The sequence below is a fragment of the Caretta caretta genome, chromosome 1 (genome assembly GCF_965140235.1).
Source record: "Caretta caretta isolate rCarCar2 chromosome 1, rCarCar1.hap1, whole genome shotgun sequence".
In the NCBI taxonomy this organism is placed as follows: domain Eukaryota; kingdom Metazoa; phylum Chordata; order Testudines; family Cheloniidae; genus Caretta; species Caretta caretta.
In genome coordinates, this window is record NC_134206.1 from 308,261,405 (window position 1) to 308,387,781 (window position 126,377).

General features: G+C 43.6%; 2 protein-coding genes across 9 annotated transcripts; one reads left to right on the forward strand and one right to left on the reverse strand.

Moving 5' to 3' along the window:
- Window positions 1-36,185: 36,185 nt before the first annotated feature.
- Window positions 36,186-111,650, reverse strand: LOC125630359 (uncharacterized). Of its 8 annotated transcripts, XR_012666526.1 has the most exons (4): window positions 111,511-111,650; window positions 55,796-55,921; window positions 49,560-49,630; window positions 36,186-39,397 (listed from the first exon to the last, which is right to left on the reverse strand). XR_012666526.1 is itself a non-coding variant. In XM_075124442.1 (2 exons), the coding sequence occupies exon 2, from the start codon at window positions 104,825-104,827 to the stop codon at window positions 103,925-103,927; it is 903 nt and encodes a 300-aa protein (XP_074980543.1). In that variant the 5' UTR covers window positions 104,828-105,830; window positions 111,511-111,650; the 3' UTR covers window positions 99,855-103,924. The 8 variants fall into 8 exon arrangements, 1 of the variants encoding a protein (XP_074980543.1); XR_012666530.1 differs by lacking the exon at window positions 55,796-55,921; XR_012666524.1 differs by lacking the exon at window positions 36,186-39,397 and having other exon boundaries at window positions 49,401-49,630.
- Window positions 111,651-111,693: 43 nt separating this feature from the next.
- LSM8 (LSM8 homolog, U6 small nuclear RNA associated) lies at window positions 111,694-117,490 on the forward strand. The gene is made up of 4 exons (XM_048836173.2): window positions 111,694-111,824; window positions 113,099-113,139; window positions 114,565-114,692; window positions 117,233-117,490. The coding sequence occupies exons 1-4, from the start codon at window positions 111,794-111,796 to the stop codon at window positions 117,321-117,323; spliced, it is 291 nt and encodes a 96-aa protein (XP_048692130.1). The 5' UTR covers window positions 111,694-111,793; the 3' UTR covers window positions 117,324-117,490.
- The last annotated feature ends 8,887 nt before the right edge of the window (window positions 117,491-126,377 follow it).

Sequence of the window (126,377 nt, forward strand, 5' to 3'; positions counted from 1 at the left end):
ATATCACAGGTTCCTTGATTGAAAATCTGAATGGGGTATTAAATGCAAAGGAAAGGGGTAGAGATAGAAAGGAAAAAGTATATTTATGAATGTCAAATGCAATTTATTCAATCTTTATAAGAAAAACAATAAAAAAATCTCAACTAGTACAGCATGGGAAGCTGCAATATACTCAGTCCCTTGGCACTGTGTATCAGAAAAATATATGCATCTCAAGTTGATCCCTCCATCTACAGCATATCATTTATTCTAAGAGACTATGAAGAGAATTTATGAAGTGCAATATGTTTCCCAAGATCTCCATCTAGGAGAGTTACTGGTATGGACCTAGAGCAGTATATGAATTTAATTCAGGACAGCGAGTAGATTTTCCTGGGTTTTTTTTAAGTTAACCCTTGACCCTGGCATTTTTCAAATTGCTGGCAAATTAATGCTTAGAAGAACACACACTGTGTATATCTGGGTTATTCTCCTAGGGGTTATGTTTTAATCTACATATATTTACTATCTCAGATCTTCATAGCTTTCGAATACAATTAAAAGTTTGTAGTTATTTATTGTTGTAGAGCCTAGAACCCCAGTCATGGATCAGAACCCCATTGTACTAGGATTGTGTCGTATCCCGCCACTATTAACATTTGGGATCTACATCTATCTGTTCCCCATGAAATTGCACAACTGGCCATAATGCTTATAGCACACCTCTTAATTTCTAGCCTCTAGATAAAAATCTACAAGACCACCTCAGCAAAGATTCCATCCTTCTTAGCAAGTTATTACTATAAATCTGCTCTACTAACTTCACACTCACCAAGTTCATTTTATATGTCAGAAATTTCAAGCTGCTAGGCCTAGAGATTCCTATTAGGTTACAACCCACAACTATATATCAGCCATATTTTCATGCTTCTAGAATTCTTCTCAACCTGGTGAGAATCTTTGGCTGATTGCCACTTATCTACTGGGTTTTTTTAACCTAGTTTTTCCTTTGATATTTTTAAAGGATCTCCAACTGTTGTGCTGGAACAGCTTATTCCAGTCCTCCCAAGTGAAATAAGCTATATCGGCAAAACAGTTTATGACTGTATCTATGCTAGAGGCTTTTGACAGCACAGCAAGGTCAGTCACAAATCATACCTCATCACAACCCTGACCCAGATATGCCAGCAAAAGTTTGTAGCATAGACCTGACCTCACACCAGGAAGGCAGGTGGGTTAAAAGAACTGCAGGGAATGTTATCAACTGTGTTCACGGTGGATCTTTGCTTCTAGGAGGATGTGTAAGATTAGATGAGCATTCATATGCAGGAAGGCTGTTCGTTGTTTTAAAATGTTCTCTAAAAATTCTCTAAAGCTTTGTTCCAGGAGCTAAGTAAAAATATTTGCTTTTAAGGTTGGTCAATTTCACTGGTTCTCAAAGGAAGGCTCATGCAGGTAGAATGGCTGAGACAGGTCTGTGCAGTAATAAGCGATTGTTATCCACCCGGTCATGCATCCAGGTCCTGGTCAAAGATTCTAAGAACTGTGAGATTCCACAGACAGGTAATGGCAAGAAGCCAAAACCTTAGGCTTGCTCTTAGAGACACTAGACAGTGGGCAGAAGTGCAGCGACACCTGTAAGGTCACAGTTTGATTTAAAGATGGACCCAAACACCTCTGGTGTTCTGGGAGCATTTGGATCTATAATGCTGGATCCAGATCCACCCCCTACTCTTTGGCTTCGATTTGCTCAAAAACACAGGAAAGACCAAATTTCATTACTGGAATTAAGAACTGGGAATTAGAAATCATCTCAATCCTTAACTCCTTCAAGGTCCCACCCATGATTGCTGGTTTTGAAAAGGCAGCCCCAGAAGTATTGCTAACTTCAAGTGACCAATAATCAAAGTGGGACACCCTCAAGAGAGATCAAAAATATGAATCAGACCCCCCAAAATCATAAGATTGACCTAAAAATCATGAGATTTGAAAAACCTTCTAAGTATGTTTTTTTTAAGTCTTTGACTTTTTAACTCCTCTCTATTCTTTTGCCAATGTGTGTATGTGATAATTGCAGGTTGACAAGTCAATCTGGAATGCACAAGAAAATGCACAGCTCTCCCTAGCTGATCAGATGCCGACTCCACTTATTCTTTCCTCAGCTGTGAGGCAGATGAACTGCCATCCATTTCCTATTACTGTCTTGACTCCCTTCCCTCCTAATTTATTTCTTTTGATAAAAGAAGGGCTGGATGGTAAATAGTTTGAGAACCGCTCTTCTAATTAATGCATCACGATTGACACGCACACATAGAACTTACATTACTTTTTTAGGGTTGATGAGTTACAGATATGCATATTAAAGAACTTTACATTAACTCCTTTCTGAATTTAGCTGAACAGGGTGCAGAGGAATATGTCAGGAGAGGAGGTCTTAGACAAAAATGAGTCTTGTACATTGCGTACAACAGCAAAAGAGAAATAGCTCTGTCATTACATTTGAGTAAATTCAAAGGTTGTGTGCCGGTGGGGGAGAGAGATAAACTGTCTTCTGTTCCTGATTTTCCAATACACCACCTCAACAGCCTATACATAACATGTTTTGGGGTCCAGATCAATATTCACCACAAAGCACCCCCACATCTATCATATACCTCCCCTTTCATATCAAACAGGATGGCAAACATGGTTAAGTTCCTACACACCCTCACCCCATTCTCCCAGAACTTCTGGGTCATGAAGTTGGGGCCTGATCATGCCACTTCTCCCTCTCATTCAACACCATGGGATCATGGTGGGTGGTGAACCCTTCTTCCTTAAGGTGCCAGACACCAGGTTCAACATACAAAAATGTGCCTGGCACAAGGAAAACACAAGGTTTCCACCATTTTGCTTCAGATGTTGTTCTGGAATTCATACCTGAAATGCTGTCAGCTGAGCAGTCAGATAAAAATCTGCATCTTAAATTCTAATTTTAGAAATATCTATGTCTGGACATAGCTGGGTAAGAAATTTCTCACGTAAACAGACAGGGTTTGGTTTTCCTCTCAATTGCACCAATTTTGCATAGAGGTAAATGCACTGAGTACAGGGGAGACAGCCAGATCTAGACTGAAATGTTCAGTTGACCCAGCTACATTGTTACCAGATGTGCCCATTACTTTGGGGTATGCTTATTTATTAGGATTACTCTTCTGGGGCGGGTGGGGTTCTGTAATTCTATTAATGTACTGCTTATGTCACTTGTGCGTTCATATGGAGCTCTACTCCTTCCTTCTGCAAGTCCCCTCCCAGTGAAGCTATCCTGCAGGACCTAGGTTCCCCAGGACTGGGCTCCTCCAGCCCTAGAACCAGATGAATACACACACACCCCCCAAGTCTGAGCGGACCGGGTCAATCAGCACTCGCAAGCTGACCCCCTTATATATCCCTATACTCAATGGGCTGGGTCAAGCAGCACTTTCAGCTGCCCCCCCCCCTTATATGCCACAGGTTTAACACGTCCCTATCCCCACTTTCATGTCAATTGTACTGGTAGTAACCCACCTGATGAGCAAACACCACAGTATTTTGGGTGCTGCTGGGATCTTTAGCTTAGGTAAAAGAAGCGTTGCTGCAGAGTAAATGGGGGAAGCTAAAAACACAAAAGAGTAAAGTTCAGAGAGAGAGGCAACCAGCTTAACCATAAGTTATTTATTAAATAATAGTGATAACTACACAAGGAGTGCTAAATATACATAAGTTACATTATTAAAGGTTAACACCTGTGGTAGAAAAGAAAACACACGGGGGGCTGGAGGGGAGATCTCAGCCACTCCATGGAGCTTGAACTGGTCAGGATCCCCAGGTGATGGAGCTAGTTCAGGGTCCTGAGTACTGGAGACAGGCAGAGCCCCCAGCATGATCAGTCAGGAGCGGAGTCCCAGTAGAACTGATACGGAGTTTGGGTCCATGCATCAGAACACTGACTGGAGGGTAAGTAAGGATTTTTGTAGAGAAAATACAATGGTTCAAGGGAGAACACTAGATTTGTGTATAGGTAAGCTGATGCCTCAAGGGTTTTCTTCAGCTCCTATTGTCTAGCCTAATCCCTCTTGGCTATGAGTGGTGTTTTCTTCCAGGGAGCTCACAATGCAACTAGGCTGCTTCAGTATTTTGGCTATAAATCAAGGATTTATACTAGAATTGGTCTTATAATTGCTGAGCTGGGTGTGTGCAGGCATAGGTTCATTAATAGCTGGAGCAGAGATCCCATGATGCCGTGCTTCCCTGCTTTTCTGGTCCCACAGTTCAGTGCAGTTCTCTGTTCTCCATTCTGTATGCAAATTGAGATGTGTCCTGTCCCATTTTTCATGCAGTTGAGGCTAGGGGAGTTGTCTGTTTTCCATTCTGTATGCTAATGGAAATGTCTTAATCTTGTCACCCTTATCAGGAGGGGTCTAGGTGTGTCTCCCATTCACCCTTCATTGCTCTCTGCAAGTTTTTTCTCTAATGGGTTTTGGTTTAAGCAGAGGCTGGGGGGGGGGGGGGTGTCTTTCATGAGTCAGACAGGCTTGATACTGCGCCCTGGTTCCCCAAGAACACAGAGCTGACTGGTATCAACATTGTTCAGGGGTGTGAAAAATCTACACCCCTGAGAGATGCAGTTAAGCAGACCTAACCCCTGGTGTTGACAGCGTTAGGTTGATGGAAGAATTCTTCTGTCAACCATGTTACCACCTCTTGGAGAGATGGATTAACTGCAGAGATGGGAGAACCCCTCCCATCACTGTAATGAATGTCTATACTGAAGCACTACAGAGGCATGGCTGAAGTGTCGCAGTTGTGCTGCTGCAGCATTTCTAGTGAAGACAGGCTTAATCCTCACTTATATTGGTGTAAGTGAAATGAGAATCAGGCCCTTATTTGTTTAGTGAAACAGAAGCTTATAACGTTTTATTCTTTGGAACAAACTTTGCAGGCAAATTATACACGCACTTTGAATATATAGTGTCCTCAGATACAAAGTTACAGACTCAAGATGAGAGCAAAACAAATTTTAACATTATATAGGTTGCTCATCTTCAAGAAATGACAATGGAGCACATTCTTTCAGAGAGTTACAAAAGCTTTTGACACGCTCTCCCACAGTATTCTTGCCAGCAAGTTAAAGTAGTATGAGCTCGCTGAAGAGACTATAAGGTGGATAGAAAGTTGGCTAGATTGTCAGGCTCAGCAGGTAGTGATCAATGGCTCCATGTCTAGTTGGCAGCCAGTATCAAGTGGAATGCCCCAGGGGTCGGTCCTGGGGCCGGTTTTGTTCAATATCTTTATTAATGATCTGGAGGATGGTGTGGATTGCACCCTCAGCAAGTTTGCAGATGACACTAAACTGGGAGGAGTGGTAGATACGCTGGAAGGTAGGGATACAGAGGGACCTAGACAAATTAGAGGATTAAGCCAAAAGAAATCTGATGAGGTTCAACAAGAACAAGTGCAGAGTCCTGCACTTAGGACAGAAGAATCCCATGCACCGCTACAGACTAGGGACCAAATGGCTAGGCAGCAGTTCTGCAGAAAAGGACCTAGGGGTTACAGTGGACAAGAAGCTGGATGAGAGTCAGTGTGCCCTTGTTGCCAAGAAGGCTAATGGCATTTTGGGCTGTATAAGTAGGGGCATTGCCAGCAGATCGAGGGATGTGATCATTGCCCTCTATTTGACATTGGTGAGGCCTCATCTGGAGTACTGTGTCCAGTTTTGGGCCCCACACTGGAAGTTCAGTGAGTGGAGCACAGGGACTGCCTGACGTTCACAGGGACACCACTGTGGATATCAGTTGTCAGGGTAAAACTATTTTGGTGATGGGTGTTTGTTTTACTTCATTTTATTTAAATTGCTGAAACTCAGGTATCTCCCCCGGTGGGTTTTTTTTATTCCAGCTTTGAAGAAAATTAGCTCTGCACTTACATCACAGCTGTGAAATTTAGCTAGTGGAGAGTGAGTTTCTATATTTCAGAGATGTAGAGTGGTATAAAAAATCCTGTTTAAAGACACACACATGGGAGTTTTGACATTGACTTCAGTGGGGGCAGAATTTGATTTTGGGGGATGGTATTGCTATTCCTGCGGCCATGACTTTAGTATGTACTTCATTTGTTATTGTTTAGAAACAGCTTCTGATTCTCAGTCAAGATCAGACCAACTCTTGCCCTATTTCAGAACAATAGAAAAACTGGGGAGAAGTTAAACATGACAATTGGCATTCATCATATTATTTTTCTAAGCTCGGATAGTCTGTATCACTTATTCTGAAGTGCGCAGGAAAATCTGACAATGAAGTATTGCATACTATCAGCATTATCTTTTGTCTTCTAATTAAGAACTGACTAATTGCCATAAATTAGTAGATACTTCAGGCTTTTACAAAGTGTGTAGAAGTCTATAGAGACTGATGCAATGCATATTGGCAATATATAGCAAGCAGAGAAGGTCAATTAAACCCTCTACCAGATGCTCTGTAGATGGAGAGGAAAGCACATGTCCTTTGCTTATACTAAGCTTATTTACATAGTCATTAATTGCAGTCTGCTGTTCAAACAGTCTCCTGAACATGAAATAAGTGGAATTTAAATAAATGGATTGCTCTTAGTTCAGCATGCCCATTTGAAAAAAATTATATAAAGTTTTAGTTCAGCGATGTAGATGGTATCCCTTGTTTTATAGCTTTTAGATATAAGCATGCAAAATCAGGGATGTTTCCCTATTCTTATTTTAAAAGAAAGTGAATCCATTCACTTAGAGCAGTTTTGCAAATTGTGCCATGAGTGGAAAACTTACTGGTGACAAACAGCCTCAGCAGAATTACACTTAAAGTCTTTAAAGTAACAGGTCACAAACAATTACATTTCCCCCTTGTTTAATAGGTGTGTTTGTGGTGAAAAAATACTGGACCAGATTTTATGGTCTGGCTGTGATGTGCTACAAGATCAGGAAAGAGGAGAAAGGTGATTTCATACCACTGTTTTTGTGTCTGGATCCTGGGGCCATCTGAGGACAATTCTTCTCTGCAGCCTGAGATACAACACAGCACCTCTCAGGCTATGTGACTTATGCCTGACTAGTCAGAGCCCCAAAGGGCCAGTACAACAGGTAGGGATAGCCACAGCACCAAGATGCTCCAGCCATATCCCCTTTTCCCCAGAAATACCTGTGTACCACGAACCAGAATGAGGGTGAATAAGAGCTACTTTGCCAGTTGTGACCCAGCTGGCTATTCCTCTTATAGAAGGGGCTTACAGGTGGCTGGATAAGCAGAATCTAGCCCACTATATGTCTTTCATTCATAAGGTCAGGCCACTACATGTGACACTGAGACTGATGATCTTGCAGATGATATTCCATTCTAGACCAAGCACATTCTTATGCTGGACATTGCTTTCCTAAGCGTTTTGTTACCTCAGGCATATGTGTATAGTTATAGGAGAGATTTTACCACTATAATGGAGCCCAGAGGAAAAAAAATGCAAAAGTGGCCTTAGACTAAATGCTATTGAAAGTCTAAAGAAGGGTTTTTTGTTAGAAGAGACACCTAACCCTAGGCTAACTATATCTCTAACCCCCTTTGGTTTCTTCAAGCGCATGCCCTCTCAGGTGTCAGGACACTAGCTGGCATCAGTCTTAAGGGTGCAGTCACATGATTCTTCCACTCTCAGACTGGGTTTGGTCTGCAGGCTCCTCATACTAAACATGATTACCTCAACCAGTCTGACTTAGGCTTAGACACTGCAGTTCTGTTTCAGGAGCAATGACAGTGATATCTAGTAACCCAACAGCTTGTTTAAAGCAAAGTATTATTTCTTTAGAATCAAAGCATTTAAGAGAAAATAAACCATCTACACTCTTGCTTGTCTTTCCCTCAGGCCTCAGTTGCTTTCAGACACTCCCATGGAGCCTCTTTCTGCGTCAGCCTGCTTGTTGACAGCTCTTGACCATTGACACCTGCTCCCTGTCTTCTCCTGAGAAAGGCTTTTTCATTGTTTAATGTTCTTTTGATCTCTTAATTCTTAACATTGGCAGTTGTGTCACTTTGGCCTGGAGCCTGGAAGAATGCTACTGTCTTGTAATTGCCTCCCCTGTGTTTGCAGGGAGGTTGCTTTTTTATAGTTATTGTGTTGCCTGTTTTCCCACTGCCCCTTATTCAGCTAGAACACTACATTCATACAAGAAAGAATTATAACTAGAGTTGGCAGAATTTGGTTATTTTTTGTTTGACAGATATTGATCTGTATGCTTTTTTAAGCTTTTCATCTATTTAAATTTTCACAGTTGTATGGAATTATGGGGCAGGGATGTGATAGGGTGCTCGGAGGGCCAGGCAGTCTAGCAATTAGTATATTGGGCCTCTGGCCCCTTGCCTCTCTGTTGGGGTGGTACAGGTGCCTGGTTCCTTACCCTAAGCCAGGAATCTTCTGACCTCCACCCACATCTGGGCCTCAGCACTTAAGGGGACCTGGTAGCCAATGTTGGGGCAGCGCTCTGTACTTACAGAAAAACATCATGGAGGAAAGTGTTCTGAATGCTGAGAAGGTATCATCATTCACAGAATGCTGATGAATCTGTGTTTGGAGAAATGATATCCACTCACCCATTAGCTCAGAGCACCAGGGAGACAGCACACAAGGGTTACAAAAAGATGAAGAATAGATCAACTGTAGTTTTGTGCCCCTACAATTGATTGCCATGAGCTTTTCTGCACTGGCTGTTATGTAACTCCTTGATATGCTGGACACATTAACATACAAGCACTCCTATAACACAGTACCATTACCAACAGCTAGAAGACCTACTGAAGATTTAAAAAAAAACTGGGTGCCTTCTGTTAATTTTCTCTGCTGCAACAAAATGTCTGCCAAAGCCATTCTGCTTAGAGACAAGTGTCCTGACCACTCAGTAGTCCTGCCTATGAAAACACTGACAGGAGAGAAAGTATGGTTTTCTACCCCCAAACATCACATTCTATATTCAGTCTCTGGATCAATGTATGGCTTCTGTCTTGTGAGGCTTTATCCTTGAACATGTGATAAAGCCTGACTTTGTGAATGGCTTCACCTGTGCAGTGGAGTGAATTGAATTGTTACCATGTTGCAAACTATTGGGTGCACTATTTGCTGGGTATGTATTCTGGAAAAAAAAAAGGAGGAAAGAATGTCATTTAGAATTTCAGATGCAATATTGTCCCAGTAACTATTGAATCACATTAGCCTATGTAATGCATGTGCAAATGGGTAGTGAGACACATTATTGGTCATTTGAGTGTCTAAAGACCACAATTGTGCATGCAGTCATGGTACACAAGCAGAAGTCATGCTCACATTTGCCTGTACAGTATTTAAAATATTGGCCAGAAACAGAAGCACTGGGTAGGAGAAGGAAATTGGGAGGATGATGGAAAGACTTGAATTGACAGAAAATGTTTGCAAGGCAGCTGAAAAGTGGCTCCATGCTCATGACCAATGACTCAGACTATGACTGACAATTAAATTGTTCAAGGAGTCACGAAACCTACTGAACCTTAGAATGAGCACACTGATGAAATGAGCAGAGTAAAGGGGCTAACACAACCAAAATTTGTGATTTCTTTCCATAGTCTGAATATAGAACTTCACTGACTAGAAAGAAGAAATGGACTCTATGGAGATACTGAACACAAAGGCAAGACTGTGCTTTTCCTGTTCTCAGACATGTCAACAATGGGGTATCAGGTTAGGATTAAGACAATTCTCAGACCAGTTCAGTGACACCTTTGCAGCTCTCAGGCCTGCTGGGATCAGGGATGACTCAGAAAACTGAGGTTCTACTCCATCCGGGAGGGATAGCTCAGTGGTTTGAGCTATTGGTCTGCTAAACCCAGGGTTATAAGTTCAATCCTGGAGGGGGCCATTTAGGGATCTGGGGCAAAAATTGCAGCTTGGTCCTGCTTTGAGCAGCGGGTTGGACTAGATCTCCTGAGGTCCCTTCCAAGCCTGATATTCTATGATAAATGTTCTTTCACTGGCCTGCTGAGTGACAGTAGACTAGACAATGTGCCTCTCTGTGCCTCAGTTCTCCATCTGTAAAAGCGGGATGATTTTTTGCAAAGTGCTTTGAGATCTAATGATGAAAAATAAGAGTTAAGTATTATTTAGTGTGCTGAATACTGATTAACGACATGTCACTAGCCCCAAAATACAGAATTAAACTATTACTAATATGCTGTTTTTAATCTTATTTGTTAATTCTCTTCCAGGGATTTTTTTTATGTTTTCCTTTTTCTGTTGTAATTTGTGGTATTTTATGTGGGGGAATAATAAAAATTCATCACAGGGTTTGTCTATCCAAACATAGTTCACGACAAGCTGGGGTGTGAATCTGCTGCCCTAAGCTTTCATGTGAACCCTGCTGATCTTTCCTGCACTTTAATCTTCTCCCATTTCAAAGCAGGGTAGATCAAAGTGCCCCAAGGAACTGTTATTGTGTGTCAGCAGGGTCCACAAGCAGCAAGTTAGTGCAGGTTAGATTCACACCCCAGGTTGCCATAAAATAAATGTACATATAGACACACTCATAAGAAAATAGCTAATGCCAAAAATGCTCAGGAAAATCAAATACTTTCACAAGCTTTGCACACATCCTTTTTTTAAGCAGTAGGAAAATGAGCGGGATGATCTGGCTAAGATTAATTTTGTGATCTTCTCAAAAAGGCTTAAGAAGATGCACAGCAGAAGTCTTTGAAGTAGCACACCCCACTGGAAACTGCAGTTAAGAGACTGTCTCAGAGTTTCACAGGAATTGTGGGTCCGATTTATATTTTAATTTAATGAATTGCTTTTGGACTGAGGGCCCTATCCTGCAAGCTTTTGGCATGCAGAACTCTCAAACTGAATAGGAAGTCCACATGCTAATGGCATGCAGGATCGAACCTTTTGTGTGCCATTAAATAATTGTGAAGAGCCATGAAATACATTTAACTGAATCTACTCCTTGCAAAGGGTCTCAAGCCAGCCCACATACTGTTTGTCAGGGTGCTGATTAAGTAGGTAGGAGACATCCTATAGAGAGTTCATGTCCATGTGAGTTCAGTAAATAGATAGCAAATTTAGGATCATATTATGCAACATGCATTCCACACATTGGTACCCTCTTCTAAACCTCCTTCACTACCTCTACAGCCAGCTATTGCATCTTGTATTAATCTAGACCAGAAATTATTTCAGGGCAAGGACAAATTATTTCAGTCCAGTGCCCAGCACTCAGATTCTGATTGTGGCCCCTGGGCACTATCATAGTACAAATAAATAATAATGAGGTTTTGCTACTTCATACACCACCTTTTTTAGGTGTGGATTTTAGTGGGGAATGTGCCATTTCATGGGTTTTACCAGTGTAACTTTAGTGCCCTTGTGGCCAAGATGGAGTCTGCTCTGCAGGCAGCTCTGGCTAAGAACAGGTGCCCTCAGGACACAGCAGGGATAATCTCTTCCACTGCAGGGGCACCTGTTCCAAACCCCCCAGAGTGAACGCACGCTCACTGGAAGAGAACAATAAGAAATAAGAACATAAGAATGGCCATAGTGGGTCAGATCAAAGGTCCATCCAGCCCAGTATCCTGTCTACCAACAGTGGCCAATGCCAGGTGCCCCAGAAGGAGTGAACCTAATAGGTAATGATCAAGTGATCTCTCCCCTGCCATCCATCTCCACCCTCTGACAAACAGAGGCGAAGGAGACTATTCCTTACCCATCCTGGCTAATAACTATTAATGGACTTAACCTCCATGAATGTATCCACTTCTCTTTTAAACCCCGTTATAATCCTAGCCTCCTCAGGCAAGGAGTTCCACAGGTTGACTGTGCGCTGTGTGAAGAACTTCCTTTTATTTGTTTTAAGCCTGCTGCCCATTAATTTCATTTGGTGGCCCCTAGTTCTTATATTATGGGAATATGGGTTGGAGTCCTGCTTTGAGCAGGGGGTTGGACTAGATGACCTTCTGGGGTCCCTTCCAACCCTTATATTCTATGATTCTATGAATAAGTAAATAACTGTTCCTTATTCACTTTCTCCACACCACTCATGATTTTATATACCACTATCGTATCCCCCCTTAGTCTCCTGTTTTCCAAGTCGAAAAGTCCTAGCTTCTTTAATCTCTCCTCATATGGGACCCGTTAGAAACCCCCAATCATTTTAGTTGCCCTTTTCTGAACCTTTTCTAATGCCAGTATATCTTTTTTGAGGTGAGAGGATGTGGCGGGCCTGGTACTACACACCCCTTTGTGGTAGGGGTGGGGTGTCAGGACCTCACCACTCACAAGTTCACATCCCCACCTCTCTGTGGGTGGCTGGTTGCAGCCTAATGGCCTCCCTCCACACAATCACCCCTTGGTCAGGGTAGTGCAGCCTAGCAGCTAGAGTCCATGAAACTCACACCAAGTGTCAGGGCAGTGTGGCCCAATGGCCAGGGTCCATATAACTCACTCCCCACATGGGAGCAAAGCAGCCTAATGGCCAGAGTCCATACAATCCCCCTCATAAGCAGGGTAGTGTGGCCTAGCAGCCAGAGTCCATAGGATTCCCACAGTGCAGGGGGAGGGTGGTAGGGGGACCTCAGGCCCACCCTCTCCACCAGGTCCCAATCCAGGGCCCCGGTAGTGGCAAGTTCCCCTTGCCACCAGCTCAGCAGGGATCCACCCACAATACACCAAGCATCTGTGTGGTTCTAATGCTGTTTGCCTCTAAAGTTCCCCTGGGTCACTTCCTACCATTAACACCAGGTTCTCCACTTTGGGCAGTCCTCAGTCTGTTCCCCTCCTGTGACATACTCCATCTGGGTATCCGGCTGTATCCTGGCTTGGCTGGCCTCCATATCCTGGTGCACTGGCTGTCCCTCCTCAGGAACTGACAGCATGCCTCCTTCCCCTCCAGCAGTCAGCCCAGACTGAGCAGCTCTGCAGGCTTTTATACCTGTTCTCCAGTTGGAGCATGCCCAGCAGAGCTTCCGGGGCATGGCTTCCTCTGCTAGGAAGGAAGGGTTAACCCCTGCGGTATCAGTGTGGGGCCACTCTGCCCCATCACAGGGGACCATATCTGTATGCAGTATTCAAGATGTGGGCATACCATGGATTTATATAAGGGCAATAAGATATTCTCCGTCTTATTCTCTATCACTTTTTTAATGATTCCTAACATCCCATTTGCTTTTTTGACGGCCGCTACACACTGCATGGACGTCTTCAGAGAACTATCCACGATGACTCCAAGATCTTTCTCCTGATTAGTTGTAGCTAAATTAGCTCCCTCATACACTATGTATAATTGGGGTTATTTTTTCCAATGTGCATTACTTTACATTTATCTACATTAAATTTCATTTGCCATTTTGTTGCCCAGTCACTTAGGTTTGAGAGATCTTTTTGAAGTTCTTCACAGTCTGCTTTGGTCTTAACTATCTTGAGCAGTTTAGTGTCGGCTGAAAACTTTGTCACCTCACTGTTTACCCCTTTCTCCAGATCATTTATGAATAAGTTGAATAGGATTGGTCCTAGGACTGACCCTTGGGGAACACCACTAGTTACCCCTCTCCATTCTGAAAATTTACCATTTACTCCTACTCTTTGTTCCCTGTCTTTTAACCAGTTCTCAATCCATGAAAGGATCTTCCTTCTTATCCCATGACAACTTAATTTACGTAAGAGCCTTTGGTGAAGGACCTTTTCAAAGGCTTTCTGGAAATCTAAGTACACTATGTCCACTGGATCCCCCTTGTCCACATGTTTGTTGCCCCTTTAAAGAACTCTAATAGATTAGTAAGACATGATCTCCCTTTACAGAAACCATGTTGACTTTTGTGCAACAGGTTATGTTCTTCTATGTGTCTGACAATTTTATTCTTTACTATTGTTCCAACTAATTTGCCCAATACTGACATTAGACTTACTGGTCTGTAATTGCCAGGATCATCTCTAGAACCCTTCTTAAATATTGGTGTTACATTAGCTATCTTCCAGTCACTGGGTACAGTAGCTGATTAAAGGACAGGTTACAAACCATAGTTAATAGTTCCGGAATTTTACATTTGAGTTTTTTCAGAACTCTTGGGTAAATGCCATCTAGTCCTGGTGACTTCTTACTGTTAAGTGTCTCAATTCATTCCAAAACCTCCTCTGGTGACACTTCAATCTGTGACAATTCCTCAGATTTGTCACCTACAAAAGACGGCTCAGGTTTGGGAATCTCCCTAACATCCTCAGCTGTGAAGACTGAAGCAAAGAATTCATTTAGTTTCTCTGTGATGACTTTATTGTCTTTAAGTGCTCCTTTTGTATCTCGATTGTCCAAGGGGCCCACTGGTTGTTTAGCAGGCTTCCTGCTTCTGATGTACTTAAAAAACATTTTGTTATTACCTTTTGAGTTTTTGGCGGGCGGCCCTATATTATGGTCACTATTTCCAAGCGGTCTTGTTACAGTTACCTCTTGGACCAGATCCTGCGCTCCACTCAGGACTATATCAAGAGTTGCCTCTCCCCTGTACCAGCTGCTCCAAGAAGCAGTCATTTAAAGTATCGAGAAATTTTGTCTCTGCATTTCGTCCTGAGGTGACGTGTACCCAGTTAATATGGGGATAATTGAAATCCCCAGTATTATTGAGTTCTTTATTTTGATAGCCTCTCTGATCTCCCTTAGCATTTCATCGTCACTATCACTGTCCTGGTCAGGTGGTTGATAATAGATCCCTACTGTTATGTTCTTCTTACAGCATGGAATTACTATCCATAGAGATTCTATGGAACATGTGGATTCATTTAAGATTTTTATTTCATTCGATTCTACATTTTCTTTCACATATAGTGCCACTCTCCACCCCACATGACCTGTTCTGTCCTTCCGATATATTTTGTACCCCGGAATGATTGTGTCCCATTGATTGTCCTCACTCCACCAGGTTTCTGTGATGCCTATTATATCAATATCCTCCTTTAACATGAGGCACTCTAGTTCATCCATTTTATTATTTAGACTTCTAGCATTTGTGTACAAGCACTTTAAAAACTTGTCACTACCCTTTTCTGATGTGTCAGATTCTTTATGTGAATGTTTCTCGTCTGATCTGGCCCATACTTTATCCTCTTCCATCCTTTCCTCCTGACTAAAACCTAGAGAATCTCTATCACTAGACCCTCCTCTAAGAGAAGTCTCCGTCCGATCCATGTGAGCCTCTGCAGCAATTGGCTTTCCCCCATCTCTTAGTTTAAAAACTGCTCTGCAACCTTTTTAATGTTAAGTGCCAGCCGTCTGGATCCACCTTTGGTTACAATGAATAGAGGAAAGATAAATATTTATTCACAGAGAGATGAACGGAGAAAAACCACAGGGGGAAGTATAAGGGGAGTGCTAAAACTGGGCTGCATTCAACACAAGGCCCCACAGGCCTTGAAAGGTCAGACACTAAGCAATGTGTCTGCACCTAGAGTTCAGGAGTCCTGGACAAAGTTCCAGTCCAATGGCGAGTCTTGCGTGCTCCTGGTCATCTTTGGCACCTGTCATAAATATAAAGGGGAGGGTAAACACCTTTAAAATCCCTCCAGGCCAGAGGAAAATTCCTCTCACCTGTAAAGGGTTAAGAAGCTAAAGGTAACCTTGCTGGCACCTGACCAAAATGACCAATGAGGAGACAAGATACTTTCAAAAGCTGGGAGGAGGGAGAGAAACAAAGGGTCTGTGTGTCTGTCAGTAGGCTGCTTTTGCCAGGGATAGACCAGGAATGGAGTCTTAGAACTTTTAGTAAGTAATCTAGCTAGGTATGCGTTAGATTATGATCTCTTTAAATGGCTGAGAAAAGAATTGTGCTGACTAGAATGACTATTTCTGTCTGTGTGTCTTTTTTGTAACTTAAGGTTTTGCCTAGAGGGATTCTCTATGTTTTGAATCTAATTACCCTGTAAGGCACCTACCATCCTGATTTTACAGGGGTGATTCCTTTACTCCTATTTACTTCTATTTCTACTAAGTCTTCTTGTAAGAAAACTGAATGCTTTTTCATTGTTCTCAGATCCAAGGGTTTGGGTCTGTGGTCACCTATGCAAATTGGTGAGGATTTTTACCAAACCTTTCCCAGGAAGTGGGGTGTAAGGGTTGGGAGGATTTTGGGGGGAAAGATGTGTCCAAACTACGTTTCCCAGTAAATCTAGTTAGAGTTTGGTGGTGGCAGTGGTTATTCCAAGGACAAAGGATAAAATTAATTTGTACCTTAGGGAAGTTTTAACCTAAGCTGGTAAAAGTAAGCTTAGGAGGTTTTCATGCAGGTCCCCACATCTGTACCCTAGAGTTCAGAGTGCGGGAGGAACCTTGACCGCACCAGTGAACTTTCTCCAACAAACCCCTCTGGTGCCCTGTTCTGCCGCTCTCTGCAAAGCCACACAGAGTGACCACCTCCCCTCTTAACTAGCTAACAGCCTCTCTCCTTATTCTCAATGTAGTCACAAGCTCCAGTACTCACAGCCCCATATAGCTCCGGGCAGCAGTGACATTGGATCCAGCTTTGGTTTGTCCTTCTCAGGAGATTCCTCTCTGGCGCAGTGCTCCTCATGGCTCCTGTCCTGGAGTGTCCCCGGTTGGCCGCCCTGTCCCTCCCAGATTTCGGGCACTTTCTTGGCTGCTTCACTCTGTGAGGGCCTGCTTGCTGCAGCCCTTCCATCTGGAGTTCCAGGCACACACCCTGTTGCTCTCCCTCTCTCCATGCTCTCTCCACCCAAAACACTTTCTTTTCCTGGAACAATCAGCACTTCCCCCCCTCAGAACAAAGATTTAAAGGGGCTACACCAGTGTCTGATGCTTTATGTAAATCAAGCTCATTTCCTTGATTTGTCAGGTTTTGGGTGAGTTAGTCCCAAACATTCTTGTGTCTCAAATCATTTCACTGATATCAGTAAAGGCACAGTCTTTAAATGGCAACTTTTACTCTGTCGCAAGCTGCTCTGTGGGTTCACTTGCCTCTTGTACTCTCAATGCTTTTGGGATGACATTCATCAAAACCATTTTAATATGACCTTGGCTCTTTTTTTCCTCTCTTCAGCTAACATATCTAAGTGTAAGTATCACAACCCTTCTTCCCAGCGCAAATTAGCAGATAACAGTATTTTTCTTTCTCAATTTTGGGTTATCTGGGATGTTTGAAAATGAGCTCTAAATGTTGCTTGTGCTTCAACTTTGTACACGTTTTCCTAATTCATTTGGGGCAGATGCATTATCCTGGCCAGTTCCTCTCTTGGGCTTGTTTCTGCACTTACAGGGCTTCTGACACCTAGTAATGTTTTGTTCACTTACAGTGGAGTAACCTGTTGGCAGTACTTACTCCTTGGAAGGATTCTCAGAGAGATTCAGCCAGAAAAAATTAGGAAGGAAGCCAATTTTATTACTGATATCTTCAGCTTCTAAGAAGAACTGTATCACAGCTATCAATAAGCATTTTCTGAAGATCTAACTCCTGTACACATTACATAAGCAGAATGAGCAATTAAATATAATGATGCAATCTGATAGCTACCAATGATGTTACTTTGAAAGAGAACAAATCTGTAATGGAGGAAGTCTCCAGGGTCATGGGATTTTCTCCAGAGGCAGTCTGCAGCCTAGGAGCAGGAATGGAAAAAGCACATGTTGAGCATGAGCCAGGGTTGGGGTTAGAGTAACAGATGGCAAAGTGGGAGTCAAAGTGGAAGAGAGGGTGGAGTGAATGGACAACAGCTGACTCAGTGGATGTGAGAATAACAGGTGGGAGACTTTGAGCAGCTGACAAGTCAGGAGACTAAATGATTTGGAGGCAATAGAAAAGCTGCATGGAGAGGTGGGGAATGGGAGGGGGGAAGGAGAATGTTAAAGGAGATGAGGTAGTCATTGGCAGGAAGGATCTTAGTGATAGAAAGATCTGAGAGAGAGCAATTCTTAGTGAATGCAAAGTCAAGTGGGTGGCCATTTTGGAAGTAGGAGAGTTGAAAGACAAAAGAGTAGGCAAGAGGGAGGAGGCAGGGGACTAAAGGTGCTGGATATATCATCAACACAAAAATTGAAGCCACCAAAAAATGGGGTGGATTCATGCTCCAGAAACGCTGAGAAAGCAGACAGTATTGCCATTGTACCCTGTTCGCCTTTGTACCCTGTTCAAGTAGCCATTTGGGATAAAGAAATACAGACTAATGTCTGAACCCAGCTGTCTGTGTAGCTAGTCTGAATCTACCTTACCTTATCGAAAAGCTCAGCAGTACAACACACCATGCAACAAGGCAGAGAAAAGCAGAGGACAACACATCGGTGGGGAAGGTCTGAGTATTCCTGATGTGTTTTGGTTAAATCCCCTTCTCCCTGAGCATTCATCCTTCAACCACGCCACACTACATGATCAGCAGGTCTTCACATTCATTGCACCAGGCCCTCCAAATGGGTTGTAAGGGCTGCCATTTGTAATGGTCAGCCTTTTTTGTATATCCTCATGTTTGGTCAATCATTTGGCACCTGGTCACTCAGTGATAGGTGAATTAGAAAAGCAGATGGATTGAGTTAGGTAAAATAATGTGTTATAAATTCATGTTGGGCCCAACACTTGGAATACAAACAAATCCTACATCCATTGTGGATAGTGTCCAATGCATTAGTTCTCTTGTCAGACATAAGTCCAGGAGAGGCAGAGAGAAAGTGAAGGGGTGTGTGTGTGTGTGTGTGTCAAAGACACTCAGGTTGTAATGCAGCTTCTCCTACACTTATTACAATCTGGGACTTGTCTGAACTATACAGGGCAGAATGTCACTTTCCAGTGTGCACTGTTTGGTGGATGAGAAATCTGGATAACGTTTGCCAATAAGTCACTCCATGGATTTTCTGCCTGTCCCTTAACTATTTTCATTCTCTTTTCCTTTGGGGTTGTCCAGCACTGCACCAGCAGTAGTCTTCTTAGCAGATGCTTTTCTTAACTTATTGAACAGGAATTTTTCAAACACCTTCCTAAAACAGCAATTCCTTCTGTGTATCATCATTCCATCTACTAACAATGTTCCTATAATAGATTGCTTTGCTGGAAGCCTTCAGATTCAGTGCAAAACCCATGTTTTTCTGATGTACAGTGTGTTTTCAGGTTGCTTGGCAATGGTGAATGTGGGCGTGTGACTCCCTCCTCCATCTCCCCAGCACTACTTGCATTTGTCTTGGCCTTTCTTCTTTTGTTCCCACATCTCAGTGGGATGCTGGTTACAGAGAGGTTTTCAACTTTGCTTTCCTATAGTTTCTGCCTTCAATGGTTTTATTTTAAATCAACGCCATTGCAATCATTGTAAGAAGCACTGATTTCACCTAAAAGTTCCGATGTGTGTAATGGTGTTACTGATAGGTAGACATTAAGAATATCTCTTCACTGCAGAATTAACTTAGGTAATCAGCACTAAGGTCTGAGCATCCAGGCTAGCCTAGCCTGGTTCTGAGTAGCCACATAGCACAGGTCTACCTGTTACTGTGTCCTCACTGGTGCTGTACTCACACATGTATGTCGTTATGACTTCTGGGGGAATAACTGTGGGTTCTTTGCACTGCACTAAATTGAGACACTTTATGATTCTTTCCTAGTGAATTGTGGTTAAACTTGTCTGTCCTTCTAGGCACACAGGGGTGTCAAGCTGCTTGGAGTGGCACACCAACGAGAGTACCAACCTCAGGGCAGCCTGTCACAGACCAGGGCACAAACCCCACACTGGTTGTTAGTTCTATACTTAGATTTCACCAACCAGCTATCAAGTGTTAACTCCTCAAGTGCTAGAATAGCCTTAACATGGAGCCACACACAGTCCCCTTGCATGCTGTGGTCTATGTTGCCACACAGGCAAGCCTGCCTTTGTGATAGATGGTTCCTTACACCAAAAATCACAACAATCAACAACACGGCTGCTACTCTGAAACAATATTCAGGTTATTCGCAGTCCCAAAGGAGGGTCACTCACCCCAGGTCAATTGCACCTCAGATCTCAAAACAATGGTGACACTTTTAGCCAATCCTATTACAAACTAACTGAACATTTATTAACTAAGAAGAAGAAATAAAAGTTATTTCCAAGTGTGATGCGTGGCCAGAAAGGGTTAAGCATACTGCAGGATAGATGACCCAAATTTAACCCTTAGAGACATTTTGGTAGATAACATTTGTGTTTTTGGGTGTTTATATATATTGTTAGAGGCTAACAATGTAATCAAACAGTCCCTGTTTATGCTGTATTCTGTTAATTCAGAGATCAAAAGGACATCTTAACATTTAAATGAACTGTAAACATAGGATATTGCTGTATTTATCTCTCTTTGAAAAGTATAGCAAATCACCTGCGAATTGTGGAAAACAGGCAATTGCCTTATGTTAATCCGTGTAGCTAATTACCAGTGATACTTAGGAAATAGATCTACTTCAAAGTCTCCATGATTGCCTATTGTTCGCCTAAGGACTCTGACCTGTCAAGAGAAGGCCTGGAACTGTATAAAAACCCCTTGGGTCCTGATCCTTTTTATCTCAGATCTGCTTGATGATTCATGGAGGGATGCTTGAATCAAAAGGCTGAGATCTCCAGTCCTAATCTGGATCACCCTGAATATGAATGTTGGTCTATAACCTATGGACTAATTCTGAAAGAACTCTTTGCAACTACAAAGCTCACCATCTCTACTATGAATCTGATCTCAGAGCTGTACTCATGTCTGTATGTATACTGATCTTTTAACCAATACTCTCTTTTCTTTTTTAATAAATTTTAGTTTAGTTACTAAGAATTGGCTGTAAGTGAGTATTTGGGTAAGATGTGGAATATTCTTTAACCTGGGAGGTAATGTGTCTGATCCTTTGGGATTGGTAGAACTTTCTTATATAATGAATAAGATTTTCAGTAATCCTAACCATATTTGACTTGGGTGTCTGGGTGGAGGCCTGAGGCTGCTTTAAGGGAACTGTGTTGTTGGCTTCTGGTTAACCAGTGAGGTATTATAGAAGCTGTTTTGTGCTGGCTTGGTAAATCTCAGTATTGGAATATCCACCAGCTTTGGGGATTGCAGTTCACCCGAATTGAGTGACCTCAGCGTGGCCCCCTAGGACCTCCCTCACAACAAGATTAAATCAGGTAAACATACACACACAAATTAGTTACAATCTTAGGTTCTAAAAGTAATAGAAGCTGCTGTAATGTGCAAGCTCTATATGTTCATCAGGGCTAATCCAAGCTAAACAGTCGGGATCCCTTGCTTATACTTAGAAGTCTTACCCTCACTTTGAAATCCAAGCAGTATAGGGATAACAATTTCTTATTAACAGCTATTTTTATTCCCTTTCCCCAGAGCTCATGCTGATGGAATGAATGTTTATGCACATCTCCTCTTCCTGGGTGTGGGAGGAAGCAATCAACAAAATCTTTTATGCACTGATGTTCCACAATGGCTTGTCTGGTAGCTATGGGGCTTCTTTTGTTTAGCAGGAGATGATACCTCTTGTGGTAAACTAGTATTTCACACTTGGTAATGCTTCTCTCCTGACTGTGGGGGTTTCCAGTTTCATAGAAAACTCTTTTATAGTTATAGAGCAAAACACCTAAATTTTACTTATAGCATGGGGTACAGATATTATAAATGAGATTAATGCATGCAGCAACTCACAAGCATTTCATTAAGTCTAACACTAAACACATTTCTATAAATCGAATGCCTATTTTAACAGTGCTTACACAGGATGAGCCAGACTGGTTTCCAGCTATGCATTCGTTAGTGTTCAGTGAGGCCTGGGGACTTTGGCATGAACTGGCACCTGGTCTGCCAGCATCATGGGGGAATTGTGGGAAGGCTTTGGAGGACTATCAGCACTTGAGTGATTTATCCTGCATCCTCACTGCAAAGTGGGCAGGTTACCAACCCGGGTAAAAGCAGCACCTGGGCTCTAGTCTATAACCCCAGCTGTGCCAGCTAGCTAGGTTGAAAGCACCAGAAAACTTGGGTGAGAATATTTCGTATTTAGACAGGAAGGGGGTTAGCCCAGGCTAACTCTGTAGTAACATCATAACCTAAGAGTTTGCAAAAATACAAATTGCCATATGTGAGAAAGATAAGTGATGTAATGTCTAGTAATAGAGCTCAGTGTATAATTCATAATAAATGGTTGCATTTCACCCACTTTTCTGTTTGTGAAATGTTTGCAAGCAGATTGCAAAATTCTCAGCTGCTGTATTCATTATTCAAAACTATTTTCAAATTCCTTCACAAAAAATATTTCCTGCTTGCATAGCTGCAAATAATTTGTAACAAATATTAAATATTTGAGCTTTGAAATTCCTGCTTTGTTTAGTTAGATAAGTAAATCACATTAACATTTCTTTTGTTCCTTGAGTGGATGGCATATGTAACCAACCAACCAAGTGCAAATTGCAAGCTTTGATTATTATCAAAAAACATGCAATTTGAAATTCATTTCCAGCCAATATTTGAGCATGCAAGCTTAATATTCTTTTATCATGAGTGCACTGGCTATGCATTTTCTTAATCTGGTTCTCTAGGAATATTTAAACATCCAGATATCTTTACCTAAAATAAGGGGAAATGCAGTGAGTAGATCAGAGCGGTGCTCTCCATGCACAAAGCCTTTGAATTATACTTTGCAGAAGGCTTCTCATTTACAGTATTTCTGGAAAACTGTGCAGGGCAGGAACAACATAAATTTGAATATCAGGACCCTGGACCCCCAATTGAAGGGCAAGCGGCAGAACACTTTATAAGGTGCTGAATGCCCTGAACTCTGACAGAAGTCAGGATTGGGCCAGCCCTAATTAATCTCTGTGATTGCTATGATTCACCTTAATCTACGTGTGTGTGTGTGTGCGCTTGCAATTCTAGTTGTGATAAATGCCTCTAACTGTGTTACAAGGTTACTGACAGCTGACCCCATGGCAGTTTAGCAGATTCTTTTAAGAGCTGTCTTGTGTACAAACTTGAAAGCATTCTGGGCCTGATCCAAATCCCATTGACTTCAGGCCCTATATATTTTCATTTATTTTGCACCTTGCATTGTGCATTCAAAGCATGGATTTGTGGAAGTGGATTCTAAATAATTAACAACTAAAACTAGGTACTGTATGTTGTTTAGAACTGTAATTTCCAAGAAAAATACATAAAATAGTGTAATGTTAGAAAAACAAATATATGCTGGTGAAATACTGAAGTAGATGAAAATGATTTAAGGAAAATATGACAGTCCAAATATTGAACTAACATCTTAAAGAAGCAACAAAAGGAATTTCCTCTCCAAGTGTTGTAAGAGCCATTTTGCTCTCATGCATTTTAATTTCAACAGTTATAGTAAGAGACATAAAAAACTTCTTGGAAAGTTCTTCCAGCCCTACAATCGACATGCTTTGAATATCATTAAACAAGAGAGGGGAGAGCATCCCTCCTTTGCCAAAATCTAATAGAAAAAATATTATTGAATACTGGGAAATGAAGGTAACATTATTGGCAATGTGAAGATACCACTTAATTATTATTAGCTTAGTTGGATATTTTTCCATAAACCAAAGTCTTCCATTAGAACTGTGTGAGAACACAGAAAATAATCCAAATTAAAATAATATATTAAAATATATAGTGCCTTCTATCTCAAAGGATTCCAAAGCACTTTTTTTTAAATGGGCTTGATTCATCACTCCCCCATTAGTCTATTGGTTGTAAATTTGTGCCTCAATACGGCCATGGGGACAGAGGCCTATACCATTATGCATCCGATGAAGTGAGCTGTAGCTCACAAAAGCTTATGCTCAAATAAATGTGTAAGTCTTTAAGGTGCCACAAGTCCTCCTTTTCTTTTTGTCCTCCTTTAGACAGCTTTCATTTACAGCAGGAGTTCCTCAGGAGGAGGCTGCCTGGCTTTGTCCAGTCTACTTCCTGCACTGTGCCAGCTGCCTTGAATCCCCCAGCAGAGCAGATGTTTTGGATAGCTTATACTGCTGTCCACTTACCCAGGTGCAAGCCCATATAGCCTGCTTCTGGGGTTCCAAAATTATTAAGGTCAGAGTTCACCGATCACTTACATGCAGCCACCTCCGGCATAAGAACCCAGCAGTTGTTTAACGAAAAGCTCCACCACAATTTAGGATATGATGATGAATAATTTATGCACTGAAACTGCAGAAGGAACTCTGGTTGGCAGAATGTGATTGCCTAAATTAGAATATGGCCAGGGTATCTTCTGTTCTAAAATATGTCAGGGACCCTAAAGGACTACAATTGGGTAGAATGTCATTTTTGCCCAAAGCTGCAAGATCCAAAATACCCCCAGCAGTGCAGTGCTATTTAGCACCATATTTGGGCATTATTTCAATACCAATTCAAGAGGAAGGCTGACACCTACTGATTCTCCTGCACCATCATAGGATTTCCTTTGAGGCCTCCCATCCAATTACAGATCAGATACAATCCTGATTGACCTGTAAGATCTGATAAGGTCACAGCAGAAGGTGGTATGACAACAAATATTGCTGATCCAGCCACTTCAAATATCAGTAGACTTGTTGAGTAACCTTTGCGTATAGGGGGAAGGAGAAATATGTACTTATCTGATGTTCCTGAGAAGTAAATGTAGACAAGAACTGACTACACATGAAAGCAAATGCAAGCCTTTTCTTTGTGTTCACACAGACATTGTCTCGGGTTAGTATTGGTGGTATGTCATACTATCACTCAGCACACAGTCAACCTGTGGAACTCCTTGCCTGAGGAGGTTGTGAAGGCTAGGACTATAACAGGGTTTAAAAGAGAACTGGATAAATGCATGGAGATTAAGTCCATTAATAGCTATTAGCCAGGATGGGTAAGGAATGGTGTCCCTCACCTCTGTTTGTCAGAGGGTGGAGATGGATGGCCGGAGAGAGATCACTTGATCATTACCTGTTAGGTTCACTCCCTCTGGGGCACCTGGCATTGGCCACTGTCAGTAGACAGGATACTGGGCTGGATGGACCTTTGATCTGACCCAGGATGGCCATTCTTATGTTCTTATATCAATTTTCTGCTGGCCCTATTGATTTCTACAGAATGTGAGGTTTTATTAAAGTTTCAAATGCTCCTGCGTGCAAAGAAAACCATCTGAATTTGCACCAATGCAGAGCTGGTTTCCTGAGTGTGCAGATAGACAGACAGCACAAAAACTCTAAGAAACATCTATACAAACATTTCTAAGGCAGCCATCACCACAGTGTTTAGGAACCAGACGCATAATAATGAAAAATATTATTATTGTCCGAGTGGACCACAGTTTTCACATTCTTCCCTGTTTACACTAATCTAGTGTTATTCTTGTTTGTCTTCAGGAGACTGATGGATGGGCTATTTTGCAGCCACTTTTACTGTGGGCTTGCATAAAGACATGGATTTTATGTGGAAACCTAACCATAGAAAGACTTGGACTGGGGCATGTGACCTGCCCCCATTTATATTAATGGAATCTTATCTCTTGAGTAAAGTTCTACTGCTTCTCATATTTTACCCACATTTGGCCTATGCTGTGCATTGATTTCTTTCCCCCATTGTGCTTTTCAAGTGTGGAGGATGATTGATTGATTTAATTTTTATCCTTCCTGAAAGTTTCTGTATCCATAAATGCCACATGTGGTAAATACATTGTATCAGTTTTCTTCAAAGAGATGGCTAGGAAGACGTCTCCCTGAAATATTGTACTGTCGTTAATAGTGGAAGCTATACAAGACTGAACACTAAACTGAAAACAGAAGACTGGGGATTGCAAATGCTGTTGGATTTTCCCTAGAAACAGGCTAGAATCTTTCTGGTCTCCCTGATAGCCCCACCAGCCACTAGGTTTTGCAATCATGCCTGTGGCTCTTTAATAACACACAACATAACTGAGGAAAATTGCATTTTATCCAGAAAATACATTTAATCTGGAATCCAGTCTTAAAGATTATTATCCATCAGCTCTCTGTGAACATGGTTGCAAAAGCATGAATAACTTTTCCTAGTGTTCATTTCACACATATGAAAATACACAGATGGCCAATTATGCCAGTGACTGCCCTCAATTATTATATATAATTAGAAAGGGGACCACACTTCAAAGTTAAGATAAATTTAGATCTGAATCTCTTAAGTCTAGGATTTGGTGGGGGGGTTTGGGCCCTATCTCTAAATATGTCTTGGTATTCTGTATTTTATATCAGGCAATCACGCAAATACTTGGGAAACCATTCAGACTTATTAGACTGAAAGCATTAAACCATGCTGCACTTTCTTTACCTCATTATTTTTTCTCAGTGGATAGAGCACTGGACCTGGACTTAGTAGGCCTAGGTTCTACTGACAGCCTGCCACTGGCCTCTTGGGTTACCTTGGGCAAGTTATATCTCTCTGTGCCTCGGTTTTCTATCTGTAAAATAGGGATAAATGATACTGACCTCCTTTGTAAAGCACTTTGATATCTAGGGATGAAAAGTGTTAGATAAGGGCTAGTTATTGTTATTATTATTTATTTATGTAGATAAATGAGCTGAAGAGGAGTAAATCCTCATCCTCTCCTATTCAGTCCTGCAGTGCATTGGTGGCATTCATTTCCACTCTGACACATTCTGCCATAAACAGGAGATTATAACCTTACTTTGGAGTCAAGCAGAAAGAGACTAGAAAAAAATAAAAGCTTTCATCCAAATTAAAAAGTCTGAATTAGTAGCAAAGGAAACATATGTATGTTGGTATTTGGTTGGATGGTCTCATCTGTCAATTTATGCCTGTATGAAATTATTTAAGTAGAGTTGGACCTTGTCTATTCACATGAATGACTGAATGATTCATTGGGACTTGCAAAATTTTTCAAATGTGTAAGCAAGCAAACCAACATGACGGAAAAAATGAGAGACTGCATGTACTCAGAATGTACTTTGATTTATCTGATAAGCATTGTTTAATATTTCATAGCATGCTACTACTACTAAGTGTTCAAAGTTGTAGTTTGAAACAAAAGGACAACATAATATGAGCTCTCTACTGTAATCTGCTATTAAATATTTGAGGAGTGGGGAGAGATTGCTGGTATTATGAGCCAGTTATGGAACATATGTACTGGTAAGATTCTACTGTGATTATTTTTAAAGTATGTTGGGTTATCTTTTAAGTGCTTATGTTAATATAAACTTATAGTAACAATGACTGGTAGTGACCACTATAGGTAACGTTGCAAAACTGTCTCTGTAATAAACATTTGTTAGGGCTGCTTGGAAATTATTAATTGAACACATTTATCAAATATCGATATTATTATTTAACTTATTTTATGCATCATTTTTTACCAATATGGTATTCCTCAAATATTGTATTCAACAAAGGACTTGCCCCGCATTGACTCCAAAGTCCTAGATGCACTGTCAACTTCAAAGCCTTATTGGGATCATTTAAATGCTATTATTAAGAAATAGGATGTTTTAAAATCAAATTATAAGCATAAAACTGCATTAGCAATATTGAGACTGCAAAGTTAAAAATCATAAAGTAAGGAAATGCAAAACTCAAGTCTCAGTTAAACAGGCCATGTTGCACATAATATTTCCTAAAACAATGAGGAGTCCGTGTGGCACCTTAGAGACTAACAAATATTTTGGGGCATAAGCTTTCATGGGCTAAAACCCACTTCATCAGATGCCTAGAATGGAAAATAGTAATAGTGGAAAAAAGTATTTTCCACTCCATGCATCTGATGAAGTGGGTTTTAGCCCAGAAAAGCTTATGCCCAAATAAATGTGTTCGTCTCTAAGGTGCCTCAAGGACTCCTCATTGTTTTTGCTGATAAAGACTAAGATGGCTACCACTCTGAAACCTGTCATGATATTTCCAAGTTTGTCTTGCAGCCAAAATATATCTCATTATGTAATGACATATGTAGAAAACCAGTTCTCAAATATTTTACACCTAGTTACCCCTTTCAGATTTATCTGAAGGGATGGACCCCCTGACTGATACGTTTTTCTTTTTTAAATTGTAACCAATATTATAACAGTTGCATTTATTTTATGCAAGTTTGAGGCATCTTTGGTCTGGCCTGGTCTACAGGAAGTTCCTTGTATATTATCAGTGAGCTCTATTTGCATTGTTCTCTCATGCATATTAACAATTCTAATCAATTACAGCTTCACTCTTTTAATTACTCCCTGTATTCTGATTCTCACTTTCCCTTCCCCCAGGTTATGTGGATGGATTTCAGTTACTACAGATTACACTCAACCAGTGACAACAATCAAAGTAACTATATATTCCAGCCAACCATTAGATGAACTAAGGAATAGCATAACTAAAACAGCTCAATATCATCTCCCAAATACTGCCAGGCTGAAGTTTCTCCTTTCAAGTGCTGATGTGGAGCTGCTAGTTCAGACTTTCATTACGATCCAGGTAGGTTATTATAATTCCTCCTGAATTGGATTCCTACAGAGAGCTGTATCATGAGGCTAGGATTTTCAAAGGAGCCTAAAGCTTCTGGCTTGCATTGGGTGCCTAAGGTTATGTCTACACTTAAAACACCACAACAGTGCAGCTGTCCTGCTGTAGCACTTCAGTGTAGACACTATCTATGCCGACAGGAGGGGTTCTCCTGTCCAAGTAGGTAATCCACCTCCCCGAGACGCAACAGCTAGGTCAATGGAAGAATTCATCCATCAACCTAGCTCTGTCTACACTGGGGGTTAGGTCGGTATAGCTAGGTCTCTCAGGGGTGTGGATTTTTCACACCCCTGAGAGACATAGCTATGCCGATGTAAAATCTGAGTGTAGACCAGGTCTAACTTCCCTAAGTCTGACACAGTCCCAACCTGGTGCAGTAACACACAGTTTATTCAGCATGTTTCTGCTGGTGTTAGGCTACTAATTTTTATTGCAATAGTAAGCATTCCTGAATGCTTTCATTGGCTGCCAATATAGTTTACAATGACTTTAAGACTCAGTGTAAATTGAAGGTGCCTGGAAGGAACCAGCCTAATGGCTGAATCTCTGTGTACATCCTGGAAAGTGATACATTAGTGTACAAGAGGTGCTGCCTTAAAGAAGTGGGGGATTAAATCAAGGTGAGCTGTGCATTGAAATGACAGCAGAATCCCAATTTTACCAAGGACTTCAGGACACCAGATATCGGCATCAAAACTAGCTGAGCACCATTAGAAGCAGAATTCTTGCAGGGCTCCATTCATATGCTGCTTATCAGCTGCATTAGACCTTAGCTTCAACTCTGAGAAGCTTAGCAGCTCCACAGGATGAAAGCTAGGGGCTCCACTCTTGGGTAGCTCCTAGTTAGGAACAGCACTTGAGCCAGTGCAACTGGGGGATACAGTTAACCTTTGGTTAATCTTGACTTCTGTTTAATCTGTTTAAGCATATCTATCTGTCACCATAGTATCTAGGAATTATATTGGTGTGAGATAAAGGGTAAGGAAACTTCATTGTCTCCATTGAACAAGGGGTTAAGCTTCTTTTTGTACAGATGTTCAGCTAATAGGCTATGTTTGGAAAACAGAGGTGGGGAGAATAAATCTATCTACCTTAGATACTTATATATCCCTCCCCACCCAATACCATAATATTTGAGCATGTCACAATTTTTAATTGTAGTTATCCTCACAACATCCCTGAGAGGTAAGGAAGTGCTATTATCCCCATTTTACAGGTAGCAAACTGAGGCTCAGAGAGAGTAAGTGACTTGGCCAAGGTCATATAGGTCGTCTATAGCAGAGCCTGGAATTGAATCCAGATCTCTTGCTTTCCATCACACCATTTTTCCTCTCCGAAAACCCTTGTGGGAGGGAGAGCTCCACAGCCAGACTCATAGGACTTGGTTGAGCCCCACACTGGGGAGCTTTTCTGTTTATTTAATTCAGTTTTGTTTTGTTCCCTTTTAGGAAATATGCCCCAGTCCTAAATTGTGGGCCCATTAAACCATATTAGAAGAATTAAAAATTACTTGTAAAAAGAGCTGTAATAACTCTACAATCTGCATCCCATCATCCACAAGTTATCAGCAATTTATGACTCCCTCCCAGGAAGCCTGAGAACAAATCAGCCATGCAATATTGTCCCAAAGGTCAACAGATCTGGGGTATGAAGTGGCTTTCCTCTCAGGTTCCCTGGTTGTTGCTACTATCCCCCAGTGGAGGATCCGCTCCTTGAGAGAGCCTCCATCCTGCTCTTGTTTAAACCAGGGAGGACTTTCGATTGATTGGTCTGAGAGGTTTCAACTGTTGCAGTGTCACGTGGGGACAGAGGCAGTTTTCCAAGATCACAGTGGTAGTCAGTGAAAATACTAGAGTAATATGCTCCCTGCAGGAAAATTGCCTCATCCCCCATTTAGTGGAGCCTAATAATATGTATGTATGTACATATGTAGCTCTGTCCAGTTAAGCACAAGGGGCAATAGGTTAGTTGACAGTGTCAGAGTGTTTGCTAGTACCAATACATTACACCATGAATTCATTCCTTCTGATTTCATATTTGTATTACATTAATACCTACAGACCCGTACCAGGTCAGGGCTCCATGTTGGTAGGCAATGATAGTTTCAGTTTAAGTCATGACTCAACAGGTGGGTGTAACAAACAATGCTGGCCAGAAAAAAGTCTTTCTCTCCCACAAAAAAGTTCAATTTTTTTGAAAAAACTTTTATTCTGAATCAGGATGAAAAGTCAAAATTTTATATTTTTTTTCATGCGAGGAAAAGACAGAAAAAAATCCATTTGGAAAGAACCAAAATAGATGTTTTTGACTTATTCCCTGGGCTGCCTGACTCCCTCATAGGCTGTGTGATTAGCAAGGTGCTAATACACTTGCATGGTGCTAGGAGCATTTGTGCTGCAGGAGGTCACCTCTGGATGAGATGCAGAACTTGGGCTCTGACCATTTTTGTTTGTTAGGAACCTGATACATGCTTGTAGTGTTATCCTCCAATCGCTGGCATGTTTTGAGAGTGTTCAGACAAGCTTTGGGGGGGCGGGGGTGAATGAAATGGGTAACCTACAGATAACTAGCTCCTGTTTGTTAGATGGGTTATTATTCAATGTTTTAAGACTTCTAAAGGGTACATTGCTTGGATTATCAGTCTACCACCAAGAAAAATTATTTTCTTGAGACAAAGGCAAGACTGAAAGCCCAGGAATACGCTGCATCATTAAGAGATGCTGCTTCATATGAAATGGTCATTTATAAATTGTCTAATAATAAAGATGTGTATAGGGACATCTGGGGTCCTTATCTTTTATACTGTATAATGGCAATCAGGAACTTTAATCTCCCTTAATCCTTCCCTCCCCTCTCTGACATCTTTCTTTCTTTCTTCTTAAGAAGGCTGAAGAAAATGTTTACTCTATGAATATATATTCATCCGTCTCAGCTCCGTCAGCTGATCAAATTCCTGCAGGACACTGAAGTTGCAGATCTGTTTGCAAGTGTAGCACTGCATGAATTTATTTCTCTTGGTTGTCCTTCTGTGATTGTGGATTATGCTTTCAGTAGTTACCTCTCCTACAGAGAACTCACGCAGAGCTATAAAAATCCATCACTGCAGGAACTGGCATTACACTAAAAATGGATATGCCCTCTCTTGATACAGCTGGTGGTGCCCTTTATCAGGCAGTATCAAAACTGTTAAAAATTAATGTTCATGCTGCATAATAGCTTACAAGAAGAGGAATATTTCCACAAGACAACAATGCCATGTGAAATGAGAGAAGGAGAAAAAGTGCAACACGCAGAGCACTCAAATGTTCCAGTTCATAAAGAAGGAAGAGAACTCTTGGTAAAGGATCTTTATATGTGTGTGAGATACTCACTTAATTGAGAAAATAAGTTAATCAGCTGAAGTGTGAAGTTATAATTAGCAATACAAATGCTAGTAGGGAACGTTGCATGGTTATCGTGCTCTGCACCTGAAGATTCCAAAGCACTTTATAAACCCTGGGAGGTAGATGTCTTAGGGCCAGTGCAGAGATAGAAGGGATGTGGCTTGCACTTCCCCTATTCAAGGGTTGCCATGAACCAGTGTACCACCTGACACAGGCTTGAGCAGCCCTGAGGAGGGCCCCAGCCATAACCTTCATCTACTCCCTCCCTCCTCTGAGCTGCCCCAGAAGATACTCTCTGCACTGAAGCTTTCAGGGGTTGTGGTGGGGGCAGGGATCACAAAGTGTCTTTGAACCAAAATAATTAATTGAGGGTTGTGAGCGGCCACAAGACAACTTTGAACCAGGCCCTGGGCCACTGCCTTGCACCTAGTGTCATCAGTGCAAAGTGTAAAATGTCACCGTTCAGATTTGCACAGGTACCAATGGTGACACAGTGCAAGCCTAAGAAGAATCAGGCACATTTCATGCTTTCTGATAACTCCCTTGTCAGGTAGGTAAATGTTACGGACAGGTTGTGAAAGTTGGCTTCTTGTTTCGGATCTGCAGTCTGTACACAGAAAGATTGTTAGATTGCTTGGACCTGATTTGTAGGTTCAGTCTGGTATCTAAATATCATGATGATCCTAATTATAAGTGCATGACTAAGCCTAATCAATTGCAGGAGCAAAATCAGAGGCTGGGTTAAGGCCAGGCTGAAAGTCTGGTTCTATTTTTGTTTTACAGTTTGGGTACCTAAGTACAGTTAGGTCAAGTGCTTGGCACCCATATGGTCACACTGTGACAGAGCTAGAAAGAGATCCAATGTCACTGACTCCTAGGGGCTTGATTCTGGTGTAGGTCAGAGGTGCACAATTGGTGTGAGATCAGGAGTCGGGAGTCTGCTTGATGCCATTTACCTGCTAGACCACACTCGCTTCTCAGCCAACCATAACCAAAACAATAGGTCTATTTCCCTCCCAAGACCCCCCGCAAATTAGTGATGGTCTATTCCAGAAGGACAATTAGTTGCAAGTCATGACTGTCCAACATCACTTAATGCTAGATTGTGGAACCCTTACATCACCCTATATCAGTGAGCAGTGGCAGAACTGGGAATAAAACCCACGTTTCTTTACTCCCACTTGCCTGTCCTAACCACCAGGTCACATGCAGCCTTATGCTTTGTGGATCATTCTGTTATAATATATAACATAATCCCAAATGCTGTGTATGTACATTTTCTTCATTCTGTCAACTGTTAATTCCCTGGATCTATGCCTAAATATTGCTACTGTGTATGTTCATAATGTTCATAGTACCACCGACAGAAATTGGTCACTCCTTTAGAGATCTTATTCTTATCAGCAATAATAATCCTTAGCCCTGGTCTACACTAGGTCTAATTTAGGTCGAATTTAGCAGTGTTAAATCGATGTAAACCTGCACCCATCCACACGATGAAGCCCTTTCTTTCGACTTAAAGGGCTCTTAAAATCGATTTCCTTACTCCACCCCTGACAAGTGGATTAGCACTTAAATCGGCCTTGCCGGGTCGAATTTGGGGTACTGTGGACACAATTCGATGGTATTGGCCTCCGGGAGCTATCCCAGAGTGCTCCATTGTGACCGCTCTGGACAGCACTCTTAACTCAGATGCACTGGCCAGGTAGACAGGAAAAGAACCGCGAACTTTTGAATCTCATTTCCTGTTTGGCCAGCGTGGCAAGCTGCAGGTGACCATGCAGAGCTCATCAGCAGAGGTGACCAGGATGGAGTCCCAGAATCGCAAAAGAGCTTCAGCATGGACTGAACGGGAGGTACGGGATCTGATCGCTGTATGGGGAGAGGAATCCGTGCTATCAGAACTACGTTCCAGTTTTCGAAATGCCAAAACCTTTGTCAAAATCTCCAAGGGCATGAAGGACAGAGGCCATAACAGGGACACAAAGCAGTGTCGTGTGAAACTTAAGGAGCTGAGGCAAGCCTACCAGAAAACCAGAGAGGCGAACAGCCACTCCGGGTCAGAGCCCCAAACATGCCACTTCTATGATGAGCTGCATGCCATTTTAGGGGGTTCAGCCACCTGTACCCCAGCCGTGTTGTTTGACTCCCTCAATGGAGATGGAGGCAACACAGAAGCAGGTTTTGGGGACGAGGAAGATAGCTCACAGCAAGCAAGTGGAGAAACCGGTTTTTCCGACAGCCAGAAACTGTTTCTCACCCTGGACCTGGAGCCAGTACCCCCCGAACCCACCCAAGGCTGCCTCCTGGACCTGGCAGGCAGAGAAGGGACCTCCGGTGAGTGTACCTTTTAAAATACTATACATGGTTTAAAAGCAAGCATGTGAAAGGATTAATTTGCCCTGGCATTCGCGACTCTCCTGGATGTACTCCCAAAGCCTTTGCAAAAGGTTTCTGGGGAGGGCAGCCTTATTGCATCCTCGATGGTAGGACACTTTACCACTCCAGGCCAGTAACGTACTTGGGAATCATTGTACAACAAAGCATTGCAGTGTATGTTTGCTGGCGTTCAAACATCTGTTCTTTATCTCTCTGTGTTATCCTCAGGAGAGTGAGATATCATTCATGGTCACCTGGCTGAAATAGGGTGCTTTTCTTCAGGGGACACTCAGAGGTGCCCGTTCCTGCTGGGCTGTTTGCCTGTGGCTGAATAGAAATGTTCCCCGCTGTTAGCAACGGGGAGGGGGGAGGGTTGAGGGGGTAGCCACATGGTGGGGGGAGGCAAAATGCAACTTTGTAACGAAAGCACATGTACTATGTATGTAATGTTAACAGCAAGGTTTACCCTGAAAGAGTGCAGCCACTGTTTTATAAAATGTGTCTTTTTAAATACCGCTGTCCCTTTTTTTTTCTCCACCAGCTGCATGTGTTTCAATGATCACAGGATCTTCTCCTTCCCAGAGGCTAGTGAAGATTAGAAAGAAAAAAACACACACTCGTGATTAAATGTTCTCTGAGCTCATTCTGTCCTCCCACACTGACAGAGCACAGACGAATGCGTGGAGGCAAATAATGTCAGAGTGCAGGAAAGCACAAAATGACCAGGAGGAGTAAGTGGCGGGCTGAAGCTCAAATGTGGCGGCAGCGTGATGAGAGGAGGCAGGATTCAATGCTGAGGCTGCTGGAGAATCAAACCAGTATGCTCCAGTGTATGGTTGCGCTGCAGCAAAGGCAGCTGGAGCACAGACTGCCACTACAGCCCCTGTGTAACCAGCCGCCCTCCTCCCCAAGTTCCATAGCCTCCACACCCAGATGCCCAAGAACGCGGTGGGGGGGCCTCCGGCCAACCAGCCACTCCACCACAGAGGATTGCCCAAAAACCAGAAGGCTGGCATTCAATAAATTTTAAAGTTGTAAACTTTTAAAGTGCTGTGTGGCATTTTCCTTCCCTCCTCCACCACCCCTCCTGGGCTACCTTGGTAGTCATCCCCCTATTTGTCTGATGAATGAATAAAGAATGCATGAATTTGAAGCAACAGTGACTTTATTGCCTCTGCAAGATCAAAGGGAGGAGGGGAGAGTGGTTAGCTTACAGGGAAGTAGAGTGAATCAAGGGTCGGAGGGGGTTTCATCAAGGAGAAACAAACAGGACTTTCACACCATAGCCTGGCCAGTCATGAAACTGGTTTTCAAAGCTTCTCTGATGCGCACCGCGCCCTCCTGTGATCTTCTAACCGCCCTGGTGTCTGGCTGCGCGTAACCAGCAGCCAGGCGATTTGCCTCAACCTCCCACCCTGCCATAAATGTCTCCCCCTTACTCTCACAGATATTGTGGAGCACACAGCAAGCAGTAATAACAGTGGGAATATTGGTTTCGCTGAGGTCTAAGCGAGTCAGTAAACTGCGCCAGCGTGCCTTTAAACGTCCAAATGCACATTCTACCACCATTCTGCACTTGCTCAGCCTGTAGTTGAACAGCTCCTGACTACTGTCCAGGCTGCCTGTGTACGGCTTCATGAGCCATGGCATTAAGGGGTAGGCTGGGTCCCCAAGGATACATATAGGCATTTCAACATCCCCAACGGTTATTTTCTGGTCTGGGAATAAAGTCCCTTCCTGCAGCTTTTGAAACAGACCAGAGTTCCTGAAGATGCGAGCGTCATGTACCTTTCCTGGCCATCCCACGTTGATGTTGGTGAAACATCCCTTGTGATCCACCAGAGCTTGCAGCACTATTGAAAAGTACCCCTTGCGGTTTATGTACTCACCGGCTTGGTGCTCCGGTGCCAAGATGGGGAAAAGGGGTCCGTCTATGGCCCCACCACAGTTAGGGAATCCCATTGCAGCAAAGCCATCCACTATGACCTGCACATTTCCCAGACTCACTACCCTTGATATCAGCAGATCTTTGATTGCGTTGGCTACTTGCATCACAGCAGCCCCCACAGTAGATTTGCCCACTCCAAATTGATTCCCAACTGACTGGTAGCTGTCTGGCATTGCAAGCTTCCACAGGGCTATCGCCAGTCGCTTCTCAACTGTGAGGGCTGCTCTCATCTTGGTATTCATGCGCTTCAGGGCAGGGGAAAGCAAGTCACAAAGTTTCATGAAAGTGCCCTTACGCATGCGAAAGTTTCACAGCCACTGGGAATCATCCCAGACCCGCAACACTATGCAGTCCCACCAGTCTGTGCTTGTTTCCTGAGCCCAGAATTGGCAGAAGATGGTGCAGTAGGACTGCTAGCCATCCTCATCTCTTGCCTGCCTGGCAGAAGATGGTACAGTAGGACTGCTAGCAATCCGAATCGCCTGCCTGCTCACCATGAGATGGTTCAATAGGACTGACTGCAGGACTAAAGAGAATGACCTGGTCAAGTCACTCCAAATTTAGTCCCTGCACCCATGTCTGTCCAGGCGCTCCTGATCGACCTCACAGAGGCGACCAGGAGCACCTCGGACATGATGATGACAGCTACCAGTCCTACTGTACCGTCTGCTGCCACAAGGCAATGGGTTGCTGCTGCTGTGTAGCAATGCAGTACCATGTCTGCCAGCACCTAGGAGACATACGGTGACAGTTACCTGAGCGGGCTCCATGCTTGCTGTGGTATGGCATCTGCACAGGTAACTCAAGAAAAAAGGCGTGAAACGATTGTCTGTTGCTGCTTTCACGGAGGGAGGGAGGGAACGGGGGCCTGACGATATGTACCCAGAACCACCCGCGACAATGTTTTAGCCCCATCAGGCATTGGGATCTCAACCCAGAATTCCAATGGGCAGCGGAGACTGCGGGAACTGTGGGATAGCTACCCACAGTGCAACACTCCGGAAGTCGAATCTAGCCTCGGTACTGTGGAAGCACTCCACCGAGTTAATGCACTTAATGCACTTAGAGCATTTTCTGTGGGGACACAAACACTCGAATATATAAAAACGATTTCTAAAAAAAAGATTTCTATAAATTTGACCTAATTTCATAGTGTAGACATACCCTTAGTCTGCTCAAGTGAGGACTATGACATGTCAGTATCATAATTCTCCTTTACTAGTGAGATGAGATTCAAGAATATTCTAACTAAAACCCCCCAAAAGATTGGTGTTTGTTTTGTCATAGAAATTGAAAAGTAGTTTCACTTTTACCAATCTATACTTTAATCCTGTCAGTGATTTGTACTGAGTTCTGAAAATGCAGTTGAGAAATATACCAGGTCCCTGCTATGTATGGTTTTATGTGTCTATTGTGATAATCCATGGATATAAAACACAGGACAGGTTTGTCATCTGTCTTGCATTTTGTGGAGTTATTTACAACTGTGTCAAGTGGGTACAAAATGTTACCCCACCAGTGTGAGTGGGGAATGCTGATTTGGTAACATTTTACATCCACCTACATGGGGTGCTGTAGACTCTCATTGTAAAATTTAACTTCTGGCAAAAGACAACTATCCTATTCACTTCCCTATCGACAGTGTAATATACCCAGCCTTCAGGGGCAACACAAGGTGCTGGTCATTGTTATCACACAATTGCAGAGCCTGCAAATAAATGTGAAGAAAAGCAAATAAGATGGTATGATACATTGCATATGAAAATATATGCACAAAGACTTGACTTTAATCGTATTAAATCAATAAGGATTCTGGCTCTCTGGCACCCCCTCCTGCAGAGCTAGCACTGCAGTCAGGTCTAGAGCTGCATGAATGCTGTGATGATTTGGGAAATCTGTCTGTACAATTTATGAATTCTGTGTCAGATTATGAATGCTCTGTATGTATGTTTATCCAACTGAAAACTCCATTTTCAATGTAGGGACTAGTTGTCTTCTCTGCTGTCTGCTTGTCTCTATGTCAGACTAAAACTCCAAGTCTTAGTGATACAGGGTTGACTATAGATAGAGGGTCATTGACTTAAGTGCTCTCCCATTGAAATGGGATCGATCTACATAATAGGCTGACTCCTAGGTAGGAGAATTGATTTGTCAGGGAAGGGATCACGTGGCAACAAAGTCACATGCCAGAGTTCTGTGATCCTCTGTTGAGGCTTATCTGGAGGTCACGTGGCTGAGGGACTGGAAGGTTAATAAAGGGCAGGAGCTGATTAATTCAGGATCTTTAGCCATTTTCATGAACTCAAGATGAGGGAGGCTGCTGTAGGAGCCTGATGAGGCATGGGGGAACCCTGCCTATCTGAACAAAAATGGTCCCCCAAGGACTGACAAAGGAAGATCGAGCTAGAGTAAGGGGCATTGCATTCATGTTGTTTGTTGTTTTCTATATTATCTATACTTTCTGTGTATTTCCCATGCTTAAGTAAATGCTGTGTTTGAGTCCTGTGCAAAGCCTATATGTGTTATGTGCTACACCTTATCAAGTGCCTCCCGAGAGAGTTAAATGATAATCCAGACAGCTCACACCTTGGGTGAGATTGTGGGAGAGGGTGTTTTTAAGATACAGGCAATCTTGAGGGGCCAGTACTAGTTCCAGGGATTGGGCAGCAGGCTGCTCTCAAGAGGGGATGCTAGATAGAAGATCTGCACTGTGAGGGTGTGCCTAGGGACTCCAAGATAGGGACGGTGTCTGGGCTCTGTTCAGACTCTGAAGGCTTAAAACACATGGGGTCCAGCAGCTGGGTCCTCTTGAAGCAGTCTGGTGAGTGTCCAAGAAGGGTTGCTCAACTAGAGCTGTGGCACACACTGTTAATCCTTAGCATGGCCCTCTGATTAGTGCAATCCCACTTGCAGAAGGGGCTGGGTCTATAAATGGCAGGTCTTCTTCCATTTTGGATTCATTCTCTTGCACAGCAAACCAGCCAAAGAAGATAGCTTTTAAACAGGAGAAAGGGAATAGGAAAGAAAGGAGCACACAGAAGGAGAGAGGTGGAAATTTCTGGGAGCGTACACCCTCTGGCTGACTTGAAACTGTAAAGGAAAGTTGGGAGTCAAAGGTGTTACATCTTGGATTTCTCTGGAGCTAAGGGACATCTCACTATCACATCCTCCACATGCTGCTTTTACTTAGTCCCAAAAGACCTGAAAAGGAAAGATAAATCCTGGTTGGACTACTACATAAGTTACAGTTAGAAAGCATCACTGTGAATATGGAAAACAAGCCAACCAGAAGCAGCGCTGGGAAAAGCAGTCTGGGAAACTCACTTTTCTTTAAAGAAAAGGAGTACTTGTGGCACCTTAGAGACTAACCAATTTATTTGAGCATGAGCTTTCGTGAGTCTCTAAGGTGCCACAAGTACTCCTTTTCTTTTTGCGAATACAGACTAACACGGCTGTTCCTCTGAAACCTGTCACTTTTCTTTGCTTATGTTGGAGTCTGGCAGCTACCCCCTGGGCCATTCATGGATCTTGTGCTCTGTTACACCCCTGAATTAATCCTAGGGGAGTCCAGCAGTGATGTGCTGGAGAGGAGTTCTTGGGCACTCCCAACAGCCCATTGTTAAAAATCTACCACCAACAGAGGGGAGGGTTGGAGTGAGTGCCCTTCTACTGATAGACTTCACCCCCACCCCCAGCCCCGGATATATCACAAGGTGAATTGTTCCTGGGATATATAAAAAATACTCTGACAAGCATTTTTTTAGTGGGCCAATTTGCAGCGGACGGCAGCTAATTAAAAAATCATATGGAAGAAGATGCCTCAATTCTCTGTAAGGTCTTTGCCCCCACATCAAACTATACAAGCTGAACGTGGTGGTATACTAACAATACACTCAGTATACTTTTCTGGAACAAAGTATTAATGTGTCCAGCAAGTTCACTTAATATTTGTTTGCCAAGTGGTGCCTCCCTTGTTGGTTGTGTTTGAGAAAGCATTTTTATTTTAATGGAAAGACAAATTATAGACCCGCTTCATCCCTCCATTCTCCGCTCTGTCTGCACATACACCCTTCCTATGCAGGGTTCCTTAAAAGAAAAGAGGGTAATGTTATGGGAGCCATTTGTTTAAAACATTGTCAGTACACAGTTGGAGTTGAGTCTGGAAGACCAGAGTGAATCTCTCAGTCATATCAGCAGACACACTGTGTTCATGTGTGAGGCAGGTGTCAGACTATAATGCTGGAAAAGACATGTTGGAATAAACTGCTTGAGGTCTCTTGAAGAATGTGTTCTAGGTGATTAAGCAGTAATTCTTCTCAGCAGAGAAAAGGCTAAGTTTCTTGCCGATGAACTGTCTTACATCCAATAAGGCACTTTGACTCAATTTTTTTTTTCCCTCATAGGCTAGTAGCAGAAAAAGAAGCCAAAAACTGAATGGTTTTTGGTCTCTTTCTTAAGAGGTGCAGTTTCCATCTAGTGAAATGGGACTTTATAGTTATTTGACTCTATATTTCAGAATCACCCTGATGGAGTAAAGATATAAAGATTCTGATATTACACTATCATAGAGCTACTAATAGGAGTTCTTTTGGATTTACTTGGTGGAATTGAGCTCAGAATATGGCTCACAAATAACTTATTACTTGGTGCTGCTTATCAATATTATTGTAGTAATGGAATTAATCCTGATTTACAATGGTGAAGAGACCCAGTCTATCCACATATACTATTCTTAAATGAGCTTGTTTTTGTCATATCTTGCCTATGTGATGTCTTAAGATGTATGCCTCATATGATGGCAGCTCCAGGTCATGATCTCACATGTGAGCGGGGATTTCCCTAAACCCCCACATTGGGGTGTTTACTCTTCCCCCCCCCCCGAATTTCCCCAACACCCCCCCCAACACACAGTTTTGTGAACTAGTTACATGCAATGTCACCAATTTAGTGATTGTTTGGAAATTTGAATTGAAATTGAAACATTAATACACACTTTAAAGGCATATAACGTGTATCATAAAATACGTGTATTTGAAAAAGTAGAATGGATTTGAAAAGTATGAACATAGACTAGCTTCCTTATACAGCTGTTGTTTTTTATGGCAATGTCAGAGCATTCATTTCAATGATGTTGGCCAGCCTAATAGTGACAGCTAGTGATGAGCTGGGGGTTGGGGGGAAAGGCTTCAGGACCAGATTATATTTACACTCACACCTAATCTATTTAGGTATCCAGCAAACAGAGCTGTGTTGCCCAAGTGATAGATTTTGGCTGGGGTTGGGTTATAAATCACTTGAATGCGGGGGGGGGCATGCCCCTCTCCACTGTTTAAAGACAGAGTGGTTAGGCTCCATAGAAGTCTTTGTTTTGTTAAGTGATCACTACAGCTGAAATCACTGATAATCAGGTCTAAGTGCTTAGACCTGCTGTGGGACAGTGTTTCTGTGGAAGAGATGGCCCAGCCTGCACAAGCAGCGAGGTTCCCCCACTGAGAGCTCAGCTGAAATCACTGAGAGCGGGTGGAACCTCAAGAGACCAACTTGCAGAGGTCACAGTGGCAGGTGGCAGCAGAAGGTGATGGCGCAGGGCCATTGGCAACAGAGCGATGGAGTGAACCGTGGCACAACGAAAAACAGTGGCCAGAGCAAACAGTGAGCAGCTGGAGGAATGAGCAAGATGCCTTCTTGCCCCCCACCTGGGAGGTAAACTCATTTGAAAGCAGCTCTGAACTCTGAGTCTCCACTAACCAATGACAGCACTGGTGAGTGTTAATGAGGCTGTTAAGAATGCTGGAGACACAACACAGTTCATGCGAACAAACATGGCCGTGGCATCATACTTTCTATTTAGGCAAGAGATACCACACACTACAAACTGGAGGCCAATGTTAAGTGCATTGTCACTTGTTCATCCTGAGGTTGAACACTGATTCCGAACAAGACCAGCAAATGCTCACTATCTTTCCGCAAGAAACTCAGCTGACTGGCTAGACACATGTGGTGCAACAGTGAAAGACTCAACAGTTGAAAAAGAGAAGAACTCTCTCACCACATTCCAAAAATTTGCATACATGGCTGATGAATGCACCAATGCAAATGGTCATCAAGTATTGATGCAATTATTTTGTGTCAGAATTCAGGGCATTTGCAGTACTTGGCGATTTAAAAAAAACCACCCAATATTTAGGAGGCACTATCATATTAAAAATTCCAAATATTTGGGGCCAAGTCATATTCCCATATAAAGTCAGTGGGAGATTTGCATTGACTTTGAAAGGAAAAAGATTGGACTCTAAACAGCTAATTTATGACAGACAAGTGTTATTTTGGTAGACTAGGGTTTTTTTTCCCCAAAGTATTTCAGGAAATTTATTAATAGCAACTGAAGAAATCTAAAAAAATACTTGAAAAAATGCAAAATTGCCATAGCAACCTCTGCATCACATACTGTAAGATCTCATGCCTCCAGAGAAGCACAGAGCTAACATGACCAGATGATTTCTTTTAAAATTCAGACTTTACAATATAAGCCCATTTAAAGACAATCACGAAGATAGTTCCTTTTTGATGATTTTTCTAGAGCAGCTCCACTGACATTTTCACAAACAAATTCATGATACAGTCTTTATACATTTTTAAATGATGTTGTTGTTGAAGTAAGGATGGCACTGAGATGAAGAGATTTCTAAAGGATGTGTGATATTCTTGTGATGAACTGGGGGGCTCTGTCTGTACATCTTATGAATTCTTGATGATAAAACAGGATCCTGAAATTACTGTGTCATTTAAAGCCTATATGTATATGGATCCCCCACTGCTGACAGGATATGCAGCAGGTACAGTCCAAGCTGAGGACAATGGGAAGGTACTTAATGAGGGTGCTTTGAACAGACAATGGAGATGCTCAACAGGGAGCAAACACTTCTTCCTCTGTCTGAAAGGAGAGGAAAGTCGGAGCAATGGAAAGTTACCAGACACAGAACAAAGGAAATCAGGTAACCAGGAGGGGCTTAGATAAGGAAACATGTTGGAAGCTGGGGGAAAGAGAGTGGAAGGTGACAGACACTGGGGAAGAAGTCTCCACGAAGGAGCAGCAGCCCGGCATGTGGCAGTCTCACAAGGCAGCGGGCCCGGCCTGTTTCCTGAGTCCAGATGGTCCCCAAGGACTCCCAAGAGAAGGGTGAGCTAGTGAGGGGCATTGCAATTAGAATGTTTGTTGTGTTCTAAATGATCTGGACTCTCTTGTCCTTTATAAGCTACAAGCTTCCAAAGAGAGTTATACAGTAAACCAGAACGCTCATACCTTTCAGTGGAATTCTGGGAGAGTGTGTGATTAAGTACAGGGGAGTCTGAAGGGCCAGCCCTGCACCCAGAAGGGCTAGGTAGCTGGATAGCAGGTTCCTAGGGATGCTAGGTGTCCAGTTTTTGACCGGAAAGTTCAGTTGAAAGGGGACCTGTACAGTGTCCGGTCAGAAGTACTGACCGGACACCAAAAGTCTGGTTACTGCCCCCAGGGGTGCTGGAACGGGGTGCCAAGTCAGTCTAGTGCTGACTTCCCCACATTGCAGTGTTCATGTGCCATTATGGTGGCAAAGAAAAATCAAGTTAATTTAAGCTGCCGCCTTCATAGGGGCACAAAATCTCGAGTAAGAAATGCACACTATAGCATATTTTTAAAGCCTCGGTAAATATATCTGTTCAATTACTTCTGCTGTAGCATAGCTCAGTTTCACAACTCTTATACACTCCAGATAGCTTAACTTAAAAGGTGTTTGATATTATGTGTCATTACTAAATGAGCACTCTTACCTTTTTATATACAAGACATCTTTACATCATTTGCATTTGAAAGTACTGTGTAATTTTCAGCTTTGAGAGAGTTGAGCCCACGTTTCTGCACATAATTTTGTATTCCACTTAAAAATTCTCTCTCTCAGGGTGAAGCGTTCATATTCCTTTTGTGCTTGTGCTACCCAACATCTCTTGCCCTGCCAAGTTTGACCAGTATCTCTCATGAGTACTGCTCAGGAACACCCACACAGGGAGATGAAAGCTCAGTTCTGCTTTGCATTTCTTCAAACCACTTCACTAGTGTCTACTGGGGATTATTCATGGAAAATAATATAAGAAAAGAAGAATAAATTTGCTATATAAATCTTATTTTGGATTTGCATAGTATCTTAATCCAATTAATATATGCACTACTCAATACTAGCCACCTTTTTTTAAATAAAAAAAACTTGTTTCTTCCCTCACTGCATTCAGTAGGGCTCTGTGAAGGTGCAGATATCTACATGGATGGAACTACTAGAAGGGCCTAAATCTTCCCCATAACTGACTGCCTGTTCAGCCTATCTTCTGCATCTTCATGTCCATAAAATCCTACAGTTGTGTCTTGTTCAGCACTGTGATCATAACAGCCCTTCAATGCCAAAGACAGGTGCAGATATCTACATGGATGGACACACTCACTTCACCTAATGCACTGTCATCATAGTATTAATCTGTAAAGCAGGGGTCGGCAACCTTTGGCACGCGGACCATTAGAGTAGCCAGCTGGCGGGCTGTGAAACATTTTGTTTACGTTGATCATCCACAGGCACAGCCCCCTCGCAGTTCCCATTGGCCGAGAACAGCGAACCGAGGCCACTGGGAGCTGCAGGGGGCTGTGCCTGCAGACGGTCAACATAAACAAAATGTCTCACGGCCTGTCAGCGGATTACCCTGATGGGCTGTGTGCCGAAGGTTGCTGACTCCTGCTGTAAAGAGTGTCGTGTGTAGCAAATGAAAGCTGGTGACACACCAGTTGTTCATACCATTGTGTGATGTATGTACGAATGGTGTGTAAAATGTATGTATGTATGCTGGAAATATATTCCCAAAATATGTTTGCAGGAGGAGGACTTGATAAACAAGTTTGTCCTAGACAAAGGACTGTTGCTTTGCCTATTTGCCTGTGTCTATCATGTAAATTGAGCAGGATGATGCCAGAGACAATGGGCAGTTCTCTTGCATCTGAAGTGAACACCAGTTATCAGGAGGATGAGGAAACAGCATGGCGTCAGCTCACTGGAACACGAGCAGTAGGGGAGAAAAACTTTATCTGGGGATACACTTCCAAAGAGCACATCTCAGAGGGTTACTGGACTACCTGAGAAAGGGGAGAGAATCCCTTTGTTAGCCCCCACTAAAGGTACAATGAGGTTAGCGCTCTTTGCGTCTATGACAGTTTTCAGAGTAGCAGCTGTGTTAGTCTGTATCCGCAAAAAGAAAAGGAGGACTTGTGGCACCTTAGAGACTAATAAATTTGTTAGTCTCTAAGGTGCCACAAGTCCTCCTTTTCTTTTTGCATCTATGAACAGTGGAGCTCCAACTATATGGGTTGCTGATGCTGAGAAGTAATTGTAAGTGAGAAGGCTGCTTTATAAAGCTTGAAGCCTGCTAAGAAGAGTCTTGGGGTAAGACAACACAAGGATTGTAATCCATTAAGCTTTAGTCACTAGCAAGCATTATTATATTTTTGTTTTATTTGTAACTATTTTCTGTTTCTATTAATCTCTGCTTAGTATCATTTAAATCTCTCTTCTTTATTAATAAATTTATTCTTATTTAATTATAAATCCATCTCAGTGCTGTTATGTTAAAGTGAGGGGTGCATCCCCAGCTGAGCCAGCAAGCTGGTGTGTACTCTGTATCTTTGGAGACAGCAGATTTGGTATTTCTGTGGGCATCCAGTGACAGGGGCTGGTTGCTGCAGAGGAATGCTGTTCCTGGGGATTTGGACTGGGGTCACCAAGAGTTCCCTGAAAGGCAAGGTAAGGACTGGCAGGGGCCTGAGAAGTTTGTTGGGCTGTCTAACAGACTGGAGTGTCAGGAAGTTGGCACACAGTTTTGTAGCAGCAAATATCTTTCTTGCTGAGGCAGAAGGGTAACAAAGTGAATTACAGTTCTGGACACCCCAAGAAAGCGTCACAAGCTCTACAAGTTACTCAGGAAAAAAAGTCATCAGGGCTGCCTAGAAACAAAACTAGAGTAGGAAGAGGGCTCTTGGGTCTTCTTACCAATCCTCTGCCAGTCAGGTTTCAGATTAACTTTTTGTGGGCCCAGCACCAAACATATTTCTGGGCCCCCATTGGAGAAATAGGGCACGTGATGGGGGCGGTGGTCCGCAGACCGAGGGGTCGGTTGGGAGCAATGATGCACAGTGCAAAGGGAGTGGCCCCACTCAGCCCAGCAAAAGGGCACTGTTTACAAACCCACAACTGCTAGACGCACACTGACCTGCCCAGCCCTGCGCTGCCAGCATACCCCTTCCACACTGCCCCCCTGCCCAGAGCCCTGCCCTTATGCCCAGCACCCCCCCACCCAGAGCCTTCCCCCACAGATCCCTATGCCCAAAGCCCCCGGACCCACTATGCCCAGCACCCCTCTCACTGACCTCCCACCACAACTGCACAGCACCCTGCACACCATACCCCCGCCCAGCTCCTCCACCCACAGATCCTCTACTGTCCAGCACCCCCTTCACAGTCCCACCATCACAGCTGTACAGTGCCCCATAGTCCTGAGGGAATTCTGCATCAAATTCTGTGCATAATATTTTAAAATTCTGCAATTTTTTTTTACAATAAATAATGCGGAAGCTCCACCATGGCAGTGGGGAGCACAGGTCACTGGCTGCATGGAGGTGGGAGAATACCCTGCAGCCTCCCCCACACCCCTGGGACAGGAACTTGGCAGTGAGGCTGAACCTGACCGTAATACAGCACAAGGGCCATGCCTGCCACAGAAACACCCTGGGGCCCTGCTCCTTTTGTGCCAGGCACACCAGATGTGGGCAGGGAGGTTCAGCCTGGCAGCAGGATCCACGTGCAGAGGGACTTCGTGTGGGGGGATCCAGATGGGGGTAAGAGGGTTCTGTGTGGGGCAACCTGGGTGCAGGCAGCTCAGTGGGGGATCTGGATGCTCAGGGAGGTTCCAGGTGCAGGGGCAATGGGAGTCTCAGGGGGGACCAAGTGAAAGTGGTTGGAGCGCAGCAGGGGGAGGTCTGGGTGAAGGGGAGGTGGGGTTCATTTGGGTGGGGGTCCAGGTGTAGGTGGTTGGGGCTCAGTGGGGAGGGTGCCTGGGGGGCTCATTGGGGTAGTAAAGATGCAGGGGAAGTGGGGCTTGTCAGGCTGAGGGTTTCATGGGCCTGCTTAACAAGGGAGCCCCAGCTGCTGCCAAGGGGATCCTCATGCTGGCCCCCCGCTTCCCCTATCCCCTTCTCTGCCCCATCCCATGCCCCTTCCCCACCATGTCATCTCCTCCCCATCCCACCCCTTTCCTTCCTGACTGCCTCTTTCCCCCAGTGCTCGCTTCCCCCCATCCCCTTCTCTTCCCCATCGCATGCCCCTTCCCCACTGCTCCATCTCCTCCCCATTCCATCCCCTTCCTTCTCCCCACTCACTTCCCCCATCCCCTTTTCTTCCCCATCCCATGCCCCTTCCCCACTGCCCCATCTCCTCCCCACCCCACTCCCTTTGTCCCCACTGCCTCTTTCTCCCAGCCCTCGCTTCCCACCCTGCCCCCACTTCCCCATCCCCTTCTCCTCCCCATCCCATGCCCCTTCCTTCTCCACTGCCTATTTCCCCCAGCGCCCACTTCCCCCACCCCTTCTCTTCCCCATCGCATGCCCCTTCCCCACTGCTCCATCTCCTCCCCATCCCATCCCCTTCCTTCCCCCTGCCCTCACTTCCCCATACCCTTTTCTTCCCCATCCCATGCCCCTTCCCCACTGCCCCATCTCCTCCCCACCTCACCCCCTTTTTCCCCACTGCCTTTCTCCTAGCCCCTGCTCCCCCGCTTCTCTTCCCCATCGCATACCCCTTCCCCACTGCTCCATCTCCTCCCAAGGCTTCGGGGGCAGGAGGGAACCACCCCTAGCACAAGCCAGCAGAGCAGGCTGGGGCCGGGTTGCTCCACTTCCTGCCGCCCGGTGAGTGCAGGGTGGGCCCGACCCCGCACTCATGGACCCCCAGCTCTGCTCCCCTGGCTCCACTTCCTGCCACCCGGTGAGGGTAGGGTGCGCCCGACCCCTGCTGCAGTCCCCCAGGACCTTGCTCAGGGGAAAGGGTAGAGTGGGGGTGGAGCAGGGGTGGGAAGAGGCGGGGTGGTGGCAGAGAAGGGGCGGGGCTTTGGGGAAGAAGTGGGGCATGGGCAGCTTTCCCGGCCAATTCAGCCGGCCTGGGGATCAGGCTGGCCGGGGCCCCTTCTGACTCTGGGCCCAACACCATGGTAAATCCAGTACTGCTGCCAGTGCTGGGCTGTTCTGAATGGTACACACAAGTTGGGAAATATATATTATAGCTCTGAAGCCTCTGCCTCTTTTCCTCAAATGCTGCAGTTTCTTATGTTAAGTCTGGGGACATAATTGAAAGGTGAGTGCCGAGCTTTTTGAGTGTATTAAGTTTTATCACTGGAGACACTTGTCCCAATTACTTTTTAAAGTAAATCTGCCTTCAAAATAATATTTTTTCCAGGTCTCTGAACTGTATTCCGACTGCACCCGCTTCTTAGACAGAGTCATTATTGGTGCTAATGATTAGTGCAGGAGTTGGAAATCTCATGTAGCATGCTCTGCACGTCAGCCAATCTGTAATAATGTTAAGTGTTCCATGTCTAATTTGTTATTTTAACTGCCCATAGAGAGTTTCCTTTATTTCTTGTTTTTTATCTGGAATGGGCTAGTTCAGTCAGGAATGGAGACCAGATAAAAGCAACCCAATGTTACCGATGAACAGCTGACTTACACAGGGTTTCTTATTCTGACGTGCCTTCTCTAACCAGGGATTTGCTGGGGATAGCTATATTAGTACCTACATTATTACAACAGAACTAAGTTTACCCCTTATTTTTTAATGTTACCGTAGTTCTTATGAAACGTGTTTGCTTGCTAGTCCAGATTGAAGGCCTTTATCCACATACCAAGTTCAGTACATACAACAGTATAGGCTCCCTATCTACAGCAGATTACTCTGAAGGATCTTCATGTGAAACAATGCAATAATTCAGTGTATACACTCATTAGACATGGAGCTCAGTTATGCCCCCTGGACGCTGAAAGCTTATATGAGTTCATCAATTTAACAAAGAAATGTATATGTACCAGGCTTGTTCTCCCAAGGGGAGTCTCTGACATGCTTCAAACCAAATGCACTGCTTCAGGTAGAATAAACAAACAGATTTATTAACTATAAAGATAGATTTTAAGTGATTATAAGTCAAAACATAACAAGTCAGATTTGGTCAAATGAAGTAAAAGCAAAATGCATTCTAAGCTGATCTTAACACTTTCAATGCCCTTACAAACTTAGATGCTTCTCACCACAGGCTGACTGGTTGCTTTTCAGCCAGGCGCTCCCCTTTGATCAGTGCTTCAGTCGCTTGGTGTGGTGTCTGTAAATATAGGTGAAAGAGAGACACAGAGAGAGAGAGAGAGAGAGAGAGAGAGAGAGAGAGCATGGCAAACGTTTCTCCCTTTTATCATGCTCTTTCTTCCCTCTTGGCTTTGCCCCCACCTTTCAGAGTCAGGTGAGCATTACCTCATTGCAGTTCCAAACTGACCAAAGGAAGGGGGGTGACTCACCCAACAGTCTAACAGATCCTTTTGTTGTTACCTAGGCCAGCGTCCTTTGTTCCTGTGAGGCTGGGCTGGGTTTATCCCATACATGCTCTGACGTGTGAACTGCCCCTCTGCTCTTGGAGAGTTTTTGCCTGGGCTTGCTTTCAGCCATGAGGATACATTTTCAGCCTCATAACTATATACATGAAATTATAACCTATAACCTTACTATAACATTACTGTAACATCACTATAACAACCATGCTCAATGCATCATGAGCCTTCTGAAGACACCCAACATGACAAACCTATGGATACCACACAATCATTTTATAAAGATGAACATGGGGGTGTAGGGTGTTTCCCCGAGGTTCAGAGCGTCACAGTTTTCCCCCAGGCTGGTGAGATACAGAGACCAGTGTTAGGGGGCTTATTCCTTCACCCACTTACTTCCCTGGTCCTTCTCGCGTGAACAGTGGGCAACAATACCTGAAGACCAAAGGTGCAAACAATTTGACGTTTATTGGGGTGAACTTCCAGCAAGCATGATTCCAGTTTCCTTCCTTAGTGTGCTCCTTCCCAGCTCTGACACCACAGAGCCTTACCTGTGTCCCTGTTCCCATTCCCCCAGTTAGCAAAACATGATTCCAATTTCCCCACCCCCATTCCCTGTTCCCATTTCCCCCTTACTTCCTGATTGACTGCAGACTATATAGTAAAACTTAAGTTCTGCTTAGCTATACCTTAACCAATCATTTTACTGAAATTTAACAAACCAATCGTAACATATTGTAACATGATTATGTAACCAATTATATCCCACCACCTTAATCAGTTTACACTCAGCAAAATTAATTATACAGCAGACAGAAACAATCACAGAACCAGACAGAGATTATACAGACAAACAATAGGGAAATGGGGACTACAGTGCTAGAACAACAAAGAAATGAGGATTTCACATCCCAGCTATTGATAAGTGAGTTCTTGCCAGACAGGATGCTATCAAACTAAGTTTCCTTTTACATCTTCTAGGCTCTTCCCTTTCTCTGGAGGTGATAGGCATTATCAGGACAGGATTGTATTCCTAACAGCCCAATGGCACCTTATTTCAATGGGACTAGTTTGGAATGTAAGGATGTGACCGCTCGTTTCCCAGCTTATGGCTGCCTCTGCTGCTTAGTCAAAGGCCTTAGCCTAAGAACAGGGCCTCAGACTGTCACAGTAAGAGAAGGCCCTTACACCGGCAGACAGTGATTTTGATTCTTTCTTTTATACCTCTATAACTAGCTAAGTGATAAGAATACACCTAAATTCTTAGAGTATAGGCCTTTACAGACAGGCCTGAATATCTATATCCTAACAACCAGTTATGGGAAAGCTGCTGGGGAAAGGTGAGTCTTATCAAAGGGTAAACATACCTAGCCCAGAGAGCACAGATCACAGCCCTCTAGGGGGCAGGGAAGGACTCAGTGCTGGGAGGGGGAAACACAGGGTAACCGCAAAAGGGGAGCTGGATTTTCTGCATATGTACAGTTCTGGGGTTGGGAGACCGCTCCCCAAAGGGCCAGTCAATGTGCAGGATCCCCCGAACACTTATCTTGTCAGACTCCCCTTGGGATGACAAGCCTGATACATATCAATTTCTTTGTTAAATTGATGAACTCATATAAGCTTGCAGTATCCAGCGGGCATAACTAGACACTGCAAGACAGAGGTTCCTAGGGTTGTGTCTGGGACCGGAGATATTGGCTAGTGTCATTCAGTTGCAAGTTGCTGGGAGCAGCTTACAATCTAGAGGCCGTGCGTGAACAGCCCAGGATGGGGGTTCTCACAGAAGAGCAGGGTAAGGCTGGCTCCTAGACTCAAGGATTGGAGTGACCTAGCAGATCACTGGTCCGGATTACACCAGAGGGGTATGTCCAAGGCCTAGCTACATATACACACTGCTGCTCCAGGTTTGTTTACTTCCGAAACACGGAAGACAGTGAGCGCCATGAGAGGGCTCCAGCTGAAGGGATTGTCCAATTCCTATACACCACATACTCCTCCCCATTTAGTGTAAAAGTACATAAACAAAAAGAGTTACAGATACTTATCTTTAGATAAGCAACATGTTACAAATCAAGTCTGAGAGTTGGATTATGACTTCTCTTGGATAAAGTCTCATAGGCATCACAACAGTGTGTGAAACAGTGTCTGTACTTTCTGGTATAGCTGTATCAGCAACATCTTCCTGCTCTGTAGCGTTAGGGTCTCATGTAGTAGAAACAAGCATATGAGGCTTATTAGTACTATAACAAGTCACTGTCTGGGACTGTGTTGTAGGCTCAGTATTTTCAACAGGCATCTCTGGAGTACAGCATGACACTGAATATGTGCTCGAAAGCTGGTTTACGTGTTTGTGCCACTTTTATCTGATAGGTAATTGAAACTCTTCAGATATTAACTGAGTTCCAGGATCACAATTTGATCAGGAATTCCTATCCATGAAAACAATTGTCTTAACAATTCCACCATGTGCAGTGATTTAGTTAAATCCATACAGAATACTTTAGGACATTTAGAATGGACGTCTACCACAATCCAAAACACATGTTCTATAAATGATCTGGCATAGTTTATGTGGATTCTTTGCTATCAGGTGGTTGGCCACTCCCCAAGATGCAAAGAAGTATGTTTATGCATCTGTTGCATTTGCTGAGAACCTTGACATTGTTTTGCCGTTTTCTCTATTTGTGTATCCCCCTTTGGCCACCACACAAAACCCCTGACAAGGATGTTCATTTTTACAATTCCCAAGTGGCCTTCACTTAATACTTGGGATACATATGACCTGAGGTTAGTAGCAATAACCCCTCTGATGCCACATATTAGGCAACCTTGATATAGGTTAGGGTCACAAAACAGCATCCCAATACAAGAGGGCCAGGGGCTCGCTTGTCTCTGGTAGTGAATTTCAGCTGGCCTGACCAGTTCTGTGTACTCCAACTCACTAATGTCAGAGCCGATATCTAAAAAGTGTCATGTAAGATAGCAATAGAAAGCTAATACCATACTGATCACTAATATTATTGTGTGGTATATGTATGGAGGACAAATTCAAAATTACAAACATATTGGGAATTATATTCTTAAAGTGTGTGTGCCAGGCAGGGCTGATGTTATCCCACCTGACACAAAGGACTACCACCTTGAAGGTACTTCCAAAGTACTTTAAGAGACAATGGGAATGCATTTACATAAAAGGTAAACAAAACCATCAAACTAAAAAGGGAAGGCGATAACCTCTCTGCATCATGGCAGGGTGAGGAGATTGCAGGAACAGTTCAATTTGCAATTTAGCAAACACTAGCAGGGAAAGAAGCCAGCATGGAACTTCCTTCATCACCAGGCTCCATGTCTCCTTCCTCACAGCTTGAATGAATTTTACTTCAGAAGAATCCATTTCAAAGGCTCATTGGATTAGAAAAAGAGGGGCAAAGAATCCCATGTTATCTTTCACGTAAGAAGACAAAGGAACCGAGCACTTTTGACTTTGTGGAAGATCCTGACTAAGGGAGTGATCATGCATCTTTCTGGAAGGTAGTGTGGTAAAATCTTACCTTGAACCAAGACTGTAATTTTGTTAAGTCTTATTCTCTAGCAAGCATTTTCCACTTTTATTTGCAAGTAACTATTGCTAACTCTATCTTTTATACTTGAGTTCACTTAAAATCCTATCTCCTTTTGTTGATACACTTGATTTACTTATAATCTAAACCTGCTGAGTTTCAATTGAAGTGATAGTTAGCTCCAGTTAAAGTGATAAGCTTGCAGTTTGTCTCTTTAGAGGAGTAAACAAACCTTGTTATTCCTCTGAATGGCCCAGGAAAGCGTTGGAGATTGCAGAGCACATGGTTTTGGGAAAATTTGGAATGCGGGGGGGAGGGGGAGGAAGAGGGAGGGGTTGGAGTCATTTTGCTAGGTGTAACCAATGCTGGGAGAAGCCAGAGTGTGGCTGTTGTGTAACAAGAAGGCTACTGGTATCAGAGCTGTTGGTCCAGGGCTGCTTATCACACAGACACTGAGTGTGTGCTTGTGTGCTGGCTGGGAGTATCCAGACAAAGGTGCTATAGCAGAAGAGCATTTTAAGATACCCAGGGTTACAGGGCAGGTGATGACACAACCCCCTCCCCCCTGGTCTGGATTGCACTCCAGAATGTGACAAGGTTTAACTGCTCTTTTCAAGCAAAGAAAGTTGGAAACAGTTATGTGTGTGCTTGAGTCCATCCATTTGTTGTAATGTCATACACTTTAGAGAGAATGTGGCTGTGACAGATATTGCAAACACATGCAGTACCTTTGGGGAATATGGTTTTAACTTTATGAACATTATGTGTGTGTTTGTGTGTGTATGTAGTTGCTCATCCAAAACCAGCTATTGACTGAGGCTGGTTTGTCCTAAAATATGCATTCGAAATTGCTTTATCTATGTATGACATTCTCCTCAGAGTGTCCAGAACCATAAGCCATTACCTCTCTGACTCAGCAAGGGAGAGCTCTGGTGGAGCTTACACTGTGTGTCAGCTTAACTCCCAGGGCCTGATTCTTATTTACTCCAAATCACCTTTACATTGCTCTGGCAATTTAAAAGGAAATCTCACTTTCAGGCCTCTTAACAATGTCAGTGGGGCCCCCACTGGCTTTAATGAGAACAGCATCGGGACTTTGATCCCAGAGCCCATGCCATGAAGATATACTATACAATTATGGTATAAAACTTCAACAACAAATAGAACACAATGTGACAGAACCTTTTAATTTTTCATGAAACTGATGTCTTTATTTTCCTAGGGTAAGAACACACCAATGTCTCTGGAATTAAAATTAATTTGTTAGCGTAATAAGACTCAGCGTATATAAGAAGTTTATTTGGTGATCTGAACTTTCATTTTTGTTGCCTGCATATTGGAGAAAGATGGAGTAAAAACCATCTCATATGCTGGTAAAGATGAAATTAATTAGAATTACTGTAAAGATCTGATAATGGGTTATCCCAAATTCAATTTAAAAAGGCTCACCTAGATGTAATTAAATTAGATTACATTAACTGCTCATGTAAACTATTTCCATAAAAGTATTTCCCCCTCCTATAATAGATTGTTGTCTAATGACTGCATAATTATTGGAATAAATTCCGCTCATCACTGCTGGGTTTGACGGCACTCTGGCATTTTTCAATACAGATTTTATTAGGAAGAGAAAGCAGCTTTTGTCGCAACATTACTTTTGTATTTTTAGCCTGTGAAGTCTGACTAATGGGTCAAACTTCCTATTTGCAAAGCATGGGCCAAATTCATCCCTGGTTCAACTTACTGCTTTAAGATTTACATTGACTCCGGTTGGCTTTTCCCAAGGATAGATCTAGCCCAAGGAGTTTTACTGCAGAGTTATCTGGAGGGAGTTTGCAAGACTTAGACTGTACAGGTAAAGAAATTATTTTTTATATTCTCCTGAAATAACCTTGCTATATAGAAACAGGACTGGCCTTAGTGAAAATGGTACGTGACACTGAGCCAGAAATGGTTAAGTAACTAGTAGGCTAAAATGATCCAAATTCAACCTTTAAAGACATACTAGAAAAGTATATAAATGGCAATTAGGGCCATACCTTATAAGTAGCTAACAAAGCCACGTTAGATAGACTAGAGCTTTGAAATGCAAACCTGTATTGTTAGAGAATTGGAGGTAATAGTAATTGTATGTGTTTACTTATTTCTTATTAGATGTTAACCATGTAACCAGATTAGCTTGTGGATGATAATTCCCTTTCATGTCTTAATTACATTATATTATGCTTGCGGATAGTTCTGTTAACTTTAAGAGCAAAGATGTAATATATTGCAAGAAATAAAATTACTTACATTGTCTTCATTGTACATTGTTTGTGCCGTAATGGAATGCCTAGATAGTTTGAATGGATAATTGCCTTATGTTAATTAATACTACTAGTTTACCTTAGGGTTGCCAGGCATCTGGTTTTCGACCGAGGAAGGGACCCTGGCAGCTCCAGACAGCATCAGGATTGCCAACCCTCCCGGTTTCACTGGGAGTCTCCTGGAATCGGGCTCTATGTCTGGAGGCTACTGAAGACAAACCAGGAGGTTGTAGGTTGCTAAAAGTCCAGTGGCGCAGCGGGGCTAAGGCAGGCTTCCTACCTGCCCTGGCTCTGTGCTGCTCCCAGAAGTGTATAGCTCATCCCTGCGACCTCTGGGGCAGGGCAGGGGATCTTCGCATGCTGCCCCCGCCTCAAGCACCAACTCCATGGCTCCCATTAGCTGGGAACTGCGGCCAATGGGAGCTGCAGGGGTGGTGCCTGCTGGTAGGGACAGTGCATGGAGCCCTCTGGCCCCCAACCCAGGGGACACAGCTAGGTGCTGGCCACTTTGGAGAGTGGCATGGGGCCAGGGCGGGCAGGGAGCCTGCCTTATCCCCACTGCGCTGCTGACCGGGAACCGCCTGAGGTAAGCACTGCCCAGCTGGAGCACGGACCCCTCATGCCCTGCCACACCCCAATCCTCTGCCCCAGCCCTGAGCCCCCTTCCAGAGCCAGCACCCCAAACCTCCTCCTGCACCCCAACCCCCTCCCTGAGCCTGGAACCCCCTCCTGCACCCAAACTCCCTCCCACAGCTTGCACCCTGCACCCCCTCTTACACCCCATCCCCCTGCTTCAGGCTCAGCCTGGAGTCCCCTCCCATGCGCCGAACCCCTCGGCCCCAGCCCAGAGCCTGCACCCCCTCCCACCCCAACCCCCTGCCCCAGCCCTGTGAAAGTGAGTGAGGGTGCAGGATAGCAAGAGACGGAAGGAGGGGGGATGGAGTGAATGGGGCAGGGCCTCCTAGAAGGGATGGGGCAGGGGTGGGGCCTCAGGGAAGGGGCAGGGCAAGGGTGTTTGGCTTTGTGTGATTAGACAGTTGGCAACCTTAGTCAACACCACTGAAAGGGCCTCTAAAAGTCTGGTCAGTGGCATAGTGGGGCTAAGGCAGGCTCCCTGCCTGGCGTGGCTCCCAGAAGTGGCTGGCATGTTCGGCTCCTAGGCGCAGGGGCAGCCACAGGGGCTCCGCCCGCTGCCCCTGCCCTGAGCGCTGGCTCTACAGCTCCCATTGGCCAGGAACCGTGGCCAATGGGAGCTGTGGGGACAGTGCCTGCAGGTGGAGGCAGCATGCAGAGCCCCCTGGCCCCTCTGCCTAGGAGCCAGACATGTCACCTGCTTCCCGGAGCCACTTGAGGTAAGCATAGCGCAGCCAGAGCCTGTACCCTGAACCTCCTCCCGCACCCCAACCCTCTGCCTGAACCCTGAGCCCCCTCCCACACCCAAACTCCCTCCCAGAGCCCACACCACACACCATACACACCCTCCCACACCCCAAACCCCTGCCCCAGCCCAAAGCTCCCTCTTGCACCCCAAACCCTTCATCCCCAGCTGAACCGCAGAGCACGCATCCCCAGATGGAGCCCTCACCCCCTCCCAAACTCTAGCCCCCTGTCCCAGCCCGGTGAAAGAGAGTGAGGGTGGGGGAGAGAGAGCAACCGAGGGAGGGGGGTGGAGTGAGCAGGGGTGGGGCCTCAGAGAAGGGGTGGGGCAGAAAAGGGGTGGGGCGGGGCAAAAGTGTTCGATTTTCTATGATTAGAAAGTTGGCAACCCTAATTTAACTCTGTATAGAATTGACTTCAAAGCCACAATGTTATTACCTATTCTTCATCCAATGAATGCCTGTTGTGATATCATGTGGTCAAGAAGCCATAGTAGCCTGCCAGAGGTCTATAAAGGAACAATAGGAGCTGATCCTGTCATCTCAAGTCTGCTTGAATCTTTAGCAGGGGGAGTTTTGAGTCATAAGGCTGAGGTCTCCGAGTATCCTGGACTGTCCTTGCACATTCTTATGGAAGGATTTGAACAAATGCTATACATGAACTGCCTATTTGGATTATAACCTATGAAACTGAAAGAACTTTTTGCAACTCAGCACCTAACCATCTCTATTATGAAACTGACCCAAGAACTTTATTCTTATCTGTATATATAACGATCTTCTGACCACAATACTCTTTCTCTTTTCTTTTTAAATAAATCTTAGTTTAGTTAATAAGAATTGGCTGGAAGCGAGTAATTGGGTAAAATCTGAAATATTCATTGACCTGGAGGGTAACGTGCCTGATCCCTTGGGAATGGAAGAAATTTACATATGATGAACTTTATATATGATGAGCCTTTTAATTTTTTACTAAACCACTAAATTTGGCTGTCTGGGTGGAAGCCCAAGTCATGGTTGCTTTAAGGGAACTGTATTTTTGGCTTCTGGGTAACCAGTAAGGTATTGTAGAAGCTGTTTTGTTGCTGGCTTGGTGACTCTAATTATTAGAATAACCACCCGTTTTGGGAATTGCCTGCCCCATTCTTTGCAGGCTGCCCTGATTGAGCAATCTCAGTGTGGCCCCTCCAGACTCCAATGGTCACAAGTGACCGGGGTGAACTTTCTTTGGCACCCTTTAAGTCCTGCTCTCTGAGCAGAGGGCAGCCAGTCAGCAGGCAGAGCAGCAGCAGGTGGAGCTGCAGCAGCGCTGCAGGTGTCAGCAGCCAGAAGGGCAGAGAGGGGACATGTGTGAGCACCTGGCTCCTGCCCCAAAGCCCCCTTTATCCCCTCCCCCTGCCTCCTGGGTGGGCACAGCCCTTCTGCAGCCCCTTAAGCACAGCACCCCACTCCCCTGACCTTGGCACGATGGCAGTCACCCACTCATAAGGCCAGCCCTGTACAGAAAAAGCAAGTGCATTTGAGCTTGCCATTTCTTATGGAAAAATGTTCTAGACTATATGAAGGAGGGAACAAAATTACTCTAAAACCTATAGAGTTTAATAGAAAATGATGTCTTTTCTGTGTTTTCCTGTGGAATTCTATAGAAGGTATAAAGTACTCTATTAAATTCTATAGGATGGTTAAAAAATCTTATAGAAAAAATATCATTTTCTAGAGGATTTTACTGTCACAGTTTGGAACCTACTGTGCTATGGACCACCAACTGCTATGGACCAAATTCACAGACGATGGAAACAGTTACAACACCATTAGATCCAAAGGCGTTCGAGCCAAATGGTCTGAATTTGGCCCATTAACTGTGGGAATAATGTGACTTTTTAATGTAACAACCTATATTTGGTAAAATATCCAAGATCTTGCTGTGACCAAGCAGTGTGAGCAAAACTGTTTGCTTGTGTGTAGCCATCCTTGGCTCCAGCAGCATTTTAAACAAACCATTCTCAAATATCTTCACACATATATTTTAATGAATTCCTTGATTTCTAGGGAAAGGAACAAAACTACCAGACAGGGGAACAGCAGAAGCAACTATCATCAACAGTTTGTGCTGTCTGATTAAACTAGTAGCTAGTTAGCAAGATAAAGACAGATGGCGCTGGATTAACACACTTCTTCAAAACGGTGCAGAATATCAAGCGCAAGGAACGTCTGGCCCTCTTAGGAGGGCTGCCAGAAACAGAACATTGATGTAATTTACCTAATTAACTCTTATGCCCTTTGTCAACTGCATGCTGAAATCAATGGAATTACACTGATTTACACTAGTCAATGATTTGACTCCTTTTCAGGAGGGACCTGAGGTTATACTCTCCCCAGGGTAATTAAAAAAAACCAAACAACTGGCACTGGGCGCACTCTAGTCAATTCCAAAGAAGTATTTTGAGACCCAAGGGATAAGGCATCACTGTCAGGAATTATTTAGCAGCAGCCGGAGAGGGATGCCTCCCTCAGAGGAAGGGAAATCATCCTAACCATTGCCTCAATTTGCTGGCAGAATTTCAGTCAGAAGTTTCTAGGAGCCCCCAACGGTCCCTTTGGGCATATCACTGAAAGATTTTGTAAGCTGCAATTGCACAATGAGAAATATTTACTTTTCCTTTTATTACTGCAAAAAAGGCCCTGATCTGTAAACCTCAAACCTTACCCCTTCATGGAGTCCCATTGACTTCAAAACCTTTTGCAGGACTTGGGCCTAAAAACAGAATTTCTGTGTATACAACCTGAATAGAGTGGGCTAAATTCACTATGGAGAAGTTGCTAGCTGATAATTTTCAATTTGAGGGGCACATGAAAATATTTAAGACCATTGTGCATCTCTTTGAAGATTTGAGCCAAGATGTATTTTACCTTAAAACTGAAAATGCTTTTAAAAGATGTGCTCCTCCTAAAACATGTTCACAATCCTGATCCTACTAAAGGCAAGGGCACAACTCTCAATAATTTCACTAGGATCTGGATCTGAACCTTAAAAATGTATATGAAGCTCAGAGTGTATAGCAATTGGATAGTTGACAGAAATATATGAGTAGTTTTGTGTACGGACAATACATGTTTGACAGAATCATGAAAGGATCAAACATTGTGTTCTTGATTTATTTTCTTTAATGCTTACCAGATTGTTTTTCAACATTTTTCCACTTTTAGACCTGATTCTCTGGCTGCACAGACTGTCAAACCTACCTAGCTATAATCAAGATATTTTTAAAATCTTCTCGCTTCGCTCACCAAAATAGAATATGTATACAGGTTTCCTAACTGTAGTGCAACTGTAAGTCAGGAACAAAAAATAGCATTTAAGACAAAACCTATGTGTTTTTCTCTCAGGTGATGTAGCTGAAATCCATATCTCAGCTTTGAAATAATTATTTAATAACCTATTTCTATAAATGTACACATTCATTTTAAAGTACTTTTCTAAAAAACCCCGCACAGTTTACAGATTCTCAGTAGAGACTTGTTAGAGTTTGGCAACTAAATTCTCTGGATTCCATCAGGATTGAGCAAGCTCCATCCCCTCACAGTTCCTACACACTGACCAGAGCATACACACACCATTCCTTTGCAGCTCCTATATACTGGTCAGATTGCACAAATGCACCATCCCCATAGAGTGACTGAGCATGCTCCAACCCAGGGCTTCTGTTTCTGACAAAGCTCATAATGGGATATGCTGAAGAAGGGTACAATTATAAAATATTGTGGATAGCAAGGGGAGAACAGATTGAAAGAACTCTAAACAAAATTTCTGGAAATGTTTTCTGCTATGTTTCTTCTACTTTATTGAAATGGTCTCTGCTTACAAGCCCCCGCAGAGAACACTATTGCACTTTTATGATCACCTGCCATGATTTGCATTAATAATGTCAACGTGAATGTTCGGACAGTAGTGGCTTCTCAGTTAGAAATTATATTGAGCTAAACTAAATTATATTTCTAACACAAATCTATCATTAAAGAAAGGAAGATGCATTCAAATGAACTTAAGAGTGCTAAGCACTGTCCACATGAACACTATGGTGATTAGCTATTTCAGGAATGAAGAAGTTTTAAGAACTCCCTTAGGTTAAATACAGGATCCTGTGTGCAAGCAGAGTTGCTATGATGACATCGCTAAGTACTTCTATCACTAACTTCTATATTACAATCCGGTAGTCTTCTATTTTCTAATTCCTGTTGAACTTTTAAAAACTGTTCTAGATTGATTGCTTCAAGGCAAAAGGTGTTGTGAATTATCTTTAAGAAAAACTACTAATATGGCATGATTAAAACAATGAAAATATTTAATTCCCAATTAAAACAACTTCATTAAGAAGAGTTCAGATAAGATTATAATTATAGCTATTAATTTGCTGTTGGGACCTGGTAGATACAAAATAACAAATTCTTGGAAGTAAGGCTTGCATCTGGAGTTAAGATTACAAAAATGAACTGTTAAATGTCAGGAAATTATAATTCTGTCATTAAAAATACTAAGCATCAGAAAATTTGGAAATACTCAGCTAAGGTTCTTCTAGTCTGCCCCCTATGCCTTGCTTAGCCTCCACTTATTGGTAGGGAAACTCCACTTGTTGCCACTTCAGAAATAACTAAGTGTTCCCTGTTATGAATATGGATACTATTATTATTGAGTAATATTTATACTACAGTAACATCCAGAGATCCTGCTATGGTAATTACTGTACAAATACAAGTTGAACAACACAGCAGGAGTAGTTTCCCCTAGAAAGGAGATGAATATGAGGGGACATGGTATAAGTTTATAAAATAATGAATGTTATAGTAAAGGTCTATTGGGAACGTCTGATCTCCCTGTTTCATAAATGCAAAAATAATGGGACACTGACTGAAACTGAAAGGGGATGTGATGTGGTGCTCACCCCACACTGGAGTGGAAGGGATTAATAGAACCTCATGGGCCTGCCATACCCCATCCCAGAAAGGAACAGTGGAGGTGAGTGCTCCAAGCAGCCTAGAGAGGCTGCTCAGGAAGCAGCCAACTGGAGAGAGGCTGCATGAAGCAGCTAATTAAGGCCCAGAAGGCTAGTACAAAAGAAGCTTCAGGGTAAAGCAGGGTCAGTTGCTGTGGGGAGCTCAAGGAGTGAGGACTGTGTTCCTAGCAGGCTGCACCAAAGATAGCAACTTGGAAAGAGCAGTTGCTGGCAGGGACTAGGGAAACAAGAGGGAGCTCCTGGCTGGCTGCTGGGACTTGCTGGCTGAAGGCCCTGAAGAGAGGGCAAAGAAGGTGCTTGGGCTGTGGGGTAGTGGCCCAGGGAACTGAAACAGTATTGAACCAAGTTAAAGAGATGCAACAGGAGGCTGCTATCTACAGAGTCCCTGGGTGGAGACCTGGAGTAGTGGGCAGGCCTGGATCTCCTCATTCACCACTGGGGAAGTGGCTTGACTGGTGGACAGTGACACCTAACCCTGGAAAGGGGAAACAGATAGTGACACAGCCGGAAGACCGAATCATGGAGAGGATGCTGAGGTACTTGGAAGTTGAGAAGATGATGAAAGAGGCCTGACCTGGAGAGTTAAGCAACCATTCTCTTATGGGGGAAGGGGTGAACAAGAAATTTACATTTCATCACAAGGAAAATTCAAACCTCATGTCCACAAAAGATTGTTTTGCCACTATGGCTCAGCAAGGATGTTTCTAGAACAAGAAATTGAATTATAAACAGGGGAGAAGAACGCTTGACCTCACTGTCCTCCTTCATCTCTGCTCATGACATCAGTGACTCTTAAAGAACTGCATTGGGACAGGGAAATCCTGGCTGAAGCAAGCCAGTACAGACTGCTGTAAGCTTATGGTGAGGAGAACATTTTGCTTTTAAGTTCACTTAGCTTTTTAAGTTAGGCAATTAGCTTGTGTTTTATCTTCTTTACTTTCTTGGTAACCAGTTCTGACTTTTATGCCTCATCACTTGTAGTCACTTAAAATCTTTCTTTTCTTTCTGTAGTTAAGAAACTTGTTTCACTGTTTTATCTAGCTAGTGTGTTTGGATTAAACTGTGAGTGGGGGGGACTTCATTTGGGATAACAAAGCTGGTGCATAGCATTTTCCATTGATGAATGATGGACTTTATATGTGCTTGCATTGTTCAGCAAGGTGGTGGGCAATACAAAACGAACATTTCTGGGGGAAAGTCTGGGACTAGAGAATCTGCTGGTATTCTTCTACAGTATAATTTATGAGTGGCTAGCTAGTAGCACTCAATACTGTGCAGCTAGGAGCAAGTTACATGCTGGAGGCTGTGTGTTTAACTAGCTAGGAGTGGCTGTTCACCAGTAAAGCAGTGTAAATGACATTCCAGGTTGGAGAATTCAGGAGACACAGTTATTCCCTGCTGAGGTGATGTATGTGTGTGTGTGGGGGGGCAGTATGCAGGGTCACATGTCCCTCCAGATTGCTCAAATGGTGCAGCCTGGCCCATCTCCCTGTGGGGCAGCTGAGTCAGAGAAGCAGACACAGAAGGAACAGCTGGAAACTGCAGAGAGAGGGGATTGCTGCTGCTTTTCAGGAGAGGGGATTGCTTGGGGGTCATGAATCAAGCATTTCTGCAGTTGTGCCCCCCCCCCATCAGCAGGCATGCATCATCTCTTGTAACCTGGGTAACGTCACAAGTTGTTACTCCTGCAAAAGCCTAAAACCCAAGAGTACGCTAAAGAGAGTGATGGTTATTAGAAAAGAAACAAAAAAGCAAAGCAAGTCAGCTTTTCAAAGTAAGCTGTATGAAATCATATCTACTCTATAGTCTAGGTAACAGCCTTGTAGATAGGTTGAAATCTTGCAGTCAAAATCTTAGTTTCACTTGAGTTAAACAAGCATGAACTCTCTTCAGAGAATGTATGACCCTCTCTCAGCAGCTCCTGCCAGCAGTTTTCTCTGCCTCATTACTAGCTAGAATTAGTCAGAAAATCCTTCTCCGCCCCCCTCCCCACTCAGAAACTTCAAGTTTTTGGTGAAAATTTCAGGTCTCTCATCTTGGTAAGCGGAGGTGGTTCAGCATAGGAGTCACATGGCTGTGGTGTATCATGGTGACAAAGTAAGTTTGGAGCAGAGGCTTTCTGTGAAAAATTCATTTTTGTCAAAAACCAAATTTTCCATCAAAATCAGTTTTGACAGAAAGTTTTCCGCCATCTCTACTGCTAGCATCACAGCACATCAGGTGTGGAGTCTTCCCTCTCTCCCTTTCTCAGTATTGTGTCATCCTACTTATACTGTTGGGTGCTGTGAACATATTTATTCAGTGATGTCTGATCAAACACAGTTTATAATAGAGGCATGGAGAGAGAGATTCCACCTTTCATTGTTTGAATGAAAATCTGCATCCATTAATGCACAATTTGTTTTTCAGTCTTCTGTCAATCTATTTCACACCAAATGTCCCTCTAAACCTGGGCAGATACAAGTTATTTTACATATCCCTTCCGCTGTTACCCAGCTACTTTTACTCTAACAGATTATTATTTGTTATTTATTTGTAGTAGTACCCGCTATGTGCCAGATACTTTCCAAACACTCAGGGATGTTCTTTGTTCATAGTCTCAGGACAAATTAGTAGACAGAAGTCAGGAGAAGGGAAATATCTGCAGGCAATTGATATATAAATCAGCTTGATTCACTAATAAGAGCATGACAGAAGTGGACCTTTAAGAGGGACTTAAATGTGGACAGGATAGGGGTCAACCTAATATTTTCTCCTTTGCTGGGTATGAGTAATTACATTACATAGAAAAGGAGTACTTGTGGCACCTTAGAGACTAACCAATTTATTTGAGCATGAGCTTTCGTGAGCTACAGCTCACTTCATCGGATGCATACCGTGGAAACTGCAGCAGACTTTATATACACACAGAGAATATGAAACAATACCTCCTCCCACCCCACTGTCCTGCTGGTAATAGCTTATCTAAAGTGATCATCAGGTTGGGCCATTTCCAGCACAAATCCAGGTTTTCTCACCCTCCACCCCCCCCACACAAATTCACTCTCCTGCTGGTGATAGCCCATCCAAAGTGACAACTCTTTACACAATGTGCATGATAATCAAGTTGGGCCATTTCCTGCACAAATCCAGGTTCTCTCACCCCCTCACCCCCCTCCCAAAAACCACACACACAAACTCACTATCCTGCTGGTAATAGCTCATCCAAAGTGACCACTCTCCCTACAATGTGCATGATAATCAAGGTGGGCCATTTCCAGCACAAATCCAGGTTTTCTCACACACCCCCCACCCCCATACACACACAAACTCACTCTCCTGCTGGTAATAGCTCATCCAAACTGACCACTCCCCAAGTTTAAATCCAAGTTAAACCAGAACATCTGGGGGGGGGGGTAGGAAAAAACAAGGGGAAATAGGCTACCTTGCATAATGACTTAGCCACTCCCAGTCTCTATTTAAGCCTAAATTAATAGTATCCAATTTGCAAATGAATTCCAATTCAGCAGTTTGTCGCTGGAGTCTGGATTTGAAGTTTTTTTGTTTTAAGATAGCGACCTTCATGTCTGTGATTGCGTGACCAGAGAGATTGAAGTGTTCTCCAACTGGTTTATGAATGTTATAATTCTTGACATTTGATTTGTGTCCATTTATTCTTTTACGTAGAGACTGTCCAGTTTGACCAATGTAAATGGCAGAGGGGCATTGCTGGCACATGATGGCATATATCACATTGGTGGATGTGCAGGTGAACGAGCCTCTGATAGTGTGGCTGATGTTATTAGGCCCTGTGATGGTGTCCCCTGAATAGATATGTGGGCACAATTGGCAACGGGCTTTGTTGCAAGGATAAGTTCCTGGGTTAGTGGTTCTGTTGTGTGGTATGTGGTTGTTGGTGAGTATTTGCTTCAGGTTGCGGGGCTGTCTGTAGGCAAGGACTGGCCTGTCTCCCAAGATTTGTGAGAGTGTTGGGTCATCCTTTAGGATAGGTTGTAGATCCTTAATAATGCGTTGGAGGGGTTTTAGTTGGGGGCTGAAGGTGACGGCTAGTGGCGTTCTGTTATTTTCTTTGTTAGGCCTGTCCTGTAGTAGGTAACTTCTGGGAACTCTTAGTAGGTAACTTCTGGGAACTAAGAGTTCCCAGAAGTTACCTACTACAGGACAGGCCTAACAAAGAAAATAACAGAACGCCACTAGCCATCACCTTCAGCCCCCAACTAAAACCCCTCCAACGCATTATTAAGGATCTACAACCTATCCTAAAGGATGACCCAACACTCTCACAAATCTTGGGAGACAGGCCAGTCCTTGCCTACAGACAGCCCCGCAACCTGAAGCAAATACTCACCAACAACCACATACCACACAACAGAACCACTAACCCAGGAACTTATCCTTGCAACAAAGCCCGTTGCCAATTGTGCCCACATATCTATTCAGGGGACACCATCACAGGGCCTAATAACATCAGCCACACTATCAGAGGCTCGTTCACCTGCACATCCACCAATGTGATATATGCCATCATGTGCCAGCAATGCCCCTCTGCCATTTACATTGGTCAAACTGGACAGTCTCTACGTAAAAGAATAAATGGACACAAATCAAATGTCAAGAATTATAACATTCATAAACCAGTTGGAGAACACTTCAATCTCTCTGGTCACGCAATCACAGACATGAAGGTCGCTATCTTAAAACAAAAAAACTTCAAATCCAGACTCCAGCGAGAAACTGCTGAATTGGAATTCATTTGCAAATTGGATACTATTAATTTAGGCTTAAATAGAGACTGGGAGTGGCTATTTCCCCTTGTTTTTTCCTACCCCCCCCCCCGATGTTCTGGTTTAACTTGGATTTAAACTTGGAGAGTGGTCAGTTTGGATGAGCTATTACCAGCAGGAGAGTGAGTTTGTGTGTGTATGGGGGTTGGGGGGGGGTGTGAGAAAACCTGGATTTGTGCAGGAAATGGCCCACCTTGATTATCATGCACATTGTGTAAAGAGTTGTCACTTTGGATGGGCTATCACCAGCAGGAGAGTGAATTTGTGGGGGGGGGGTGGAGGGTGAGAGAACCTGGATTTGTGCTGGAAATGGCCCAACCTGATGATCACTTTAGATAAGCTATTACCAGCAGGACAGTGGGGTGGGAGGAGGTATTGTTTCATATTCTCTGTGTGTATATAAAGTCTGCTGCAGTTTCCACGGTATGCATCCGATGAAGTGAGCTCACGAAAGCTCATGCTCAAATAAATTGGTTAGTCTCTAAGGTGCCACAAGTACTCCTTTTCTTTTTGCGAATACAGACTAACACGGCTGTTACTCTGAAACCTACATTACATAGGTTTTCTTTCCCAGACCAAAGAGTTAGTTTCTTTTGGACTAGTGTAGAATCTCCCCGCTACCTTTACCTGGAGTATTAAGCCAAAGATCTTTCCTTTTTTAGTCATGGTTTTCAAGTTCCCATGTTTCTTTCTAATTCCTATTCATAGTCAGGTAGAATGTATCTCAACATTGCCCAGTCTGTCACAATGTAAAAAAATGGATCTCTGCCTTATATCAGGAGTGTGAGGTCTCTATACAATAGAGGGAGGGAGAATGGGATAGGGTGGAATATCCCACCAACAGTAGAGTGGCTGAGGGAGGCAGAATCTTGTGTAAACAATATTTTGTGGAGGGTAGTATGTTAGGTTTTGCAATCTTTGGTCCTTCCAAGGACACTGTAGCTTATAGTCTCTATCCTTGAGTTAGTGTGTCTCTGGGGGGCTGGGGAAGTTGCAGGTTAGAAACAAACATTTAGTTTTCCCTGAAATAATGAGGGTCCATGGCGCCTAGATGAATCCTAAAGGATTGTTCTTTGGCCTGAGAGGCAGACCCATAGGTGCTAGAACTAGGGGTTCTGGGGGTGCTACCGCATCCCCTGGCCTGAAGTTGTTTCCATTACTTACAGGGTTTACAGTTTGGTTCAATGGCTCTCAGCACTCCCACAACACAAATTGTTCCACCACCCCTGGGAAGACTTAAGATTGTCACTACAGCTTTGGACAGCTATTACCAGAGTCTGATGCTTAGGTTTCATAAACTACAACTTCCTGATATCCAGACTTTCAAGTGTTGAATTTGTAACCTTGCCTCTGGCAAAATGAGGTTACAAGGAGGTACCCTTGCAAATTACACCTAAATGTAAGAAAACTGTGGCTATGAAACATAATTATTATGGAGGAATGGTTTATGACTATACAAATGGGTGTGTAGAAGCTTCTATTTTAAACGTAAATACTGGAAAGTAAATATCTCAGTAGAAGAAACACAGAGCTATTAAACAAGTGAGAGGGACTGTATGGCTCAGAGGTTTATAAAAGGTCTATAGAACCTTGGACATCTCCATTACCAATTCAGGTCAGGACTTTTCAGAAGTTTTCCTTACACTGTTCAACAATTAAGTGAAATGTATTTGGTGGTTTAAGTCCAGTTCCAACGGAGAGGTGTCTACATCAGAAATCATCACCATTGTCATTGCTTATAGCAGAAAGGCCTGGAGATAACTTATTCTTTTGTCTTTAGAAGTTATCCTTCTACGTATGGCTGAAGTTCTCTGACAGTGGCAACATGGGGATGCCTGCATTGCCACTGCTGCACCTGTTTTATGGATAAATGCTTGATTTCAGTCTCCATGGCTGTCAGTCTGGTAACTTTCACAAGCACTTAAATCACATAAAAATCCCATCAAATATATTTCTTCAAGCTAGTAAGAGTAAAGTTTGTTTTGTTGGGCTAAGGCAGGGCTGGGATCACAGCCCCACTGCTGCCTTCTAATGAGGCATTTGAGCTGTATATGGTAAAAAAATGTAGACTGAATGTGTTACATAGTACATGGAACCCTGACAGATATTTAGATTTAATGAGACAATTATTGCATGTTATATAAAGATAAAACATGTTTAAAGGTTAAGTCATGTAACAGACATATCTATTGCATAGCTTTTAAATCACAGTAGCTTTTTAAAAAAAACTAATTGGTGTCTAGCTGACATCCTGGTAAAATCCTATTAAGTCTAGCTCCTAAGATGGAATGACAGCTAGCTGATCCTTAGAATGAGTAGTTATACATGCCACTTTGGGTGATTTACAAGGTTATAAGTTAAAAGCATTTCTTATTCTTTAATCTAGTATTTTTTTCTGGAGTCATTTAGGCTCTTCAGAGAAGACCACGTGATTCTGCATTCTCAAGGATCCAACCATTTCCCATCCTTTACCGCTATCGCCTGCAGGAATTGGAACCAAAATGGCTTTCTCTCCTGACCTGAGGGACTGGATGGGGCATTCTTTGGAGAGCATCAACACACACACTCTGCAGCCAGAGGGGTCTCTGAAGAGTGGCATCATCATCATAATTAATAGTAATAATAATAATTAATAATACAGTAGCACGTAGAGTAAGAGACAGTCTCAGCCCCAAACTGTTTACAATCTAAACAGACAAGACAGACAGAAGATAGAGAAAAGAAGTATTATTATCCCTGTTTTACAAATGAGGAAACAAAGCACAGAGCATGTAAGTGACTTGTTCAAGGTCACATGGGAAGGCTGTGGCCTAGCTGAGACCTGAGCCTCTTAGACTATGGGTGCCTTAGCTTTGAAGATGTTGAGAGGTATGGCTTTGATGCATGACAGCTATCCAGCTGGAGAGAGTGAGAGATCCACACCTTAACCATGACACAGACAAAGACTAAAACCACACATTTTAACATTCTTGTTATTTTTGAAAGAATAGTCATGTACAAATTGAGACGTGTGCAAATACCAAGGAACCAGTTTCCAAAGCAACCGTAACTAAGAGCAGCCCAGGAACCAAGTCATGATTTTTGTAGATGTTTGACAGTAGGGATAATAAATGTAGGTACAAAGTATCATACCCATATGTATAGCAGTTGCCTTTATTAATTATTGATTATTTATGTATTATTTATTAGGGAGAGAATTGTGAGATTTTGTTAGAATAAAAAAGGGTATAGAACATAATGCAAAATAATTGTCAGTGGAATCAGCCATAACAGAAGGATAGTGAGCATTTTACACTGCAGCAGATGTAAATGATGAGCTTTGGGATCAATTATAGTTTAGTATTCACAGTATAATCCCAAATCTGACTAATGAAATGCCAATAACCAGTTTCCTGTTACCTGACTGAGACTGGGCCAGATATTATGATGAGGGAAAAAGAAGACTAAAATAAAAATTCAAAGAGATGGCACCAACTCCTTTAATCCCTTATGTGACTAGTTTCATTGGTGTCAAGAGGATTGCTTACAAGATGAAAGATTATTTGAGTGTGAAGGTGGTGCTGAATCAGGTTGGAATTTAAAATTATAATCAAGTGTATGTATCAAGTGATTTGTCTTTTACAAATGTGCTAAAAATCTTATTCTGCACATATCAAAATATTCAATAAGCTGCTTTTTATAATTGTGAAAACTATTAAACTATTTAAATTGGACTGGTTGAAAATGTTCTGTTGAAACTGGTTTTTGACAGAAATTTGCATTTTTGATCAAATGAAATTTTTCACAAAAAGCCTCTGCTTTCTGTGGAAAATTTAGATTTTTAACTGAAAAAACAAAAATATGAAAAATGAAAATTTTCATCTGAAAACCAAAAAGTATAGTCAGAAACCCATGGCATTTTCAAATAGAAATGTTTTGAAGTGTCTCATGGGCATTGTAGTTCGGGTATCTCATTTCCTCCATTCTCTTTTTGGGACGGGTTCTGCTGCCACACTACAGCTTGCATGGTGTGACTAGGGACTTCCATCATGCACCATGGTAGTTTGGCAAGAGGGGAGACAATGGTGCATGATGGGATATGTAGTCTAGCCAGGAAGCTTTGTGTACAGAGAAGAATGTTGGCATGAGGCACCTGAACTACCATTCCTATGAGGCACCATGTCAGTATGTTCAAATCAAAGTGTTTCATTTTCAGCCAAAAATATTCCTTTTTTTTTTTTTTTTGGCTTTCATCAAAATTTTCATGGGGAAAACTGCTTTTTCCCTATCATTTCTAACACTATACATTATTAGTTAAGAGATGGTAGCTTACTGTGAAGCCCACTTCATAACACATTAAAATATATTCATAATAAGATATTACTTTAAAATATCAGTGACGGCACTAAAATGAATAAAGAGAAAAGAAATGCAGAATGTTAGATATGACAATGTAATGCAGAATATGTACTAGTCTGGGAAGTTAGAGATATAAAAATGAACAGGAAATTGCAAATTTCCATGCTCCCTGGCTATTGGAAATGTCCAACAAATGCATATGTCACACACAGGCTCCCCAGACCAATGGGGTCATCTATGTTTTTGCATCATTTTTATAAGAACGACCTTCTCTCAAATACTGGACTGGTCCTGTTGGCTTCTCGTAACCACTACACCAAGAGGTATTTAGCATTCTAACCTCTTATTAGCAATTTCAGCTGTTCACCCGCCAGTACAGGAGTCTGTGTTCTCTCACCCTATCCGTGTACCTATAATGATGAGTTTCTTGAAAGGCTCACTATATATCTTTCTTCTTCTCCAGGATCCTCCCCTGCCCTGGGACTTAAATGTGGTGCTTATCAAATTGATGGGATTATCTTTTAAGCCACTGTCAGAATGTTCTCTGCGCCACATCTAAAAACTCCATTTCTAGTGGCAATTGCATCATCTCAATGTCTGAGATCCAGACACAAATGACCAGTTCAAATGGTTCAATGTTCCATAAAGATAAGCTGGGTGGATAACATGCCTACATCCTGAATTCTTATCAAAGATGGACTCTGTTTTTTCACCTCAAACAGTTAATTAGTCTGCCTTCATTTTTCCCCAAGTCCCACTCACTACCGGGGAAGTCTAGACTTTATTGTTTAGATGTGAAGAGGAAACACAGGACCTGACCCAACTTCCCTCAGGAGTCTTTCCATTGGCTTCAGTTGGCATCAGATTGGGCCTTTTGTTACTATCTATACAGTAGTAAATGATTATGTAGGTTGCAAAGCACTGGAAAATCAAACCCTAACTCCCTGCCTTTTCCTGGAGCAGTAACCCCTTAAGTATTTCAACATAATGCATTTCGTACACAATGGTTTATAAAATTATACAGCAAAGTGTACAGTAAACTCACATAATGATATTTCATGAAGCAAAAGACCTATTATTGCTGCATGCAGTCATATGGGGAAGAGTTAAAGATAAGACACTCAGAGTTGAGGCCCACAGTCACCTTGTGATTAATATTTCGACCTTGCCATTTTATCAATAATGGGCCAAATCCTGAACTCCTTATCTCAACATTACTCATCACTCCCTTTGAAGTTTTGCCTGATTAATTTTTAGAGTAAAATCTGAATAAGTACCTTAGGATTTTGCTTGTGTGTGTGTGTGTGTGTGTATATATATATATATATATATATATATATAAAATTTTCTTTAAAAAAAATCCAACAAACAAAAAATCCAATAAAAGTTTGGAGAGAAGTAAAATCTGAACAGCAGGAAAAGTTTCTGTAGGAGATTAAAATAGCTGCTGGATTCTGTTAAAAAAACAATTCCTTTTTTCTTTGAGGTCTTTCAATCAAGTACTGACTAGGACCAGTGTAGCTTAGTTTATGAAATCTGACAAGCTCACAGATCCATGGCTGTAAGATAGTGATTTTTGTTGATGTATTCATTGACGCTCTAGGGAACAAAATAACAAGATCCGGCACCAAACAGAGGTCTCCCACATATTGCAGAGCCCTGCATCTAGGCCACTAGGCAAGATGTCAGTAATACACATACTGTATTTTACTTTGAAAGATTTTATTCAACAATCACTACATTGTTAAGACCAGCTGTTTCTGTCAAAGAGAAGCATCAAGTGTACATGCTCAGGTAGTCTCAAGAGGCACTGTGTACAATATTTATATCATCTTACTTTTATGATAAGATGTATATTTTTCTTATAAATCAATTTGATCTATTAATTACATTTACTTTCAAGCATGACAATGATTCACAGTGGGTTTGTTGGACACAGGTAGCTTCTTTTTCTTTTCTTTTTAATTATTTTTGTTTTTTCATTGATATCAGTGGGAGAAAACAGGCTTTTATGGTCTGAGTCAACACAACTAAAGTCAATGTGAGTTTTCTCGTTGACTTCAACAGGAACAGGATCAAAGCCTTAAAGTTTAAATGTCTCACAGCTGTCTTAGTGCCCTCTAGTGATACTTGGAGCTACTGTTGAAAGAAACTGGCAAGTACACACAATTCTCTAAAATTCATAACAAAAGTCTACTGAAAGTGTGCTTTCTTGCATTCAGAGATACAGATGTACCTCTTGAATGTCAGACCATTCTGATACATTTTTCCCTAGCAGAGCAGATAAAATATTGCAGTATCAGAAGTTTTGAAACTCCACAGAAGAATTGCAATTGAAGAGGCCCATCCTTTATTTCTTTAATGACCAACACCCAAAATTTCTTTTTCTTCCTCTCCAGGGTCTCAAGCTTCCTAGTAATCACTAGAAAGAATCACCTTTTTCTGGTGACAGGTTTCAGAGTAACAGCCGTGTTAGTCTGTATTCGCAAAAAGAAAAGGAGTACTTGTGGCACCTTAGAGACTAACCAATTTATTTGAGCATTATTATAAATTGGTTAGTCTCTAAGGTGCCACAAGTACTCCTTTTCTTATTGTAAGGAGAGTGATCACTTTAGATAAGCTATTACCAGCAGGAGAGTAGGGTGGGGGGGAGAGAAAACTTTTTGTAGTGATAAACACCCATTTTTTCATGGTCTGTGTGTATAAAAACATCTTCTGTATTTTCCACAGTATGCATCCGATGAAGTGAGCTGTAGCTCACGAAAACTTATGCTCAGATAAATTGGTTAGTCTCTAAGGTGCCACAAGTACTCCTTTTCTTTTTCTTGTGGATGTTTTACTTTCTGTAAAGGAGCTATTGGGTTAGGTTTGCTTGCTCATGAAGGAGAAAAAATCGAACTGCTCTTTTCCTATCATCCAAGTTAGAAGAGGCTGGGAGCAAAGTAACAGCCTTTATGCCAGACCTCTTGCAGAAATGCCTTCTAGTTGGGATATTCTCCAGAACACAGTTTTGCTTGTTCATAGCCTGAAAACTGTTGCCCTTATCTGGAGAGATACTGAGGACCCACAGCTCCCATTGAAGTCAATATGAGGTGTGTGTTGTGCCCAGGGCTTTTCAGAATAAAGCCTGTCATAGCCTGGTTAACTACACACCTATAAGATATCTATAAAGCATTCTTACAACTACAGTACCCACCTGCTGAAGTGAAGAAACAGATGGACAGAGCCAGAAGAGTACCCAGAAGTCACCTACTACAGGACAGGCCCAACAAAGAAAATAACAGAACGCCACTAGCCATTACCTTCAGCCCCCAACTAAAACCTCTCCAACATACCATCAAGGATCTACAACCTATCCTGAAGGACGACCCATCACTCTCAGAGATCTTGGGAGACAGGCCAGTCCTTGCTTACAGACAGCCCCCCAACCTGAAGCAAATACTCACCAGCAACCACACGCCACACAACAGAACCACTAACTCAGGAACCTATCCTTGCGACAAAGCCCGTTGCCAACTGTTTACACATATCTATGCAGGGGACACCATCACAGGGCCTAATCACATCAGCCACACTATCAGAGGCTCGTTCACCTGAACATCTACCAATGTGATATATGCCATCATGTGCCAGCAATGCCCCTCTGCCATGTACATTGGTCAAACTGGACAGTCTCTACGTAAAAGAATAAATGGACACAAATCACACATCAAGAATTATAATATTCAAAAACCAGTTGGAGAACACTTCAATCTCTCTGATCATTTGATTACAGACCTAAAAGCTGCAATTCTTCAACAAAAAATCTTCAAAAACAGACTTCAACGAGAGACTACTGAATTGGAATTAATTTGCAAACTGGATACAATTAACTTAGGCTTAAATAGAGACTAGGAGTGGATGGGTAATTACACAAAGTAAAACTATTTCCCCATGTTTATTCCCCACCCCCCATTGTTCCTCAGATGTTCTTGTCAACTGCTGGAAATGGCCCACCTTAATTATCACTACAAAAGGTTTCCCCCCCTACCCCGCTCTCCTGCTGGTAATAGCTCACCTTAAGTGATCACTCTCGTTACAGTGTGTATGGTAACACCCATTGTTTCATGTTCTCTATGTATATAAATCTCCCCACTGTATTTTCCACTGAATGCATCCGATGAAGTGAGCTGTAGCTCATGAAAGCTTATGCTCAAATAAATTTGTTAGTCTCTAAGGTGCCACAAGTACTCCTTTTCTTTCTGCAAATACAGACTAACACAGCTGCTACTCTGATACCTAACACTTGTTGGCCAGATCATTCTCCCAGTTATCACGAAGTGGAGAGAACCCTCCATGCTGCTCTTCTCTGTTCCGTGTGAACATTGGAGCTTCCACAGCACATCACTCCTACCTCAGACTCTACAGAGGGTTTTGATGTCTAATGCTGGGAGGAAGTGGGCCAACATGGGGATTAGGAGCAGAATGATTGCCTGATCCCTGGGAAACAAAACCTGCTCCCCACATGTAATGGTTTGGAGAAAACTCTGAGGCAATCCTGAGTCTGCCTCTTCCCAAGCCATCACCCATAAGTATTTGCAGTAGATGGTTCATCCTAGGCTCAAGTCTCCTGTATTACAGAATTCCTAAGTAGTCCATGAATAAACAGATAAACAGGATTTGTGGGGCATAAAACTTAAACATATGGCAGGGCAGAGATTGCAGGAGACCTATGGGCAGCCAGGTTGAGAGGAAAATCACCTTTGGGGCTATGGTGGTGGTTTCAGTACTGAATGGCTCTGTCAGCCTGCAATACACTAAATCCAAGAATCTGAACTGTTAGCTCAAAGGCCAAAGGAAGTTAAAATAAAGGCAACTCATTTTATTATTGTTGTGCTCTGTGAGCAACTGACTTTGACTCTCATGACATCTTCGTAATCTCCTTTCCTGTCAAAGCCTGTTCGTGAACATTTTGAGAGTAACAAAGGGGCAGTAACTTATTTTTATTTTATTTTAGTAACTGATTTCCTTTGCAGGAGGAAGAATGTTTCTATTTCACTCTAAGAGACAAAGCAAAGCAATGATTAATACTTCTTTTTTTTTTTAATTTTTCCATTGGGACAAATTCTTAAGCCTTTGCTTAGTTTTTAGCCATGCTTTACTAAGGCAAACTTTCACTAACTTCAGGCATACAGTGGTGTGTTTGTGTATCAACTAGGTCATTAATCACTTCAGTGGGAGATTGTTTCCCTGAGTTAGGAACTGAGTAATGATCTTAGAGCTGTTACTAGAGTTCGTAATATCCTCTTTGACTGTTGGAAGCGAAATTTCTTTTTCTGGAGATGAGCCTAAGCCACAAAGTTCTGTTCCGGATGATTGGATGCTGAAGGGTCTCAATGCAGACATTGGTTCTGTCTATTAGAGAGGTGTGCTGGTCATGAATCCAGAGCCTAAACCAGAACAAAACTTCCCTAACGTGTTGTGGATGTCCAAAACCAAGCTTTTGGTTCAGGCTCATTTTCAGCTCTTTACTGTCTGCTTTCATTGTAAAGGCTGAAATTTAACTTAGTTGACGATATAAACATCATTGACATCAGTACAGAGTTGTAAACGAAAGGCAATATTCTTCTCTCTAGTCCACAGAGCAAAACTCTAATATCTATTTATTTTCTTTCCATTTAGACAATAAAAATTACCCAGACCCTCAGTGTCCTGGGTTATAGTTACAGAACCAAGTATACCCTTCCTACCAATCAGCAGCCCTAAATACAAATAACACCACCCCAATGCACTGCCCAATACTTCAGTCTCCCGTAACGCTTTTTAAATGCCAGGTGAAACAAGTAGGCCCTGCAGCCACGAGGTATACAGCATGACTCTCTACTGCATTTTCTATCTTAACTAATCTCATTGATGTATCTATCTAGGTCCCTATGCTATGTTCATCCCTGTGGTATCTAGGCACCTATTCTGCTCTGATGCTACTCATGGAATTCTCACTGGCATCAGAGATCTGCACTGTAAGAAATCCACAATGTGGATTGAAATAAAGGACGTTGAGTAACTGGTAAATAGTCATTTGGTTAGTACAACTGTTTGAAGATTAATAAAAGCAATTCACGTCAGAGGGTGGGAAAGGATTCAGACCTAACCACAGCATCATCCAACCTACTAAATTGATAAATGATTTAGTGAGTGCAAAACTGCCCCATTGTATTTCTGTCACTGGCACTGGACTGTGGAAATTGTAACATGCTTGTCATGAGCAGAGGAACATAATGTGTATCACAGAAGCATATGAAACAAGTGATTTCACTGTGCTGTAACTATGGAGTGCAGCTGGGAAGTATATCCCTCCTGCCCAAGGTGCACATAACATTCCATTAAATGCAGTAAACTGACTTTGCAAAACATGAATAGTGTGAGGAGTATATTTAATCTTCTTTCTTTTTTCTGAGAGAGACACAGAACCTTATTAATTAAATGTACTTGTAATCATCCTAACCAGGTTCCAGGCACTGAGGGTGAAATCCTGGTCCTACTGGAGTCAATGGCAAAACTCCCACTGATTTCTGTGGGGTCAAGAGTTCATCCTAAGTTTCTTAGCTGATATGGAACTATTACAATTGGAGATCAAAATGGGGACCCCGCTCTGACAAAAGAAGATGTGTTCCACACACAAAGCAAAATTTCCCCCTTGGATCCACACAGCAGATTTTCTCTCCAATATTCTCTTTAACTGTGCAAAACGTTTGTAGGAGTTGCACACATAAAAAAATATCAGAGCAGAGATCTGCCATGTGGATCTGAAAGCAGCATTTTGCCTTCAGACTTTAATGCATTTGTGAATCAAGATGCAACATTTCATATCAAAGACAGAAAGCAGCATACAACAGAGAGCTTTGTCATCTAGCTGAGGTGTTTCTGGGTGCCTATCACTGTAGTATTTAAGGAATGTAATGAAACGGGAAGATATTTATATTCCCACTAAAAGGTATTCATTTCATTTTAAAAATCTATTTCCACAAGAGCCCTGAAGAGTTTTGTTTTCTGTGAAAGCTATTTACAATACATAATTATTCTGAAGGAGAAAAAAATGTGTTAGTACATTTGCATGCCCTCTTTTACAGTATGCATCTTCAATTGCAATAGAAATTACTCAGTGTGAAAGAGATTTGTCATTATCATTGACTCATATTTATACAGCACCAAAATATCATTTTGTGTAGGTGGTGTGGGCACCTGAATATCTCCAACACATGTTGTTCAGTTACTACATGTTCTTTGAAATCATCAACATACTGAAAAATGAATCTACCATATGCCTAGACTCAGTCATTTTTATTCTGCCTAATACACAGCTCTTAATTAATAGAGCACCAGATTCTGCCATCCTAACTCTTGTGGAGTGGTACCTTGCCCCTCAAGTACAGTAACAGATTTAAGAGAAGAGACCATTATGATTATCTAATCTGACCTCCTACATAATTCCATCTAGTCAAACCTGAATCAAGCCCAACACCATGTGATTAGCTATATGTTTTATAAAAATATTCATATTTCTTATCCAGTACACCAATCCTGGAACTAGGGCGGTCTCTTCAGGTAATTGAGGCCATCTATAGATGACTCAGAAAAGAGGGAAATACATACAGTTTCTGCTTCTCTTTGAAGATTTATAAATTTGCTGATAATAGAATATAGCACAGTATTTTTGAATGGTGCAGAAACAAATCAATCTCTTTCCAGTTTTAAGATTATATTTTTTTATCCTTAGCTGCTGTAAGATTATTGTGATTGGTTATTAGGAATGGATGTCAAAGTCTGTGTTTTATATATCACTGTTGTTTAGTAGACTTACCACAGAACTGGGAGCCTGGAATGCTTGAGTTCTAATACGGGCTCTGTTACTGTTTCACTCTATGGCCTTGGGCAAGAAACTTAACCTCTTTATGTCTCATTTTCCCCCATGTGTTAATAATGCTAACTTGTCTATTTCAAAGGGAGGTCTGATGATTAATTACTTATTGTTTGTCAAGTGCTTTGAAGATACAGAAGTACTGTATAATTGTTATTATTAGATATAAGGTTATGTGACTTTCATGTTTCACTAAAAATGAATAAATGAATATTGAAAAGTCCCATTTCCTTTTATTCCCATACAATGCTGTGTGAGTTGCTAAGCTGTCTGAAAAATATATATCCTTTCATTTTGGAGGCATGGATGAAATATGTCACACAAAGAAAATTATATTAAAACAGCAATAAGGGTGTATCAAGCTCACCAAATTCTTGAACATCAGAAATAAGCTTGAAATTACAACCTTAAGACACCCTTCAACACCTAGGAATTATGGATGAGATTCTGAACTCTATTACCAATATATATCAGTCTAACTCCGGTGGGGTGAAAGGAGCTACTCTGATTGACACTGATAAAGTGGAGATTAGAATCCAAAATCTGTATTTGCCAGTTGGTGAAGCACATTGATTAGTGTATAGGTGTACCCTGCCCTCAGCTGGGCAGAGCCAGACCAGAATAAGTGCTACTGTTTATAGGCCTGGCCCAGCTCCCACTTTAGTTAATGGGGTGCATTCTTGCTTGCTATAAATTATCAGTGTTCCATTAAAGCTAAAGGAGCTACATATTTACACCAGGTGACCCACTGATTTCAATATGATTAGATTGAGCCCCATGTCATTCCTCTAGTGACAAAAAGAACATGTAAATCCTACTGTCAATGGCAATTCTCCTTTAATATCAATATTAGAAGCCTGTGCATTTGGAGCTAAAGTTCCTTGGTTCTATCCCCCTGGTTGCAAACATGTAGTATACCTGACTTCTAGGAAGTGTTTCTAAACACTGCTATGGATTTACTGCAGCTGCACAATATGCAATAATTTTGCATACTTATTAGACCGGCTTTGATATCCTAAAGCATTACACCCTAGTGTATGTTATCATGAGAATGCTACAGCATTTTTTTTGTGATAATAAAGAAGCTAATGTGTGTCACCACTATATGGCTGCCTCTCAATGCTTTTCATGGAAAAGTTGCTGTGGAGCGTTTCCATGGAAAATTTCTGCAGAACTGGACCAATTTTCCACAGAAATGTTTTTTTTTGAGAGAGAGAGAGAGCTCTATTGAATATTTCGGTAGGGGTACAACAGCCCCATCATTAAACAGTTTGCTGTTACGTGGGTGTTGCTGAGTATTAAAACAATTACTCAGCAAAAAAAAAAATGAAATTCTGCCTGAAACAGCAGGCTTCTGTGCATTGGGTTATTGCAGCTTGTGGGTGATGCTGGGTCTCTGAAAGCTACTGCAGTCTAGATCAAGTGATTTAGACACCTCTGGATTCTAAAGACATAGAGTTCACTCCTCACCTGTGCAGAGCAAGCGTTTGGCACAGTTGATGGGGGAAAGGCCACAAAGGAGCTGTTTCTGTTTCCCTGATCCTGGGGCTAGTCAGCAACCATTTCTGACCAGGGTATACCAGGCTCAAGGTTGCTCTGCACTAGATCTTGCTGACTATGGCCCCAAAAAGCCAGAGTGCCAATTGGAGATTGCTGGAGTGCATTCAGCTCTGGCCACAGATCCCTCCCTCAGTATGCCCCCATGCCAGGTGCCAGGAGGAGGGTGTCATCAGAGGGGAATTTCCAGCTGGAGAGATTCACCAGCTTTCCACCCCTTTGCTTTTAAATAAAAAAATTAAATAGAAATATAAAACACTAAAGGCCTAATCTTAAAGTTAAAAGGCCAGATTGTGACAGGCATTTATGTGGTTAGGTTGAGATAGAGCTCCCAACAATCTAGCCCTAAATACAGAGAGCTATTTTTAAAGCATTTACACACTATAACTATCTTATTTTCAAAAGTGAGTCTTTAATATGATTCTTTTTTAACAAACACAATTAAAATATCATTGTATAAGCAAAAAATATATATTACACAGCACAGCCAAAAAGTGATGAGTCTATGTAATGAGGACCATGACCCACAGCTTTACGATTACACATCCTGCAGCATGTCCTTCTTTACTATAAATGTCAAATTGAATTACAGAGGTTCAATATTGCTTTAGGGATTTTCAAAGGGAGCCCACTGGGAGTTGGGCTTCTAATCTCTCTGCTATTTTTGAGGATAGTGAACCTCACCTTCTCCCATTATGTTTCTGAGGATCACCAGAAAAAAAAACCGTCCAGCCCCTGTCATGTTCTGGGCAACTGAGAACCCTTCATTAACGTATGAAGGTTCAGTAGTAAAGAACTAGTAGTTTGAGTGAATGCACTGAACGTTTGAACTCTTCCCTAACAGCTAGCTGGGGAGGGGAAAAAGACTTCAGAAGCAGACTGTATTTACATGAACTCTGCCTAGGTATCCAGCAGACAGACCTATGTTGCCAAAGCGATCAACTTTGGCAGGTCTTGGGTTACAAATCACTTTAGTACTGAATGCGGGGGTAGTAAAATGTTGTTATCAATGTTATCTTTATTGTATGAGTAAAGGGCAGCAGAACTGTGCTTAGCCTGTCCTGATTGAGGGGGTCACCCTCAATGGAAACGAACCCACTAAGCCAGGGGCTTGAATACCAGACTCCTGTGAAAGGAAGAGGGGGTGGGGACAGGTGTCCCTGCTAGGAGATGTGAGCTCTATCTCAGAACCCCAGGCATGGTTTAACCTGCCTTTACCTACTATTCAAAGATAGAGCAAAGTAAGGCTCCATTAGGGGTCTATTGTTTTGTTAAGTGACCACTAGAACTGAAATCACTTCTTGTGGGACAGCATTACTACCCAGCCTGCTTCAGCAATGAAATTCCCCCACTAAGAGCTGACAATCACTGAGAGCTAAAAATCACTAAGAGCTGGGGGGAACCTCGAGAGGCTGACCTGCAGAGGTCATAGCAGAGAAGCAGGTGGCAGCAGAAGGTGACTGTGTGCAGCACAGAAGCTGGCAGGACAGCCAGAGGAATGACGGCTGGTGGGGTGGCCAGCGGAAAGGCAGCTGGTGCAGCAGCTGGCAGAGTGGAACAGTGGCTGGCAGGGCAGCCAGTGGAGTGAAGCAGAAGAGCTGGCTGGCAGGTGATGTCAGAGCAAGTGCTCAGTTGGTGGAGCAAGTAAGGTGCCTTCTTCCCTCCCCATCCCCCAGGTGGAAGGCGAGCTCACACAGATGCACCTCTGACCTCTGGGTCCTCACTGACCAAGGACAACTATTGTGAGTGGAAAAAAGCTAATGCGGTCTTGGGATGCATCAGGAGAGGTATTTCCAGTAGGGATAAGGAGGTTTTAGTACCATTATACAAGGCACTGGTGAGACCTCACCGGGAATACTGTGTGCAGTTCTGGTCTTCCATGTTTAGGAAGGATGAATTCAAACTGGAACAGGTACTGAGAAGGGCTACTAGGATGATCCGAGGAATGGAAAACTTGTCTTATGAAAGGAGACTCAAGGAGCTTGGCTTGTATAGCCTAACCAAAAGAAGGTTGAGGGGAGATATGATTGCTCTCTATAAATATATCAGAGGGATAAATACCGGAGAGGGAGAGGAATTATTTAAGCTCAGTACCAATGTGGACACAAGAACAAATGGATATAAACTGGCCATCGAGAAGTTTAGACTTAAAATTAGACGAAGGTTTCTAACCATCAGAGGAGTGAAGTTTTGGAATAGCCTTCCAAGGGAAGCAGTGGGGGCAAAAGATCTATCTGGCTTTAAGATTAAACTTGATAAGTTTATGGAGGAGATGGTATGATGGGATAACATGGTTTTGGTAATTAAATATTCATGGTAAATAGGCCTAATGGCCTTTGATGGGATGTTAGATGGGGTGGGATCTGAGTTACCCAGGAAAGAATTTTCTGTAGTATCTGGCTGGTGAATCTTGCCCATATGCTTAGGGTTTAGCTGATCACCATATTTGGGGTCAGGAAGGAATTTTCCTCCAGGGCAGATTGGAAGAGGCCCTGGAGGTTTTTCGCCTTCCTCTGTAGCATGGGGCATGGGTCACTTGCTGGAGGATTCTCTGCTCCTTGAAGTCTTTAAATTACGGTTTGAGGACTTCAATAGCTCAGACATAGGTGAGAGGTTTTTCGCAGGAGTGGGTGGGTGAAATTCTGTGGCCTGCATTGTGCAGGAGGTCAGACTAGATGATCATAATGGTCCCTTCTGACCTTAGTATCTATGAATTTATGAATATAAAGAAAGAGCTACAATGTAGCATAAAAGGACAGCTGCCAGCAACAGTTTCAGAGTCCAGAGGCTGCATCTGAGAAAGAGACAGGTGAGTAGGAAGAGCGGGAAAGCCAGCAAGAGAAGCCAGAGAAGAACTGCAGCAGAGAGAGAAAAGAAAGCTAGAACAGAGCTGACTGATCAGGAGCTGAAAAGTAGCAGCAGTGATTTGATTTTTAAAAGAAAGCATAATGGATTTATAGAGTAAGCTTAATATTCTTTTAATTATAGTTTAGTATAAGTACCATTTAGAATAGTATATAGTATTTAACATGTGTGCTTGAAATGTGTGTTTTAATTATAGTTTGCTTATGTAAACTTTAAAGCAATTTAAGACATGCTGTCAGCAATTTCCTGCAAATTGGTCACTTGCAACAAATTACTTCCCTTAGGGTATGTCTACACTATGAAATTAGGTCGAATTTATAGAAGTCGGTTTTGTAGAAAGCGGTTTTATACAGTTATTGTGTGTGTCCCCACACAAGTGCTCTAAGTGCATGTAGTCGGCAGAGTGTGTCCACAGTACCGAGGCAACCGTCGACTTCCGGAGCGTTGCACTGTGGGTGGCTATCCCACAGTTCCCGCAGTCTCCGCCGCCCATTTGAATTCTGGGTAGAAATCCCAGTGCCTGATGGGGCTAAAACATTGTCGCGGGTGGTTCTGGGTACATATCGTCAGGCCCCCGTTCCCTCCCTCCCTCCCTCTGTGAAAGCAAGGGCAGATAATCGTTTTGCGCCTTTTTTCTTGAGTTACCTGTGCAGACGCCATACCACGGCAAGCATGGAGCCCGCTCAGCTAACCGTCACCGTATGTCTCCTGGGTGCTGGCAGACGTGGTACTGCATTGCTACACCGCAGCAGTTAATTGCCTTTTGGCAGCAGACAGTGCAGTATGACTGGTAGCCATCATCGACGTAGTCCTGGTTGCTCTTTTAATCTGGCACCTGGGCAAACATGGGAGTGACTCAGCCAGGTCATTTCCCTATTAAGTTTCGTCTCGTGGCGATTCAGTCCTACCGGCAGTACACTGTCTTTTAACCTCCAGCCAGCAGAAGATGATGGCTAGTCATCATACTGCACCGTCTTCTGCCGAGCACCCAGGAGATGATGATGGCTAGCGGTCGTACTGCACAGTCTGCTGCCAGCAAGATGTATGAAGACAGAAGAAGTGGCTTAAAACAAGAAATAGACCAGATTTGTTTTGTATTCATTTTCTCCTCCCTCCCTCCTTCCCTCTGTGAAATCAACGGCCTGCTAAACCCAGTTTTGACTTCTATCCTTGAGGTTTTGAGTTCTATCCTTGAGAGGGCCATTCAGTTTCTCGCAAAGCCACCCCCTTTGTTGATTTTAATTCCCTGTAAGCCAACCGTGTAAGCCATGTTGTCAGTCGCCCCTCCCTCCGTCAGGGCAATGGCAGAAAATCGTTCCGCGCCTTTTTTCTGTGCAGACGCCATACAACGGCAAGCATGGAGCCTGCTCAGATCACTTTGGCAATTAGGAGCATATTAAACACCACGTGCATTATCCAGCAGTATATGCAGCACCGGAACCTGGCAAAGCGATACCAGGCGAGTAGGCGACGTCAGCACGGTGACGAGAGTGATGAGGACATGGACACAGACTTCTTTCAAAGCAGGGGCCCTGGCAATGTGGGCATCATGCTGCTAATGGGGCAGGTTCATGCGGTGGAACGCCGACTCTGGGCTCAGGAAACAAGCACAAACTGGTGGGATCGCATAGTTTTGCAGGTCTGGGACAGTTTCGCATGCGTAAGGGCACTTTCATGGAACTCTGTGACTTGCTTTCCCCTGCCCTGAGGTGCAAGAATACCAAGATGAGAGCAGCCCTCAGAGTTGAGAAGCGAGTGGCAATAGCCCTGTGGAAGCTTGCAACACCAGACAGCTACCGGTCAGTTGGGAATCAATTTGGAGTAGGCAAATCTACTGTGGGGACTGCTGTGATGCAAGTAGCCAACGCAATCAAAGATCTGCTGATATCAAGGGTAGTGACCCTGGGAAATGTGCAGGTCATAGTGGATGGCTTTGCTGCAATGGGATTCCCTAACTGTGGTGGGGCCATAGACTGAACCCATATCCCTATCTTGGCACCGGAGCACCAAGCCGGTGAGTACATAAACCACAAGGGGTACTTTTCAATAGTGCTGCAAGCTCTGGTGGATCACAAGGGACGTTTCACCAACATCAGCGTGGGATGGCCGGGAAAGGTACATGACGCTCGCATCTTCAGGAACTCTGGTCTGTTTCAAAAGCTGCAAGAAGGGACTTTATTCCCAGACCAGAAAATAACCGTTGGGGATGTTGAAATGCCTATATGTATCTTTGGGGACCCAGCCTACCCCTTAATGCCATGGCTCATGAAGCCGTACACAGGCAGCCTGGACAGTAGTCAGGAGCTGTTCAACTACAGGCTGAGCGAGTGCAGAATGGTGGTAGAATGTGCATTTGGACATTTAAAGGCGCGCTGGTGCAGTTTACTGACTCGGTTAGACCTCAGCGAAACCAATATTCCCACTGTTATTACTGCTTGCTGTGCGCTCCATAATATCTGTGAGAGTAAGGGGGAGACGTTTATGGCGGGGTGGGAGGTTGAGGCAAATCGCCTGGCTGCTGGTTTCGCATGGCCAGACACCAGGGTGGTTACAAGAGCACAAGAGGGCGCGGTGCGCATCAGAGAAGCTTTGAAAACCAGTTTCATGATTGGCCAGTCTACGGTGTGAAAGTTCTGTTTGTTTCTCCATGATGAAACGCACCGCCCCTTGGTTCACTCTACTTCCCTGTAAGCTAACCACCCTCTCTTCCTCCTTTCGATCACCGCTTGCAGAGGCAATAAAGTCATTGTTGCTTCACATTCTTTATTCATTCATCAGACAAATAAGGGGATAACTACCAAGGTAGCCCAGGAGCGGTGGTGGAGGAGAGAAGCACCAGGAGGGGTGGTGGAGGAGGGAAGGACAAGGCCACACAGCACTTTGAAACTTATTGAATGCCAGCCTTCTGTTGCTTGGGCAATCCTCTGGGATGGAGTGGCCGGGTGGCCGGAGGCCCCCCCACTGCATACTTGGGCGTCTGGGTGAGGAGGCTATGGAACTTGGGGAGGAGGGCGGTTGGTTATACAGGGGCTGTAGCGGTGGTCTGTGCTCCTGCCTTTCCTGCAGCTCAACCATACGCTGGAGCATATTGGTTTGATCCTCCAGCAGCCTCAGCATTGAATCCTGCCTCCTCTCATCATGCTGCCGCCACATTTGAGCTTCAGCCCTCTCTTCAGCCTGCCACTTACTCTCTTCAGCCCACCACCTCTCCTCCCGGTCATATTGTGCTTTCCTGCACTCTGACATTGTCTGCCTCCACGCATTCGTCTGTGCTATGTCAGTGTGGGAGGACACCATGAGCTCAGAGAACATTTCATCACGAGTGCGTTTTTTTGACCTTCTAATCTTCACTAGCCTCTGGGAAGGAGAAGATCCTGTGATCATTGAAACACATGCCACTGGTGGAGAAAAAAAAAAGAGGCAGTGGTATTTCAAAAGACACATTTTCTAGAACAATGGCTACACTCTTTCACGGTAAACCTTGCTGTTAACATTACATACACAGCACATGTGCTTTCGTTCCAAGGTCACATTTTGCCTCCCCCCACCACGTGGCTAGCCCCTCACCCGCCCCCTCCCATGGCTAACAACGGGGAACATTTCTGTTCAGCCACAGGCAAAGAGCCCAGCAGGAACGGGCACCTCTGCATGTCCCCTTAAGAAAAGCACCCTATTTCAACCAGGTGACCATAAATGATATCACTCTCCTGAGGATAACACGGAGATAAAGAACGGATATTCTTGTTTGAATGCCAGCAAACATACATAGCAATGCTTTGTTCTACAATGATTCCCGAGTACGTGCTACTGGCCTGGTGTGGTAAAGTGTCCTACCATGGTGGGTGAAATAAGGCTGCCCTCCCCAGAAACCTTTTGCAAAGGCTTTGGGAGTACATCCAGGAGAGCCGCAAATGCCAGAAGAAATTAATCATGCTTGCTTTTAAACCATGTATAGTATTTTAAAAGGTACACTAACCAGAAGTCCCTTCTCTGCCTGGCGGGTCCAGAAGGCAGCCTTGGGTGGGTCCGGGGGGGACTGCCTCCAGGTCCAGGGTGAGAAACAGTTCCTGGCTGTCGGGAAAACCGGTTTCTCCACTTGCTTGCTGTGAGCTATCTACAACTTCATCATCATCATCTTCCTCGTCCCCAAAACTTGCTTCTGTGTTCCTGCCATCTCCATTGAAGGAGTCAAACTACACGGCTGGGGTAGTGGTGGCTGAACCCCCTAAAATGGCATGCAGCTCATCATAGAAGCTGCATGTTTGGGGCTCTGACCCGGAGCGGCCGTTTGCCTCTCTGGTTTTCTGGTAGGCTTGCCTCAGCTCCTTAAGTTTCAAGCGGCATTGCTTCGGGTCCCTGTTATGGCCTCTGTCCTTCATGCCCTGGGAGATTTTGACAAACGTTTTGGCATTTCGAAAACTGGAACAGAGTTCTGATAGCATGGATTCCTCTCCCCATATAGCGATCAGATCCTGTACCTCCCGTTCGGTCCATGCTGGCGCTCTTTTGCGATTCTGGGACTCCATCATGGTCACCTCTGCTGATGAGCTCTGGCCAGCGTGGCAAGCTGCAGGTGACCATGCAAACAGGAAATTGAAATTCAAAAGTTTGCGGGCCTTTTCCTGTCTACGTGGCAAGTGCATCTGAGTTGAGAGTGCTGTCCGGAGCGGTCACAATAGAGGACTCTGGGATAGCTCCCGGAGGCCAATACCGTAGAATTGTGTCCACAGTACCCCAAATTCGACCCGGCAAGGCCGATTTAAGCGCTAATCCACTTGTCAGAGGTGGATTAACGAAATCAATTTTAAGAGCCCTTTAAGTCGAAAAAAAGGGCTTCATCGTGTGGATGGGTGCAGGTTTACATCGATTTAACGCTGCTAAATTCGACCTAAACTCCTAGTGTAGACCAGGGCTTAGAATCTTTTGAACTATATGCTATTGTAGTTTAAGTGCCCCTTAAAGTGCAGTAAGGGATTTGTGTCTGAGGGATTCTGTGCCTCGTTTAGGATTTTTAGATCATATTGTAGTAGGGATTATTAGTTACTTTAATAAAAGATACTTTGCTTTGGAAAGAATACTGCCTGTGTCAATTACTTTATCAAAAGATTATATCCATATCCTTTGGTGTTTCCTTAACAACCCCTGGAACTTTTACCTCGGGAAGTACAGACTAAGGAAGTAATAGGTGGGTAATCATAGCAGCACCCCAAAATCCATATTTCAAGGTAACAACCCAACTCTCGTTAACAACACCATCTTGCAGTTTAATTAGAAAATAAACACAGAAGTAGCATCCACTACACAAAACAGGAGTTTATCATCCACATTATATGACATATTGTGATATGTCACTTTGTTGTACTCACTGCTAATTCAAACAGTAACTAGTGTCACCAATGGAGATAAGAAAAAAGCCCCAGTATATGAAATAAACTACATGACATTTGAAAAAGATACTGGGTTTTTCCAACAAAGATTAAAATGCACTTGCATTGTTCAAAATCTGTTTATAAAGGCATTAGCAGATGTACATTATTAGACTGCCAATTTTCTTCAAGTCTCTCATGATGTTAGTACTCCGGGGAGGTGGGGGGGATGTTTTTTTTCCTAATGAAAACACTTGCCTTTGCAATCAAATAATTGTCTATGGGTCCCCTACTGGACAATGCCTAACCAGTGTCTAACTTGAATCTGCAAAAAAAAAAGGAGTGGCACCTTAGAGACAAACAACTTTATTTGAGCATAAGCTTTCGTGAGCTACAGCTCACTTCATCTGATCTGTAATTGTATCTTTTTCAATTAAGGCTTTGTTTGGCTGAAACTTCATTGATTTATCAGGCTGAATTGCCAGTCAGTTTTAGCTAAAAAATGGAACTACTTCAGAAAAGCTGACATTATGACATTGCATTGTGTATTTTTATATATTCAAGCAAGATACTCTAGATGTGCCATCTATTGAAATGAGAATGTTTCTGGAAAGTCTTTATCCTTTAGGTGGGTGTGACGGGGTGTACTTGCCCCGCACTGGACTAGAATCATGGAATATCAGGGTTGGAAGGGACCTCAGGAGGTCATCTAGTCCAACCCCCTGCTCAAAAGCAGGACCCATCCCCAATTAAATCATCCCAGCCAGGGCTTTGTCAAGCCTGACCTTAAAAACTTCTAAGGAAGGAGATTCCACCACCTCCCTAGGCAACGCATTCCAGTGTTTCACCACCCTCCTAGTGAAAAAGTTTTTCCTAATATCCAACCTGAACCTCCCCCCTGCAACTTGAGACCATTACTCCTTGTCCTGTCCTCTTCGACCACTGAGAATAGTCTAGAACCATCCTCTCTGGAACCACCTCTCAGGTAGTTGAAAGCAGCTATCAAATCCTCCCTCATTCTTCTCTTCCGCAGACTAAACAATCCCAGTTCCCTCAGCCTCTCCTCAGAAGTCATGTGTTCCAGACCCCTAATCATTTTTGTTGCCCTTCGCTGGACTCTTTCCAATTTATCCACATCCTTCTTGTAGTGTGGGGCCCAAAACTGGACACAGTACTCCAGATGAGGCCTCACCAATGTCGAATAGAGGGGGACGATCACGTCCCTCGATCTGCTCGCTATGCCCCTACTTATACATCCCAAAATGCCATTGGCCTTCTTGGCAACAAGGGCACACTGCTGACTCATATCCAGCTTCTCATCCACTATCACCCCTAGGTCCTTTTCCACAGAACTGCTGCCTAGCCATTCAGTCCCTAGTCTGTAGCTGTACATTGGGTTCTTCCGTCCTAAGTGCAGGACCCTGCACTTATCCTTATTGAACCTCATCAGATTTCTTTTGCCCAATCCTCCAATTTGTCTAGGTCCCTCTGTATCCTATCCCTGCCCTCCAGCGTATCTACCACTCCTCCCAGTTTAGTATCATCCGCAAATTTGCTGAGAGTGCAATCCACACCATCCTCCAGATCATTTATGAAGATATTGACCCCTGGGGCACTCCACTTGACTCCACCAGAGTTTATTAGCAGTGCAGAAGTGAATGGAATAAGGTGTATGGCATGGAGGGACACCGCAGCAGATATTACTTTGGTTAAAGCAAGTCTTGTCAGGGAGGAAGATTATTGGCCAGATGAAAGTGTAACTGTTGTAGCTCTGAGTATTTTGTCACGGTGCCTTTGGCTAAAATCCACCTTAAATGGAAGGGATTTGAGGGCACCATGGTGGGAGTGAAGAACACAATCCGTAAGGATCTTATGATTGGAAATGATATTAAAGCTATAGTCAGTCAAGTTGACACAAACCAGGCACAGGAAAGGATTAATCCTGAAGTTGTCTATGGAGGGTTTTTCTAAAAAATTATCTTTGGAAAGATATCCGTTTGTCTATGAATGAAGTTTCTGACTGGCTGTCTAATGTCTCAGAAGTGAATCTGGAATTAGATCAAGCACAGAAAGAACTCACTGGTCAGGACAATGTTTCTCAGGAGCAGATTAAAGTGGATGGTCAGGTTGAAGCCCTAACTGAGAAAGGAAAGGGTAGAATTTTGATGGGTGATGGATTATTGGCTAGTACAATCTATAGCTAGCTTATAAAAGTGAACCTGAAAAGGGTAACTGATTTGCTGGAAGTAGCTCAGGGTAGTCAGAAGAGCAGCCGTTTATCTGTGGGGAGTGGCAATGTGCCTGAAAAGGAAAGTTTGGATGAGCCTAGGCAGCCTTGTGAGCTGATGGCTTTATCAAGGCAGCAGTTTGGGAAGGCAAGGATAGTGGAAGATGAGTGTCCCTATACCTTACCTGTTTCCTGGGTGGAGAAGTGTGACAGTGAAGGAAATGTGCCTGTGTCAGTGGTATGGACTTGCCTGTGGAGGGAGCTACCCCAGTCTCCAAGCAGTTGTCTGTGAACAGCCCTGTGTGCTGGGACAAGGGAAATGAGATCCCAAGCTGTGTCTGGAAAAGGAGAATGTGTCTCTGACCCTTCTTTGTCTGTGGAGCAGGCAGAAGGGGCCTTTCAGCCTGTGATGGTTGAGAATAGTGCAGCTGTCTCAGTTGGTTCTGGATTCAGCTAAAGCCCAGGAAGGGAATAGTCCTAAGATTGTCTGCAAGGGAGAACGGCACTGTAACTAGGCTGCATTCAGTTAGTGTCCTAGCAAAATCCCAGAGACCAGACAATTCTGGTGCTTGTATTTTGCCTGTTACTAATGTGGTGTTAGGAAAGGGTGTAGCAACTCTACCTGATCAGGGAGATACCCTAGCCAGGGCACAAGGAGAGCAGAAAGGTGATTTGATTGTGTTACCTACTGATGGTGTGGAAACTTGTAGCAGAAGGAAAAGATTCCTGAGCTTGCGTGTGGCAAAGGGAAGGAGAATGCTTCTAACCTTTTATCTATGTCATAAATATAAAGGGAAGGGTAAACCCCTTTGAAATCCCTCCTGGCCAGGGGAAAGCTCCTCTCACCTGTAAAGGGTTAAGAAGAAATAGTTATTCTATTCAGCACAATTCTTTTCTCAGCCATTTAAAGAAATCATAATCTAACATGTACCTAGCTAGATTACTTACTAAAAGTTCTAAGACTCCATTCCTGGTCTATCCCCGGCAGAAACCAGCATATAGACAGACCCACAGACCCTTTGTTTCTCTCCCTCCTCCCAGCTTTTGAAAGTATCTTGTCTCCTCATTGGTCATTTTATAAAGGAAAGGGTAAACCAGACCAGGAATGGAGTCTTAGAACTTTTAGTAAGTAATCTAGCTAGGTACGTGTTAGATTATGATTTCTTTAAATGGCTGAGAAAAGAATTGTGCTGAATAGAATAACTATTTCTGTCTGTGTATCTTTTTTGTAACTTAAAGTTTTGCCTAGAGGGGTTCTCTATGTTTTTGAATCTAATTACCCTGTAAGATATCTACCATCCTGATTTTACAGGGGGGATTTCTTTATTTCTATTTACTTCTATTTTTATTAAAAGTCTTCTTGTAAAAAAACTGAATGCTTTTTCATTGTTCTCAGATCCAAGGGTTTGGGTCTGTGGTCACCTATGCAAATTGGTGAGGCTTTTTATCCAACATTTCCCAGGAAAGGGGGGGTGCAAGTGTTGGGAGGATTGTTCATTGTTCTTAAGATCCAAGGGTCTGGGTCTGTAGTCACCTAGGCAAATTGGTGAGGCTTTTTACCAAACCTTGTCCAGGAAGTGGGGTGCAAGGTTTTGGGAAGTATTTTGGGGGGAAAGACGCGTCCAAACAGCTCTTCCCCAGTAACCAGTATTAGTTTGGTGGTGGTAGCGGCCAATCCAAGGACAACGGGTGGAATATTTTGTACCTTGGGGAAGTTTTGACCTAAGCTGGTAAAGATAAGCTTAGGAGGTTTTTCATGCAGGTCCCCACATCTGTACCCTAGAGTTCAGAGTGGGGGAGGAACCTTGACAATCTAGGAAGTCTAGAAGTTTGCCTGAAGGGGGATTTTGTAGGAATCTGCCTGATTGGGCCAGAGGGGATTCTGGATGTGAGACCCAGAAAGGGGGAAGTGTTCCATTAGAGCAAGCCCTAGGTGAAAAGGGTAAAGGCAGAATTTCTGTGAGGGGTGAACTGTTGCTTAGAAAAGCTCCTGGGGAAAAGAATACTCATGGTAGTCTTTGCAAGTAGTTTACTGCAACTGAAGGGTATGAAAGTGATGTAATCAAAGTTTCAGTTCCTAACAGCCAGAAATTCTCTGAATGGATCCACTGACTTTCCTTTTGAATGTTCCAGTATGGGTAGCTTTGAAAAGGTCTCAGATGGAGTGAAAGCTGTTAAGAAAGTTGAACAGTCCTATAACCAACTGGTTTGCCAGCTTGTTGGGGATACAAGGTTGTTCAGAGAGGAATGTCTCCATGCTGATTCTGTGAGTGAACAGTCTGTGTCTCAGGTTCAGAGGGAAGACTGGGTAGCTGAGTCTGCAGAGCAGAACAGCCATGTAGTTAATCTCTCAAGAATGCAGGGGATGACAGGTATACTCTCATCTCTAGACACTTTGGATATGACTTGCAGTCTCTCAGTGAACTTAACATCTGATTCCATGTGGAAGTAGAGGTTGGTAAGGGAAGGACAACAGAACTTTGAGTCTGGCTTGTTAGTGAAAATGGTAGCAGTTAAGGATCTGAAAACTGGTGAACTGGCTCCTGTCTGTGGTAATGCATATTACTTGGCTGGCAGGGAGAAGAAAGACTTGCTAATAGCTTTCAGAGTAGCAGCCATGTTAGTCTGTATCTGCAAAAAGAAAAGGAGTACTTGTGGCCCCTTAGAGACTAACAAATTTATTTGAGCATGAGCTGTAGCTCACGAAAGCTTATGCTCAAATTTGTTAGTCTCTAAGGGGCCACAAGTACTCCTTTTCTTTTTGCTAATAGCTGTTAGCACAGAGCACACCCAATCAGCCAGTGAATTCTGTTAAGCAAGAGAAATTAGGATTTGATCCTTCAGGACAAGGAGGAAAAAGAGACCTTAATTTTGCAAAGGGAAGCCACAGGCTAACCCTAAAAGGCCCAACCTCAATGGTATTGAGCCAAAGGTGTGGCATGACAAAAATGGTTGTAAATGGACGCTTGCAATGAATTTGTGGTTATTGCTAATGGTACTTCTTGTAACTGTGTTGCTATTACCAAAAACTGTAAAAATGTACAATGTGCCAAATCTTTTGGAAAATTCCTTGAATATCTTAAAAGTGATACATAAGGGCACACTTTATGTTAAAAGGCCTTGTTATACTGATGTTGCACAGTTAATGCCTGTATGCAGTCTTGGAACTTTTCACAGGGGAAAAGACGTTCCGAACCTGATGTGCTGTATGAAAGGGGAAACTGAGACACATTACCATATTGCTTTCACGGCTAAATGCCAAGATTTCTATACTATGGACAACATTAATATCTACATTGACTTGATGTTAATGGGTTTCAAACATTTGCCAGAGCTTTTATGGATAAAATAGCTATGTTCTTTAGCTCTTGGCAAGATCACATGAGACATACAGGAACCATGCTGCAAGAGCAGGATCCAATCCACTGTTGTTCTAACCAAGTTTTGCCTTGAGTTTGTAAAGAAATTCAATCAGGTTATTGAAAATGACTTTGATTAACCATTTCTGTTATATACTGGTATGGCTTCTAACCCAATACTAGCTGTAATAAGGCAGAACCAAGGATGGGGAGCTCTTGGGATGCAGTCAGTGATGTCTGTGTCATCCCTTCCTGTATCAATTTTGCATTGGGGGACTGTAAAGATGCTGGGTCTGGCAGGACCCAACTGAGAGTGTCAATTCAGGACAAATTGCTTAAAGCAGGGCAGTTACAGCCCAAGGCTGGGGTTTCTATGCACACCAAGGCAAGGCAAACCAAACCAGCCAAACAGAGAAGACTTTGGTTTTACCACACTGGCTAACCACAAGTCCCACAAGCAATTCCCTTAGACACTCCAGTTTCCCAGTATCACCACCAGTGCCTCCCGTTATGGGGACACATGGTTATGAAAACCAATACCCCAGTAAGAAAAAAGGTTCTCTCGATCCCAAAGGACCAAGCCCCAGACCCAGGTCAATATACAAATCGGATCTGAGTCACCAATCACGCTGTTGCCAATCCTTTAGAATCTAAAGGTTTATTCATAAAAGGAAAGAAATATAGATGAGAGCTAGAATTGGTTAAATGGAATCAATTACATACAGTAATGGCAAAGTTCTTGGTTCAGGCTTGCAGCAGTGATCAAATAAACTGCAGGTTTAAATCAAGTCTCTGGAGTACATCCACAGCTGGGATGGGTCTTTCAGTCCTTGGTTCAAAGCTTCAGTATAGCAAAGTCCCTCCAGAGGTATGAAGATGGATTGAAGACCAGATGGAGGAGCTGCAGCAGCTTTTTATATTCTTGCCATGTGGTCTTTCTTTGTTCCAAAGACAAGCTGTCCATCACATGGCCTGGAAAAACCTCAGAGTTCTGTCCACAGGCAGGTCCCTGCATACCTTGCTGAGTCACAAGGCGTGTCTGCCTTTTCTCAGTGGCAGATTTCAGAGTAACAGCTGTGTTAGTCTGTATTCACAAAAAGAAAACGAGTACTTGTGGCACCTTAGAGACTAACCAATTTATTTGAGCATAAGCTTTCGTGAGCTACAGCTCACTTCATCGGCATCCAATTAGTCTCTAAGGTGCCACAAGTACTCGTTTTCTTTTTTCTCAATGGGTCACTTGTACAGCGGATAGTCCTTAATGGGCCATCAAGCAGGCTAGGCAGAGCGGACACTAACTTGTCTGGGGTGTCACCCAGAAGTACAGCATAAGTTTGAAATACAGACAGTATAGAGCCAATACTTGTATCATTTTTGTATTTAAAGATATATGCAAACAGATAGCATAATCATAACCAGCAAACCATAACCTCATCTTAGAAACCTTATTTGACCCCCTTTAGACAAGATTTAGTGCCACTACAGGACCTTGGTTGCAACAATGTTCTATATGGTCCCAGTTCAAGTAAATAACGTCACAGTGCCAGTAATACATTTTAATGTTTTTAGAAGGTCTCTTTCTAAAGTCTTTAATATAACTAAACTGTTTTTAAAAGAAAAGGAGTACTTGTGCCACCTTGGAGACTAACAAATTTATTTGAGCATAAGCTTCCATGAGCTACAGCTCACTTCATGGGATGCATTCACTGGAAAATACAGTGGGGAGATTTATATACATAGCTTAGTGGTTTGAGCATTGGCCTGCTAAACCCAAGGTTGTGAGTTCAATCCTTGAGGGGCCTTTTAGGGATCTGGGGAGAAAATTGGGGATTGGTCCTGCTCTGAGCAGGGGGTTGGACTAGATGACCTCCTGAGGTCCCTTCCAACCCTGATATTCTATTATTCTATGATACATAGAGAACATGAAACAATAGGTGATACCATACACACTGTAACAAGAGCGATCACTTAAGGTGAGCTATTACCAGTGAGGGGGGGGGCATTTTGTAGAGATAATCAAGGTGGGCCATTTCCAGCAGTTAACAGGAACGGGGGGAGAGGGGGGAATAAACATGGGGAAATAGATTTCCTTTGTGTAATGACCCATCCACTCCCAGTCTCTATTCAAGCCTAAGTTAATTGTATCCAGTTTGCAAATTAATTCCAATTCAGCAGTCTCTCGTTGGAGTCTGTTTTTGAAGTCTTTTTGTTGTAATATTGCAACTTTTTTAGGTCTCTGATCAAGTGACCAGAGATTGAAGTGTTCTCCGACTGGTTTATGAATATTATAATTCTTAATAAATGGACACATCTGATTTGTGTCCATTTATTCTTTTACGTAGAGACTGTCCAGTTTGACTAATGTACATGGCAGAAGGGCATTGCTGGCACATGATGGCATATATCACATTGGTAGATGTGCAGGTGAACGAGCCTCTGATAGTGTGGCTGATGTGATTAGGCCCTATGATGGTGTCCCCTGAATAGATATGTGGGCACAGTTGGCAATGGGCTTTGTTGCAAGGATAGGTTCCTGGGTTAGTGGTTCTGTTGTGTGGTGTGTGGTTGCTGGTGAGTATTTGCTTCAGGTTGGGAGGGCTGTCTGTAAGCAAGGACTGGCCTGTCTCCCAAGATCTGTGAGAGTGATGGGTCATCCTTCAGGATAGGTTGTAGATCCTTGATGATGCATTGGAGAAAAAACTTCAAAAAGACTCCATGGGTCATTACACAAAGGAAATCTATTTCCCCTTGTTTATTTCCCACCCCCCACTGTTCCTCAGATGTTGTCAACTGCTGGAAATGGCCCACCTTAATTATCACTACAAAAGGTTCCCTCCTCCCCTGCTCTCCTGCTGGTAATAGCTCACCTTAAGTGATCACTCCCGTTACCGTGTGTATGGTATCACCCACTGTTTCATGTTCTCTACGTCTATATATCTTCCCACTGTATTTTCCACTGAATGCATCCCATGAAGTGAGCTGTAGCTCACGGAAGCTTATGCTCAAATTTGTTAGTCTCCAAGGTGCCACAAGTACTCCTTTTTTCTTTTTGCGAATACAGACTAACATGGCTGCTACTCTGAAACCTGAGATAGGACACTAGACTGTGTTTGGTGCTCACCCTGGCCTGAGCCCTAGACTCTTACCTGCACTACCCTACTTGAAGGCTGGAGCTAGACTGCTTGGTGCCCTGAACTGTTCACTGCTCTACCCTGCCTGAGGGTTTGTACCCCAGAGATTGCTAATTTCCTCCTTGTACAGACTGCCATTCCAGAGGCCTGACAGGAAAGAGGCATGGCTACCTTCAGTGATTGCAAATGAGGGATGGCTATGCAAGCCTACATGCTTACACCCAAGATGCTTGTCATTTTTTTCCCCCCAGGTATATAACAGACCATCACCTGTTTATACACCCCAGAAGTGATTACAAAATACCAGTCAGCCATGTATGCACTGTACACATTCAGGATAATGTTGAGATCCCTTGGGAAGAACAGATTGTCAATGCACAGAACTCTGCTGCCGTGAAGCTAACAAATGCAATCTATTTGGATATTATGCTCCCACTTACAATAGACTTTGCTCACAAAAACCAAAGCCACTTCAGCATTTGCATCACCACTTATGCAGTGTCTGAGAAAATGGAGAACCTTTTTTAAAGCCAACCTACCACAGTATGTCATGAGGTGATTTTAGTCTTTTTGGCAAGAATTAATGGGAATTAGTGTAATTTACATTTGTTGTTTTTTCCTGCATGTTGATTTATTCTCCTTTTTATCACTTTAATAATTTTGTTGAAGGAAAAAGAGCAACCAGGTGGGAGAAATCACAACAATGCTTTACTTTGACATTTGGGATATTTTGCTTGACATGCTACCATTGAACTTTCATTTGCTAGGTTAACAGAAATAAGTGTGTCACCAAGTTAATACTCAGTCTCCTGAATAGGAGAGCACCGACTGTATTGCTCTTACAGTCCCTTGCAAACTCCTCTAGTTATGCACCAGTGCAGTACTGGGGGGGGGGGGGTGGAGGAAGTGGGCAGAATGAGTTCCAACAGTTTTTTCATAACAAACAAGTGAATGATGGCTAAGGCACTAGACTGAGTCAAGAGATCTGGGTTCAACTTCTGGCTCTGCCACAGACTTCCTGTACTTGAGCTTCCCATCTGTAAAATAAAGCTAACAATCCTTTCTTGTCTTTGGGGCAGAAACTGTCCCTTATTATGTGTATGTACAGAGCCTAACACAATAGGGCATTGATTGACTGAGGCCTCTTGGTGCTGCTGTAATACAAAAAATCAACTAGGATTGAGTTTGGGATTCAGGACTGCTGGGTTCTTTTTCTGTTTCTACGACTGACTTCAGCGTGGGAGCCTGGATAAGTCAGTTAACCTCACACTGACTCAGTTTACATACCATATAAATAATACTTATCTCTTACAGAAACATTGTAATGCTCTACTGAGGTCATACAGCAAAAGGAACTATAAAAGTCCAGAGCCATATTAGTAGCCTGTCCAGCGCAAGCTGAATACAACCAAAAAGGAGAATTATATCTGGAGAAGATGCTCAAACACCAAGACAGTCTGTTTTCAGCTCCATGTGTCCATCTACTGTGGACTGTAGAAAAGGGAAGTGAATTTGAGTGACATTCTTATAACTATTCGATAGGGCTAATATGTTAAGTCTTTCTGAACAAGAACTTAAGGGACAAGCATCTGGAGCAGTAATCAATAGCACTATAGTGAAGTGGTTGATACCACAGTGATGTCTGAACTACTCTATTTCTAGATACTATGCAGTGATGGTAGCCACTCCATAATTGAAGTTGGCTTAATGGGAAGTTTATTATAAGCCCAATTTTCAACAAGTCCCACAACTACCCCCGCCCTAACTGATTTTCCTGAAATTTCAGACACTGTATCTGATCACCTTTGACTTGCCATGCTTACCTGCAAAGTAAGTCTCAAATGCCATAGGCACCCCTACACTCCACTCCACCCCTCCAAAAGCACAGGGTAAAAAAGGGTCAGGGTCTGGGCAAAGGGCTGTACCTGAGAAGACATGGGTTTAACTTCATTCTAATGAAGCACTTAACTATGCCCTCTGCTCTTTGGCACTGCTCCTGCTACTAGGCAAGATAAGCCCACTTCAGCGTATCAGTAATGCTGGATCAGGTTTCCTTGTGTTCCCTCTACTCCTTATCAATTTTTTTTTTTTACCATGTGGTTATGCATGAATCACTCAGCACCTGTTCCATGCAGGATCAAGCCCATTATGTATACTACATCCACTTACACAAGTGCTACAACAATGCTACTCGTGCAAAATGAAAGACCCAGGGCACAATGAAAACCCATTTTGATAAATGATTTAATGTAAGTTATACAGGAGAAACACTGATTTTATTTTTCAGTGCAATTTACATTAAAACTGGCAATAGGCAGCATGTCAGCCACCTCCAGACAGAGCTCTTTGACCATATACTATTCCTTTTATGTTGTGTTCTTCTAGAATGCAGCAAATGAAACAAGGAATGGAAGAGGACAAATAGGCATTGCTACACAAAGCATTAAGATAAAGAGTATAATATTTAAAACTGTGAGATCTAGTCATCTTAACAGAAGCTACAGATTTGGAATTTCATATGATTAACTGTGCCTTGATAAGTAGAAAATCTACCAGTACAGAAATATCTACTACCTGTAAGTAATTTAACAAGTGAGAATTTATCTATGGCGGCAACAAATGAAGTTTGCATGTTAATAAGTCAGTTCCTTAAAACTGTCCTTTTATGTAGTCCATGTTCTTTTAGCATTCATTTAGATATCTTAATTTCTGTTTAGAACAAATGAACATGAGCATCTATTTGCTTTGTATGGGGGCATATAACAAATGGCATTTTCCAGCCATTATTTCATAAAGCCCCCTAAAAATATACTTTAGGAACATTATCCTTTTAAATACCCCTATCTGTCTTCAGTTTATTTCTTTAAAAAAAAAAGGAAGTTTTGATGTCTTCACTTTTCTGAGAGTAGAAAGATGTAATTTTTTTTAAGCTGACACATTGTTAGGATGCAGCATAATGAGAATGGAAATATGCTGCTCATACGTTCACCGAAAATATTGGGAAAATATACATTTTTTTCTCATCATGAGAGCTCTTTAGTGAAAACCAAGCTTTCTCAGAGCTTTTCTGATAGCTGGAATTACTACTGTAGGAAACCAATTCAGGTCCAGTATTTGTTAACTGAGACATCCTAGGGACAAACAAAATGTGCTGTGGGACTGCTTGCCAAGCGGGCTTGTTTCTAGGGGGCTGTAATTCCTATTCAAAGCCTGCTATAACTTTTAGATTGTTAACCTTTTCAAACACTTTTCATCTGATTTATGCCAAATGCCCATCTAAGGGTATTTAAACACGCTATTTTAAAAAGATTTCAGGCTCGATTGTGGCCAGAACTGTGGAGGTGCACAAGGACCTTCACCTCCACCCTCACACACTTGTGTACCTGTGCAAGTGTCAGCCATAATCTCCGTCCTGCTGCTGCTGACATTCCACTGCCACCAGTAGAACTAGAAACCCATAAGAAGGCAGGGAAGGGCAAGGCAGAAGTGGATCATGTAACTGCTTTTTCTCAAGTGCACACACTCCAGCCGGTGGAGTTGAGTCAGTAAAAGTATGTAAAGAATAAAAGTTAAAAGGTGAAGCACTGGCTTTTGCTGTGTGCACTCTAATCTTAAACCAATGATGTTTTCATTTGTTTTTTTTCCCTTTCGGAGGCAGTGCAGATGCAATGCTGACTAAGCCAATGTGACTCCAGCAAATGAAAACTGATGTAGGAAAAGTGTTCTCTTGCATCACCAGCCCCAGCCTTGAGGCTGATGCAAACAGCAGTCCATGATTTCCTTGACTGCAAGATGGATTGATTTGAATCTGACAGAGGCAAGAAATGGCAAAACAGATTATGTCCAGTATGCTTCGATCTCTTCGGAAGAATTGACATAGTGGAACTATACTGACTTTCACCAGCTGGGGGATCTGGCCTACAAAGAAGAAGCTACAGAAGCACAAGGAGCAAAGCTCAAGTCTTTGGTAGTTTCTGCAAGAGTGCTCAGCAACTGTATGGCAAGAGTGAAGGCTGAAAAAGGGACAGGATTAGCACCAAGCTCCCTCAACCACCTGTCTCTGGGGCTGACATAGGAACCATCAGACTCTGACAATACCAGGGGGACTGATGTTGGCCAGGCCTTTCATCTCATGCACTAGACCTTTATAGAGCTGTTTACCCATGTCAGCAGGATTATTTCTGTTATTACTTCACCTCTCCTTAACTAAGGATTGCTACAGGTCACATCAAATGAGATGACTTCTAGCAGCACCCTAGGAGTGGATGTCCTTCTCCTCTAGCTGCAGTCTAATAAAGGCATTGACCCCTGCTGCCACTGGAGCAGAGGCTAGTGCACTTTGGAAGCTGTAAAATAAACTATACCCAAAGACACAGTAATAAGGGCATCAGTCACCCATCCCTCCAGCCACGAGGCTCACACAAGAAGATATCTGCTTACAGATGAGCAGTGCGGCCCCCTCTGCAGTTCTGAAAGGGCTCATCCTGGCCAGGCAACCCCTGAGGAGCCAGGATCGTGTGCAGATACAGCCACAGGAGCACATTCAACTGCCACAGTGGTGGCCTTCAGTAGGTTATACAATCAGTCACAGCAGCTACCCCATGGCAGATCACTCCATGATCAAGTAGGAGGCAGGTGAATGCTCTGGAAAGTGAGTTTTTTTTTAAAAAATCTAGATGGAATCATCAAATGTTTGTTTTAATACATGTTTAATAATCAATATATACACTACTTCAGTAATCTCAGTTTGAATGTTAAGTATAATCATGAGAAGTGCACATCACAAAAGGAAAGATGTCTCAGCAAGATATGTAACTTGCTCAATAAATCTGAGGGCTTGATGGCCGCTATATCTATACATATGCAGTGGTGTTGTTCGTTTGTTTGTATCCCTAATATCCTAGGACCAAGTGGGTGAGGCAATATCTTTTATTGGACCAACTTCTGTCAGTGAAAGAGAAACTTTCAAGCTTAAACAGATCTCTGCAAGCTCTGGATAAGCTCAAAAGCTTGTCTCTCTCTCCAACAGAAATGAGTGCAATAAAAGATGTCATCTACTTTGTCTCTCTGTCTATATATAGTAATTCATTGCACTATCAGGGATAGATTCTCAACTGGATACAGATGAAGGGGAGTACCGGGGGAAGAGAGATACTTGAAGCTCTGTGTTTCTGAGGCCAGTGCTACCCTGGCTGACTGGGGCCCCCTCCCAGGGACCATCTGTTAGCCAGAGAGAAGCAGAGTGCTGCTGATCAGCTACCCCCCTCCCCCAATGTCAGTGGGTGGGTGGCAAGGGATCCAGACATGTAAGCGTTGCACACACTGAGGACTTCACCAAGTTGGGGGAATTCCCAGCAAGTGAGATCCAACTGGTTTCTGCTCCTTTTGCACTGCTGGAGCAGTACAAAGGGAGTAGAGTGGGCCACAAAATTTGTCTCCACGTATCTTGCCTGATTTCTGTTAAGTGTCTGAGATACCCTTACCATGAAAGGTTTTAGAGTAGCAGCTGTGTTAGTCTGTATCCGCAAAAAGAAAAGAAGTTCTTGTGGCACCTTAGAGACTAACCAATTTATTTGAGCATAAGCTTTCGTGAGCTACGGCTCACTTCATCGGATGCATACTGTGGAAAATATAGAAGATGTTTATATACATACAAACCATGAAAAAATGGGTGTTTACCACTACAAAAGGTTTTCTCTCCCCCTACCCCACTCTCCTGCTGGTAATAGCTTATCTAAAGTGATCACTCTCCTTACAATGTGTATGATAATCAAGTTGGGCCATTTCCAGTACAAATCCAGGGTTTAACAAGAACATCTGAGGAACGGAGGGGGGCTTAGGAAAAAACAAGGGGAAATCGGTTACCTTGCATAATGACTTAGCCACTCCCAGTCTCTATTTAAGCCTAAGTTAATTGTATCTAATTTGCAAATGAATTCCAATTCAACAGTCTGGAGTCTGGTTTTGAAGTTTTTCTGTTGTAATATCGCAACGTTCATGTCTGTAATCGCGTGACCAGAGATTGAAGTGTTCTCCGACTGGTTTATGAATGTTATAATTCTTGACATCTGATTTTGTGTCCATTTATTCTTTTACGTAGAGACTGTCCAGTTTGACCAATGTACATGGCAGAGGGGCATTGCTGACACATGATGGCATATATCACATTGGTGGATGTGCAGGTGAACGAGCCTCTGATAGTGTGGCTGATGTGATTAGGCCCTGTGATGGTGTCCCCTGAATAGATATGTGGGCACAGTTGGCAACGGGCTTTGTTGCAAGGATAGGTTCCTGGGTTAGTGGTTCTGCTGTGTGGTGTGTGGTTGCTGGTGAGTATTCGCTTCAGGTTGGGGGGCTGGCCTGTCTCCCAAGACTTGTGAGAGTGTTGGGTCATCCTTCAGGATAGGTTGTAGATCCCTAATAATGCGTTGGAGGGGTTTTAGTTGGGGGCTGAAGGTGACGGCTAGTGGCGTTCTGTTATTTTCTTTGTTAGGCCTGTCCTGTAGTAGGTGACTTCTGGGAACTCTTCTGGCTCTATCAATCTGTTTCTTCACTTTCGCAGGTGGGTATTGTAGTTGTAAGAATGCTTGACAGAGATCTTGTAGGTGTTTGTCTCTGTCTGAGGGGCTGGAGTAAATGCGGTTGTATCGCAGAGCTTGGCTGTAGACAATGGATTGTGTGGTGTGGTCAGGGTGAAAGCTATAGGCATGTAGGTAGGAATAGCGGTCCGTAGGTTTCCCGTATAGGGTGGTGTTTATGTGACCATCGTTTATTAGCACTGTAGTGTCCAGGAAGTGGATCTCTTGTGTGGACTCGACCAGGCTGAGGTTGATGGTGGGACGGAAATTGTTGAAATCACGGTGGAAATCCTCAAGGGCTTCTTTTCCATGGGTCCAGATGATGAAGATGTCATCAATATAGCGCAAGTAGAGTAGGGGCATTAGGAGACGAGAGCTGAGGAAGCGGTGTTCTAAGTCAGCCATAAAAAGGTTGGCATACTGTGGAGCCATGTGGGTACCCATAGCAGTGCCGCTGATTTGAAGGTATACATTGTCCCCAAATGTAAAATAGTTATGGGTAAGGACAAAGTCACAAAGTTCAGCCACCAGGTTAGCCGTGACATTATCGGGGATAGTGTTCTTGAAGGCCTGTAGTCCATCTTTGTGTGGAATGTTGATGTAGAGGGCTTCTACATCCATAGTGACCAGGATGGTGTTATCAGGAAGATCACCGATGGATTGTGGTTTCCTCAGGAAGTCAGTGGAGTCTCAAAGGTAGCTGGGAGTGCTGGTAGTGTAGGGCATGAGGAAGTCTACATAGCCAGACAATCCTGCTGTAAGGGTGCCAATATAAGCTATTACCAGCAGGAGAGTGGAATAGGGGGAGAGAAATCCTTTTGTAGTGGTAAACACCCCTTTTTTTCATGGTTTGTCTGTATATAAACATCTTCTGTATTTTCCACAGTATGCATCCGATGAAGTGAGCTGTAGCTCACGAAAGCTTATGCTCAAATAAATTGGTTAGTCTCTAAGGTGCCACAAGTACTCCTTTTCTTTTTGCGAATACAGACCAACACGGCTGTTACTCTGAAAAAAGAACATGTGAGGAACAGTGGGGGGGGGGGGAATAAACATGGGGAAATAGTTTTACTTACCATGAAAGGCACTATATAAAACCAAACTGGTTTACTATTTCTTCACTGGTTGACATAATGATAAAATATTAAAGAAAGACATTCTATTATCTCTTCAAGAAAAAGAGAGGGAGAATAACTCACTCATTTTGATAGATATCAGCTACTGAATGTATCAATCCATTTCACAATAGAAACTGATGGGAAGGGCCAAGACATCTCTTCTGAATTAAAAAACAGGTGAAAAGGCTACTTCAAAATAGGGATGTGCAAACAGCAACTTAACATCCCAGCACGAATTTTCAGGATGACCAGCAACCTCTGAGTATATGTTCAATGAATGGGGATGTTGCATATGTGGAAAAAGCAAATTTTGCCCAAAACTTACAAAAGCTCTCTTGTTTATGATTCCTGATGACCCAACACACAGCAGATTGAGCTGAATGCTGTAATTATATGCAGATGTAAGAGATCCTTTTCATGGAATGCCAAATGGTAGCACGAGAGTAGCTAACACCAGCCAAAAAATAGACAGAGTGAGTGTGTAATAGGTTTTCAGTCCTGAATTCCTGTAGTGAGAATAACATACGAGAGTCCATTCAGTAAGGTATAAGAAACAGGCATCTGACTTTGATATAAATGTATACATAGAAAATTATGCAAAAATGTATCAGATCTAACAGTATTTTACATTTAAAAAAAGTACTTGTGGCACCTTAGACTAACATTTATTTGGGCATAAGCTTTTGTGGGCTAAAACCCACTTCATCAGATGCATGCAGTGGAAAATATAGTAGGAAGAGAGAGAGCGCTCTCTCTCTCTCTCTATATATATACACACACACATACACAGAACATGAAAAAAAATGGGTGTTGCCATACCAACTGTAACGAGACCAATTAATTAAGGTGGGCTATTATCAGCGGAGAAAAAAAAACCTTTTGTAGTGATGATCAGGATGGCCCATTTCAAACAGTTGACAAGAAGGTGTAAGTAACAGTAGGGGGAAATAATTAGCATGGGGAAATAGTTTTTACTTTTACCATCCACTCCCAGTCTTTATTCAAGCCTAATTTAATGGTGTCCAGTTTGCAAATGAATTCCAAATCTGCAGTTTCTCATTGGAGTCTGTTTTTGAAGTTTTTTTTGTTGGACAATTGCAACTTTTAGGTCTGAAATTGAGTGACCAGGGAGGCTAAAGTGTTCTCAGACTGGTTTTTGAATGTTATAACTCTTGATGTCTGATTTGTGTCCATTTATTCTTTTGCGTAGAGACTGTCGGGTTTGGCAGAGGGGCATTGTTGGCATATGATGGCATATATCACATTGGTAGATGTGCAGGTGACTGTCGGGTTTGGCAGAGGGGCATTGTTGGCATATGATGGCATATATCACATTGGTAGATGTGCAGGTGAATGAGCCTCTTATGATGTGGCTGATGTGATTAGGTCCTATGATGGTGTCCCCTGAATAGATATGTGGACAGAGTTGGCAATGGGCTTTGTTGCAAGGATAGGTTCCTGGGCTAGTGTTTTTGTTGTGTGGTTGCTGGTATTTGCTTCAGGTCGGGGGGCTGTCTGTAAGTGAGGACTTGTGCAATAGTCATGCCTGTCAGACCTAGAATGAGGTTCTCCTTGATATTTATGTTGTTGGAATTGCTGTTTATAGTTATATGCAATAAAGAATTTCAACATAACTATCAGAACAGAAATTATATCCACATACATCTGATGCATTCAGAGAGAAATCTATCATGGACATAATGTCCCCTCATTCAGTAACGGAAAGCTGATCTTCCAAAGGTGAAAAGTTGCAGTGCATACAGACCCTGATACCTGTATCACTAATATGCCATATACTCAATTTGTTAATGATCCAGCCTGTAAGCATACCTTATTCCCCCTGAAGGAGCAATACCCCCACAGTGACATCAATAACAACTACTTTCTCACGGGGCTGAGAAGAAAAGATGCAATTTAAAGCTGCCTTTAGAAGCTTTACTTTGCTCACTTCTTGCTCACTTTTTTAGCAGTGCTTTTTTCAATGACAGTGCTTAGGGGAGTTGGCCCTAACCATATGAAGATCACAAGCACCCTTTTCTACAATGGCAGTGTAATTTACATGTATGTAAAGCACCTAGCATATTCTCAACAATACTATACTAAACAAATAAATAATAATTTGAAGCCCTCAGATACTACGGTAAAGAGTGAGGTATGAGAACCTAAACAGAATAGTGTGTATGTACTTAGCAGAAGTACATGTATTATTTGTATTTACCGGATATAGAACCATACATACATATACATGGTGTTGTACAACAGGTAATGTGTGCCAAATAATTAAGAGATCCCTGCCCTTAAGGGATTATATTCTAAGGTTGGTTCAATACAGTACAGAAACAAAGTCACAGAAGATCATTTTATTCAGAATTTACTGCAGAGTAAGTGAGTTTGACTGGTGTTTTTTTTTTTTAAGAAGTTGAGGAAACATTGTCTGTGTTAATTATGATTAACCAGGATGTGAGGAAGATGTGGAGATAAATGGATGCATAGAAGCAACACATAGGCAGAACAAGGGCAGAGCAGGAGATAAAATCAGAGGCTTATATGGCAACCAAGTGATGAGTGCCTCGAAAATGAAACACATGGTCATTTTTAGATTTTTAAAGCTAAAAGGAAGCATTATGATCACCATGTCTGACCTCTTGCATAACACAGGCTGTAGAATTTCACCCACTAACTCCTGCATCAGTCCCACGACTTTTGCCTGGACTAGGGAGTTGAACCTGTCGCGCGCACACACACTGATTAAATTGCATAAATCTCAGGCAGGGCTGACACCTATCACGCACCGCTTTAGGGCGGGAATTTGCAGCGGCTGGACGGAGCCAGAAAATCTCAGTGCGCATGCGCTTAAAAGCCTATAAAGATGAGTAGGGGTAGGCATGCTTGTGGATACGCTCAGCGTGCATGTGCAGGCCAGACTGGCTGTGGTGGGGTGGTGCAGAGAGGATTGAGGCAATAGGTGTTGGGTGGCAGCTGCACATCCCTCCCAGGCAAGGGACTGCCAGGGCTGCACAGTGGCTAGTGCAGTGGTTCTCAAACTTTTGCACTGGTGACCCCTTTCACATAGAAAGCCTCTGAGTGTGACCCCCCCCCATAAATATATAAAAATGTGTTTTTAATTTATAACACCATTATAAATGCTGGAGGCAAAGAGGAGTTTAGGGTGGAGGCTGACAGCTTGTGAACCCCTGGGCTAGTGTGACATGCCTGCAACTGCACCCTACAGCTCCTGGTCTTCCCAGGCTAGCTCCATGCCCCTGCAGTCCTCTCTCTGCAGGGTGGCAGATGGGAAGAGCGTGCCTGCAGCCCGCCCCGGGCTGTCCTGAGCGGGTGGGAGGGGAGAGGAGGAGAGAGAAGTGGCTGAGTTTTAACGCTTTCAAGTCAGGGTGTGATGGTGGGGGCAAGGGGCAGGGCCCTAATAACTGCTCCTCTGCCCAGCTCTGGACACAGACTGTGCCCTGTCAAGCAAGCCACAGGAACAAGAGTGCTTGAGACTAGGCTGCCCAGATTGGCCCAGTTCTGCTGTGGCTGTTTGCTAAGAACCAGCAGATAGCTGTATGTTATACACACTGTCCGCAGAGATGACTGATCCTCGAACGTGGCATGGTTAGGCCACTGAGATCAAGACAGCAAATAGCCTGACAGGAGCTGCTATCTGCCTGTGCTACGCTGATACTGAAATAAGCAAGGCCAATCCATGGAGCTCCAAGGCCTGTGTTTGGCCCTTGTTCAAACTCTGACCACCTGGTATTGAAGAGGTGAATTATATTCTGCCTCCAATGAGAAACATAACATTCAATTGTCTCTAAAATTCCATCAGAGCAAGATGTCTTTCTAAAAGATACTCTAGCCCAGGGATTCCCACAACAAAATTTGCCTCAGACTGCAGCAACCAACTGGTGCTGGTGGCCACGCTGACATTTTTTCCTAAAATACTTAATGAACTTTAGGAAAAACAAATGAATATGCACATATAAACATCCAGATTGCTATAATTTATTTGTGTAGAGTTTTTTTGCAGATCCAATAAAAATACTTTGAACAGTGATATTTATATGTTTGTTAAATATGACAGGTTTCAGAGTAGCAGCCGTGTTAGTCTGTATTCGCAAAAAGAAAAGGAGTACTTGTGGCACCTTAGAGACTAACCAATTTATCTGAGCATAAGCTTTCGTGAGCTACAGCAGCTCACTTCATCAGATGCATCCGATGAAGTGAGCTGCTGTCGCTCACGAAAGCTTAACCTCAAATAAATTTGTTAGGCTCTAAGGTGCCACAAGTACTCCTTTTCTGTTTGTTAAATATAAATCACTTTTCACAGTACACTTATTACTTTTCACAGCTTCCCAGGTAGCTACTAAGTGATATTATCATACATACAAGTATCACTTTTCACAGCTTCCCAGCTAGCTAGTATGTCTGCTGTGAAAAGAGATACTTGCATGTTTGTTAATATCACGTTTCTCAGCAAGTCCCAGGACAAATTAAGCCCTGGATAGCGGGGTTGGAGAGGGAGGCACGGGGGCAATGGAGGGATGGATGCGGGGGCAATGGAGGGATGGATGCAGGGCCAGGAAGGCAGTAGGGTCCAGGGGAGATGGGGGGTGAGCGCTGCCACTGCTCAGCTGGAGCCGGGGGTTGGCACCCGCTGCCATGAATCAGTGCCCGTGACGGCAAGAGCCCAGAGCCAAGGCAGGAGTGGCACAGCCAGGGCCGGGGGGGCAGTGCCCACGGCCAGAACCTGGAGTTGGGGGCTGGAGCCCCGGTGAGAGCCTGCTGCTGCACGGCCAGGGCTCAGAGCCTGACGCCCCCTGGCTAAAAGCCAGGGCCGCGTGGCCAGCGCTGGGTGTCAGCACCCGAAACCCCATGTTTGGAGCTGGGAGTTGGCGACTGAAGCCCCGTGGCCGCAGCCCTGGTCCACGCAGCCACAGGGTCCCACCGCCGGCCACCCCAGAGCTGAAGCCCGAGCCCCACTATCTAGTGGTGAGCTGGAACCAGTTCGCATGAACTGGTTATTAAATATTGAAGCAGTTTTAGAACCGGTTGTTAACCTGCTTCCCTGCAGGGGGTGCGGAGGCTTTGATGGGCTCTGGCTAGGAAGTGATGTAATTCCTCCTCCGGCCACTGGGGGAGCTGCACTGCGGGAGACATGTGGGCTGCCGCCTGGCCCTGGACACGAGCCCTGTTGCTGCTGCTGTTCCCCCGACCCCGGGGTTCCTGCTGCTGCCTGGTGGTTCCCCAGCTGCTCTGCTGGGCCTGGGCTGCGTCCTGTTGCTCGGGCTGTTCGGAGCCGCCCTCCCCGTGAGTACCCACCACCCTGCCCGCAGCCAACCCCTGTCTCCAGCCACCCCCTGCCTGCAGCGAGCCCCTGCTGCACCCCCTGCCCTGCCTCCAGCCACCCCCTGCCCACACCAGCCCCTGTCTCCAGCCACCCCCGCACCCCCTGCCTGCAGCCGGTGCCTGCCACACCCCCTGCCCTATCTGCAGCCAGCCCCTACCTCCAGTCAGCCACTGCCCTGTCTCCAGCCAACCCCACATCCTCCTGTATCTAGCCAGCTCCGCACGTCCTGCCCGCAGCCAGCCCCGCACTCCGTCTCCAGCTAGCCTGGCCCACGCCCCATCTGCAGCTAGCCCCACATCCACTGGTGCCCTGCAGTTCCCAGGGCAGTAACCCTGCACACCTGCTTCAATGAGGGGGGCAGGGAGCAGCTGGGACCCACACATGTGCACACCCTAGGGTGACCAGACAGCAAGTGTGAAAAATCAGGACAGGGGGTGGGGGGTAATAGGAGCCTATATAAGAAAAAGACCCCAAAATCGGGACTGTCCCTATAAAATCGGGACATCTGGTCACCCGAGCACACCCCCAGGGAGTGGCGGGGACCCACCCGTGTGAAACGCAGCTCATTCCTAGCTCAGGCCCATCTTTCTAAAGAAGAACTTTAGGCAGGGTTAACATGCCTCCGGACAGCTCAGGCTTTTTGGTTCTTAAATCGCCGTCCGGGAGGAATTTTTAAAATTTAAAAATTCCTCCCGGGAAAATACGGACGTATGGTAACCCTGGAGGTACAAAAAATGCATACCAGGGCCCACCCCTAAAACCAGAACTTTTTACAGGGCCCCGGTTGTTAAGATTCTGGCAGCTCATCACTACCACTGTCCCTCCCCGGGAGAACTCACCTTGCTCCTTCTTCAGCCGCGAGTCCCATCGGTCTGAGGGAGGGGCCAATGCTTGGCCCCCCCACGCCCGCCCGGGGGTTGTCGTAGCCGCGGGACAGCCCTGGCGGCCGCACTGGGGAAACCCGACCCCACACACCTCCCCCAAGCCCCTCCCAATCCTGCGCGTGCGCAGTGCGTCAAGCCCGCGGCGTCACTGAACGTTCGGCGCGGGAAGTCTCGCGAGAGCCGGTTGCCGGCCCCGGTGGTGCTGGGAAGTAGCGCGCGGAACGGAGCCCTCGCCGCCATGACTTCCGCGCTGGAGAACTACATCAACCGTATCCTTCCGCCGGGATACGTGTGCTGCTGAGAGTCGCGAGCCGTGCAGGGAGGGCGGGGGAGCCGTGGGGAGGCGGAGTGGGGTCTACAGTGGCCTCTCTCTCTCCCTCCGCCTTCAAGGGGTCGGTGGCGGCTGCTGCTCCTTGTGGGACCCGCCCCCAACACACACCCACCCCCTGGCTCAGCCCGGGCGGGGATGGAGGCCACGGTCTTCCCGGTCCGTGGGGCTCTGCGGGGAGGGGGCTGGGCCGGTGCTGCCTGCGGTGCTCTCTGGCGTGGGGCAGCGTGGCCTAGGGGGCAGAGCTGGGACTCCGGAGACCTGGTTTGGTTCTGGGGTCTGCCGCTGCCCGGCTGGTTGACTTTGGGCAGGTCACGTCCCTCATGGCGTGTGCCTCAGTCTCCCTGTCTGCAAACTGGGGCTAATGATAGTGGACCCCCCCCCCCCCAGCTCTGTGGATGAAAACGCCAGGTCTGAACAGGTTTCAGAGGCCGTGTTAGTCTGTATTCACAATAAGAAAAGGAGGACTTGTAGCACCTTAGAGACTAGCCAATTTATTTGAGCATGAGCTTTTGTGACAGATCAGGGTGCTACTCTGAGCCCAGACACATTCAAATTGACAATAAGGTGTACATTTTTAGTAGTGAGGGTGATTTACCATTGGCACAAACTAGCCAGGCATATGGTGGAGTCTACGTCTCTTGATGTCTTCAGCACAACACTGGTTGGTTTTTTGGGGTAGTATATTTTAGAACAACACAAGTTATGGTGGACAATATGGGGGTAAGTGGGTGAAATGTGATATGTAGGTCAGAGTAGATGATCTAATGATCCAATTCTGGTCTTAAATTCTGTGACTGTGAACAAAATAAATAGCCCAGACTCAGAAACTGTAACGGGATGGGATATCTAAAACGCTTTAGGGAGCCAGCACAGGCTGTCTGAGGCTGTCCTGATGATAAAGGAAAATACTTGTCTCTATATTTTTGGGGGTCTGCTGCTTTGATTTTTTTACTCTCCTGCAAAGAAAAGCACAGTGATGCTGGTTTGACAGAACAAAAAAATTACTCCAAACCACTGCTAATTTCAGAGGTTGATTTCATCAGTCAGTTAACACATTTCTTTAACAATTTTTTGAGTAAGAAATTTTTAAGGCACAAAGTTAATCTCTTGAATCATAGTTAATACTCCAGATTTGTGTTGAACACAACACCTTCATCTTGTTTCAAGCTGTGAATATGTTTTCTTTAAACATTTCCTTGACTGTACTGTTAGGTACTGTTGCAGTAATTACTTCTGATGGAAGAATGATTGTGGTGAATATAAAATTAGTACTATGTAAATAGTGTTGTTTGGATTATGTGGGTTTTTAAAAAATAACTAGAGCATTAACCTTCTAATGGCAGATGCCACACTCAAATAACAAAGCATGGAAACTGCTCATCTTGAACATTGTTCATCTTTCCTACAGAGCCTAAATAACCTTTTTTTTTTAAAGAGACATCACTTTTAAAATCCTGTCAATTTAAAAACAAGTTTCAAATATTGTTGGGGTATGAAAGACCCACACAAACAGGGAAAACTAAATATACAGCAGAAATGGGGAAATTCGCTATTTTTAATTGACCATCAACTGCACAAAGTACATTTGAAAAAAGTAACTGCCTTTAATAGAGTGGTTTTCAAACTGCGGGTCGTGACCCAGTACTCGGTCGCGGAATGTAAGGCACTGGGTCGTGGCAGTTCTGGTCAGCCCGTTAAAAAGTCCTGGGCCGTTAAAAGTCCCGTCGGCAGTGCTGCCCAGCTAAGGCAGGCTTGTCCCTACCTGTTCTGACACCGTGCTGTGTCCCGGAAGTAGCCAGCAGCAGGTGCGGCTCCTAGGCGGGGGGGCCACGGGGCTCCACTCGCTGCCCATGCCCCGAGCACCAGCTCCACACTCCCATTGGTCGGGAGCTGGGGGTGGGGTAGTGCCTGTGGGCGAGAGCTGTGTGGAGCTGCTTGCACACCTCCGCCTAGGAGCTGGAGCTGCTGCTGGCTGCTTCTGGGGTGCAGTGTGGTCTGTGGTGACAGGACAGGCAGGAAGCCTGCCTTAGCACCCCTGCTGTGCCACTGACCTGACCGGGGGCCACCCAAGGTAAGCCTCTGCCCCAACCCCACACCTTAATCCTCTGCACCAGCCCTGAGCCCTCGGAGCCCCTTCCTGCATCCCAAACCCCTCATCTCCAGCCCCACCCCAGAGCCTGCAACCCCAGCCCATACCCCCTCCTGCACCCTTGCCCCAGCCTTGAGGCCCGCCCCCCAACTCAGATCCCCATCCTGCACCCCAAACCCCTCATCCCTGGCCCCACCCCGCAGCCCTCACCCCTGCACCCCAACCCTCTGCCCAAGCTCTGAGCCCCTCCCAAACCCCTCATCCCCAGCTCCGTTGGGTCGTGGGCATCAACAGTTTTTTTCAACTGGGTTGCCAGAAAAAAGTTTGAAAACCACTGCTCTAATACTAAGTTACAGTAATCTTAACTGTTACTTGTAACACGTGATAGTGCATGATAATCATCTTAACCTGACTGTCTGCTATCAAGTTCCAATCTTTAACAGTACATGTTTATTCAGCTTTAAAGCTCAGAGTAAAATCTAGATTGATCATCTCTTCTACAGTATATTGCTGCCTGAATTATTCTTGTGAGCTGAAATGAAAAACTTAAAGATAATTGGAACACTTAAATTTTTTGTGCGCTTTTCAGGGAACCCTCAAAGGTTTTGATCAGACCATCAACTTGATTTTGGATGAAAGCCATGAACGAGTGTTCAGTTCTTCACAAGGAGTTGAACAAGTAGTATTGGGATTGTACATTGTTCGAGGAGATAATGTGTAAGTATATCTTATTCTTTTCTAAAACAAATCAGAATTAGTTAAAACTGTTTTAAAGCTGTAATGATGCAAGATGTCAGATTGATAAACCTAGAAACCCTAAATTCTCTTTATCCACAGGTTCAGAACAGACAGTAACAGCAAACCTGCCTCAACCTTGACATAGTGGGCAAACATCTGTAGAATGGCTAAAATAGTTCAGGCTCCAGTTTTGGCACCCCTTACTGAAACAGCCAAAAAGTGTTCCAGTTAGCACTAGCTTAGATGAAGATGTGCACACTTATCACTAGAAGTGAGGAAGACATTTTACAAAGGCCCTGAATAGCCATCAGAAGGTTGTTTTTGGTCAGTAACAGGTTTAGTCATATTGAAACTGGTAACCTAGAGCATTGTTTCTCAGATGCAACCACGACAGCATCCTGGGCAGAGATGGGGAGGGGGTAAAGCAGTGGCCCCTCCCTGCAGGACCTGGAGCAGGCTTCTGCCCCCCTCTTCTTCTCTCCTCCCCCCCCGCCCCCCCCTCGTCTTCAATTGTGGGACTGTGGGGGCAGGCTTCACACCCCAACCCCTGCCTGGCTTCAGCCCGAGGCTCCGGTGGCAAGCTTCAGCCCACCCTGCTTGGCTTCAGCCATGGGACTCTGTGGGAGAGCTTCAGCCCCCACCCTGCCCCCTTCAGCCGTGGGCCACTGGTGGTGGGCTCTGGGCTTCAACCCACCCAGGATGGTGGTGCTCTGTGCTTCAGCCCCCCTCTGCCCCAGGTCCAGATGTGGGGCTCTGGCTCTGGGCTTCACGCCATGGTCAAGAGGCAAGGAGCAGGGTGAGCCAGGGTTGCGAGGCCCTGGAAGGGAGCTTGGGGCAATGCAGCGGGGGAGCAATAGTGTCCAGGGGGGTGGTAGAGAGTCCTGGGGAGGCAGCAGGGGCCGGGGGCACCAAAATACAACTATACATTATTTTTATTATTGGGTCTGCAAAAAACAAAACAAAACCCTACATAAAGGAATTGCAATGATTTGGACATGTATATGTGCATATTTGTTTGTTTTTTCTTAAAGTTAATTAAGTATTTTAGGAAACTGTCTGAGCAGCCACCAGAAGGAGTTGTTGGCCACAGTCTGAGACCACCAAAATAATTTGTTGTGAGAACCCCTGACCTAGAAGTGAAAGGGAGTTGTATGCTTCAGACCTGACGACCTGTAATAAAAATTGTAACATAAGTTCTCACTTGTGGATTTAGGACTTATTATTTATTTGTATTACCATAGTGCCCAGCTCCCCATAGTGCTAGGTACTGTACCCACACACAACAAAAAAGGCCATCCTGCCCCAAAGAGCTTCCAATCTAAGTATAAGATGAAACAACAGATCCTGGAGTACAAGGAAATAATATTCGTCAACATGATAGGAGCAGCCTAAGCGTTTAATATTCTGTAAATATCAGGGAAAAGAAGAATTAAGTAGAGCTGGATGAAGTTTCAGATGAACAGTTTATTTGCCGAAAAATGCAGTTTTGAGGCTACCAAAACTATTTGCGTCGAGTTTGACAAATAGGTTCAACCAAACTGAAAAATTTGAAACATTTTTGGTAATGTCAAACAAAATGTTTGATTTCTATTAAAAACAAATCATTTTTATTTTTCTGGCCTTTTTACCAAAGAAAAGAATTCACAAAATAGCTGGAGGAGGTGGTGGTGATGCCTTCCTCATAACCGTTAGGCTACTTACCTAGGATGTGACAGACCCAGGTTCAAATCACTGCTCCCATTGCAGGAGAGTGCCCTAGACACTGGGCAGTGGAGTATTCTGATACAGGGCTTTCTTAATCTCTCTTTTCAGAGTAGCAGCCGTGTTAGTCTGCAGCCGTAAAAAAAAAAGTACTTGTGGCACCTTAGAGACTAACAAATTTATTAGAGCATAAGCTTTCGTGAGCTACAGCTCACTTCATCGGATACTTTAATCTCTCTTGAAACTGTTCCACTTTTTGTAAATAATTAGTCACTGAAGCAGGGACTTGAAATTAAGTCTCTCACATCCCAGGTAAGCGCCCCAACTACCAGGCTGCAGAGTCACATCCCAGGTGAGTGCCCCAACTACCAGGCTGTAGAGTCATTCTCACTCTTTCCCTGGCTCAATGACTGTACATGGTTATTCACACACAATCACGGTGAAGTCATTGCCTTGAGAATAACTCTACCGCCTTGTAGTTAGGACACTTGCCTAGAATGTGAGAGATCCAAATTCAAATCCCTGCTCTAGTGACTAGGAGTAGACAGATTTCATCCAAAGTTGTTGAAGCATCAAAATGTATAATATCTTTTCAGGCTTCTAGATTGACAAATGTTTGCAGAATGTACTTATTGTTCAATTTTATTTTATTTTTTTGCTCCAAATAAAATCTATGGGGAAAAATTACTGAAGTTCTGCAATTCTGTAATCACAGACCTCATTCTGGTATAGCAAGTCACCATATTTGTGGTTTCCGTCTTGTTTCAAAGTGGGACAATTTCTACTAGTGATATTTAATCTATTTTGTTACTTTATAGTGCTGTCATTGGTGAAATTGATGAAGAGACAGATTCAGCACTTGACTTGGGGAATATTCGAGCAGAACCTTTGAACTCAGTAGCACACTGAACAGGAGAAACACAAGGATGCACAAGGACTTTGTAAACTTTGGCTGTATAGAACTATTTAAAAAACAGCATGAAGAATTTTTACAAATTGTTATAACTTGGATGGCCCACACTTTATTTTGTGAATGTGTTGTAGTTTGATATGTAAATTAAAATACCTACATTTTATTGAAGTCTCTTGTATAATTTCACTGCAAAGTAAACATACATCTAACATTAGCATTTAATTTCAGTGGCAGACTTGACACTTCAGACATAAATGACTCGTGAATGCCACTTTTGGAGTAGAAACATAAATCACTACTTTTAAAGGTGAAGTGTGCTTTACTGTGTTGATTTGTAAATTACACTGCAAAAACATAAGTCAGTTTAACTTCTGCCAACAAGTAGCTTTTTTTAATGTGTGATATTTCAGTATTACAAATAGTGACACATTTTGGACAAATATAGTTCTGATTTGAGTGCAGGAGTGAAAGTCTTAATACTAGGATCCTTGTTTACTAACCTATATGTGGAGACTTCATGATGCATGTTTCCAAAGTATTGCAAATTTGCTTTTATCAAGTTAATGGGACTGTTACTCTTCTGGTAATCACAAAACGTCTGAATGTATTTTGTTTATTAAACCATTCCAGCCATTGCACCAATTCACAAATGCCAGAGCATTCATAACTTCAGTGTACCTCTGTGGTGTTTGTGAATATCAGTTTGCAAAATAAACAATTTTCTGTCACTTGCACTAACACACATTAGGCTACTATAATAGTGAGATCTATTCATTGTGAACAGGGGACTTAAATAGAGTAGTCAGATGGAAGGAAGACTGATAAGTTCCAGAACAAAAATTATTCTTGTCCTGTACTCTAAACAATCCCTCTTGCATCTTAAACTTTGGGGAAGAGCTGAATAAAGAGAATGAATTCTTTGTTTGCTAATGTGTAACTTATTTTTGTTAAGCTTTAGTTTTTTACATATTGCTGGCTCAGGTTAATGTCAGAGTAGAACAAATTATTCATTTTTCATGTGTATTTGCATGTACAATTACTAAATGAATGTACTTATCTTTGTAAAGTTCTTTAAGATTATGGATCAAAAGCACTAAATAGGAGCTAAATATCGTAAATTGGGCAGATGTAACTATGCACTAAACCGAGGGAGGCTAGAGTGCCTGTGCTGGAAAAGGCCGCAGTAGCAGTAATTACTGCACAAAGGCAGAGTCCTTACACATTTAAATGTGCAATACACAGAAAACAGACATCATAGCTACATACATCAGTCAGGTAAAACTGACTCGCCAGAGCTGTATTAAAATTATTTTCTCAGTCTGAAGAGTTATCCATCTACTTAGCTGTTTGTGCATCCCAGGATCATATTAGATCTTTCAGCCACAGCATCAGACTGGAAGCTCATGTTCAGCTGATTATCCACTACAACCCCCAGATTTTTTCAGAAGTGCTGCTTCCCAGGTTAGAGTCTCCTACCTTGCAAGTGTGGCCTACGTTCTTTGTTCCTAGACGCATACATTTATGTCTAGCCGTATTAAAACACATATTGTTTGCTTGTATGTAGTTTCTCAAGTGATCCAGATTGCTCTGAATCAAGGGCCTGTCCTCTTCATTATTTACCACTCCTAAATTTTTTTGTGTCATCTGCAAACTTTATCTGTGATTTTATTTTTTCTTCTAGGTCATTGATAAAGATACTAAATAGAGTGGGGGTCAAGACCTAATCCCTGCAGGACCCTCCTGGAAACAGACCTTCTTGATGATGATTCCCCGCTTACAGTTACATTTTGAGACCATTTAGCTAATTTTTAATCCATGTAATGTGTGCCATGTTAACTTTATAGTGTTCTAGTTTTTAATCAAAATGTCATATGGCACCAAATCAGCCATCTTACCAAAGTCTAAGTATAGTACATCAACACTATTACATGTAGCAACCAAACTTGTAATCTCATCAAAAAAAGATATCAAGGTAGTCTGCCAGGATCCATTTTCCATAAACCCATGTTGATTTACATTAGTTACATTACCCTCCTTTAGTTCATTATTAATTGAGTCCCATATCAGCAGCTCTTATTATCTTTCCTGGGATCAAAGTTAGGTTGACAGGCCTATAATTACCCTAGTCATCCTGTTAACCCTTTTTAAAAACTGGCACAACATTAGTTTTCTTCCAGTTTTCTAGAACTTCCCCAGTGCTCCAAGACTTATTGAAAATCAACAGTAACAGTCCAGAGAGCTCCTCAGCCAGCTCCTTTAAAATTCTGGGAGGCAAGATGTCTGGACCTGCTGATTTTAAAATGTCTGATTTTAGAAGCTTCTGTTTAACATCCTCCAGATATACTAGTGGACTGGAAAGAGTGTTATCACCATATGGTGAGACATAATCTGTTTTTTCCTCAAATATAGAACAGAAATATTTATTAAACACCTCTTCCTTTTCTGCAAAGTATTGTTTAATCATAATAGTAGGACCAGAGCATAGCAAGATAAAAAGTTTTAATGTAACATAATATCTAAGTGTATGTCGGTCTTACCCAAAGCTTAGGTTGACCTACCTTCACTTGAGTACCCCCACCTCTGGGGACTGGGGTTTAGTTTGCTTCCTCACTGACCCTCTCTCTCCTCTGTGCTTCAAGAGCTCTCAGTTTCTCAGTCCCAAAGTTGTTTGTTCCAGTTTCCTGCCTGAAGGCATCACCTCTCTTGGGTACAAGCTGAAACCCTTCCCCCACCCCAGGTCCCCAGCCATACAATTGATCTCAGCATGGTCAGAGAGAAATTTCTAGGGGGATGACACCTGCATTGTCCTTTTAAGTGTTGGTAAATGGGGCAATTTGAAGCTATTGTTTTCCCTTTCCTGTGAACATGTAAGTAAATCCTGCATGAATTAATCGTTGAATTTGACAATCATAGAGCAAACAACACAATCACAAATAGATGGAAATATCATTCATAAAATATTACAGGCATCTTCCCATCCTTCACAATCTGAGCTCCATCCAAAGACCTGAAAAAAGTCCATGTGGTATCATTGGTACTCCTTGTCTCCTGTGCAATGGGGAAGGCCATCACTCAGATTGTTGTTTGGCATGCTGTGTCTTCATGCCTTGGACTTGAAAGGATAGGCACATTTAACTCCTGGCCTTCCTCATGACAGAAGCCATACAAGCCAGCTCTTTGGATCCATCCACTAGTCAGGCCCCAATCCTCAGGCAAACAAAACTTTAGAAGTCCCTAATGTGCCCAGCACCATTATTGGGTTTTGAGTCAGAACACTAAGTCTAGTTTCACTTCCAGATCTCCAGTGCCAAAGAGGCTGGTTCTGTCATTTGAACCTTTATCTCAGGGTGTGTGAGGTACTGGGGAATTCAGTGCCTTTTCTGGCCAAAAACTGGCTGGTGCTATCAGTGCAGGTTCTTCCATGCCAAGTCTGTCCCATTGCTCTGGAAGTTTCCAGTTAAGTGCCTTTGTGTCAGTGCTAAGCTTTCCTCTGATCTTGGTTCTCCATCAGACCTAAAGTTTAGGAATGCCTTGGTTCCCTTCTCTGTATTTGGAGTGGTGCTGGGCGTAGGGGAAATTATAACTTACGTTAGGGAAAGAAAAGTACTGTGATGTTATAAGGTCAACCTGGTAGCCATACAAGGGCAGAGTTATGGTTGTGTGGTTGTCTTGTGTGAGAAATATTCCCTTAACTCTGCATTTCCTCATGCTCTAACCTTTGTTTTCATAGTGCCTAACACTCTTTTAAGAGAGACGTGCTGAGACTGTAACTGAGTTTCCAAAGGTTTGACTTTGCCTTATGCATTTCAAAATCTCTTGTTCCAGAAGGATCAGAGGAGCAGGATACAATATTGTGCAGCAGCAACCTTTACAATGTTCCTTGTAAATGAATACATAATTACGGACAAAATATACACATCTGGAAGAGGCGGTTAATGTAGACACATTCATTGATGATATATCTGCCTAGATAACATATTGACAAGAAAGAACCTCCTCTGATGCTCTGTGCCTGTTCCAGAGAGCTGTGTCTAGAATTATAGAATAGGTGCCTCTATGCACACATACAGTGATGGCTGTAGAGTGTGCAGGGCACACCAACAACGTGGACACACTGAACAGTTTCAGCAGTAATAGACACACTTTGTTGTGCTGCTTAACCTTGGAGTGGAACAATTTTTTTTAGTGCATCTGGGGCTATAAAATGCTACTTCTTAAAGGCAGTGATCCCAAAGCATCCACCCTTGATTTTTCACTTGTGCATGGGAAAAAGATGAACTTCTGGAGGCAATGGATTGAATAGTTTTGTTATCCCTATGGCAGCAGTAAACAGCAGTCCCTAATGCTATGGCTGGTGCTCATGCTGACTCTCAACACCTCTGCTCCAGCAGCCAGTGTTTGGAAACTTCAGCTCCTTCTGCCAACAGGTAATAAAAAAGCAATGGCATTGTGTTTTTAAGCAAATATAACTTTTTACAACAGGCAATTTATATATATATATATATATATATGTAGTGTGACAAATATGGCAATAGTTGAGGCAGATAGGGAGGCTAAAGAGAAGAAGGGGATGGTCAGCTGGGCATTGGTCTTGTTGGTATCCAGCAGGTGAGCGGGCTTCTGCCCACCCACTACTAAAGGACCTCCCCCAGCCTAAGGGGAGGATCCACAAGTAGGCCAGATTTATAGTCTTTGCGCAAAGTAGTGTGGAAGCAGTCATAGTTGTAAAGCCTTGTAATGAATTATAAGTGGCTGCCTGCAAATCTCAAGAGTCAGGATTGAGTTGTCTGACTACTGTCTCTACAGCAGCCCTACTTGAATGAGCTTTAAGTGTCCCTCAAGCAACAGTTCTGCCAATGAATAACAAAGAGAAAGCATGCTTGTTCTTTGGACAAAATGCACTACATCTTGAATAAAGCAAAAAGCTGGATGAGCTTTTTTAAAATGTTTGCTCCTGGTAAAAACTAATGGACATGATCAGATACAGTTTGTGAAAGTTTTCCTGGTATTTTATTTGTATAGCTATAGCCTATGAGAGTACAACCTATTTTTGAAAAAGGAATTTGCCATGATGCAGTTTAAAAATCTAGAAGTTGATTCTAAAAGAATACTTAGCAAGCTGCCTTTGTGACACATCTTAGCAAGGAAATTAAGAGGTGTTTCTGACACTAACTATATAACATCAGCAAAAATTTATACAACTCATTAGCACAAAATCCCAACAACAGCTTCTACGCCAAGTCACACAAGGGATTTTCACAATACAATGATGTGTTCAAATAAAATGATGTGTTTCAAATAAAAGAATCGCAAAATACTTAAGAGCTAATTAGCCTCTGCATACAATTACCTAAAACCAGAAGGAGATGGCTTATTAGGATGAAATCTCTGTGAGCAGCCATTTACAGAGATCCCATGAGGGAGGTGGGGTTGCCCTCCTACCAGAATAGGCCAGGGTACCTGGCTCAAACCTGAGAGTACCCAAGGTTCTATTGGAGGCCATCTGTGGAGAAGCTCTGTGCTTCCACAACAGCTCTGGCGCCTGCCACCAGGTAACACACCTGCTGTTAGAGTTCCATTACCAGGGATCCCTGCTGCCTGAGGTTGTCCCCAGATTGTTGAGTGGGAGGTTCCATAACCTGAATTATTTTCTCTGGGGAAATCTCTGCAGGGCCAAAGGAGGCATAAGGTACATGCCCCTCACCACCCCTTTTCGCTGCCCATTCACGCTCCAAGTCTTCCTGAGGGCTGATGCTAGGCCCCAGGAAAGGCCTCCTGGGGGAGGGTGGAACAGTGTGGTATGCATGGATACATGGCTACCATCCATATGTGTGCCTGGATTTCAAAAGGGCAGGCTAGGCAAAGAATGAGACATTTCTTACCTGATAATTTTCTTTTAGCAGTTTCTCTTCTTGTTCATTTCTAATGGGTTAAAACCCCCATCCCTCCAGAATTCAGAGGCAGTCCAGTGTTGTTTTTGGAGGCTCCGGGACTAAGCCCCACCCTTCCATACAGGCCACTGGAGGAGTACTTCGACAGCTGTAGAAATACTACAGCAACCGATTATTAGCATTAAGACAACCTGATACAATGTGTTAAATTAACCTTAAAACAATTATAAATACCTAACTCTCCCTTTAGTCATTTACCAGACTACCAGGGTGGGCTGAATGAGGAGAGAAGCTGCTAATGGAAAGAAAATTATCAGGTAAGAAATTTGGCATTCTCTTGCACAGCATCTCTCCTCATTCATCACTAATGGGAAGCAGCAAGCAGTGAATTCAAAAAGTAGGGGAGGGGAAAAGGATGCTTTAATTATTATTATAGTTGAATAATAGGCAAGAATGGAAGTTTCCCTCCATAAAGAGCCAGAGCTCTGTAATCTAAGGAATTATGTGGGAACCAACCCAGTAGCAGCTTCCTGTGGAGAAATGGAAACTCACTTTGCAAATCTTCCTCAGATGAGGCTCATACACTTTCCCTGCAGCGCCTCTAAAGACTTCTGTGATGCCTAGCATGCCACTTAGTGCAGAATTTTTGTGTTTTGCCTGGAGCAACTTTGATGCGTTATATTACCTTGACATTTTGGATAGCATTAGATGAACAAGACACAACTGGTGCATGTACTCCATGTGCTTCAGATATATTTTAAAGCACTAGGAACACCTATTTATGACACAACCTTCCAAGGTTTAGAACAAAACAACCGGAGACCTGTTTCCCAGGTATTGTGGAAAGAGGAACTTATCTTGATCAGAAAGATTTCTGGAGCTATAAGAGTAACCTTTTCCTCATGACAACAACAGTGTAGTTCTTGTAGAACTAGGGGAGCTAATTCCAAAAGCTGCATTTCAGAGGTACTGGCAACTAGAAAGACCAGATACAAGCCTGTGTAATCTTGTTATTCTGATTAATCTTGGCACCTGATACTCAAATGGAGACTCGAATGTGCCTACCTATGGAACATTGCTCGGGCCAGTTCTTCTTCGAGGGCTTGTTCATGTCAATTCCAATCAAGTGTGCGCGTGTGCACGTGCACAGTAGCAGGAAGATTTTTCCCCTACCAGCATCTGTGGGGTCAGCCTGGGCCCCCCCATGAGTCACGCTTTCATGGTGCCCAATAAAGGGTCCTGCTGACCCACCACCTCCTCAGTTCCTTCTTACTGCCAAAGACGGTTGCTGGAACTTCCCCTTGCTCTTGCTTCGGCAAGCGGCTTAGCAGTACTTTCGGTTTTCACTGTAGATAGTTAGTTCTAGTTGGTTAGTATAGCATAAATTCACTTGTAAGTTACACAGGGTTCCTTCCCCTTGTTTTTCTCCTCCCCACCCCCCTGCCCCGTTATCTGTCAGTGGGGCACTCCGCGATCCCTGGGCTTCAAGACTTGCTCAGACTGCGTGAAGCACATGCCTAAAAGTGACCCCCACACCTCCTGTTTACGGTGTCTGGGCAAGGGAAAAAGACCACTGCAAGATCTGTTGGGAAGTCTGACCTAGAACTCTAAGAGAGGGAGCAGCGGCTTAAAATCCTCCTCATGGAGGCAGCTCTCCGACCTCGGTTGGACCCAGGTGCTGGGGATCCTGCTTCCAGTATGTCTTCTTCAGTGCAGAGTGCTCCAGCGCCGTCTTCAAGAGATCTGGCGTCGAAGAAAGACACTGCCAAGGAGGCTTGGCACTGGCATGGAGCCTCTTGGGGGCATTCCAGCCTTTGGCATCGGTCCCAATCACCGGCACAGAAGAAGAGGATGGGAAAGAGGCTGATCCCCCTTAGCAAGATCCAGGGACTAGCCATCAGTGGCACCTCAGTCGGGCCACAATTCCGAGGCTCAGACTGGGGATATGTCGACTCCTGCCCAAGTGAGGCAGTCGAGTCTGGGCCCATCACACTCGCTGAACCCCTTGGAGCACCTGCTGCTCCCATCCACCCAGGAGACTTTTGAGGTGGCGCAGGACCTGCTGAGATTCACGGTGCCATTCTCACCCTCGAGGCAAGAGGATTCGCCGGCACTGCAGGCTCCATCCTGGCACCCCATTCAGTCAAAGGGAAAGCCGGCGATGATGTCATGCCAATCCCCGTCACCTCAGCACCCCCTGATTCCAGCACCTCCATCCAGGGAGCGCAGTCGGTCCCCGGGCTCCTGACGCTCTACGTCGAGAGGTGCAGTGCTGCCCTGGTCCTCCTATTGTGAAACATCAGAGTCGGCGTCAGACTCGTACCGCTCTGACTATAGCAGAAGCAGAAGGTCCAGCTCAAGACACCATAGGGGGTCCCGCCCGATGCAGTGGCCCTCACAATGGCAGAACCCAGCTCAGTGGCCCTTTTGGACTCTGTGGGCTTTCCATCAAGGCCAGGGTCAGAGCCAAGGATCCTGCTCGGGAGCAACATTTGTTCCACCACAACCAGCGGTTATGAGCCATTATCTCCAGTGCCGCCGCTGCCCTCGACAACATCTTTGGCACTGGAGGCGTCAGTGGCTCAGACTGGTGCTACGGTGCTGGCTGCACCTTCGGCACCGACGACTGCACCGGCACCAGCATTTACACCAACATCATCATCGATGCTGGCTGCGATGCCGTCGATGAAGACCCTGGTGCAGATGCTACACCAGGCGTCTAGACTGGCACTGGTGTGGGACCTGACATCGGCACCAATACCCGCATCCTTCACGGCACTGGGACCAGGCCAACCAACCACAGCCTCCTGGGGTCAAAAGATCCTTCGGGTGGGGATGGTAGAGAGCAACCACCTCCTTTGGTGGCCTCTGCCTCTTCACCAGATGAGGTGCTAGTGGGCACTTCTGTAGCCCGAGCTCTGGAAAACTCTAGGGTTTGCAGCAATTGCTGTGCTGGGTCGCCCAGGGTCTGGGCATTAAGGTGACCCAGCCTTAATGGTAGATGACGCAGACTCTATGGTTAACATCCTGGCCCCCTCTGGCCCTTCCCATATCACCCTACCATTTATAAAGACAATTACCGACATGACTAAGACCCTGTGGCAGACCCTGGCCTTGCTATCACCCACCGCCAAGTGTAATGAACACCGGTACTTTGTG

Bases quoted from the DNA above. Each gene is read 5' to 3' on its own strand.
- LSM8 (XM_048836173.2), top strand. From the start codon at position 111,794: ATGACTTCCGCGCTGGAGAACTACATCAACC. The intron at 113,140-114,564 runs GTGAATATAAAA...TGCGCTTTTCAG, and splicing joins CTGATGGAAGAATGATTGTG to GGAACCCTCAAAGGTTTTGA. The intron at 114,693-117,232 runs GTAAGTATATCT...GTTACTTTATAG, and splicing joins ATTGTTCGAGGAGATAATGT to TGCTGTCATTGGTGAAATTG.
- LOC125630359 (XM_075124442.1), bottom strand. From the start codon at position 104,827: ATGGATGTAGAAGCCCTCTACATCAACATTCCACACAAAGATGGACTA.